The 105,853-nt window shown below is 39.4% G+C and overlaps 6 protein-coding genes across 15 annotated transcripts; 5 read left to right on the forward strand and 1 right to left on the reverse strand.

Annotated features, from left to right (window-relative positions):
* Nucleotides 1-796: 796 nt before the first annotated feature.
* fam131c (family with sequence similarity 131 member C) lies at nucleotides 797-14,286 on the reverse strand. Its single transcript, XM_086068534.1, has 6 exons — nucleotides 14,136-14,286; nucleotides 13,175-13,230; nucleotides 10,065-10,149; nucleotides 8,212-8,424; nucleotides 7,975-8,064; nucleotides 797-1,178 (listed from the first exon to the last, which is right to left on the reverse strand). Exons 1-6 carry the CDS (start codon nucleotides 14,164-14,166, stop codon nucleotides 910-912), a joined length of 744 nt encoding a protein of 247 aa, XP_085924660.1. The 5' UTR covers nucleotides 14,167-14,286; the 3' UTR covers nucleotides 797-909.
* Nucleotides 14,287-16,636: 2,350 nt separating this feature from the next.
* On the forward strand, nucleotides 16,637-28,965 carry zbtb17 (zinc finger and BTB domain containing 17). 3 transcript variants are annotated; one of them, XM_086068532.1, is made up of 15 exons: nucleotides 16,637-16,809; nucleotides 17,870-18,086; nucleotides 18,155-18,334; nucleotides 19,568-19,906; nucleotides 20,132-20,218; nucleotides 20,747-20,979; nucleotides 21,920-22,062; nucleotides 22,156-22,456; nucleotides 22,583-22,670; nucleotides 23,822-23,938; nucleotides 24,036-24,156; nucleotides 24,763-24,893; nucleotides 24,957-25,220; nucleotides 26,396-26,485; nucleotides 28,093-28,965. In XM_086068532.1, the coding sequence occupies exons 2-15, from the start codon at nucleotides 17,882-17,884 to the stop codon at nucleotides 28,491-28,493; spliced, it is 2,700 nt and encodes an 899-aa protein (XP_085924658.1). In that variant the 5' UTR covers nucleotides 16,637-16,809; nucleotides 17,870-17,881; the 3' UTR covers nucleotides 28,494-28,965. The 3 variants fall into 3 exon arrangements, with proteins under 3 accessions (XP_085924658.1, XP_085924659.1, XP_085924657.1); XM_086068533.1 differs by having other exon boundaries at nucleotides 17,850-18,086; nucleotides 26,396-26,555; nucleotides 28,093-28,232; XM_086068531.1 differs by having other exon boundaries at nucleotides 16,638-16,809; nucleotides 17,850-18,086.
* A 544-nt stretch (nucleotides 28,966-29,509) lies between these two features.
* ddost (dolichyl-diphosphooligosaccharide--protein glycosyltransferase subunit (non-catalytic)) lies at nucleotides 29,510-34,289 on the forward strand. Its single transcript, XM_086070231.1, has 11 exons — nucleotides 29,510-29,801; nucleotides 30,861-30,971; nucleotides 31,045-31,131; nucleotides 31,220-31,323; nucleotides 31,403-31,497; nucleotides 32,504-32,597; nucleotides 32,726-32,874; nucleotides 32,960-33,107; nucleotides 33,380-33,500; nucleotides 33,587-33,693; nucleotides 33,782-34,289. Exons 1-11 carry the CDS (start codon nucleotides 29,579-29,581, stop codon nucleotides 33,929-33,931), a joined length of 1,389 nt encoding a protein of 462 aa, XP_085926357.1. The 5' UTR covers nucleotides 29,510-29,578; the 3' UTR covers nucleotides 33,932-34,289.
* Nucleotides 34,290-34,759: 470 nt separating this feature from the next.
* Nucleotides 34,760-55,489, forward strand: plekhm2 (pleckstrin homology and RUN domain containing M2). Of its 2 annotated transcripts, XM_086069486.1 has the most exons (20): nucleotides 34,760-35,266; nucleotides 38,136-38,242; nucleotides 38,326-38,435; nucleotides 38,500-38,599; nucleotides 40,220-40,307; nucleotides 40,381-40,555; nucleotides 40,813-40,872; nucleotides 42,718-42,994; nucleotides 44,062-44,721; nucleotides 44,799-44,868; nucleotides 46,552-46,642; nucleotides 46,759-46,823; nucleotides 47,616-47,704; nucleotides 47,784-47,916; nucleotides 48,212-48,384; nucleotides 49,003-49,068; nucleotides 49,165-49,324; nucleotides 49,417-49,596; nucleotides 49,668-49,784; nucleotides 52,727-55,489. In XM_086069486.1, the coding sequence occupies exons 1-20, from the start codon at nucleotides 35,207-35,209 to the stop codon at nucleotides 52,862-52,864; spliced, it is 2,919 nt and encodes a 972-aa protein (XP_085925612.1). In that variant the 5' UTR covers nucleotides 34,760-35,206; the 3' UTR covers nucleotides 52,865-55,489. The 2 variants fall into 2 exon arrangements, with proteins under 2 accessions (XP_085925612.1, XP_085925613.1); XM_086069487.1 differs by lacking the exon at nucleotides 40,813-40,872.
* Nucleotides 55,490-55,831: 342 nt separating this feature from the next.
* Nucleotides 55,832-77,763, forward strand: arhgef19 (Rho guanine nucleotide exchange factor (GEF) 19). 6 transcript variants are annotated; one of them, XM_086070345.1, is made up of 18 exons: nucleotides 55,832-56,041; nucleotides 56,341-56,428; nucleotides 57,920-58,053; nucleotides 66,669-67,353; nucleotides 67,424-67,897; nucleotides 68,197-68,329; nucleotides 69,612-69,697; nucleotides 69,784-70,040; nucleotides 70,697-70,857; nucleotides 70,935-71,087; nucleotides 72,528-72,657; nucleotides 72,770-72,844; nucleotides 72,919-73,008; nucleotides 74,267-74,430; nucleotides 75,403-75,561; nucleotides 75,661-75,740; nucleotides 76,755-76,859; nucleotides 77,077-77,763. In XM_086070345.1, the coding sequence occupies exons 4-18, from the start codon at nucleotides 66,690-66,692 to the stop codon at nucleotides 77,229-77,231; spliced, it is 2,886 nt and encodes a 961-aa protein (XP_085926471.1). In that variant the 5' UTR covers nucleotides 55,832-56,041; nucleotides 56,341-56,428; nucleotides 57,920-58,053; nucleotides 66,669-66,689; the 3' UTR covers nucleotides 77,232-77,763. The 6 variants fall into 6 exon arrangements, with proteins under 6 accessions (XP_085926471.1, XP_085926473.1, XP_085926469.1 ...); XM_086070347.1 differs by having other exon boundaries at nucleotides 57,923-58,053; XM_086070343.1 differs by having other exon boundaries at nucleotides 56,344-56,428.
* Nucleotides 77,764-79,029: 1,266 nt separating this feature from the next.
* cenpe (centromere protein E) lies at nucleotides 79,030-103,557 on the forward strand. Of its 2 annotated transcripts, XM_086069767.1 has the most exons (49): nucleotides 79,030-79,205; nucleotides 80,738-80,850; nucleotides 80,960-81,049; nucleotides 81,124-81,242; nucleotides 81,338-81,457; nucleotides 81,714-81,795; nucleotides 81,865-81,932; nucleotides 82,317-82,391; nucleotides 82,940-82,991; nucleotides 83,096-83,183; nucleotides 84,042-84,171; nucleotides 84,573-84,692; nucleotides 84,937-85,089; nucleotides 85,177-85,327; nucleotides 85,491-85,584; nucleotides 85,736-85,979; nucleotides 86,064-86,120; nucleotides 86,590-86,757; nucleotides 87,174-87,248; nucleotides 87,426-87,494; nucleotides 87,727-87,858; nucleotides 88,174-88,351; nucleotides 88,444-88,598; nucleotides 88,953-89,051; nucleotides 89,186-89,335; nucleotides 89,489-89,572; nucleotides 89,711-89,827; nucleotides 89,904-90,014; nucleotides 91,258-91,371; nucleotides 91,477-91,677; nucleotides 92,379-92,492; nucleotides 92,580-92,801; nucleotides 92,974-93,087; nucleotides 93,206-93,400; nucleotides 93,554-93,667; nucleotides 93,903-94,103; nucleotides 94,650-94,730; nucleotides 95,303-95,428; nucleotides 95,547-95,741; nucleotides 95,828-96,025; nucleotides 96,744-96,956; nucleotides 97,906-98,100; nucleotides 98,540-98,695; nucleotides 99,347-99,496; nucleotides 99,866-99,966; nucleotides 100,044-100,141; nucleotides 101,294-101,426; nucleotides 101,502-101,839; nucleotides 103,409-103,557. In XM_086069767.1, the coding sequence occupies exons 1-49, from the start codon at nucleotides 79,150-79,152 to the stop codon at nucleotides 103,471-103,473; spliced, it is 6,474 nt and encodes a 2,157-aa protein (XP_085925893.1). In that variant the 5' UTR covers nucleotides 79,030-79,149; the 3' UTR covers nucleotides 103,474-103,557. The 2 variants fall into 2 exon arrangements, with proteins under 2 accessions (XP_085925893.1, XP_085925894.1); XM_086069768.1 differs by lacking the exon at nucleotides 89,711-89,827.
* Nucleotides 103,558-105,853: the final 2,296 nt, after the last annotated feature.

Here is a 105,853-nt window from a genome sequence, read left to right on the forward strand (position 1 = left end):
CAACCAAAATGTTCATGTTTTTTTAATAAAAATAATAACGATAGCACTCCAGATCCTCAATACTGTACATTGAATCATTTTGCCACATTTTCTGCTTCACTTCAATGGACTGTGCTGCTCCTTCTGGTTTGTGCACCTCGGCCACCTGAGGGCGGTGTTATACAGACATATGGATAAAAGGTACCGTACATGGAGCTGGTCTCATCTCCTCAATTGCAGAGGATAATGGATTAAATTGTCTCCTCATTGTTTTGCGACACCATTTGTCCTTAAATGGTTATATCATCAGTCCATCTAAGGCATTTTGAATTGTTTGTCATTAGCATAGCAGCCACATAGCTTTCCTAAAGCAAAGCTATGAGGTTGCTTTCAACATACAGTGTTGTCTCTCTCCGTGAGAAACAAGTTAGTTGAGTTGAGTTCACTGCCACCCATACAGCGACCGTATCTCACATTACTGCTCACAAGACAAAGCGTCGGGTCACTCGTATGTCAAGGCACCGCTGCAATTGAAATGTGAGAATTCTTGACAATTCTGGTTAATATTGTGTTAGTGGAATATGAGTTAAGCAGCAAAATCCAGCGGATTTTATCCATTTTAGGGGGCGGCCATTTTGCCACTTGCTGTCAACTGAAGATGACATCAATGTTGCTCAGGTCTCAGGTAGCCTATTAACCAATCACAACTCAGCTTCAGAAAACAGGTGAGCTGTGATTAGCATCATTGATGTCATCGTCAGTCGACAGCAAGTGGCAAAATGGCCGCCCCCTAAGATGGCTAAAAATGGCTGGATTTTGCTGCATAGCTCTTATTCCACAAATGTAATATTAATCAGAATGTCATGTTTAGACTAGAGAGGTCACATATAACATATCATTATCAAGAAATGCTTAAGGTTGACTTCCGCTTTAATTATAAAACACATCATCCTCGGACAGTGAGCTGCTGTCTATGTGTCGCACCGCAGCCTCGGCGGTGACTGCACTGCATTTGTCCTCACTGGTCGAATTGTTCTCCTGCGGTTTAACACGGGCCACAAATGGTGGTTTGGAGGCGACCAGGCCGCTGAGCTGGCTGTCGCCAAGCGTCTCGGCGTGGATGCTGTGCAGGTACTCGGGGGCGCTGACACTTGCGTCATCCAGCAGGAAACAAGACATCAGGTGGCTCCTCGGTGCCACTAGCAAGGAATGGTAAGAGGGGCAGTTAAAATGTAAGTCGAACACCCCTACTGACAATTCTGATTTGACTTTCCACTCTCATTTCTGCTGATGTGTTTCCGTTAAAGAAATCAGGCACTGATGAGTTATTAACATTGTTTTTTAGTTTTAAATCATATTTTAGCCGTTTATAATTTAGTTAACTTAGTATGGCTGTATGAATAGACCTGTATTCTTATCTGTGTTACTTTCATGAGAAAGAGCAACGGGTCTGTCTATTCATTCTGTAATCTAAAAGGGAGGTTTCCGGGGCTATGTCACCAAGGGAGTCAGGCTCATTATTTTTGTATTCTTTTAATCTGATTTATACCCATGGGAACGGATTTTCTTGTAAACAGGTGTGTGGGCTGACCTTTTTCTGAACCCTTTTTGTGAATAAATAACGATGTGAGCTGGAGAGAGGGAGCCACATCAGAACAGATGATCGCTTGGATGATTTGTCAATGTGGACCAGAAGCTTCTGGTAATTAAATCTTTGCAAAGGAACTCCTTCAACAGAATCTCACCATTCAGTTAATTGAACACGCAAAGAGTACAATACTTAATATTGACTACTCTAACAAATGGTGACCGCCGACGCTGAATTATAACGAATGGTCTCCTCCGTTGAACCAAACGGATGGTGTTGTTGACGATTGAGCAGGCTGCGGCGTTCCCTGACGGGCGGAATTTCTGGCGCCATATTAATTCCGGTAAGTGGAGATCTTTATCCACGTAGAAGAAATTTTGTCTGTCTGGTCCGCTGCAGCTGGTTTTTTCGTCTTGCAAATTATCTAAATTTTAAAAGAGATCTGTGTGAACGAGTTGTAGTTTGATGTTGTGAGTTGTGATAATTCCGACGATATTGAACTACACACGTCGTGAGGCGGTGCATTGAAGTGCAGCCTGTAGATTATAGTATTGCGCTTCTGCTTTGGCAGTTTTTGGCCGATTTGAGGACTAAGTAACATAATTGTTCATGGCTCTTGGTGTGAAACGTCCTAAACACGTAATATTTTTTTTTGTTTGAAAAAGCGCCTGTTTGAAATTGAACAGTATTGAGGGTCCAGGTTGATTACAGTAATAATTGGATTTGTGTTACTGTATTTGCAATCGAGAGATTACGTGTAACTTTTATTTTTTTGGCGCTTTTATTGTGGTTTGAGGTCAGGATTCCCGTTTGAATTTCTTTTGTTCCACGGTTGAGTTCGTTAGCACGTGATAAATTTCATTATTTAATAAAGCGCCTTGCAGAAATTTTGCAATAAAGGGAGAACAGTTTAGCTCAGCGGGATTGGGTAACCGCTGTGTATAAACGAGAGGTCACGTGATTCTTATGTGTGTCTGTGTGTGGCCATATGTGTTAACATATTGAACTATTAATATTGAAAGTGAGACGTCACTGTATTGAATCCGGAACTAAACATAAAAACTACAAACAAATGGAGGCGATTTCGACCCGGATACAGAATGGTTTGTCCTGAATGCGCTTCCGGTTCAGCAAAAAATAAAAGCGTCGATGAACAATGAAAAAACGAACTATGGATCGATTGTATACAAAGCTTTCGCTGGACAAAATGGTATGTCAGACTTTTGTATTTTCTTTGTTGGTAATGTAAAAAGGCTGAATCTGATGCTAAAATGACTCCAGCATTTGTGGAGCAGTTTACGGATGGGTTGTTCAAAGTTACCAGTTTACTGAAATCACCGTATAAAACTGCAGTTTAAATGCTATAAGATTTGTAGACAACGAATTGAAGGAATAACACCGTTTATTTTATTTTTTTATATTGACTGAAGAGTGTGCGTATGCATTTGAGTGTGTGACCTAGCTTCTAAAAAAAGGTGGGGGTTTGTAAGTGAGAAGTGTGTATATGGGGATTTTGTTTGTTTTTCATCGATATTTTTAACTAAGTTTGGTGTTGTTTTGTGTGAGATGATACTGTTGTGATAGTGGCGTTTGTTTTATTAATGGGAATATGATAAAATAGGTTTTGCGATTTATAATGTTAAGATTCCCCCCCCCCCTTCCCCCGTTTCTAGGTTAGAAAAAAAGGTGGGGGCTGAGCTGTGCGCTGTGAGCATAATGTGTCCTCGTAATGGGACTCTTTTTTTGTCAAAATGGTGAGAGGAATGATAAACAATATAAAATAAGTAATAGTATTTGACTGAGCTAATAAATCTTTACACTTTAATGATTGATGACGATGGTTAATTTGTTAACTTTCCCTTTTCGGGACAAATGAATAAAGAGTAATGATAAAATAATGGCATTTTGTTTGAGAGTTGATATAATTATGCCTACATCTTTATAGCTGTGGCTGGAAATAAGATAGTTGAATAAAGAGTTATGAATGTTTTTGAAATTGACATGTTGATAAGGATTTTTAATATTTGTTTTTTCTCTGAGTGTGTCATTTCAGAAACTGATGTTTGAGTTCCAAGGCAGATGAGGGTTTGATGGCCTTCACTGATTACAAACTGCGAACGGGATGCGCCCCAGCTGCTGATACGTTGTATGGCTAGTAGCTATTTGAAGGGGTATTGAAAAAAAAAGAGAAATGAATAAAGAGGCTGTGTTTTTTACGAAACATTTTTGAAAAAGCAGGGAGTGAACTGTCTTGCTATGATCCCATATCCTCAGTCTGGCATTTTTAAAGCATTGTATCAACGAATGTGCATTTTTTGATCAGGTGAGCTCTCAGAAAGACTGTGTGTCATCGGATCCACATTGCAGACAGCGTCTGAATGGATGTGGCAGAGATCAAAGGTCAAAAGCCGCAGAGCAACAGTCTTCTCGTCCTGTGCCTAAGAAAAACATGATGTTCAAATTCCTCAATGCCCAGTGACTGTGTATACGCCTCATTCTAGTGACTTCTCCCCTATGGCTGTTTTGCATCCAGAGGAAATCTAAATGCCTGCTTTGAACATTGCTGCCACAACAGCCGCCATGCTGGCCAGGACTGAACATTGACAACAGCTGCCGTCCTGCCTTTTGCTGGGGGTCTGGACAAAGAAAGTTGGTGGTCGGAATGAGATGTGATCCATTTAGTAAAATGCTACATGGTGATGAAAGGCATTTTTAATGTGTTGAGTGGGGAACTGTGATCTATAGCAAGATATTTCAGGAAATTGAAAACGACATATGTAAATTTGAAATGAGGGATTGAGAAAATTTATTTCAATCTATAGCCTACTAAATTTTTGCCTATATTTTTGGGAGAATCAGTTTCTGAATTGGTACAATGGGAATTTTATTAATATGTTATGATATGATATATTTTTATTTTCCCCGTGAGGAACTTTTTTGGACTTCGTCCAGCTGCAGCTATAGTATAAAATAAATAATAGAATAAAATGAGTAGTAACAAGTAAAAGACTAACTAAGAGTTTGATGGCTAAGTTTGATATATATATATATTTTTTTTTACAGCACTGTGATTTATAAATCCCAGAAATATTTTTGTGTGCTGTGTTTTTTATGAGCCCCGCTAATATGTGAAAGATTAGCAGTTTGAAGATGATTTTATCCTCAGCCCCACTAATCTATAAAAGAGGTGAGGTTGATTGGCAGTTTAAATAATTTTCGGGACTCTAGGAGAATTAGAGTAATATGGTTACCTCTATTTTTATGGCCCCAAAGTCATCATATATTAGTGTCTTAAGTTGTATCTGCTTATGCTCAGTTTTATAGTGTTTTGTAGCTCTTTTGTTTATTTTATAGCCTGATTTAGAGGGTTGACTTATTTATGACGTCTTTTGAGTCATGAGGTTTTTATTTTGTCCTCCCTTTTATCTTGACGTGTTTGAAAAAATCAGTGGATCTTTGTCAAATGAGGGAGTTTATGTTTAAGAATTTAACCAATGTAGACGAGTTAGAAAATTAAAATCAAACTTAAAAACGAAATTAAAAAGGTTGTGGGGTATCGGCCTACACTCCAATTGACAGGATGAGTTTGAAAATGATCATTCACAGTTTGAATATGAAGAAATCTATCAGAGGAAATCGATCGCAAAGTAAGTCTGAAGCAAGCAAGGACAATAATGCATATTCGCCGAATGAAGGTAATTATATTATATTATATCTTTTATCTCAGAATTACATTTAAAAAATGTAATGTTTGGAGCCCAGTGTTTGCAAAAGAGTATAGATAATATGAATATATGTGAGTTTTTCCCAGCATGCCAGGATTCGGCCGGTCATGGGATTCTGGGAAGAGAATAAGAGATATGAAAGGCACAGTTATGCAAATTTAGAACAAATTTAGTCATGGTAAAAAATTACCTATTATTGAACAAAACCTATTTGAAAGATAAATATTTATAAGCTCTGTCTTATATTAATGAATGAGCGAATGTCATTCAACTCAATCAAGGGCTGGGCTCTATTTTAATGTCACAAAAATAGATCTTTTCCTGTTCCAACAGCACAGGACCTACGGATCTTAATCAAATAACATTTATTAATCCCAACTAACAAAAACTATCAGGGTTTTTTCCTCCAAATAAAATTTATGTGAGTTTATGAGAAACTAAAAATGAAAAGTTTTTGCACTCAGGAGAACGGCCCCAGGGGGTTGGTGAGGAAATCTTGTGCAGTTCTCTGCACAGAGAAAATGCCACATCTGGTCTACAAGGCTTCCGGAGACGTGCCAGGCTCGGCCATCTCATCAACTGATGCTCTCAGGTTGAAAGGAGAGACGAAATTCCACAACTGGAGCATCAATCTTATCACCTCCGACCTGGAGCCACGTCAGCTGAATCCGTGCCCGGTTCCGGAGCTGCCGTTTGAGGACATCAGTCAACGGATCAAGAGCAAGTGCCTTTTCTTGGGCAATCATTCCTTTGATCAGTCACATTTTGGGCAGAATAATCCCAGGTGACAAATCGAAGAATTTGGGTAGTCTACCCCAGATTCTTAAAGAAGAAAAAGAACTATTGCGACACTCTTTTCATTTAAAAAAAAAAAAAGAGACCTTCAAAGAACTTCATCACAAGATGGCTTCAAAGAACACATATTCGTCTGCCGATATATTGCGACACTTTTTAATGAACAACATTTTATGTTAAGCCTCACATATGCTATGCTTATTCCACTAAAAATCTTTTAAATGTATCAAATTGTTTTTTAATGTCATATGATTGCTAAATTACCTCCTCTTTTGCTAAAGGGATGTTTTAAGGATAATTATTTTTACCACACAATCATTGAAAAAAAAATGTTTTAATGTGTTGAGCTCTTAAGAGCTCAAATGAGGGAATGATGAGTTATTAACATTGTTTTTTAGTTTTAAATCATATTTTAGCCGTTTATAATTTAGTTAACTTAGTATGGCTGTATGAATAGACCTGTATTCTTATCTGTGTTACTTTCATGAGAAAGAGCAACGGGTCTGTCTATTCATTCTGTAATCTAAAAGGGAGGTTTCCGGGGCTATGTCACCAAGGGAGTCAGGCTCATTATTTTTGTATTCTTTTAATCTGATTTATACCCATGGGAACGGATTTTCTTGTAAACAGGTGTGTTGTGGGCTGACCTTTTTCTGAACCCTTTTTGTGAATAAATAACGATGTGAGCTGGAGAGAGGGAGCCACATCAGAACAGATGATCGCTTGGATGATTTGTCAATGTGGACCAGAAGCTTCTGGTAATTAAATCTTTGCAAAGGAACTCCTTCAACAGAATCTCACCATTCAGTTAATTGAACACGCAAAGAGTACAATACTTAATATTGACTACTCTAACAGCACCATAGTGTACAATTTCAACTTTATTTATTTTTGAAGTTGTATTAATTAATTCCCAATTCCTCTCGAGTATGATGTATTTGTTCAATCTTTTTGTCATGTATTTAGAATGATAATTCAGAACTGCCACGGATAATGTAGGCTTATGCTTAGCCCATTGCTGATTTATATGTAACTTTTGACACTGCACTCATTATTTCCACTTCTTTCATGGCCAACAACCACATCGAGAATGCAGGGGTGGCAAGTCCAGTTCCAGAAAGTAGAAACCCTGCCACAGTTTGGCTTTAGCCTCTTATGCTAGCTAGCTAGCTCCCTAGCAAGTAAACGAGCACCGATGAAGCTAGCTAGCTAGCGCGCTAGCACCTGGGGCTAAAGCCAAACTGTGGCAGGATTTCTACTTTCTGGAACTGGATTTGCCACCTCTGTCTGATTCGACCAGCAATACGTTTTCCTCGATTGTTTTTTTAATGTTTGTCAGTGTGTCTCATTCTGACTGATGCGTTCAATGCAACTTTTTTTTCTTCTTTTTTTTTTGCAGTTTCCCACTTTGCTATTTTGAAGTAACCTTGCCAGCAAGTTGAATGTGAAGAACTCCCTTGAGTGAATCACAATTATCAATCTGGCTATTGCCAGGTTAATTTTGAAGAGGAACGTTTTGGATAGCTCTGTGGTTCCTATGTGGAAATCGCCTTTTATGATCATGACAGAAAAAAACATCCATGCTTAGATGACTTTGGTGTGGAAGATTAAGACCATCAAATACCCTTAGAATACATTACAACTGAGAATGTGAGCATAACTGGGCAGAAATTCTTCTATGGTTTATTCCATATCGATGCCTAAATGGATTTAAAATGTCACGTCATAAAAGCTTTTGTATTGTCATTCTTGCCTCAATAGAGCGCAATAATTGCTGAGATGTTGAAAAGGGAGCTTGAAGAAACCTCTGATGAGGGCAGTGAAGTGGAATTTGATCGTCGTCACAGAAAGAAGAAACGCCAACGGACCGTGCCAATGACAACCAACCTTGCAAGCTGGTCGAAGGTTGCTCAAAGCAGTCATTCAAGGACCAAAAATTCATGGCGGCCTCAGCCAAGGCAAACTGCTCTGCTACTCCTGCACACAAACACATTATCATGTTTTTTTCCCATGTGAGTCATTGTCCGTAAGAGCTTTATTGATCGTACATGCCGGAGGAAAAAAAACAACGTCTACATGGATTTTTTTTCCTCTTGCTCAATTTAATCCCTTCTTCTGACTCACCGGCAGCAAAACGAGCTTCCTTTATCTCATCTGTCATTTGGGAGTAAAATTGTTGATCTTCCTCAGGGCCCCAGCTTCCGCCTCCTCGAGCCCAGCCGCCCGCCCCGACCTCGCCGCCGCCTCCCCAGCCTTTCCACTCAATCAGGTGAGCCACCCGCCCTTGAGCCATGGCCGTGGGCTTGGTGATGTGCTCCTTTATCGTGGCCACCAGACCTAAATAGGGAGGGATACATCTTGATAAGGGGAATGAAGTAAAGATGTGAAAGCAGAGGAAGGATGGAGATAAATGTGGAAAGGAAACGTCATTATTATGGTGAGGTAAAGCCCTGATAGAACAAGAACCCCTTCATTAAAAACGAGAGTTCCAGCACTTTTATTGGTTGGCGAGTTTAATGGCATTGCTGTCATTATTTGCCCTGTTTGGCTGCACAGTTGTTCATTCATATGCGGAAGGCGATTAGGGCCGGTGAAGAGAAGAAAAAAAAATGTTGGCAGGATTCTGACTTTATTCTCAGAATTCTGACTTTAAAGTATGACTTTAAAGAGAGAGTTCTCACTTTATTCTCAGAATTCTGACTTTAAACTCAGAATTCTGACTTTATAAGTGCTACTATTATTCTCGCTTTAAAGGGAAAATAATAATAATTCTGACTTTATTAGTGCTACTATTATTCTCACTTTAAAGTGAGAATTCTGACTTTATAAGTGCTACTATTATTCTCGCTTTAAAGTGGAAATAATAATAATTCTGACTTTATTAGTGCTGCTATTATTATTATTATTCTGAGAAGAAAGAATTCTGAGATTAAAGTCAGAATTATGCGAATAAAGTCAGAATTATGCAAATAAAGTCAGAATTTTGTTATTAAAGTGAGAATTCTGAGAATAAAGTAAGAATTCGGACTTTAAGTCAGAATTCTTACTTCTCACTTTAATAACAAAATTCTGACTTTAAAGTGAGAATTCTGAGAATAAAGTAAGAATTTCTTAGATTAAAGTCAGAATTCACACTTTAAAATCAAAATTCTGAGAATAAAGTCAAAATTCTGAGAATAAAGTCAAAATTCTGAGAATAAAGTAAGAATTAGGACTTTAAGTCAGAATGAATGAATGAAAATGTATTCAGTTCATTGGCAAATAAAAAATTCAACATGGTCAAAAACAAAACAAACAAATTCCATACATAAATATACAAACGAAAGGGTGTAAGCAGAAGCAAAAGCTTTCCATTTCTGTGCCTCTAGCACTGCAAACTAGAAGTAAGAATCCTGCCCCCCAAAAATTCTCTCTCTTCACTGGCTCTAATCGTCTTCCATATTCAATCATAAATATTCAGTATTCAATATTTATTCAGTTCAGTGAACCAATGTCAAACCGCAGGTTTACCTATTTGAAGACCCCCCCCACACACACACACACACATTTTAACATTTTAACATATTATTGGGGGCTCCAACCCCATTTTTCATGGAAAACACATATCTTTATCCCTTTTTTTTTTTCTTCTTCAAGAATTTAACAAGTGAAAATGTGCTTTTTCAATGCATTTTAATGAGTCAATTATGTTCACAAGTTTTCTATATTCGCGGGCCAATCCGCTGTACTGTAGAACATTTTTTTTGTACCCTCTCTAATTCTGCTGTCAGAGTAAGTATAGAGCTCTCACTGAGGAAAAAGCGCATGTTGATGAAAAGAGGTAGGTTTAGTGTTTCATGCATATAATACAGCACCAAGGAGGCAAATAACATTACTAAGCTCCCATGGTTACTAATATAATTTCCCGCGTCGCGCGACGGATATGGGGTGAAGCTCAGCTTGTTGTTGTCACTGTAAATGTGCGCACGCAGTCTCACCTAACAGAGAGGACGTGGCCAGCTCGCCAACGTTGTAGTGGTTGCTTTTATCTGCTGCTTGTCCATTTGATGGAGGCTGGTCATCCTGCGCAGGAGCATAACATCTTGAAATGCACATTTCAGCTTGTTACGTTTCTAACTTGCGAAACAGCCAAGATCTCCGGCAATGCAATATTGCAGTTCAAAATCTTGACTGACTGCATGATACAGGGTTAGTCATTGAGAACAAAATAACATAATGATCTTTGGAAACCAGGGGTGAGGATCAATCCCACAACCTCACGGATGGGAGACGACCACTCTACCACTGAGCCATGCCGCCCCAAAAACCAGGTGAAAGTAGTGGTGGGGATAGTTTAACGTGATTTGGGTGGATTTGATTGAGAGGCAGGCACACAAATTATTATCATTATCATTTTAAGAATATTTTAATAGCGCCCACCTGACCGCGCAGCACAAATGTGGGGGTTTGGCGGTCGCTCACGGACGCAGGGGGTGCAAGGCGACCTCCAATTGGCCACGTCACACTTGCGGCCAATTACATCATCTGCAAGGTTAGCTCTTGCAGTTTACCCGTATAAACACGCTTTGCGCACATCAATTTCATTTCTCGGAACCCAGCAAGTCAATTTCTGCAGTGTCAAGCACTGTGTGCACCTGAACTGCCCCAATTTTAACTCATTCACTGCCATTGCTGGTTATAGACGTCATAAATTCATTTGAACAATTTCTATTAGTTTAAAAAAGTTTTCCCCACTTTTGTTAATAAGAGTATGAATACCTAGAATTTTTTTGTACAATTAGAACAGATATAACATTTGTGATTAATCGTGAGTAATTAATTACGATTAAAATCCTCACACCCCTAATTTTTAATAATCTTTTCTTTTCTTTTTTAAATAATACAATTATTTTATTTTATTTTTTGTAAAAAAAAATTAAGAAAAGATTATTAGAAATAAGGGGCATCAGGCAATTACAATTTGTCATCGTAATTAATTCCATGACTTCACTAGTTAACTCACGATTAATCACACATTTTATATCTGTTCTAATACAATAAAAACAATTCTAGGTTTTCATAACTCTTGTTAACAAAAGTGGGAAAAATGTTAAACTAATAGAAATAGTTGGAATTAATTTTTTACGTCTATAGCCGTTAATGGCAGTGAATGAGTTAAAGAGAATAAGGGGAGCTTCAATTGGCCGAGCGTCGGCTGCGTTCCATACCGCATCGCGAAAATACCCTCCTCTGCGCTAGTCAAGCAAAATACCAAGAGAAAGAAAACTCCATGCGTATAATTAGACTGTGCTTTGTACTAAACTTCTACTGGGCACGAAAATAGGGCCCCAAATCTTTTTTTTTTTACTACAAATCCCATAATGCAATGCAACCGCTGTCTTACTGCACGATAGGCTAGCCACAATCATAGCGCAGATCTATCCAGCATTTCTGAGATGATTACCAAAATGAGCGTAATAAATATACTACACTACTATAGAATAGGCTCAAGGATCTCTATAAAAAAAATATTTAATCTGGAAATATATATATTTGGGGGGGGGGGGGGATTCACAGATAAAGACTTTGAGGACAAAAGTAATTGGACACCCTGTTTGAAGACATATGGGAAGTGTGATGCAGGAGCAGACGGAGACAGTTCTTCCTGCCTGCAACTCACACTTACCTCACACGTTATAAGTATAGGTAATAGATAAAAAAATATTTTTTTAAAGTCTACACACCCCTAATTCATGCCAGGTTTTTGTGATGTAAAAAAAATGATACAAGATAAATCATTTCATATTTTTTCCCACCACTAATGTGACCAATACCTTGGAAAAAATACTTTTTTTTTTTTTTAAAGAAGGGAAATAAAAATAAACAACTGAGAAAATGTGCTGCGCAAGTATGCGCACCCTTTTATAATTGTGGATGTGGCTGTGTTCAGAATTAACATTATCATATTGAAATTAATTTGAAGGAGTCAGCACGTACCTGCCACCATTTGAAGTGCCACAGTGAACAGTTCAGCTGTTCAAGTAGGCTTTCTGATCATTTTTGTTTTTCCGAGCAGGAGTCTTTTGTGCTCACATTGACTGTTATTTGGAACTGTTCGTAATTCCTTACAGGCTCCAGTTCTATCTTAGAAAGAAAAAAAAAAAACGATGTTTGATGCTGCCACAATCATCTTTCACTCTTGCTATTTTTTTCATTTGGTGATGAGCAGTGTTAAGCAAAAATAACATTTGGATTTCAGGCCAAAAAATTCAACCTTCGGTTCAAAAGTTTGCAAAAACACACTTGAAATTTGGCAAAGGGATGTGGGAACATGTGTTACGGTCCCATGAAACCAATGATATATTATTTAATAATTTAACTCATTCATTGCCATTGACGGCTATAGACGTCATAAATTAATTTGAACTATTTCTGTTAGTTCCCCAAAAAAATCCACTTTTAACAAGAGTATGAAAACCTAGAAAAAAGTTGTTATAGTACATTTAGAACAGATATAAAATTTGTGATTAATCATGAGTTAACTAGTGAAGTCATTAATTACGATTAAAAATTTGAATCACCTGACACCCCTATTTTTTAATAATCTTTTCTTTTTTTAAATAAATAAATACAATAATTGTAATTATTTAATAAAGAAAAGATTATAAAAAATTAGAGGCGTCAGGCGATTACCATTTTTAATCGTAATTAATCGCATGACTTCACTAGTTAACTCACGATTAATCACAAATTTTATATCTGTTCTAAATGTACTATAACAACTTTTTTCTAGGTTTTCATACTCTTGTTAACAAAAGTGGGGGAAAAAATGTTAAACTAATAGAAATAGTTCAAATGAATTTTTGACGTCTATAGCCGTCAATGGCAGTAAATGAGTTAATAATATTTGTATCTTGATTTATCACAAAAATCTGTCATTTGAACATAAATGTGTAGACTTGTAATATCCACTGCACATACACGGTGGAATTAAGCAGAATTAAAATGTCTTGGACATTTTTCTGGCTTCAGGGCATCATACACTTGCGGAATCTCAGTTACCTGATGCATAATGAAAAAACTGACCTCTGAGGTGGGGTTGACTCACCTTGACAGAGGTTGGAGGATGACCCTCGTGTAGCACTGTCAGGGGATAGTGGAGCTCTGTGGATGAAGCGCACACACAAATGCCAGTGTTAAATATTGGTTGTCTGAATTGTGTGTTTCAGGACAAAGCTCAGGGGGTTCCTAACTATTACTTTCTTATTTATCATCTCGGCCAAAGGTCAAGTGAGGCAATTTCCCAGACATCCCTTGGACTTGGACCTCTTGCCAACTTCATTTTGTAAGCGAGGCTCATTGAGTGACAAGAGGAAATGAGAATAAACATCCTTAAAAAGGTCAGTGGACACACACACACACACACACACGTTTGGGGTTTCCCCTGAGAGGTGGCGTCAAGACAATTGGCTGTTGCTATGGCAACACTACAGCAACAGGAGGCGAGTGATACCCTTCCGTTTACTTAAGTCACTCGGGCAGGAGCAAACTCACACTATGTAGAGGAACAAAGACATACGTGCACACACACACACATCCGTGATTTATCAGTGTGTTTGCCATCCTCCTGATTCAGACAGAAAATATTTCCCATCCTTGACAATCATGACAATCCCTTCAGCATCTCATTCACATTGAAGTTCCTCCAAGTCGGAAGGCCCCCGGCTGAGCATTTGCATGTAAACATCACCTCGCAGAATGCAAATGACGAGAGACGCTTTCGACGGCCGACCCGCCAAAAGCACAGCTTACTCGCAGGCTCATGATGTGCTAATAGCGCGGCAATAAGTTTTTCTTTTATTTGTAGATTAATTAGTGCTTCACATTCCTCATTTGTTGAATGGATTCAGGTCATGATTGTATTTTTTTTTGTCACGTCCGCCTTTGACGTGCCAGCGGCGTCAGTCACTCTTGCCGGCATGAAACGATCAGATCAACTTTCAGATGTGCTTTCGCACGCACGTGCGAGCGCACACACCTACAAGACACACACGCATCTCGACACTGACCTTTGTGACTTTTACAGAGGCAGCAACCCATGATGTGTGGAAAGCCCGCAGGCGGTTATCTGGTGCCCATGGTGGCTTGAAGATGACGAGGGAGGGCAGCTGGCTCACGGGGAGGAAGAAAGAGACAGAAAGAGAGCGAGCGAGCGAGTGAGCAGAAAATGGGGAGAAAGTATGAATGCATGTTTGCTGACGTCGCCAACAAACCGCCCTCCCTTCCCCTCTATTTCTATTCTTCTCTTGCTCTCATAAGCGTGTGTGTGTGGGGGGGGGGGGGGGGTGTAGGAATATTACGATGATGTTATGATTGAAAAACAGTATAAACAAGGATGTTTTTTTCTAAGAATTATTTAAATGTGATTCAAATTTCATTACCTGCGAGAGGCGCCATCCAGCTCATCCTTGACCTTGACTAATTCATACAAAATGAATAGATCTGTAATGGGTTAAGTGTGATTACTGAACTACACAAAAAATAAACTCATTAATTCAAATTTTCTTGCATTACAAGTGGGGGTGTCAGACGATTAATTTTTTTTTAATCGTAATGAATCGCAGGACTTCACTTGTTAACTCACGATTAATCACACATTTTATATCTGTCTAAATGTACAATAAAATGTACAATATTTTTTCTCTCCAAGTTTTCATACTCTTGTTAACATAAAAGTGGCAAAAATGTTAAACTAATTGAAATATGGCTGCATCCTTTAGTCATTGATACAGTAATTTCATAATAGTCTATAAAATTGAGTTAAAATGAAAAAGATGTACTGCACTGGAAAAAACGAGTGTGATATTGATTTGTGTTGAGGTCACTTTTCTGCCACTAGATAGCAAAATTGCATTTGTAAGACAGTGACAGCTCAGTGCATTTTTCTTTTCATATTAAGAGCTATCTAGTCTTTAACATGAAGTAACGTGTGAAATTGTGTGCATTTTTAGAATTGTAAAATACAACTTGAACCCAGTCTCCACAAATATATGCATTGTTATTAAATTGAATTCCCCATTACAGATTATACAAATGTCATTAATTGTGCGTTAAAAAAAACTTGTGGCGTTAAAAAAACTATAGTTTAACTCAAAATGAATGCACTAATTTTGACGCTTACATCACTCTCGGCAAAAAGCACTCTTGCCTTTAAGTATGAGATTAGAATTCTGTTGCCATAGTAACCGAGCTGCTCCCCACCTTGCGGCATCTGATCTTAAAAGGATGTAAAGGTGTGTGATATAAAAATAACCGGGATTGTAGTGTTGGCTAAGGGTTAGCGAAAGGAAGTCTTTCAGTACACAGCAGGGTTGTTTTTAAATCACACATCAACGGTATCTCATTGCACACACTTTACGATCAGAAATGAAAGTAAATTCTTAAGTCAGAAGGGAAACACGATGCTTTGAAACTTTATTCTTCATTGCTGTCACTAAAATAAATAAAACACACGCGACAACATTGACATTTTGTCACTGTGAGATTTTGTCAAGGGAAATCACTCAATGGCATTTTATCTTAAGTGACAATGCAAAACACCCTGCAATCCCTTCATTGAACAGCTTTTACAAGATTGCAGGGGAGACCCGGGTGCAACGCGTAAGTGATTTCTTTGTCTTGTCATGTTACAAATGGAAAATTTCCAAAAAATAAATGCAATGCTGCACTCGTGCTATGATAGGTCCTTCGAAGCTCAAACATCATTGATGAGACTTGAGCGTTTGTCAATGCAAAAATTGTACTGCTGTGCAATTAATCAAAATTCAATTACAACTTCAATTATTACACTTCACAATTACAGAATCAGCATAGTAAAAAAAAAAGATTAATACTAATTTTGAGTTGTTTGAATTTATACATTTGCATCTTTTTTTAAATTTTAATAATAACTAATTTAATAAATTTTGTTTCATCCAAAAGGAACTTGCATAATTGTAGTGTTTCAAAGAATTGTATTTGTCTTAATGTTTTTTTAAGTTAAAAAATGTTTTTTTGTACCAAAAAATAAATGATCGTCCTAATCATGATTCAATTATTACCAAACTAATCGTGATTAATATTTTCTTCATAAATCAAGCAGCCCTACTTTGTATTTTTACTACTTAGTGAATATGTCCCACTCCCACACATTGATCTGGTATTATAACTGCTAGGTTACTGACTAAGCAGTTCTTTTATATTAGGTTATTAAATAAAATCAACAATTCAATTTTCAATTATTTTCCAGTCTTGTTGCCTTCCAAAATTCAACAAATGCCTCATAATTGTATTATTATATTTCTCTTTACTTGCACCTCTCGCTCATTATACTTTGTTTGTATGTTCAACTGATTTCATTTCGTAACATATTTACCATTTTCATGTTTTCCTATAGTGATTTTTTTTTGTCCCACATTTATGAACCATAAATCAGATTTTTAAGTTTTTCGAGCAGCAGCTGAGTTTGAGCACAACCACGCGGTCAAATACCGAACTGCAAATGTTTCCCACTGCGCATGCTCGTGAAAACGCATCCGACTGGTCCCTATCAATCGATCAGCGAGAGGAAGATGGCGCTGGACCAAGTCAACAGTACATGATCGATCCCCGAAAAACTCGATCGGGTCCATTACTAAAATAATATTTTCTTGGCACCAGGTTCGGTGACGCATCGGAGGAGCGAGTATTAACGCGATTCCGGGGGTAGGTAGAACACGGCGCGTCTCGGAGGCGTTTGAAAAGAGTTAGCTTTGAAAACAACAACAAGCTTTAGCGACGGCGTCCGCCATCTTGTGTCGGCCGTACGTTATCCGCGCTAGGCATGCTAAATTCATCCCTGATAACACGACCGCATGGATCGTAGAGGCATTGTAATCGATTGATTGTACAGTGCCACCGTCAAACCTCATGGAAAAGTGGCCGAAAACCTTGATATTAGGTATTCGATGTCACCGATTAAGTTATTTTATATGCCTGAATGGCGTCTCTAATCATTCAGCAGCTAAAAGATGAATGTTGGATGGTTCATTTTGGCCTCAGAGAAGATGATTTGTATTCAGCTGACCGTTTTGTTGAAAATTGATAAGGAGGCGTTTCGTTTTCACACAAAAGCATTTTACTGACACTTTTGTTAGTAAACATACAAACAAGTAACAATCTTTCACATACGTGTTTGGAATTAAAGCTGAAGTGGTTAAATAATTATTCAGTTCAGAATTGTTACGCCACACCTTAAAATGTAGAACTGAAGAAGCCTTTTGGATTAAACGTCTTCAAGAAACAAACAATTTCGTTTCATCCATTCAACCTTTGTGGATAAATAAATTTGTGTGATGTTAATTGCCATTGCTAGTTTGCCTTAAACTGGGCACCTCTCTTGTCATAGAATTTGCAAAACATGTTTGCATTTTCCACCCATCTTTTGTGCATTTTTTTGCACAATATTTGCATTTTCCACCCATCCATTTTCTATATGACCTGTCCTCATTCATTCATTTTTATTTTTTGTTTCAGGCAATAACAAAGCACACATTCTGTGTCAGGTTCAACAAAGTGGGGGGGAAAACAAAGAGAGGAAAAACAAAACAAAAAGATAAAGTCCAATTCTGCCTGAAAGGGAGTGGGAAAAAGAAAAATTATTTAATCCCACCCCCATATCCCATTACAGACAAGAGGTGGAGTAAGACCTGGACTGTTGGATGATTTGTAATAAATGAATCCTTTCATTCATCGACTGCCCTCAGAATCTCTGTCATTCAAAAAGCCTTGAAGGACAATGGAGTTCCCGTGGCACAGTGGGAAGGTTCTGGAGCAGTTCAACAACCAGCGCAAGGAGGGTTTGTTGTGTGACTGCACATTCGTCGTGGATGGAGTGGACTTCAAGGCCCACAAATGTGTGCTGGCAGCCTGCAGTGTCTACTTCCGCACTCTCTTCCTGGAACAGAAGGACGTGGTGCATCTGGACATCAGCAATGCTGCAGGTTGTGAAGAGTGCTTTGTCCCAATTTTCTGCGAATGCAGCAATTTGTAACGCTTTCTATTGATGCAGGTTTGGCCCAGGTCCTGGAATTCATGTACACAGCCAAGTTGAGTTTGACACCTGACAACTTGGAGGACGTGATGGCCGTCGCCAATTTCCTACAAATGGAAGAGATTGTCAACGCTTGCTCTGTGTTCCAGTCGGTGGCCGATCCAGCTCCGTCCGATATCGCGCTGGATGTTGCCGAAGGTGAGTCCACTCTTTGTGTAGGATTGGAGGCTAAGTGGCAAAATGTGAGAATTTAATTTATCAAACAAATAGTAAGCAGAGGTACACTGACGTAAGAGTGCCCCAACTTTTGAAATATTTGAGTTATAATTTTTTTTGCCTTGTGTTGAGAAAAAACAATTGACCAAGTAAGCTTCATAACATCCGGTCACCATCAGTTCATATTGGTTACATTGCAATGAAAGTACATGTTCAGTTGTGTTTTGTGCTAGCATTTAAAAAAGAAGTGGATGATATCCATTGAACTAAATCAATAAAAATAATAATAATGAAGCTTTGAGACTGTTTTCATTAGTTTAAGGGCAAGTTTGCAGTTCTGAAACTGCCAGCAAGATTTAAATGTAGTTTCATTTCACTAATCCCTTCCCATCTTCAGCCTCTGACCAAAACCATGACAATCATTCGAAAGACGTGCAGTCACTGTACGTACTGTGCACTGTAAACAAGCCGACATTTGTAGCAGGACTTACTTCGTAATGGAGTGTTACCAAGACACTCAATGTTCAATTTCAAGTTTTATTTTTTTTTCAATGTACAATTAAAGAAATTTTAAAAAGTAGTGATCAACTTCACTGTCGAGCAGAAACGTTGCTAATTGCGTGTAGGTTCTAAATCCTGAAAGTCAGCTTTTTCATCTTGTTTTGTCTCAGGATCTACATTGGTAAAATGATCTTTGAAAACAATTCTGTCTCTACTACAATCTTTTACTTTTAATTTGATTTTTAAGAAACCACCGTACCTGAGAAACAAAACGAGGCATATTGCGCATTTCATACACAAGGCAACTCAATGTGCCTCTGAAGGGTTACACTGAGCTTGTGTCCAAATTCCCAAGGCTGGGTCATCCGAAGGCCGAATTTGTCGGCTGCATGACGTCACGACAGCACGCATGGACTTGCATATGAATGGATTCTCAATGCTGCTTGTTGGTCGACACTCCATGCATGTGTAAGTCTGTGCGTTTTGTCGAGGCGCGCCAAGAGTGACGTCATGCAGACGACAAATTCGGCCTTCTGACGACCCAGCCTTGTGAATTTGGACACAGGCTGACAGTTTTAGCAAACATGACAAAAAGTCCTGTTTTTCCAGATTTTTTTTTTACTCCGCCTTTAATAAAAGCTGGATATTTTTTTTTTTTTTTTTTTAATGCATTCATGCTCTACATTCTCTTGTATCGTTTTTTATCTTGACAAGGAGAAAAAGCAGGCGTAGGCCAGCTATGTGAGGATCGTGCCAGTGACTTGGCCAAGGCGGCATTGCTGGCAGAGCAGAGTCCTTCCACAAACAAAACAGAAGAAAACAAGAAGCTAACGGAAGGCGAAGATCACACTGAACGCCTCCCCGGGACAGCACAGACGACGGAAGTTTCTGAGCCCAACCCCGCAAAAAGCTGCCCAGTTGTTGCGCAACCTCCCAAAAGTAGTGCTGTACACAAGGGAGCATTTGTGAAGAATGAGGAGGAGGATAGCGATGGCGTACAGGACGCCGCAACCACGTTTCAGGATGACCCTTCTGATGTAGACTACACACCACGTAAGTTTGTGATAAGGGAATGCTAGCTCAGTGGCGTGCAAAGCACAGTGGATGCCCAGGGTCATCTTTTCGGGGTCGGGGTTGTCGGAGGGGTCTCGGACGGAAGATTCTGAAAAAGATTCTTTTAAATGCCATTGTGCTAGCTTTGATCAATTTGGTGGGTTTTTGAGCAGACGGAAATGTTTACATCCTGTTACATGTCTTTAATATTTTATGTATTTGCAGATGCACCAATCAAATCTGTCACCACCCCTATTTTTACCAATTCCCGAGGCAGGCGAATTAGGAAACCCAGACGAAACTTCCCACATGGTGAGCCCTTTGTGTTGCACAATTGCTTGATATTCATTTGTCAATTGTATGCGTGTATTTGGGAAAGTTAAATAGCACTTTAAAGGGTTTTCATCCTAGGTTCAGGCACAAACCCAAAATTTGGCTCGATGGTGCCCCCGGAGTAAACAAATCTGAAATCATTAATTTATTAAATTATCATTAAGTAATATTATTTGTACCCATAATATTATATTACGATATAATGTGTTATTGTGAAGGGATGCAATTGATATTGTGATATGAACTTTGGGCCATATTGCCCAGTCCTGTGTAATCAAGGCGGCTACATAGCCTCTGCTAGCATAATGCTAACTTAAAATGGGAAACACCATAAGCGCACTGGCTAACAATGAGCATATATGTGACATCGTTGTTAGCCTTTTAAGCAACAGATATCTGAACACAAAAGGTGAAACATCACTTGCAGACATATAAATACTCAGATTCTTTATCTTCTGCCATACTGTTATCATGTTTCTCATCATTTCTCTCTTGGTGGACTGTAAGGGGATGACGCTCATGATGAATGCATAAAGAGTGAACCGAAGAAGACGGCGACAGGACAGGAGGATGAATGTGAGGAGGTTGACGAAGAAGACAAAACCACTGAGGCGCATTCGGACAGCAGTCAGCCCAACGGAGACGCAAGCAACGACACAGATGAGAGAGCAGTCCACTCCACAGCGATGACCAACCGATCCGAGTCGAAGCCTTACAGCTCCGTGACGCACAAATGTGAGGTGAGATGCGTTCACAGTGGACAGCGTGCTGGAGGAGTGTTTACCATTGATGAAGTCCGACTCGATGACATGAGGGCCATCGGTCGAAAACTTGACGCAGGTGCCTTTGTGTTTATCAAAATATGCATGTTAGGTTAATGGAAGACAGGGTGTCCAAATATCTTTCTTGGCGGAACCACGTACAGGAAAATGGAAGGGTGCAAGGGTCAAATGACCCACTGAAAGAAATTCCTGAGCCAAGAAATAAATATGAGGTAGATAAATACATTAAAATAACTTCTACACTATGTTTCTTAGTTTTAAATGTTGTAAAAACACAAAAAAATAAAATAAAATAAAAAGTCCACTGATTGCTTTAATATGTCATCTCATTAATCAAAAGCATCATCGAACATGTTGCACAACCATTCACATATATATGTAATTTGTCATTTAAAGCTGGTATCTTTTCATCAAATATTAAAACCGCTAAAGTCAATCAATCCTACTTATAAAAACAGAGATAGACATCTACTCACTAACTATAGACCAATATCACTTTTGCCACAATTCTAAAACATTTTAGATAATTTTTTTCCATATAGACTGGACACTTTCATCAAGAAACACAAGCTTTTAAGTGAAAATCAATATGGATTTAGTGAAAAATTATCGACCTCGATGGCCCATTGAAACGAAGGCCAGATTTGAGAAGTAGATTCGAAGGCTGCGTGAATTCGGACACCGCCGTGTGGTCGACTCGCGTCGGAAATTATGTCACGTGGCCATCAAATACGGCCTACGAATTTGGATACAGCCTATATGTGCCCATGCCATTGGCTGGCGACCAGTCCAGGGTATCTCGGAGCTCACCCGTGACCCCATGGAGCGCTCTCGAATGCAAATTTGAACATATGTTCCAAATCTGAAAAGTAAACATGTGATGTGCTCTTCTTTCAAGGACTGTGGGAAGAAATTCACGCACACTGGCAATTTCAAGAGGCACATGCGCATTCACACGGGGGAGAAACCCTTCACCTGTCGGGAATGCAGCAAGGCTTTCTCTGACGCGGCCGCTTGTAAAGCTCATGAGAGAACACACAGGTCAGATTCCCGCCATATTGAAGCTTTTTTTTTTGGTTGTGATTTCATATCAGCCTCCCGAGCTCCAAGCGGCCATCTTTTCCCTCCCAACAGCCCCCTGAAGCCGTTTTGCTGCTCAATCTGTGGAAAGAGCTACCGTCAGATCAGCCTGCTCAACATGCACCGCAAGCAGCACACCGGCGAGGCACGCTACAGCTGCGAGGCGTGCGATAAGCTCTTCACCACATCGGGGAACCTGAAGCGCCACCGGCTGGTGCACAGCGGTCTGAAGCCGTACCACTGCGAATACTGCGACAAGGCCTTCTCGGACCCCACCGCCAAGATGCGACACTTGGAGACGCACGACGCCAACAAGGGAAACAAGTGTCCGCACTGTGACAAACGCTTCAATCAGGTGACTGATTTGTTCAAATGCTATGTTCTAAAATGATTTGGTTAGTATATCATTCATTCCATCAGAGATGTTACTTGACAGTTAATATTGTACGTGCTAACTCCTTTTGTGGTCTCCTCCGTTTAGCCCGGAAATCTAAAGGCCCACTTAAAAATCCACATTGCAGATGGGCCGCTGAAGTGCAGAGAATGTGGCAAACAATTTACCACCTCAGGTAAGAAAAATACGGTATCTTCAGTACAATGTTGCCCTGCTACGTCGAAGATTCTTTTCACTCCACTCAGTGTAAAAAAATAAGTTGGAAAGTATTGCAATGCAAGCGGTCAAGGATAGACACAGTTATTGGTGTGCATTCAATCACTTTACTGATTAGAAGAAAAAAAACATCCAAACACATTTCATACGCGAGCTGACGATGGCCACGACTCATTTAACACACAAACTGGCTAACGGTTAACCAGCTAACAGGCAGCAAACTACACTTTGATTCACTGACACCCATGTCACTCACCATGCCAGCCAGGCCCCACCTTTTTTAAAGCCATAGACAGTCAGTCACAGATACTACAGTGGACAAAAATAAGTTTGTATGTATGTTGAATAAGGCAAGCTTAAGCTAGCACAAGGTTTTCTTCTTAAGTTGAATTAAATTAATCAATGGGGCAAACGGGAGAATAGTCTTTTTCTAAAATTATTCAATAGCTTTGATTCCTTGAACCTACCTGACCAGCCTCCCTCCAGCTTGCCGACATCACTTGCCACCTTACCTCACACCTTTTTGCCGTAATAAAATAAAGTTTAATTGCACATCCACTACAGTAGGTGGCAGTGTCACTCATTGTCAGAAGTGCAGAAGGCGTTAATGCTCATCTGCAGAGGTGTACTTTCAACCATTTTATAGACACATTATACCATGGTGGAGACTTTGGTGAGGGTGGAGGCAGAACTTTTTTTTTGCTCCTGGGGAGGCGTAACAAAAAAATAATTGAGAAGCAGTTTTAAAGGCACATATCAAACACACGTACACTGAAATTCATACAATTTATGCTTGCAGTTTTTTGTGTGTGTTCAATATCAAATATGTTTTCAATGGTTTTATATGATTTATATTTTATTTAATCAATTTGAATGTGTTTGAAGCATGTAAAGACAATTTTTTTTAAATCCTATTTTTGTATTGTCCCCCTTATGGCGGATTTTCAACTATTACAAGTGGGTCAGGATTAGGAATGTATCCGCTCGCACGCAGCTTTTTTGTTCCTTTTTTTTTTTTTTTTTACTGCAATCTGCTGAACCTGATAAACACTGCCTGACCAAACCTAACTTGATTGAAGCATTTATTCCGGCAAATCTTTTGTATGTCAGGAAATCTGAAGCGTCACTTACGGGTCCACAGTGGTGAGAAGCCATACATCTGCACGCACTGCCAAAGAGCGTTCAGTGATCCTGGAGCTCTGCAGCGGCATGAGCGCATCCACACGGGTACGTACGGCAGTGACATTCCGCACCGGACAAAACATTTCTCGTACTTTGGCCTTGAGCCAAGTCCCGCACAAGGTGCAACATTTCTGTCTCACAGGAGAGAAACCTTGCGTGTGTCCCACCTGCGGCAAAGCCTTCACCCAGGCCAGCTCCCTCATCGCGCACGTCCGCCAACACACCGGAGAGAAACCCTACGTGTGTGACCGTTGTGGTAAAAGGTCAGTGACAGTAATGACAATATGAACTCATTCACTGCCATTGACGGCTTTAGACGTCAAAAATTCATTTGAACTATTTCTGTTAGTTTAACATTTTTGCCACTTTTAACAAGAGTATGAAAACCTAGAAAAAAGTTATTGTACATTTAGAACAGATATAAAAAATTGTGATTACTCGGGAGTTAACTATTGAAGTAATGTGATTAATAAAAAAAAATGTAATCGCCTAATTTATAATAATATTTTCTTTCTTTTTTTAATCATCTTTTTTCAAAAACCAAATTTTTAATCTTTTGTTTTCATTTTTAAAACAATATTTTTTCAAAAAAAGAAAAGGTTATTAAAATTAGGACGTCAGGCGATTACATTTTTTAATTGTAATTAATCGCATGACTTCAATAGTTAACTCATGATTGATCACAAATTTTATATCTGGTCTAAATGTACAATATTTTGTTTCTTACTCTTGTTAACAAAAGCGGAAAAAAAATGTTAAACTAATAGAAAAAGTTCAAATGAATTTTTGACGTCCATAGCCGTCAATGGCAGTGAAAGAGTTAACTTAGAAAGTTTCCAGTGAAGGGTTTATTTTGGGATGTGCTGCAGGTTTGTGCAATCCAGTCAACTGGCCAATCACATCCGCCACCACGACAACGTCCGTCCTCACCAGTGTCAAATGTGCGACAAGTCATTTGTCAACGTGGGCGACCTTTCCAAGCACGCCATCGTCCACACAGGTAAACACGTGTGCCAGCTTCCTTTTTTTTACACTTTTCACTTGAAGGTTGACTTCTCTTTAGGAGAGAAGCCCTTCCTGTGTGACAAATGCGGCAGAGGCTTTAACCGCGTAGACAATCTGCGCTCTCACATCAAGACCGTCCACCGCGGCAAGGCTGGCATAAAGCGGCGACGGTCCGCCGCTGGCAGCGGCACAGACGAGGAGACGGACGGCTGCGTAGGGGGTCCCACCTCAGACGGCGAGATCAACATCGTAACCGTCTCCGAGGACATTGTTACCCTGGCGACGGAAGCCCTGACTGCCAGTGCTGTGGCTCAGCTAACAGGTCGGAGATTTAACACGTCAAGCTTGGTTCAATTTGTGCAGTATCTCACAAAAGCGCTACAATTTAGGTCTCTGATGTGAATGTGTTAAATGTGTAAAGCCTGGTTCACGCGGCAGGAGCATTGGCCCGATTTTAGCCCCGAATTTCCCCTCCCGACCATCGCAAGGACGTGCCGACACGCAAACGATAATCTTAACAGATTGACACCACACACGGCGCATCCCGATACCGGCGGTCGGAAGGACCTCCGACTTGAAATTGGGGATATTCAACATGTTGGATTGTTTTGGCCCCACTTCGCTCCGTGTGATGTGCAGCCAATCAGAAAGCGAGCCGGCGAGGAATCCGGAATCCAAAATCAAAACAGTCACGCAGCTCAAGCGCTATTACACTCATTTTTTTCCTTATTCTTTTTTTATACACGCACACACATACTACACAACGTTGTCTCCGGATGGGATGCGAACCCGCGCTGCCAGCATCGAGGGCAAGCGATGCCTCGCCGCCCAAAGCCTATTTACACTCCTTATAACAACGCCTTTTTATGCCGCTTTTTGGGCTAAAAACCAGGAAGAATCTCGACTGGTTCTGCATGTTTGTTGACTCAGAAGTCACGTTTAATCTCGAGAGGTTTTGCGAGACTTCCCGTCACATTCATGAATGAACTCTGCTCGTGTGTGGTGCGTTGTGCAGTGTGGCTACACACGACACGCGGTACGTTCAAAACTGTTATTCCCGTGATTTTTTTCTCTTTTTCACTCTCGTGTGGTGTGTCTCAGAGTTTGGAAGTCGGCCGACAATTTTTAAATCTTGCCATGTGAACCAGGCTTTATGTGTTAAAAAAAAGAAGAGATTTTACTCTTAGAGATGTGTTTGTTTTTTTGCTTTTATCTGCCACTAACTGCGCTCAATAGACCTAATAGTTCATGATAGCTCATTACGCATACATGTGACAGAGCAGAAATTTTTTTTTGGTTTTGTTTTGATTTTTACTTTATCTTGTGGATTATTTTGTGTAGTTAAGTGGCTGTCAATAGCCGAGGGTGAAAGAAGCAACTGACTCATCACTTGTCAACTACACGGCTTCACATAGACAAACGTTCATATTCAAACCTATAGGCAACGTCAAAATCTTCATTGAACTTGAAAGCCAATGTTTGTTGATGTGTTTTCAGTGTTACCAGTGGATGCGTCCGCGTGTGCTGATGCAACCGAAGCTTTGAAAGCGGAAATTACCAAGGCAGTAGAGAAAGTGCAAGAAGCAGGTGAGACGGAAAAGAAAAAAAGTGCTGATTGGTGGCAGAACTCAACTCACTTCACAATATCAACTCTTTGGTAAATAAGTGGGGGGGAAAGGGGCTTCAAGCTATTTGTTTCCACTCCCAGTTGATTTTGACACCTTGTGTGTAAAAAAACACAGGTTAGCCTTTCAGTTGGCTAGCTTAATGTTATGTTATTGCTAAATAGTATGTATGTTGCGGCGCAGAAACACATGAAGACAGACAATATAACAGTGTTCAGTCATATGTTATGAATCTTCTAATATTAATGTCATACAGATTAAATGAGACATCGCAATTCGTTTGTCTTGTACTGCCCCTGGTGGCTAAAAAGAGCAGCACAAAGGCAGCAATTGGTGCAGTGTGACAAAAACTATTTAATACTATTTGTGTTATTACTGTATGTGTTTCTAAACGATGACGTTATGGAGTGATAGTTTTCCTCATTATACATATTACAATTTTTTTTTTATGATTTGGGTCAAGGTTAGAACAGATTAATGGCATTTGCATTCTTTGCAATGGGAAAGATGATTTGAGACAAGTGTCTTGAGTTTGAGCGTAGTCACGGAACAAGTCAATCTCGTATCTCAAGGCACTACTGTATACTTGAATAATGATCATGTATCAATTTACTTACCAAAATTCGCAAAAAAGTTTTACGCTTCGAGGGGGGGGATTTTGAAGTGTATCAAAAAAAGGAAAATGTGAATTTTGGCTACGGAAACAGGTTTTGCGGATAAATGCTGGATACACATCGCACGTTTTGACCGGATATTACGTTGCACGTACGTCGTACGTTTGTAGTCCCAAAGCAATGTCTGAAAATAAAGTAAGGCATGTTTAGGGGGACGACGAAACAGAAATCTTCTTGGAATTAATAAAGGAAGTGAATACTAATGCTACTTTAGATGGAAAACAGCTCATTTTATCAAAAATTACAAAAGTAAACACGTACAACGTCATCGCACGGCGCAGTCGCTTCCTGATCTTCTTCTTCTTTTAAATTACCACCTACAGCGGCGGAGTCCCCCCGCGATATTCGTAAAAGAAGAACCGATTGAAACGGGCATTTTGCGCATTTTCACTAAATTCGCTTAAAAAATTTGAAACAATTTGATGGAAACCGTTTTTTTTTTTTTAAAGCCTGATGATGAATCCTATATTTGTTAAAGTAAAATTCTGATAACCGATTAAACGGACGATTAATAAAAATAAATAAATATATACATATATATGTCGAGAAATTTATTTTTAAAAGGACACGTAGTCCATGGTTCCGGCTGACGTAATCCTCAAGAGAGGATAGGAACCGGAACACTGTCTATTAGAACCTTCTCGCGCTAAAAACACGAGGGCTCTGAGTGACAAGCAATGCTGGCGGTCGTTCGGGACTCATAGAACCGTCACATTCGTTCTATTTCGTCTCTCTCGACCGCCAGGTGGCGGTGCTAAGAGCTAATATCAGCTGATTTATTAATCGGCCAACAATTAATCGGTCAGTAAAAAAACAGAAATACATGAATTCAACAGAACTAAGTTATGTAACGGCTCGTTGTTTTTGTATGCCACCCTCCCCTTTCTGTTTCTAGACCCCAACACGCAGATACTTTACGCCTGCGATTCGTGCGGGGATAAATTCCTGGATGCTAGTTCGCTAGCTCAGCACGTACGCATTCACACAGCCCAGGCCTTGGTCATGTTTCAAGCAGACTCTGACTTCTACCAATACACGGCAGTCACCACTGGCGATGGGGACGGCACCGCAACGTGGCAACCCGCATCCGAGCAGGTGATCCATGAAGGGGAGCTCATATTCCATGGCCAAGATGCAGAGGGAAATGCAGAAGAGGGGATGATTGGGGAAGCACAAGGAGAAGAAGCGCTGCTGGATGGGAATAGCGGGGAGGATGGACAGATTGAAATGCTGGCTGAGCTCCAGACAGATCGAAAAGTTGAAGGAGAGCTGATTGTGTGTGAGGTTCAGGTGTAGCCGCGATCACTTTGATAGATTCCTGTAAAAGATGTGTTAGCAGTGCAAAAGATACTTTTCAACACCCTCCACTGGACGCAACACTTTGAAAAGTAGCCGTCGAGACAGCATCAGTAATGTGTATCATTCCAACACTGTACTTTACATACTGTAATGTGTTTATTTTTGCATTATAATGCTGAATAGCGCATTTGTTGATTGTGGAAAAAAAACAAGGAAAATCTTGTACATTTTCCTTACAGAACTAAATATTTTATGGTTAAGTATTTTCCTAGAAAGATTTTTTTAGTACAGTATATTTATTTTGTCTTCCAAGTCAAGTCTTATGTGGTGGTATTACATGACCACTTTTCGTTTTACCCTTTAAGGACAAAATTAATTGTATTGCAAAAAAATTGCCACAAATTTGCATTGTCAATGTCAGTAATGCCCAAGGGTGGAACGTGAATCAATTAAAACAAAATCTACCCACTGTGTTTCTTTTATTCCCATATTTGAGAACACTGAATGGGTGAGGAAGAAAGAATGTACTTTGTGATGTGTCTGGTTTTAAGAACAGTCACCATTTTGCTCATGTAATATAATATAACTTAACATTTATGCTGGAGTTCCCTCTTTAAATGTAAATGTCATTCATATCATGTAATCCTCAAAAGATAAATTAAAGGCAGGTTGTGAAGGTGCACAATTTTTAGCCTCCTTTTTGGATTCATTGGGTGCCCAAATTGTCTTCGTTTAGGGACACGTAGTTATTGCTAGTAAAGGAGTTGGTTTTGTGGATGAAACGACAGCAATGTAGTAGCGATACGGAAAAAAATATTGACTTTTTTATGGTTTTGCTCAAATTTGCTATTTAAAAAAACACACACAGCTAATAGCTTTACTGTGCACAGCATGGCGGATCAAACGCCGTGCTTTGTGACGTAAGCCAGACATTCCATATAAGGTATGACAGCGGAAGTGGGCTCAGAGTTCTTTTTATCCCATTGGTGGAAGAAGACGACGCGTCTCCGAATGGCTGCTTCTCGGGGTCAAAGGGAAAAGCCGCATTAACGCTGACGTCGACTTCCATCCATAGCTGCATAATGGCCGCGTCGATGGCAGTCATGCCGACAAATCGGGCTGTTTCTAGATTGTCGTCTAAAACAAGGATGGGTCAATCTAAGTCCATTTTGCACAGCATTGTTGTTATATTACTTTCGATAGCCTCCTTGTTGCAGTGTTCTGCTGCCGATGGCAAGACGCTGGTGCTACTGGACAACATCAACATCAGGGACACTCATTCAATGTTCTTCCGCAGTCTGTCAGGTGAGCGTCAATTATGCTATCTTTTTAACATTATTTTGTAAATATACCCTTCCTGTGCAGACAAGCCATATCAAACATTTTCCAGCAGTAGTTTGCTAATCAGAGCTTCCTGCTGCACGAAAAAGATGCTAGCATTAGCCTAGCTTCGTGAACGTTCTCATGATCCACCACTCAGAATTTGCTCACAATGGCCACACAATATGTTAATATTGCCCAACATATTACAACACAAACAAGAATGGACCCGTTCTGTACCCAATAGGTAAGATTTAGGGCTTTTTATAAAGTGGATTTCAATCACCAGCCAACTGAAATCGTTGTCTACTCTGGCGCGTCTTAGTTACGTCACTGTTGTCGCGTAATTATAACGTCCCGAACTATAATATCGAGTACAGTGGCGCAACCTTTTTTCACTATACAGTAATTTAGGGCACTAACAATGGAACAGCAAAAAATAATAAATAAGCAGCTCGTGTTATAGGGCACCATATGATGGATTGGGAGTGACTATTAACACACAAGTGCAATCAATAAAATTCCGCTTTGAGTTGATAATGAAGTCCTTCCTTACTACTATTTGGACACAAATTATTAGTTGTGACATGATAAATTGTGAGACGTGATTTATTGATAGTTCGTGTCTAAGCCTTGACTGATACTGTGTATTTGACATGTGTAATCTGTTTTAATTGTATGACAGTGTAGTCTTTTTAAACTATGTAGTGTCTGTTTAACATAGTTGCGTGACAGTGTATTCGGTGTAGTTGTTGAGCCTGACTATCTAATATTTTTATTTGACCGTGGGGTTTATTGTCTTTTCTGCTACACTATGTGATCGTGTAGTCTGTCTTGCAGTTATTTGACCATGTAGATGTCTTGACTGAGTAGTCTTTATAATGTATCTGTGTTATCCTACGTTGACCTTTCTGGTGCTGTATGTGACCGTGAAATCTGTATGACGTGATTGACGTATAGTTTATTTAATGTAGTTTTTTGGCTGTCAACTCTTTAATGGTGTTGTCGCTTAATGTCGATGTTTTCCCCGCTTTGACATTTCAGACCGCGGCTTTGATCTTACATTCAAGACGGCGGATGACCCATCGCTTTCTCTGATTAAATATGGCCAGTTCCTGTATGACCATCTCATCCTCTTTTCACCATCTGTTGAAGGTATGTAACTTGTACTTTTCTTTCTTTATATTTCGATGTCACCTTTTCCTTTTTGTCTCTTTGCCATCTACAGACTTTGGCGGAAATATCAATGTGGAGACCATTACATCCTTCATTGATGGCGGAGGAAATATCTTGGTTGCTGCTAGTTCTGATATTGGTCAGTTGACTTCTACCTGCTCTGGCTTAGGTTAAATCTTATTCAAAGTGTACATTAGTATTTTTTTTTTTTACCCACTGTTAATCAGGTGATCCGCTGAGAGAGCTGGGCAGTGAGTGTGGCATTGAGTTTGACGAGGAGAGGACTGCTGTCATTGATCATCACAACTATGACATGTCTGATCCTGGAGAGGTAACCTAATTGGATTAATGCCATGTTGAATCGTTGTTATTCATACTGTCATCTTTTTTGTTGTTGTTGTTGCTTGCAGCACACTCTGATTGTTGCTGGCCCAGAGAACCTGCTGAAAGCTCCAACCATTGTTGGTAAAGACACCAATAAACCAGTGCTGTTTAAGGGTGTCGGGTAAGTAAGATGATATTGAAAAGGGCCATCGTTTTGGAGTTGACATTTGATGCCCTGTGCACTAATAGGTGGTTTCGCTGATAGACTTGAGCAGCGTTTCCCAACCGTTACTGAACTCAGGCAAACATTTGCATCAGAAAAATCCCAGAGCACATCACCAAACAAAAAGTGTGATCTGAGGCTGCTTAGTTTAACACGAGGCTATTATTTTGTATGAATGGCAACGGGGATATGGGTTAACCGCATGTTACGGTACGTTACATGAATACAAATATTAATCAAAATGTAATTTTTATATTACATGCCGCAAATAATGAGGCAAGGCAACTTAAGACAGCACATTTCATACCTAAGGTTACCAAAAGCGCAACGGCTATAATCATTTACAAACAGAACAGTTGTACACATTCGCAAGTCAAAGACAAACAAAGTAGCTTATTAAAAGTACAAAAAAACCAAACGTACGTTGACAACGTTTAGACACATTAACAAACAAAATATTTTGAAGACATTTAAAAGCAATGGAAAGGAAACTAAAAGACTGTATCCAAATGTTTATAAACAGCAACCCTCCTTTTTTTTTTTTTTGGACAAAAACTTTCCTTTGTTTTGTTTTTTTGTTTTGGAAGGACATGTTGGTTTGTCCAGTTATTAACTTGCTTTAGACAGTGACATGTTAATTGACCTGCTGTCATTTGGGAAAATTTATATTGATAAATATAGCTGTGCAAATATAGGTCTGCATAGCCAAAAATAGGCTTTCTGATATAGCGACCAAACAAAAGCGGTCCAAGGAATGACCCTTGAGGGACCCCATATGTCAGTTTCAAAACTTATAATCATCCCAAAATAACTTATTTTCCTTCCAGTAGGGCCTGTGCCATTTTTGGATTGCACCATTTAATTCTGTCCAAGTTGCCACACTGTTAAACAGTATGTAAGGATCGACCGTCTCAAAACGCAGCAGGTAGTGTAACTCGGGTGCCATGTTTTTATCCTCTTTCAGCATGGTGGCCGACCCTGACAACCCTCTTGTTCTTGACATCCTCACCGGCTCTTCAACGGCCTACTCCTATTTCCCTGACAGGCCCATTTCTCAGGTAACAACGCAAAATAATGTGCAGTTTTGTATGGACGTTATTAGTTTTCTACGTGGATTGAATGCTTTTTCACAGATTCTTGATTCGATGTGAATAAAAGATTGGCTAATTTGTGCTCGTTTCTTTAGTACCCCCACGCCGTGGGCAAAAACACGCTGCTGATTGCCGGCCTGCAGGCCAGGAACAACGCCAGAGTGGTTTTCAGTGGCTCGCTGGACTTCTTCAGCGACGCTTTCTTCACCTCCGCCGTGCAGAAAACTGGGCCCGGATCTCAGCTGTCAGTCCCGTTTGACTTTATTTATGCCAGTCAAAAGTGCCATGTTTTTTCTTCCGCCGAATTGTGATGTTCTCGTTCCTTGTAGGTACGAGCAGACAAGCAACATGGCGCTGGCTGAGGCGCTCTCTCGCTGGGTGTTTAAAGAGGCTGGCGTCCTCAGGGTGGGCGAAGTTCGGCATCATCCCGTGGGAGAGGACACTCCGCCCGCAGCGTACACCATCACCGACCTTGTGGTGAGTTTCACAGCATCTAAAATGTGTAAAGCCTCAATTAAAATGAACTTTTTTGTTTGTTTGTGTGTATTCAAGTAGTTGTATTCTGGTAGTGCCCATAGAGAGGGCAGGATGCGCAGTGACTCATTTGCATGAGACAAAAACCCCACCCTCTCAAAGCAAGCTAATTTCTGTCTTTAAAAAAAAAAAAAACAACGTTATTGGACCGTTTTAACTGATGAAAAAAAAGCATAATATGCCTACTTGTAATTGATCATGTGTTGCACATGCAGGAGTACAGCATTGTCATCGAGATGCTGTCCGAGGGCCGCTGGGTTCCTTTCGATGGTGACGATATTCAACTGGAGTTTGTGAGAATCGACCCCTTTGTCAGGACTTACCTTAAAAAACATGGTATGAAGTCACGTGGCGTTGCTGTTTTTATTTGCTTAAAATCTTAATATACATGATGCCAAAATAATGCTTTGATTCTTTCGAAGATGGCAAATACAGCATCCAGTTCAAATTGCCCGACGTGTATGGAGTCTTCCAATTCAAGGTGGACTACAACCGACTGGGATACACGCACCTTTACTCCTCCACTCAGGCTAGTTCCACTTTAAGATCTGCTTCTTGCGACTCGTAGAAAAGTAAATAACCTGAGAGAATAAATAAATATATCTTGTTGACTGCAGGTGTCAGTGCGTCCCCTGCAGCACACCCAGTATGAGCGCTTCATCCCCTCGGCCTTCCCGTACTACGCCAGCGTCTTCTCTATGATGTCAGGACTCTTTGTCTTCAGCATTGTCTTCCTGCACATGAAGGAGAAGGAAAAATCTGACTAATTCGGAGGAAATGGAGAAACAGGAAATGACACAAGTGAACTTTAAAAGCAACTCAAAATTGAATCTGTTTGTTGGGGTACAATGGCACTCAAGTAAGTGGCTAGTGGATGTTTTTAATGCAGGATTTATTTTACACTTCAACGCCTGTGAAAACTCTGAAATCTGTTCACGTTACGTTATATTTGGTTGTGAAATATTTTCTGTAATTATGATGATGCGACAACAGGAATAAAAGGCCCTTCATCTGAGTGGTAGCCACATGCACTGAACAATAAGATGCCAACTGATAATTTGTCTGATGACTATGACTTATTCTTTTTTTTTTTTAAACAATAAAATACTGACATTCCACACGGAACTGTATGACCAGGATTGTTTTTGTCTGATTTTGCAACAATGTAAAATATCAGCATCATAGAGGGGGAGAAACTATACAAGCCAGGTTGTGTTTGTAGGGAAGTTGCTCCAGCACAGTGATGTTTAAAGTGTCAGGTGTCTAGGGCATTTTGTGTAGGCACGTTATGATGAAGCAGCCACGAGTTATGAAGCAAACGCTGCATGCTGTCTTTATATAGGCATGCGGGTTCATCGTCTGGCCTGCAGGGAATGTCGAACGTGTAATGCATGTACTATAATTTGTCCTGAAGCTTTTGTACACATATAATCTTAGTAAAGAAGTCGGTTTGGAACAAACGTGTTTCCCATAGATGCCATTCAACTGAAAACATCGGAGTAAAACATGCTATTATGTTTTAAGATATTGTAAGCTTTTGGTTGGAGGGAAGGGCTGTGACTTGTTCAGTGACGTAGCACTTCCGGAGACGAATGCGTCGCTGCGATGATTAGCCATGTAGCGCAGAAAGTTAGCATAAGTTAGCCGCCCGTGCCTTGAACGCGTGTAACTAGGCGAACAATATACGTAAAGTAACTCAATGAGAGACGCTAAAAAGTCGCGTTTACCGACATTGTAGTAAGATGATTTTAATGGTTGTGATCCGTGGTTTCTAATAGCTACCGTCAATGTCTTTTAGCTAAGTATCGTAGGACAAAATCAATACTATTATTCTCGTCAGGTTGCGGACCGTATTTAATGAATCCCTCAATACCTATGCGTTTATTTGAAGTTTTGTAAATGTTGCCAAAGCTGTATTCGGCAAGTTGGTGAGCTACGGCGCCGTTAGCTTTAGCAAAACTAGCAGCGGAGGAGCCCACTCGAGTCAGCTGACAGGATTCAGTCTGCCGCCGCTGCTGCTGTCAACAAGAGAACCACGCGCAATGGATCAACTCAAAGTCAGGGACCGTATTCTGGAAAACATCTCCTCCTCCGTCAAGAAGGTGAGAGCTCATCACGTACAGTACTAACATTTTATTCATTCCCAAGTATTGCATGCAATCTGGGAAACAGGCTTGCGCCCATCCCGAACCATTTGGCTGTTTACGTTCGCTGACTTGCGGTCATTTCAAATTCAACAACAGCTAATCATGTTGCAGCTTTCGAGACACTGCGGCATGAGTATGGTGCTAAACAAAGGTGCCTGCTGCATATGTGTATTGTCGTGGATACGTACTATATCTTCAGCATGAGGCAGTATTTGTCAGCTATCCATTCTATACACTTGAAACATGGCTGACTTATGAAGCCCAACCGGAGTATTATGTACACGATGTTGCCTTCATTAAAGCAGATTTATGAAAATATTGAGGCCGGTGAATGCTTTGTAGAATAATCAAAACAAAAACAACATTGCTGTAGAAAGCTTGACTCCACTGCTTGTTGTTACTCTTGTGAAAGCCTCAAATGTGTCGATCTGTCCGTAGACTTACATGTAACGGCAATATAGTGACTGTGAAAGTGAATAACTTCATGATTGTACTGTGTGTACTTTCTTGTACTTGTGAGTAAGGGAGATGGATGAAACAATGGCTTTGTGTTGGTAATGTTGGACATTCTTGGCCTCCTTCAACAATTTATTTATATCCTAATGCATTGTACAGATCACAATCAAAACATCCGAACTTGCATTACATCCCGTTCTGTTGGTGTAAGTTTGTCACATCCACTCAATCTGTAAAGCATCTGGTCAGGTCAGTAATGAGCAAATTCATTTTCTATGCAATCTAGTTCAAAATTCAAGTAACACATTTTAAATTAATTAGTTCCGTTTATGATTCAAAATGTTGTACTAAATTCACCATTCCAAAAATGAACTTGTTCATAATTTTTTTTTTCTTCACTATGTCTCTGCGAGCTACCTTGAAAATTCTGGCATTTTCATATTGTTGCCACTTGCCACCCAATCACTACACACTATTAGATAGCTGCAAGTTTCACCATACAGTTTTAAGAACACCAACAAAAACGTTTGGCTTGAATGATCTTTTTTTGTGAACAAAAACTGGACTGCAGTTATTAACGTCACTCACTTGTGGATCGTGAAGCTAGAGGAGATGTAGTAACAGGACTGAGACCCTCCCATGCTCACCGCCGGAGTCCACCCACCCACGTCGATTTCAAATCTGTGGGAAACACTGAATGTGCAAGCACAGATGAAATCCGAGGTAGGATATTACCTGTCATTGCAGTCACGCTGGAGGAAGTTAACCACCGCGACCTTGTTTCCACCTCCAAGCTGCCATCATGCGTTACATTTTTCAGACATATGCGGCAATGTGAGTCTCTAAGGCTTCATTTCCAAATAAGGCATTTATCCACCACAACTTTCTGGAAGTCTTAGTGAGAAAATGGCACTCGTGAACAAAAATGAGCTGCCATTCAAAGCCCTTTCCCAGACTCCAGAATGAGCACATGAATTCAAACGTTCATCAGGCACACATACATTACTTCCAGTTCATGTTTGGCCAAAATATGAACGATTTCATGAACTTCCCTTCATTGATCTCATTCAGATACAACAACACTGCCTCTGGTCAATATTGCTGAGTCTGAATCGTTAGTTCTGTCAAATTTGTTGCTTGACTCTAAATTCTTCCCTTGTTTGTAATATTGTTTTGCCGAATGGAGTTGTGAGGTTAGCTACATTTGAGCTATTCGTTAGCAAACACAACCAATTCAGAAACTGATTAGGCCTTTAATACCTGATTATTCTATTTCAGATACAAATGAGTTTTATGGCAGTTTGTTTGACCATTGTCATTGCCAGTCGTACCCATCCCAGTTGCAAGAAAGTCAAAGTCTAGACCAGGGGTTCTTCACCTTTTTACCTTGGGGCCCATTCAGAATTCATGTTTTATGTTGACTTATTATTGTTTATATTTAATAACTAAATTCAATCTAGTTAAGGCCTATGAACTCATTATTTTTTTAATTAATTAATTTGGCATGCGTCTAAATGAGCTTAAAAACGTACTTCTTCGTTTTTGTGTATGTTTATGTGGATGTGTTATTTTTTAACTCATTCACTGCCAATGACGGCTATAGACGTAAAAAATTAATTTGAACTATTTCTATTAGTTTAACACTTTTTTACACTAGTGTATGAAAACCTAGAATTTTTTATTGTACATTTAAAACAGATATAACAGATATTGTGATTAATCGTGAGTTAAGTCATGCGATTAATTACAATTACAAATTGTAATCGCCTGATGCCCCTAATTTTTGATAATTTTGTATTTTGTTTTTTAAAATCGCGTCAGGTGATTAACATTTTTAATATTAATTAATCGCTTGACTTTAATAGCTAACTCACGATTAATCACAAATGTTATATCTGTTCTAAATGTACAATAAAAAAAATCTAGGTTTTCCTTCTCTTGTTAACAAAAGTGGAGAGAAAAAAAGTTAAACTAATAGAAATAGTTCAAAATTTTTTTTGACGTTTATAGCCGTCAATGGCAGTGAATAAGTTGGATTATTATTTTTTCTTCATGGGGAAGGGGGAAATATTCAGTTTTAAGAATACCCTGCTACATGTGTGCAAAGCCTCAACTGAAAGCTGCCTGCGGCCCACAGTTACAAAACTGAAATTACTTTGCGGCCCGCTAGATGGCGCCTGGGCCGCGGCTCAATGGTTAAGAATCACTGTTCTAGGTGGTCTATCTAGATGAAAACAAAGTCATTATTGAGCTGTATCACTCCCGTAGAATGTTTGGAGTTTTGCCTGCCAAATAGAGATCAATTATGTTTACTTTTATATCCAAGTTTTCTTCACTTCTTCATATGAAAAATAATGTGTTTCTACAGTTGCAGAGTTACTTTGCGGCATGTGAAGATGAGACTCCAGCCATCCGGAACCATGACCGGGTCCTACAGCGGCTCTGCGAGCACCTAGACCATGCGCTGCTCTACGGGTAGGAAAGCGATGTAATGAAATGGTTCCAACGAACATTGCAAATATCACCTTGACAATTTGAGCGTGAATTCTCCGCTGCAGGCTGCAGGATATCTCGTCAGGCTACTGGGTTCTTGTCCTCCACTTCACAAGGAGAGAGGCTGTCCGCCAGATCGACGAGCTTCAGCACATTGCAACTAATCTGGGTCGAAGTGAGTCGTTACCTGCATCCTCGTGCGTGCACTCCATGAACCTTTGCGATAACTGTGCTACTAGGTCGGGCGTGGTTATACCTGGCGTTGAGCGAGAGCTCTTTAGAAAGCTACCTACGCCTCTTCCAAGAGAACCAAGGACTGCTACAAAAGTACTACTTCAAGTAAGTCATTCAACCCTTAAGGCATACACGGGATATTTTGTGCCATACATTTTTTTCTCCATGCTGTTATGGCAGTTTTCAGTTTGATAATGCAATTTTTGAGCTCACGTTTATCTTAACATAAATTAGCGCAATCCTTTATGTTACGATGTCCGTTTGGACTGCAGCAAACCGACATTTATCACGGCATATACCGTTCTGCTATCGAGAGACCATATAAAAGGAGCAGCATGACAAGTGGCCGCCATGGTTGTAGAATTTTCTAAAAATATGTAATAAGCACTTCAAACATCTCTCAGATCCTCATAACAAATAAAATGATGAGAAACAAGTTCACCTTGAAGTACATGAGCTATGCTATTGCTCACACTATTCTCATGAATAATTTTTTATTTGTGAGTTGTGTGTTGAGTTTTTTGGATAAATCCTGTTGCTTTAAGCATTACGGTAATTTTGACAGGTCAACCCGGAGAGCCCCTGGAAATTTCGGCCAGTATTAATAATTATTGGTGGATTAAAAACAATTGTTTTTTTACTGAAACTTGTCAGCCAATCAGAGACAGGTTTCACTGACTAGTCCAGGAACCAAAACGATCGAGGAGATACTTTATTTTACTCTAATTTGAAGGCATTTTCGACCAGGTTTTCCAAACAAAACACACAAAAACACAAATTCCCAAGACTCTTCATCAGATGTTCTAAATTCTTTATGCGTTGCTCAGGTTGAAGTTGCTATTTCAACCAGACTGCATTTTGACTTGTGTCTAGTATTTTGGGAAATCTTGTCACAGTGCCTATAAAAATGTATTTATATAGTTTTACATGCAATAAACTAGGGGTGTGCCAAAAAATTGATTTTCATAAGAATCGCGATTCTCATTTAGTACGATTCAGAATCCATTTTAAATGTCCCAAAATTGATTTTATTTCAATTATTTTATACTGTCTTGCCTTTGTCTGTGTGTACCTTTATTGGGAGCGCTGTTCATGTTGTACCCGGTTTGGCCACTGAGGGGCAGTGTGGTTCCACGCGGTCTGATACACTGTTAAGTTGTAGCCACATTAGAGAGTAGAAGGAAAAAGTCCCGATCAAGTTATTCCAATAAAAGTTGTTTTTTTTCAGTGTGGAGCCGTTTTTATGAGTGATAAAAGTGCTGCGAGTAGCGCGCTAATTAGCATTAGCGAGTCAGACTGGAGTAGATCATTACAATTCCTTGCACATCTATAGATTGAAGCAAAAATCATTGTCAATCAAATCATTTTGAAGCAAAAATAGTTCTTAATCGAAAATGTATTCTGAATCGAATCGCAGACTCAAAAAATCGGAATCGAATTGTGAGACATTCAAAAATCCCCACCCCTACAATAAACATATTTAATTTGAAAACAGTTGAATTTATTAAAAAACACTCTTTTCAAGCACATTGTAAATATTGTTTAACTCTAAATTACAAACCTAAATGCATAGAACATACTGTTGTGCAAAATGGTTTACGTATTTACGTATGCAAAAATAATATGTACGTGTCTAAGTGACAGCAAATGGCCGACGAAGTTACAGCGCATTCAAATATTGTGATGGAAGCTAATATCCACAATCCTATTTCTTTGTTGTTCTAGGAATGCGTTGGTCTGCAGTCACGACCACCTGACGCTCTTCCTCACGCTTGTAGCCGGATTGGAGTTCATTCGTTTCGATCTGGAACTGGTTGGTCCGCATCTCTTTCACGCTTCCCTTTGAACCCGTGACGCGTCTCTAACATCCCCATTTGATGCTCCAGGATGTGCCCTATTTGGATGTGGCCGCCTACATGCCAGAGTACTACAAACCGCACAACCTGTTGGACTTTGAAGAAAGGCTGCCCAGCTCGGACAGTTTATCCCTGCACTCGTTCACCTCCCTGACCTCCACCAACCTGGAGTGGGATGACAGTGCCATCGCCCCCTCAAGTGAAGGTGAGCGGAACATTGTCTCCGTTATCCATGTTAAGTGTAATGTGGATTGTGAATTTTGACATTACGACGCTGCAAGTGAAGAAGAAAATGGCAAGCATCATGGATTGGCGCATCACTGTTAAGATTTCTATCATACTAGTTCCCACTTTTCTATTTACTCCCCAGCCATTGATTTTTTTTTTCCGCATGCCATAATTTATATTATTTTCAATTTGTCTAAATCTCTCTGTTTCATGTCATCCCTCCTTTTTTTTTAGATTATGATTTTGGTGACATCTTCCCCGTGTTGCAGGCAATGCCAAGTGCAGACTGGGAAGGTGGGACATTGGTTAAAACCTTTCCTTCTTATCAATCCATGCACTTCCTATTTCCTTTGTTTTCTGCTGTGCTTTCCACAGTTGTGCTTAATGTATGGTATTTGTGTGCACGGCTTTGCCATGACATTAGGTGATGTGTTTCTTCTTGTGGAAAACCGACATTGTTCTAATTCAACTGTTGAGGAACATTCAATTCTGGTTGTTCTGTTATGAGTGTATTTGAAAACCAAAAGTGGCTTGCTAATGGCCTTTAGCATAACCGCAGCAACTCCTTTGATAAACATTGCAAGATAACAGTGTTGTTTACACAGTAATAATAACCATGTCAAAACACAGTTTTTAGTTTTGCTCAATTCTCAATGTCTTGAACAATTTTCGGTCATAAAATAAGGCTACTCCTTTCCAAATATGCAGTTGTTTTCGTGAATACAGTGGTGCCCTTTTTCGAGATAAATACTTTTTTTCCCCTTTTGCTTTGACTTGCTAGTTGCTAGCATACATTTGAGATAGCAGTGCCGCATGGTGGCAGCAAACTCGACTCACTTCACCGTAAGCAGCAGTTTGACAGCGAGCGACCAATTCTTCAAAGATGCGACTTCAACCTCTTTTGAAGTTGAATTTCACAATCAAACTAAATAATGGAATTACACTTTGCGTATTAAGAAAACAACAACTTTTCCTTTGGAACACACCCACTAGCTCAATGCTAACACATAATGGAAAACGACGTAGATGGGCTAATGATTGGGATCATTTGCAGTGTTGACCAACGTGTTTAAGCAACGGATATTAAAAGTTATATATGTATAATTTAGATGATTTGCGAAACGAGTGTTTTGAGTTACGAGTTCATATCTCGTGGTGCCACTGTATCTGTCTTCAACTTTGAATGCACAGTATGATTAGGCTTTGTTATTGTTTATTTATTGTTTATTATTTGTTAATTTTTTGTCTTCATCATCCAACACGTGACGTTGCTTGCTCTGCTGATGTTGTGTTATCATGCACGAAGCTCATGTGGGATGTCATCCTAACCCTCCCTTTTTCTTTAGCACTGTGAGACGAGTGTGGCTGTTGTCACTCTTCTCATCTTGTCCAGTGTGTCAGTGTTGTGGTTCTTCTTAATGTCTGATATGTGACACTGGCCTAGAATCTGATCAGAGACGGTAATAAACAATTGTCCGTAGAAGCATACAAGCTGTGAATCCTGAAACTTAGAACTTTGAGGCTGATGTGCAAAGCGATAATTCTAAATATCTTTATTACTGTGCTAAAACTGCTGCATTAAAAAAAAGAAGAAGTTAATTAGGTCAGCTGAGCTCATGGCTTTAATAATGACACAAATTCCGCTAGTGTTCGACCCCCCGGCCAAAAAAAAGGAGAAGAAGTTTGAACTGCACTATAATTGCTTATAAATGCCACAAGGTGGCGACAAAGTACTACTTTTGGTTATTTGAAGCTCTTCAACTCAAATCAACAAATGCCGAATGTGAATTTGTGTGAGTTTTCTCATCATCGTAAAGAAATGCTCATTATAGGCCTGTGCCACTTCTTGCTGTCTACTACTATACTACTACTGTCTTCCTATTTTGTCTTAAATGTTTTGGACCCTGCTGATGAACATCAAGAATACCGCAAGTCCTAACTCGTGTGTTGTGCGGAGTGGGAATGTAGAAATACACATTGCTTCAGTTGAAATGCTTCTGATAGTGGTACATTATATAATGCCTACATCTATCTATTAAAACCCTCATTTGCAAAATGTGTATTTCTACAACTCCAAAAGCAAACATGCAATATGGTTCTTGACATAACTCATTGTCTCGGTGTCACTTTCCACAAAAGAAGGCGACCTGACCGACCAGGCCAGCTGCCCGAGGTCCAGTGGTTCTGATCCTCTGACCGTCATCAGCGACTCGGTGGTCTTATCTGCCGGCAATGGCAAGGCGAAGGTGGGCGCCCGTCTTTCGCCGCCCAGTCCCGCATCCAGACACAACCCTTTCAATCATGACTCGGACACCAACACCTCGGCCGACGTCACGCCGGTCCATGTGGCCGCCTGGCACAACGCGTACGCTGGAGTCGGCGCGGAAAGCACCAACAATGAGCTGGAAGTCATTCGGTAAAGTCGATTGCTGACTGTCATACCTTTGTCTTAGGGCTGCTCGATTATGAAGAAAATATTCATCACTATTATTTTGGTAATAATTAGTGTTGTTCTAATACCGGTATCGGGAGAGTCCCGATACTGCAGTGGTATCGGACATTATTTCTGATGGTAATATAGGACTTTGGATGCAGCATCTTGTGTCTTGCTTGTGCATGACATTCACTGATTTGTGACATGTTCACTGCATGCGGAGCCAAGATGTCCTATTGGCCCTTGAATGTTCTGAACCAATGACAGGGCAGCATTTTCATGTTGGGGAAAAAACAAACAATCTAAGTGTCGGTACGGTATTGGCATCGGTCGATACTGCAAAACTGGGTATCGGTATCCGTATCGGGGCCCAAAAAACGGTATCGGAATAACACTTAATAATAATTAAATAATAATTGAAATCACAGTTAGGACGATTATTTATTTTTGGTACAAAACAAGAAAATGTTTAAACGTGACAAATATTAAGACAAATAAAGTTCTTTGAAACACTATATTTATGCAAGTTCCTTTTGGATGAAACAACATTTATTAAATTAGTTATTTTAACATTTAAAAAAGATGCAAATGTATAAATTTAAACAACTCCAAATTAGTATTAATCTTTTTTTGTTCTTTTTTTACTATGCTGATTTTTTAATTGTGGAGTGTAATTGAAAATGTAATTGAATTTTAATTAATTGCACAGCCCTACTTTGTCTACATTAGTGTTGTTTACGTGGTAGACGTTTTATTCCAAAAAATTACATTTAATATTTTAAAGCCACAGTTATGTACAGTTTCATCATTACCACTGTGCTTAAATGTAGGAAAATGTGATAAACAATTTACATACTGATTCAATTAAAATGTATTGCACACAAAAGTTAGACAGAAATAACTAAATAAATGTTTTTTGAAAACATTTCATGCAAATCTTCTGCATTGGATAAGAAAAACAGCTAAGCTACTGTAACATTACACACCATTTGATCAATTATTCACTGGCTACATGTAAGAATGAACAGCTTATTCCTCTCCACATCCAGAATGGCAAGACGAAGGAAAGGCAGCAAAAAACGACGTGGGAAAAGCTCCACAGATTCCATTGGCAGCATCCATAACTCCTTATCGTCCGAGCACATCCAAATGGACAGCAGCTTCCCGAACGCTGAAGATTCCAATTCTTTGAACTGCACTGTAATCCACCTTGACAGGGTTGGAACACAGCTGGCGGAGAAATGCAATGAGAACGACGTGGAGGCCCTGCTAAGGCTTCCTGAGATGACCGACACCTCCATGGATAGCGTTGGCCAACCGCTCCGGGATGTCATGGACAGACTTAACGATGAGGTCTGGGACCCGCCCGAGCCTCCTGCGCAGCAGCCCTTTCGAGAGGACCCGGACGGCAAGCCTCCTGACCCGGACTCAAGCCCAGACCTCATGCAGGCCCATCAAAACGTACTCTGCCTTACCCCCGACAATCCAGACGCTGCTCCCCCAGGTGGTGGGCACCATGACCCTACAGAGCATTGCCAGTCAACGATACTTTCAGGTGGCCATGAAGATCAAGGAGAGGGAGAAGCGCCGGCAGGACGGGAACCTGATGTGAAGAATGAGGAGGAATATGATACGGACGAGTGTAAAATGGCTGCTGTCCAAGAAGAGAAGCTTAGTCCCTCTGAAAGTTCTCATCCTGCTGAATTTAAGTAAGGAGGCGATCTGTTCTTTGTGCTTTTTTGTAATCCCGCGACCTGCGTTTCATGTCCATTTTTTTGTCTTTTAGGGTGGACAACAACCACTTACTACTCCTCATGATTCATGTGTTCAGAGAGAATGAGGAACAACTCTTCAGGGTGATCACCTTTTACAATATTTTTTGGACTATAAGGCGCACCTGACTAAGCCGCGCCAGCTAAATTTGGGGAATGCCCAAGTTTGTTACACATATAAGCAGCACCCGAATATAAGCCGCAGGTGTTTTAATGTTCCCGCTACTTTTTTTTTCCATAATGAGGGCGCAAATTGCCTCTCTCTCGTTCTGTCTCTCCTACTGTATTTGGGCTCACTTGGTTTGTTTTGCTCTGCCTGATGTTCTTGCGCTTCCTTTGTAGTGCGCCCCATTGTAATCGGATGGATAAGCCGCACCTTTGTATTAGCCGCAGGGTAGAATGCAAGTGAAAAAAAGTAGCGGTTTATAGTCTAGAAATTACTGTATATTGAGTACAGTGCCACCTAAATATCCGAGTTCTCTTACTGCCATTGTAATGCAAAACATCCATGTCGCAAATCGTGTTCATTTTGTCAACGAAAACTAAACAAAAATAATTTCGGCAACACAACTTTTTCACCGGACTAAAACTAGACTACACTAAAACAACTGGGACTAAATCAGTATGCATTTTCCTCGACTAATGTAGACGAGATGAAAATGTACTTCATTTAATAAAAACTGGAGTAAAATCTATCACATTTTAGTTAATGAACAAAAATGAGACGAAAATGATTTGATTTGGTAAAATCTTGTCTCTGCTAATATGTCACTGTGACACTGTCATGTGACACAGTGACAAAAATCCCTTTCAAATCCGCAGCTAGCGAGTGCAACATGCACAAACATGGGACAGACAGAAGGTGGATTCACGATGAAAAGTAAAAAAAAGAAAAGAAAAAGTAAATTATATTTATAATGTAACATTAATCCAAGAGCTATAACGTTCCAACAATGTTAATCCGACCGCTAATTTATGATGTCTGATTTACTAGCTCATAACATGGAGCCATAGTAGCCACTTGTTGATATACTATAATTGTGTGTGAAGTTGTTTTTCATCAAAAAGATGAGAGAAATTTTTATTTGAAATAGTTTTAGATCTGAAATGTTCAACATAATCTACTGACAAAAAAATACAGGGGTAAAATGATTGTCCTGACTAAAAATAGACTAAAACATTGACAGTTTTGTTGACTAAAACTAGACAAATAAAATTGTTTTCTTGGACTAAAATAAAGACAAAAACTTATAATCGACTAAAACTTGACTAAATAAAATCGGGATGAGGTTGACTAACTATGATTAAAAACTAACAAGCAGGCTTGAAACTGGACTAAAACTGAGACTACATTTAAAAATGGCGACTAAAATTAACACTAATTGCAAATCATCGTTACCCATTGAAATGGGCAAATACAATTAATCTGTTCCAGCTTCCCAAGAAACCCACACAATTTGTTTCCCCCACAAGGAAACCTGCGCTCAGAAGTATTGTATAAAAAAACAATGCTCTGCAAGGCACTTGCATCTCAAGGCTCCACTGTACACTGACTGTACCGCTACAATGGCAGATTTGTGAAAAGCTTTCTTTTGAAATGTCTTTTTGAGCTTTTTGTTCATATATTGGTTGGAGCTGTGGTTCAGTGGAAGTGGAAGTCTCAGATCGTCAGCGGGGCTACAGTATTGTGTGTCAGGCTAATTGCTGATATATATATATATTTTTTAAAGCAGTCCACTGTAACAGCATCCCATCTTGTCTGTTTAGATGGTGAGAATGAGTACAGGCCATATGGAAGGGGACCTGCAGCCTCTTTACCTGCTGCTGACTGATTGTTACATCTACCTGCTGAGGAAAGGTCAGTGAGTCAACAAGGAAATGTTGCTCTTTGTCCCAATACACAAATGTTCTGTGATCCATCCTCGTAAGTGTGTAATCTTTGAGATGTTGTTGAAACTGCATTATTCTACACAGGTGCAGCAGAGAAGCCTTATACGGTGGAAGATGCTGTTTCTTATAATGAGCTTGATTATCTCTCAGTAAGATCTTTTCCTGCATTATCATAGTCTTTCTGCCTATATGTCACTATCTGGATAATTGCTCTCTTATCTGTAACTATCTAGCTCAATCTATCTCTGTCAAATATCAATTTTTTGCTGTTAAAAAAAAATACATCAGAGTATCAGACTAAGATAAATTACTTTCCACCTGTGAACTATAGCCTGTACAACTCAATTGAAAAAAAAAACCCTGAAATCTTTTAAAAGGAAAAAAATCTACAATAACCTAGTTATAATATGCACACCCTCAAACTAATACTTTGTTGCAACACCTTTTGTCATTTATTATTAGCTTAGGATCATAACAGTGCGGCCGATCTTTACTTATCAAAAATTGCCCACTCCACTTGACTGAATATGCTCTAAATCTGTCAGATTGTGAAGGGTTCTTCTGTTCACAGCCCTCTTCAGATCACCCCACAAATATTTGACGGGATTTATGTCTGAACTCTGGCTGAGCCATTCCAAAACTCTTATTAAAGCGATTATTTTCTCGATTTGGATGTGTGCAGGGTTGATTCATTGCCATTCTGGAAGATGAAAAATATATTTTTCTTGAGCTTTCTAGCAGAAGCCTGCAACTTTTTTGTTTTTTTTAACACTGACTCCCTCCACCTTCATTCTTGACCTTCTAGCAGCTCTATAAATAGATCTGCTATCTCTGTTCTGTTGCAATCTGTCTATATCGATAGGGCTACATATCTAGAGGTCTATATGTCACTGTATCGCTATTGCTGTTGTGTTCTGTTTAAAAAAGTGTCATGTTCTCAGGTGGGCCTTGATCAACAGACAGTGAGCATAGTTTGCACTAATAGAAGAAGGAAGTTCCTGTTAGACACAGCCGATGCCTCCTTGACCCTGTGAGTGTGTGTCAACATGTCCCCATGACTCTTTACGACACCGGCTGCCGACGGCAATCTCATCACCTTTTGCCTCCAGATGGTTCCTGTCTGTACTTAAGACGGCAATGGTGAAAGGTTGTCGCGAGCCCCCATATCCTTCCATCCTGACTGATGCCACCATGGAAAAACTTTCTCTCACCAAATTTGTCTCCCAGGAATCTCATCGTGAGGTGAAGACATGTTAATGTCCTCTTGTTGATTAAAAAAAATAGTGATTCCCATCCTTTGAGCCAAGTTGCATAAGAAACCTCTCATGGCACACCACCAATACAAATATCACAAAAAGTACTGTATTCTGTTCTATAAATAGTCGCAGGTGGCTGTTCTGATTGTATCTTTTGCAATTTAGTAAAAGAGCATTTACTTGAAATTATTTGTAGTAAATACATTTGAAATCCATTAAGTAACTTGCCAAGATAGAGTGGTTGAGAATCACTGGCAGCGCTTCTTTACGTATACCTCCAGGTTTCTGAAGTTTCGATACATCTATATTCATTGGTCCACTGGGAGGATCCTATGGATACGACCTTGCCCAACATGAGATTACCTTCCAGCACTAAGGAAGGGCTGATGCAGTACCGGGCTGGTTCCACATACCTGGGCAAGGAACTATGGAAAAGCTGCTACCTCGTCCTCAGGTTCGTATTATGTTGTTTTTTTTTGCATACAGTAGTTCAATTATTCACACAGTACATAGAGTTTACACTGGGATGGGCAAATCCCGCTCTGTTCTTTAATTCTGTCTGGCAAGGATTTAGATAAGTTCTATATTTGATTAAAAAAAATTCTTTCAAACATGCGTAAAAAATTATAATAATAAATAAAATAATGCAAATAAAAATTGTGAAGCCAAAACTTGTAAAAAGCAAAAAATTATAAGAAGAAAAAAAGCAATTGAAGTAAACAAGAAACAAAACATAACATCATATTAAGCAACAAGAGATCTAAAGTCTTTGGTAGTAAGTTAGAAAGTTCGAAAAGGAATAGGAGGAAGTATAAACTTTTTCAACATCAAAATATCAAAAACAATTTTAAAATAATTTGTCAATTTTGTTAAACCTACTATACCATTAGGCTATCTGGTATATTATTATACTTAATGAGGATTAATACACTTGTTATTCTTGATAAATACATTTGGCTTTTACATAAGAGGAATATTGTGCTAGTAGTTTTGCCTTTGGACCAAACTATATAATTCTAATCTTTATGTGACGTTCTCAGAATTCTGTGATGACTTTGTCTCCTTCTTCTAGAAATGGAATTCTGTACCTCTATGCAGAAAGGACTGATGTCACACCTGTGCTCTCAGTCACTATGGGGTAACTTTTAATTTGTTTTGTTTTGACGTCACTGCAGTGTAGCCAGAGGCAGTTATACCAGCTCACTATCCACATGTCTTCCCCTTCATATGTCAGGGGAGAATATTGCGGAGGGTGCCGTCGTTCAAACAGCACCGAGCGTCCGCATGCCTTTCAAGTCATCCTGACGGAGCGCCCCCCACTGGAGCTCAGTGCTAGCAACGAACAGGGCATGGCTGACTGGATGCAGCTGCTGTGCCAGTCTGTCTCCAAAGGAGTAAGGACAGAGATTTTAAATATTTGTGAATAGCGAAACTGTACATGAACTGGAGCACTACAAAGATTTGTCTACAATTTGCTGTCTTCCAGGTCATCCCCCAAGGTGCGGCCCCCACCCCGTGTATCCCATGTTGTCTGGTGGTGACGGACAGCAGGCTGCTGACTTGCCATCAGGACTGCCAGACAAGTTTCTTCCGCTCGCTGGGCAGCGCCGACATCTGCGACATCGAGGCCGTCCGCCTGGAGGCCGGCGTGGAGTACTGCGTCATCGTGAGTGACCTTGAACCTTTGCGCGCTTTCATTCACCTTCACGCCTTTTCTGCTTCTTGTTTTACTGGCAGGAGTTTGCTGCGGATCGTGACCGCTTCCTCCCCCCGTGGGTCTTGTATTTCAGTGGGTGTGAGGAAAGAGACAGACTGCTCGAGGCATTGGACAGCGCATGGAGAAGAATCTTCCAGGTGGGTTAGGAAGACTGTTTGTCTTTTTAGCATTTTATGTATGTAGCGGCATGATTAGCATGTCTGCTTGACAGTTTTGAGGTTTGGCGTTCAAATGTCGAATCTTGTCTTTCTTGTGTGGATTCTGTACACTCTAAATAGATGGCAATCAATCTTATTTTGTCAAGTGGTTGCACAAAATAAAATCATTCGGCTTCGGGTTTCCGATTTTTTAAATTAAATTATGTATCTACTTAAAAGATGTTTCTGGATTTCGATGATTTTATTGTGTGCAACCTCTTGATGAAATAACTTTTTTTCACTTTGAACTGCAAAAAATTAGGTATGCATGATAATATCGGTGGCTGATATAATTATCGGCAATTATCGACCAATTTGACGTCAAACAGATATACGAGATAATAAAGGAATCCGTCGATAATAATAGACTTGCCGCGTTGGTCCATCTGGGGTCCATTTCAAACCAGAGGAAAAGAGGTAACTCTAGCCTGTTTCATAAAAAGAGGTGATTTAAGCTCTCGGTCAGTTACCGTAGTAACAGTGTCCATGAACCTAACCGGGTCGGTAGAAGGTTTATCACAATGAACCTCGAGGTTTTCCCGGCACGCGCCTCCTTTCAGTCACACACGACATTTCATTTACTCATGCATTCAGTCCACTGCGGCGAGTTATTTGCCTATACGCCTATAGTTTATAGCGTAAAGTCCACGAACATGACATGTCCTTTTGACAACGACCCTCTGGAGGAAGGTGCCGCATTATTGCGCAGGGAATTAAATATTCGGCGTGAGATTGTTATCGGACCTCACATAGATATGCTGGCATTTCTGGACATTTATCTTTTTGAGCGGTACATCACATCACGTCACAGTCCATCATCTATATACATAACTTAATCCGTCTTTGCATTTGCAACATTACCAGCCGTAGTCATGCGCTCACATCCCAGCATATATTATGTGTTGCGTTTTTTTCTTATAGCCGTTTGAATCATGCTTTTTATATTTCATCTTAAGTCAAGTGCGCTTCTCCTCCGCAGGATTGCACCTAAATGAAATTAATTAATGAGTTAACATTCAACAGGTGTGCCCTGTAATATTATTGTGATTCCAAAGGATTACATTTAAATGTACGCATTGACCCGACACCCGAACAGCAACGTTCTCCCACGCCACCTAACCCGGTGTTGCACTTTTTTCTAAAGACATGTTCAAATTCGTCATATGATCGCATTAAGATTTTCAGTTGAGAGGGGTAAAAAAGCCGTGGAAGCAGAGGGGCGGCGTCACATTCTGCTTCGCCGTTGCCATGGTGACTCGTCGATTCGGGACTCCATTGATGTGGTCTTTTTAGTGTAGTGGTAACTCCAGGTGATAAAACTTTCCTCTCTCAGGTCATGTCATGTTAACTCGGTGTTTGTTGAACATGCTTTGTGAAATGGACCCCTGTTGTGTTTGTGGCTCAAGTTGTGCCCAAGTCCTCAACCCCTCCCCTCTCCTATGGTAGTGTCGCATATCTGTGATGTCATGATGCGCGCGACCTCGTGTTCACAGAAGATGCATTATGGCGACATGGCAGTCGCCATTGTGGGCTTTCTTTACTGTGTCTCCCCAAAATGTTAAATGCAGTTTTTTGTCGCATTTTTAAAACATGACTGTTTTGTCTTGGCAAACTCAAAAATGAATTACGGGTTGTTTTTCAAGCAAAGATATTAAATAAAATTCAGCTTCATGGTGCTTTACACAATGTTTCATTGTATTTGTACATGTTAGACTGATAGTAGGATTCGAAAGTATATTTGTATTCAAGTTAATTTTGCAAACAATTATCGGTTAACTTATCGGTTATCGACATTTGCACTTTCTAAATTATTGGTTTATTGCTATCGGTTGAAAATGGCATTATCGTGCATGCCTAGAAAAAAACGGTGTGTTTAACTCACTCACTCCCTGCCATTTTGACTGAAGCAACCCCCTTCGCTCCCGGCTGTTTTACTGGATTTTGACAGATTTTCCAAGGCCCACAGAATATTGTGTACTATTGCTATAAAAACATGGAACCTACCAAAAGAAAGATTAGAGTCTCTTCTTTCATCTGTTTCCGTTTTGCAGCAATTAGCATTAGAATATAGCTAAATGTCATCATTATTCACAAACCTGTTGAAAACACTGGGGAAAAGAGCTTGTTGCAACATGGCTCTGGTTGATCTCTAATACTCTGCTGCCACCTGCAGGCCGTTTTTTGTAATACCTACAATTGCTTTAAGCAACCTCTTCAGGTCAGAGGCTGCATCAAAGTCTTCTGTATGCTCTAGCATAAAAAACCCATAAAGTTAAAGTACCACTGATTGTCACACCCACCTAAGTGGGGCGAAATTCATTCTCTGCATTTGACCCATCCCCTAAGGGAGCGGTGAGCAGCAGCATGGGCCGTATAAATAAGTTTTTGGGACCATGGCAATAGCAATATTTAAAATAGATTGTTTTTATATGTTTTGGGGAGCAAATGAGTTAATTTACACAAATGTATTTCATCCACTGGTTAATATACTTTTAGTACACTTTGTTCCAAATTATTAGGCAAATGCTGTTTTTGTTCATTGTCACAGGAACTAACCTTTTTGATCATCACTCATTACATTTGCTTTTATAAACGAGATATTTTATTGAACAAATCCACCATGACGACAGCAGTGGGTTTTTTTTGTATGCAACCTCACTCAAAATAGGTCTCCCAAACTATTATACATGTATAAATAAATGTTAAGGTTTTTTTTGTGGGTTTTGTTTTTGCACCTTGTTTTTCTTGTCATATTGTGTTGTTTTATGAATATGTCTGCATTTGGAGGGTTGTGAGCCTCTTTCTTCCCTCTGGCATATTTGTGTTAACTCCACTTTTGTGAAGTTCTGTCCATTTACCAGCGTTGTCATCTCTGTCCACAGGTGGCGCTCCCCCACAGAGATGTGTGCGAGCCGTCAGTGCAGAAGCGCTGCAGCGAAGGCCTCGCTTTAATGAAGAGCGCCTGGCAGCGGGCAGACAGTTTGGCGCGGGGCCGAGCGCAGCGCGAGCCTTGGTGCTGACACACACACACACACATACACACACATTTGCGCACTGTTTCCAGTGATCGGTCAGCACACTCATATAAGGACAATGACGGGCGACCGGCGCTTCCAGCACAGCCAGATTTGAGAGCTCAAGAAACTTCATTCAGCGAACTCATGCATGTTGACCATCATCACACATGATTTGCAGCCATGCACAAGAAATGAATAAACAAAACAAAAAACACCTCCACAAAAGTCAATAGTGCTGCACATGCCTATAGTCACTGATTTACTGTTCCAGGATGTTGCCTCGCTTGTGCATCAACGCCTATGTTGGCCCTCAAATATGATACTCGCCACTCGTTAAACATTAGGGCGATTTGGCTTTCGGGTAAAATTCGACCTAAAATGCACCATAACATTTACATGTGAATTTATTTGGCCTTTTCTAAACTTGCAACTATTGAGTATTTTCCTACTGTTTGGACAACATGCTCTTCTCTAACAAGGAGCTGAACAAGAAAAATTCAAAACAGGCATTTGATCCATGAATGGACTGAAAAAGGAGATTAGGGCTGCAACTAATGATTGTTTTGATAATCTATTAATCTATCAATTATTTGTTCAGTTAATCATATTTAAAAAAAAAAAAAAAAAAAAAGTGGTTATTTCTAAATGACAATGCAGAAAATGCACAAACATAAATTGATGATGATTCACTTGCTGGTTTGGTCCGTAACATCCATTCAACAAAATGTAGCCATTCAATTCAAAAAATTTAACTTGAGTTGAAAATTTTATAGATTAACTACACACAAAGTTATAATGATTTTTAAACTAGGTAAGAATTGGCTTTATGAAAAGTATTTTGAATGACGTCGTATATCGACACATCTAAATTTCTACTGAAATAAATGACCTTTTCTATGATATTTCAAATAATTGGGGTAAATTGTATCGATAAACTGATGATGAAAGCCTTTTAGTGCACTTGACATGAGCTGATGCCTCCATGCAGACTTGCAGGTGATTGTTTTCTTAACGGTACCGATGAAGCTTTTTGTTCCTCGCTGGACTGCTGCTTGTGTCATTGGGAGGCAGACCTTCACCATGATATGGTACGCTTGTTTTTGTTTCGTTTTGTTTCCATAACCTGGAACAACCATTGTGCTTTTATCTTGCAACTTTCAGTTTCTGTCATCAGAAAAATAATTGTGGTCACTACTGCAAAAGTGAAACTACACATGCAGTGTTTCAAATGCCAGATTTCTGTGACATATAAAAAAAATAAATAAGACCAAGGTAAAACCCTTTTACACTGTTAATGTGAGCTAAAATCTTTTACAACTCAATTGAAAAAGTAAAAATAAACAACTAAGAAAATGTGTTTGCAGAAGCATGCACACCATCTTCTCAACAGGTTGCGGCTGTGTTCAGAGTTAACCAATCACATTCAAACTCAAGTTAAAACGCACACCGGCCAACAAGTGCTTTTGATCAACCCCAAATACATTTCAGATGTAATACTAGGGACTTTGTCAAGGAGAGGATTATAAACGGCTCCACTAGAGTTGAGTTTATTCAGATGCTGTTTAAATGGTGACAGTTGTTTGCTGACACTCATCTAACATTGTTTTGAATGTTCTCACTCATTAATTCACAGCAGCCGTATTGGTACAGTTATGAGGGTGTGCACACTTGTGCAACCACGTAGTTTATTTTTAGTTCTTTGCAAAGATTATTTTTAATTGAGTTGTACATGTTATGGATCACATTTGTGGAGAAAGTTTTGAAATTGAATACGATGGGCTCATTTTTTTTTCCCTGTCACACAAACCTGACATTTGAAAAGGGCCGTGTGTAGACTTTTCGAACGTGCCGTACATATTTCACTTCCACGTGCCATCATATTGAGTGCTTTAATATTTTCCAAGTGCCACCTTGATTGCCTCTGATGCCCTTTTACAAACAAATGTAATCTCAGGTGAAAAAGGTACTGAGCATCCAAAATTCACCACTTTTTCACTTTTTTTTCTCATTTTAACTGCTGCTCTTTTATTGCTATTCTTTTAACTTCCATGATGATCAATAGAGCTCAGAAAAAAAGTTTTTTTGTATGTACAACAGGAGCAAAAATGTTTAGTGAAGTTGGACCTTGCGTGTCTTTATTGGCAGTGTATGGGGCTCGGGGACCCAAGCACATTTTGTTTTTCATCATATGCACCGAAAGGCCACAACAGAACAGTGCTAGTTTGCAGTGGTGAACTACTGAGAGTTGTCACTAATTTTGATAACACTACAGAGTCAAACATCTTCGGTTCAGCTCTTCAGTTTCATGTGGTATAGTTCTGTAATCACAACAATGAGCATATTGTTACACTAATACCTCTCTAACAGTGTTAAAGTTGGTGGCATTTGCTTTTCCGAGCGATTGTGACTCTTATTAAGAGAGAGAGAGAAAAAGTACCATTCAGCCAAGTACAGTAAGTGTAAAAAGGTGGTAAGTCATGTCAACAATAAGTCAAACATTGCTGGCCAATGATGGATGACATCTTTTTTTTTTATGAAAATATCATGCAAGTACAATGTGTGTTAAGTTACGCTGTTTTATTGGGATGTAAATGGAGCTCTAATGAAATAAAACATGCACTTACCAGAGTTGTTGTTGTTTTTTAATACTGTAAACTGTGCTAAGGATTGGGGAAATAATAACCTGGTGGCAGAACAGAATAAAGTGAAAAATGAAAGATGCTTGTAAATCATTTACATTGCAAATGTATAAAAAAAAATGTAGGATAGTTGCATCACAGTTTTGTGCCTGCATGTGGAATGAAACGTCACAGAACAGAAACGGATAGTGACATTGTGAAGTAGAATGTAAAAAATATGTTTTTCTGACACTTTGTGCCTTAATTTACTGGGCACCTTGGCCACATGGGGGCAGTATAATACACGTGCATATACATACAGATATAAATTTTATGTTGGCGTGAAAGTGAGTTTAAATGTGTGTCTTTTTTGTCTATTTGTGCCCTGCAACTGTCTGGAAACCAGTTGAGGGCATACTGTACCGCTTGCCCAAAAGTTGGCACACCCGTAACACTTGTGGGGATAAGCGTGGATTGATGGATATACATGGAGCCATAGGGAGCGCCACAACTCCTCAGTAGCGGCATTTGTCATTCTTCGCAGATGATATAATATAAACACGTGAGTATTCTGATATTATTTGTTGCTGTACTGCTTGTGTCCAATTATTTGTTGCTTAAGGGTTAAAATAGTGCCATATAGATTCTATATAGCTAGATGCTATGGTTAGCGCATATCTGGGTTTCGCATCACGTTTTAGCATGAAGCTAAACATACAAAGTGTAGTTCTCTTTATTTAGTTATTTAGTCAACTCATATTGGCAGTAGTAATAAACAGGCTGAAACAAATTTTTGAAGAACTTTTCACTCACTGTTCTATACATTTTATGAAATGTTTCTGTTATCTTGACTTGGACCAGCAGAGGGCGTTGTCATTGATGATTACTACTAGAACTGTACTCCGAGTGGTTTCTGCTGTGCTACTGTTACATCATATCAACGGACGAGGTATTGAAATAATGTCACTCAAGTATGCTCTTTTCTGCTATGTTTTAACATGTTCATGATTTGCCTGCAGAAAATGAAAATTTAATTGCATAGTACATCTTGCCTTCAGTGAGTACATATAGAACAGAACGTTTTAATCAGTTCATACACGCAACACAAAACAAGATTTTTTTTTTTTGTGAAAAGCACCCACAAGTATGAAAAACACTGTAAGCGACCTTATATTACCCTTCAAATGTACTGTCCACAGTTGAGTTATAAACAAGAATATTACATACATGTTTGAAATTAAGAAACAAAAAAATAAATAAAAATAAAATGAACTGTGGAGGTAGATGTCTGCACATCATCTTAGTGATAGACGATTCTCCAACACATTTGAAAAGTGCTCCTGATATCACATAAGAACAGATTTATTTTTTTTGCATGTAAATGAACAATTTGTGTTGTTAATTTTAACATCAATACAGGAATACAGTGCACCAACCCACAAATAGCAAACATTTACAAACAATTGCCGCGCATAACATAAAAATACCGAACATAGATATATTTTTGGAAACCCCCCAAATTCTTGTCAAAACTAATAAACCAACAATTAGCCTTTTCTAAGAAAAGAGTGGGTCAGTTCCCCCCAAAGAAATATTGGGAACAATAAATCTGGGACTAGCTCTGCAGGTGCCAAACTGCAAGTATGCGGGGGTCCACTGTAGTATCAATTTAAAATAATAATAATTTGATTACACATTGAGTACCTTTAATTTTAAACTTTCATTGGACCTATACCAGTCCTTTTTAAATCGGGGTGAGTCCACTGGGTGCGTGTGGTGTGATGCCAGAGGGTGCGCGTACGACCCCAAGAATTTATTTTTTTGCCATACTAGCATCAAGTGCCATTACACATCCAATACAGTAGGTGGCAGTGGCGCTCTCATTGTCAAAGTGCGCAAGGATAATTAGCTTCTCTGCAGAAGTGTGCTTTCAACAATTTTATGGACAAATGACACTATTTATAGTTGCAGCGGAGAGTTCGAGGGGTGCTAAATATTTACTTCCTGTAACAAAAAAAATAATTTGAGAAACACTTAACTCATTTTAGGGGGGAAAACAGCAAATGAATACAACACGAATTACAGGACTCAAGTCAAAAGTGAACTTGAATCAACAACACAACAGCATGGCGTGAAACCTCACCCGCAGTTTGCTTTCCTCACTGTCGCTCCCTCCTCGGGCAGGTGCTCAGTTGAGAGAACATTTCAAGTTAGAGGGAGGAGGAGATTGAGAGAGAAAATAAGAGCGAGAAGCCAACAGTAGCAGAAAGTGAGAGAGAGGGAGGGACAGACAGAAGGAGGGAAGAAGGGGAAAGGAGTGAGAAGAGAGATAGACGCAGTCTGGAGAGCTGCATTGTGAGTCTCTAACCTTTTTTTTGGTTTTGTTTCTCTGAGCAAGCAAAAAGGAGTGCAAGATTTTTTTTTTCTCTCCAAATGAAAGCAGGTGTGAGGACAGAAGGCAGACAAGACAGCGATGGACAATGGAGCTCCTCAGCCTGAGCCTTCGACGGCTTGCAGCACCTTCACGCTGTTGCAGATGGCCGGCGACTGTGCTGGGCTGTTCGCAGCTTTCAGGTATTCGATATCAATACATGTACATGTAGGTGGGAAAAGCCCAGATTGGTCGCAGGTCACATATGGAGAAAGACAAGCATTTCCATACTCTCTGCCACTGAGTGTTGGAATGCAAGAATGAGAATGCTTGATAGCAAAGATTTTGGCTCATCGTTAGAGTTGCTGTTCTGGGTGTCAAGTACAATGGTGCCAGTTTGATGACACTTTTTCGCTTTGACTTACAAGTAGGGCTGCACGATGATGCTATTTTCAACCGATACTGATCAAATAATTTCAAAAGTGCAGATGTCGATAACCGATAAGTAAGCTGATAATTGTTTGCAAAATTAACTTGAACACAAATATGCTTTCGAACCGTGTACAAATACATTAAAACATTATGTAAAGCGCCATGAAGCTGCATGTTATCGTTATCTCTGCTTCTAAGACAACCAGCAACTCATTTTGAGTTTGCCAAAACAAAATAGTCACGTTTTAAAAATGCAACCAAAAACTGCGAGGGTAACATTTTGGGGGAGTGTTGTGTAATTTTCAGTAGTTAGGCGAGATGAATAAAACAATTTGTCTTTTGGGTTTGCTTATATTTGAAGCTTCAAATATGCACAAGTCTTACAGAGCAGTCTACAAGAGGTGATCTGTGAGAGTGTGCGCAGTAAATTATCATGGGAAGATTTTTATGCAGCCTGGTTAGGTTTTGGGAGGAGAAAGGGAGGGTCAGCTAGACAGGAAAGCAAGCAGTCTGTCCGGAGCAGGTCAGGTCACCTTGATATTGCGTCATTTAAAAGAAGTGAAAATCCCATTGTTAAAGAAAATAACAACTTGTTATGTTAATACATGTTAAATAGTTATTTTCCATAACAGGACAGTAAAGAAATCCCACACTGGTGACTGCCATGTCGCCATGATGCATTTTCCGTGAACATGAGGTTGCGCACGTTATGGACCAACGTGGCATGTCTATTATTATCGGCAGATTTCTTTATTATCTGTTTTATCTGTACGGCGTCAAATTGGTCGATAATTGTCGATAATTATCGGCCACCGATATTATCGTGCATCCCTACTTGCAAGCAAAAATTCGAGATAAGAGAGGTGGCACCGTCTAGCTCATCTAGGTGAGGTAGCGAACAATGCCCAGTTGTTCAAAACTCGGTTATTCTTTTAACCACAATGAACTAGATTTAACTGGCCGTTAACTTTAATAGCACGATTATTCATTATTGTTCAAAACTCAGTTAACTTTTCATTAAAGCTAACACACCGCTAACCTTTTTACTAGTCAAAAATGTCCAATATGGCAGTGTACAGGATGTGAAATAATTGTTTTGCTTTAGCAAATGTACTGTTGACCAATGAATTTTCAAAAAGCCACTTTAATTATTATGCACAGTGTAAACATTTTAGTTTGTCAGACCTGCCCCGGTAACTACATTTTTATCACATAAATATTTATAAATGTCTGCGTTGACTTAACTTGCCCCCTTTTCAGTCTAAATGAATTGAATCTGTCAGCTCGCGTTGACTTTTAGCACAGCCCTGTCGCTAAACATCAAGCTTGTGTACGAGGATCATTTGCTTCCCCGATCATTAATAATGCTAATGATAATATTGGGTGAGAAGAAGATGTCGGTTGCCGCACACCAAGGGGGTGTTGCACGGCGGGGCAGGTAAGCGCATGTCTGGGGTATGTTCATGCCGCACGGCAGCTTGTTACAAACTGTACACGATAGTCAACACACGACCTCAGCGTCTCATCTGCAGGCTTCAGGGGGAGACAGATTGGCTTGTGAAGGCACATTGGACACGTTTGGGTGCGCAGTTAACGCTGTGGACGCATTGGCTCATTTCCAGTCTGCCGTAAGAGGCTAAACGGAGGTGGCTGTCTGCCGCGCTGATGACTAAATGTTTTGTAATGTCAAGCGTGTCTGTGTCTGATCTCTGAAATAATGATTTTCATTCTAGTCCGCTTATGGCTGCAGGCGTCTCGCGTACATGCATTATTACCCTTTGCAGCGTTTCCATAGAAAAAATCTCACTACACACCACCAAAGTGTCCCAAAAAGTCATGGAAAAATAATAATCACCATAATCACCATTGATTGATATTGAAATCACAATCAACTCATTGCACCCAAAAATATATAAATACATTATATTTTAAATATTACCATAGTCCCAAAAACGTATTTAAACGTTTTTTTACTATATTTTTTTTTTATGCAGGAGCATACTTTGATGTAGCCTCTGAACTGAAGAGGGACGCTTGAAGAATGGTAGTTATTACAAAAACGGTCAGCAGGTGGCAACAGAGTATAAGAGATCAACTAGGCCATGTTGCAATAAGCTGTTTTCCCAACTGTTTTAAACGGATTTGTGAATATTGATGAAACTTAGCTATATTCTAATGCCAATTTCTGCAAAACAGAAACAGATAGAAATATACTTTTTTTCCTGATGAAAGAAGAGACTCTAATCTTTCTTTTGGAAGGTTCCATGCTTTGATAGCAATAGAACACAATATTCTGTGGGCCTTGCAAAATCTGTCAAAATCCAGTAAAACAGCAGGGAGCGAAGAGAGTTGCTTCAGTCTAAATAGCTGGGAGTGAATGAGTTAAGAAAGATGATTATTCATTGATTTCAAAACATTTTCAACTACCAAAATTCAACTGTAAATATAAGAACCCCCAAAAAAGTTAGAAACAATGCTAATATATACAAGTAAAGGTCCTGGTATGCGTGGGGTGGTGTGGTGCTGTGCAGGCATGCAATAAACACTTCCAATTAGATAAGGAGACTAGAACAAGAAAGTTGCGATTGAATTTATTAATATAACTCGTTTTTCACAGATTAAGAAGAATATATGCCTTTTAATATTGATATTGTTTTCAGTATGTCTTCATCCAGTGTTTGCATGTGAATATTTGTTATTCGAAGGAATATCACTCCCGTAACACGATGCTAGTTTTCTATTAGCCTCTCAATGGACTTTTACATTGACAGCTAGCATTAGCACTGGATTTTAAATATGCTATACCGTATGTGTAATTTTGTTTGTTGTGTGTTCCATTTAACTGTAAACGCCAACTTGCTTGCCATTAACTCATTCACTCCCAGCCATTTTCACTGAAGCAACCCCCTTCGCTCCCGGCTCTTTTACTGGATTTTAACTGATTTTGCAAGGCCCACAGAATATTGTGTTCTATTGCTATAAAAACATGGAACCTACCAAAACAAAGATTAGAGTCTCTTCTTTCATCAGGAAAAAAAAGTATATTTGTATCTGTTTGGTTTTGTAGCAATTAGCATTAGAATATAGCTAAATTTCATCAAACCTGTTGAAAACACTGACGAAAAGAGCTTGTTGCAACATGGGCCTGGCTGATCTCTTATACTCTGCTGCCACCTGCTGGCCGTTTTTGGTAATAACTAAACTACCATTGCTTTAAGCCACCTCTTCAGGTCAGAGGCTGTATCAAAGCCCTAGCATTAAAAAAAACAAAAAAAAAACATATAAATACGTTTTTAGGACCATGGCAATATTTAAAATAGAACGTCCCAATATGTGGTCGGTTTGTGGCCGTCTCTTTATTGTGTTGGCGCCACTGAAATTCAGTGGGCCAATGGCGGTATTGTGGCTAACCACGGTCGGTGCACACCGAGGCAGCCATGCCCAGGGTCCCCTAGAAGAAAAATGTCACTTCTGCTTTATGTATAGTAACTACAATAAATATTTGTACTTGATTACTTCCCACCATTGCTGACAAATTTCGAGGCAAAAGCCCCATTCCGCCTTTACTGCCTCACAACTGCCTGTTTGGAGAACACATGTTACATGTCATATACCATTACCTGGTTTCTTCTTCGTTTTGGGTCATGTGACCTAAATAGCAGTGGTCCCAGCCATCCATAATAGCAACCTGTGCACACGTGTGCCGTTGCCTTTCTTTGATTGTCTCCGGCCTCGGTTTAGCAGTCCATTTGCGAGGAATGTGGGTCCAAGTCATCTTGGGAATGTGGAAAAGTGTCTGAGAGTATCCAAGGGTGTTATCGTCTGGGGGGAGGACGAGGCCCTTGAAATTGGACATGAACTTGAAAGCTGGACTATTAAAAGGACCACCTAGTGTGCAAGACACTAACAATGTCCTTGATTGATGGCTTTGATTTATAAAAAAATAAGTCAAATCTTTTCAGCTATTAATTTCTTCTGCACGGCTCAGAACATTTGGCACACGCCGGCGTGCAAATTCAGAAGCCCGAGGCCATGGCTGCACACACCTGTTCGTTAAAAAAACAAAACAAACAGTGTTTCCTAGTTTTTGCAGCAAAATGTCCAGCCTTAGCACACACACAAAGCAGATCAGTGTATTTGTGTTTTCCAAGGCTTTACTCCATTCAATTTATTTGAAGGGACACTACTTGTTGAACGGTCAGTTTGGTCGGTATGTTCCTCGTTTGAAAGCGTAGCATGTCCCAACCTGTCAACATAATATAAGGGCGGAGTCCAAAGTGCCAGTGCTCATGTTAGAGGGAAGGGGAAACTAAAAAAAAACAACAACAAAAATGTGCACACCCCAAAAGTGAGTTCACAAGGCAAAACTAGAACTAGTAAAAACTCAAAACAAACTCACTCTGAAAACTAATTAAAGCTAACTAAATTTAAAAAACAATATAAGGGCTGAGTCTAAAAGTGCCAGTGCTAATGTTAGAGGGAAGGGGAAACTAAAAAAAACAACAAAAATATGCACACCCCTAAAGTTAAAGCTAACTACATAAAAAAATAAAAAAATAAAAAAAATGAAATGAATACTAACAATAATGAAAATTCCCAAACTATTATAACCCTGGTTTGAATGTGCGTAGCAGTTATTAGATTGTGGGCTCACATAACTTCAGTCATTTATATTTTACTTCCCTTATTATATTTCAACTAATTGATGTGAAAAGTAATGAAATGATTTATCTTGGTCTCATTTATTTTATAATACAAAAACCTGGCATTTGGAGTTTGTACACTTTTTATAGCCACTGCAAATTACACTCAAAAGTAACCCAATTATAGATTTTTTGTTTTTTATTTTTTTACCCAAGTAAAGGATTTGACCAATATTTATGCGTTGTTTTACACTAAAATACCCATTTCTTGACTCAAAGTTGGGTCAAATTTACCCAATGAGAGGATCGGTCCATTTTGTATAGTTTTGACCAAACTGTTTTTAGAGTGTAGAAGGATCAGTTGTCAGTGGAGGTGAATTCAAATGGACAAATATTGTTTATTTGTTTATGGCATTATGTTAGGGTTTTGATTTGGGATGGACGAATTCTGATTCCAGGGATCGTATCAGACCAAAACTGGCTTTATTTCAAGGTATCGGATACTTGCCAAGGCTGTCGATACCAGTCACTGTCACTGGCCTGTTAAGGCCGTTCGACTATCAGAAAGTAAATGGCTGACAGAACGTTTTTCTAAGTGAGCTGCAAAAAAGGTCCAGGCTTCTTTAGCTTTTCTTGACGTTTACTTGCGAGATGGCAACCGTTTTTTTTTCCAAGCTGTCATAAATTTTTGTTGGCATTTCGCCAGGAACCCCTCACCCCGGTACGTCCCACCAGTTACAGACAGATTGTCAGTCTGAATGCTGCTGATGTCTGAAACGGTCATGAATACATTCCTGGGGCTGCTAAAAATCTAAAGCCATATAACAGCATACTTCATATATGACTGATTCAAATGGCGAATTTCTTTGTTTTGCTTTGAAAAGAAAAAAAGTGTTGATGTCTGGTCGGTGCTGGATTTCACTTTTCTTTGATCCTTCCTCGGGTCTCCTGACAACCTCACAACTCTAGCTGGATTCTGAAGTATTCGGTTTAGGTGAACGGTATGGGATTTTTAATAGGTTTTAGGTGAATTAATGAGCACACACTCACACGCACGCACATATGCACACACACACCCACACACACACACCCACACACACACACACAAAAGATAAAAAGAAAGAAAGAAAAAATCCCACAAGACTGAATGATAATGGTGCGCGCGTGTGTGTACACACACAATGTAATTAGTGTGCCGTTGTGATCTCACACGCACACACAACGCACCCTCGCCAGCAACTCTCACCCCACTGTGACTGGCTCGAGCCACTGTGCTGTGTCCTGGCTTCTCCGTCGTCGATGACAAAGACCGCTGAAGTAGCATCTCTGAGGTTGCTACAGCTATGTGCATTTCAATTACTTTCAGGTTAAATGGTTAGATATCGCTTTAGATTTGATTGCCCGAAATAGGAAAATAAAAGTCTGCACACCCCTGTGCAAATGCCAGGTAGAAGCGTGATGGTGGCATTGGGGTCGTTTTTCTTCAGCTGGATCTGTGGCCTTTGACTAGGTGGGTGGAAACATGTATAGTTCAAATTAGTTGTTAGTGTTAGCACAAAGCGTTCAAGTTTCTGTGAGAAAGAAAGAAAATGTCAGGAAAAACTAATAAGAACATCTGAACTTAAAATAGTGGCAGGTGTGTGCTGGCTGTCATTTAAAATGTGTTTGAATGTGACTCTTTACTTAGGAACACAGCAACATCCCAGTTATAAGCGGGTGTGAACACTTGTGCAACTACAGTAATCTCAGTTGTTTATTTTTAATTCCCCTCTTTTTTTCACTTGAGTTGTACACATTGTAGGTCACGTTAATGACGGATGCTGTTTTTATATCATTAATGTTTTTTTTTTAATATCACACTGGCATTTGAACCTGGGTTCGCACTTTTTATATTCAATCTATCAGCCAGCGTTTATCCAAAATAATTTATTTTCTGGCTAGCATGGCTCATTGGTAGAGTGGTCATCTCCCATCCGTGAGGTTGTGGGTTGACTGGGTTCGATCCGCACTCCTGGTGACCATGTCGATGTGTCCATGAGCATGACACTGAACCCCAATATATAGAGCATTAGCATATCATCCACTGTTCACGACACATTGTGTATGCCCTACTTTGTTGACATTTGAGTCGGGTAGCAACGCCCTCAAAATGCAGGAAATACATCAATTACTGTACATCCCCCTGAAAGGCATAAACTCAGAATCTGACCTAGAAAGCACAGCCGTGCATTTTTTCAACTGGGGCACATAGCTTTGTAGAGGCCTTTATGTCTGACTGTGTTCAAGCTCAAGTGAAATTACATGGTAGAAAGAGCCCCAAATGGCAACCTGTTGGTGCTAAGATAGGGAAAATGACACATTTGGGGAATTGGATTTCTAATGGTGTGATTTGATACCTGAAGCTTGAGGAATGCGTAGGTGGAATCAGATCATTTGATGCCTTTTCTGGGATTTTTGAGGCGGCTTTATGACATCCATAAAAAAATACTGTATGAATTGTTTACTGGAATGTGATGTCTGCTGACCGCTCAATCGCGTTGTGACATTAGGCTCGAATTTGTGTCTCGGGTCCAGTGGCTGCCATCATATGAGCGGATCAGTGTAAGCGCTTCCCACAGACTCTCAGGTGTCAGCCAGGCTCAAACACGCATAAAGACACCCTTTGTCTGGGAACACACAACCCATTTGTGCTAACTACCTACCAACCGTGTGTGTGTGTGTTTGTGTGGTGGGTTGTGGGTGGGGTGGGGCGGGGCAGTGAGAGATAAGACGGACTGTCATGGCTGCCTTGACTAGAACAGGTGTGGCTTTCCAGCAGCTGCACATTGACAACAAAAAGAGGAAGTTGAATTCTCATTTCCTGTCTGCGTTGCTGCAGACGAACCACTGATCTGCATATATTACTGGATCGCCGATAGGCCAAGACTTTTGAAAACGCGAGGCCGCCATATTACTCCTCCCAAGAAATGTTCCTCGGCATAAGATCCTAAACATTTACATTATCGAAATTGGAGAACATTTGAGACAATACTTAGTAGAAACAGCATGATTTATGATGTTTTAAATTTGTTAAATATAAACAAGAGGACGTCAGATATTTTACAGCTAACCTTAAATACATGTATAAATTATACGCTTAATGATGTTTACAGGAAAAAACTTGTATATTTTTTATTAAAGAATTATAACTGTAACTCAACAAAATATGCTTCTGCCAAATCTAATATTGGGGTCTAAGGAGCTGAGTGATAAAAGAAAAAGGGGGTGTTCAAAGTAGCACATAGCCTACCGTCCATTTGTTAAAAAAATTGTACCCCCCCCCCCCCCCATATACTAAGAGCCTACGAACTGTATTTGTCTAATCTGCACAGTAGTCTGCTCGCGAGTTGGGAGGAGTAAGATGGCCGCCCTGTGGTTTCAAAGGCTTGCACGGGCATGTACGGGCTATCGGCTATCCAGTAATATATACAGATCAGTGAGGCAAACACATTTGAATGTTTTATGTTATTGTTGCAGAATATAAGTATATGAGTATCTGGATAGACCAAAAACTTTGGCTCTTTTTGGCAGACAACTTGTTGTCTTAGCCTTGGTTGCTCTGAGTCCTGCTGTGCCCCACTGTTGTATGGTGTGCCGCAGGATTCAACCTTGGGGCCCCTGCTGTTTTCTTTGTTTTTGCTGTCCATTGTTGGAAGTGTTTCAGAATCCTTGTCACCACTGTATTTTCCGTCTCCCTCCCTCAGATGCAGTGTGTCTGAGTAGCCATGCTTCCCGGGTATGGACTCGCTCCTTTTCCTGATTTCCAGCCCCACCATCACGCTTTGCACTGCCGAGGAGACGACCGCAGCATGTGGCTCCCTGGCCCGGGCAAGTCGACGGCTCTAATCTCAGGCCACCAAGACGACGAGCCTCTGCCACGCCCGTGTCACCACAAGCACGTGGCCGTGTGCCAGCAGGAGTCTTTGACTTTCATCGATCTTCAGCCACCAGCAAATGCTAAACTAAATGGACACGACCTTACTTGTGACCAACAATGTGCCACCTACGCACCACCCCTTGACTCGCAGAGTGAACTGATTGACTGGGCTAAAAGCTACCTCGGAACGGACAAGGAGGATGAAGCAGTAACTTCAAACTCTTGTCATACTAGTACAGGGGACATCGAATGCCCAAGTGGTCATAGGACGTTTTCACTGGAACAGACTGATGGCGGAACACAGAGTGCCACATCAGTGTATCGTCCCCAACACATACCTCAGAGCCTCCCTTTGGCCTTCCCGCTGTCCTCACGCTCCACACACAGAGACTCCTGGGACTCCCAGATACCTTGCTCTCCATCACCACCCGAGGGTCCAGAGTTTCCGAATTTGGACTCCTACCATCCGCAGAGGCGAACATCCCAAGGTTCGCTTAAGGAGAAGTCCATCCGTGAGTGTGTGCGCTTTCTTTAACTCTTCACAGATGTCTATTGTGTTACAAGTTGTGTTGTTGTCCGCAGGCCGCAAGATGCAGGTTTATTCTCCAGACAGCCTCAGTGACGACTCTCTCAGCAGCCCCGTCCTGGATGCTGACTTCCTCTTCCCTGTAACCTTCTCGTCTTTCCTGGAGGAGGACCAATCCTCACAAGACACCAACACCAGCCCTTCGTCTACAGAAGCTGCTCCAGACCCGCAGAACCTCAGTCAGGATGACATTTTCAATCAACCAGTAGCAAGGCTGCCGATGCTGGAGGACTCACTACCTGGCGTGAGAGAAGATAGTCAGGACACGTCAACGATGGCAATGGGGGGCAGCAGTGTGCCACGTAGTCGCCAAGCAGACCACGAGCGGCGACGCTTCTCGGCCTCAGAACTCATTTCCAGACTCCAGCTGTCCCAAAGGAAAAATTCCTTCACCTTGAAGCTGGGAAAGTCACTGTCAGCTCGAGTGGCCTCCAAGGACAGACAGAGTTCTGCCGGTCTCAGCCCAGATCGTGAGTAAATATAATAATTCATTGAGAGTAAGTAAATCAACCCCACTCTGCTCTTGAAGCTAAATCTGCTACCCTTTTGAGATAAAACAAAACAAAACCATGCATAGATAAAGATGTCCGGTCGACTACAGGATAATTTAAACAACACTTCCAGTGTAACAATGATTTTATAGTCGGTGTATGAATGATAAATGATCAATATTATTGGCAAAAACAGATGTTCCCTCAAATAAAAAACGTACAGTATGCCCACACGCATCTTCATACATCTGCACTACTTGCGTTTAACCCTCTTTTAGATAAGACCAGCACAAAGCAACGCAGCTCTGGAGGCTACAGTGAGAGCGCCCCCGACAGTCCTGTAGGACCTGCACCTCCACTGCCCAGCACTGACAATGGAGTTCCAATGCATTGGTGGAGCAGCAAACTTGGGTGAATATTTCCGCACGGTGGTTATTGTCAGTCATAACATGTCTACAAACGTATGAATTATGTGCAAATCTTATTGCTGCAACATATTTGAATAGAACGTCAACTTCTGCCTATTCACAGTTGGCGATTCACAAAATTTCCCATTTGTGGGTTTTCTGTGGCAGTGGATATTTTGGCTGAGTGGTCAATCGGCAGACCGAGTCATGTACTGGGCGTGGTTCCTGCCTGGCTTCACTCCCTTCTGTGTCTTTTCACAAAGTTTTCGTTTTGTTGTGTCACCAAAGATAAGATGCTATCGGCATTACCGGCCTAACACTGGCCATAATAAACATTACGCGGTTCGACACATTTTGCGTCAAGAAATTGTAGTAAAAAAAAAAAAAAAAAAAAAAGTACAAAGCGGGAATCGAATTTGTGACCTAGCACTTTATAGGCGACCGCGCTAACCACTCGACCGCGAGGTAGTACACATTCACTAGAGCTGACTTGGTACATGGCAAAATAGCGCTAAGTGGCAAGTTGCCGGTCACAGCAAAATATCCACTTTGTTTTTTTCGTGTCGCTTTTGAATCCTCTCAGCTGCCTGAGATCTCTCCGCCTCTAAAAGGCAACTTATGTTCACCCTTGTTTAAAATTTTTTTTTTGCTGTGGATATGATTTTTTCTGAATTTTTTTTTTTAACCTTGTGTACTACTGGAAGTATTCACATTTTTAACAAATATGACAAAAAGTGATTTTTATGAAAATTAAGGCGTTACAAAAACCACAATGATATGCAGAGAACAGTAGGTGACATACTAAAGGAATATTTGACTCATTTAGCCATTTTCAGCAGTAAAAAGTTCATATTTTGTCCAGAATGAATTTGATAATGACATAATGTTTTGTAATTTTACCACTTGCTGTCAACTGAAGATGACATCACCTGTGCTGAGGAAGTAGGTAACAACCAATCACGGCTCACCTGTTTTCTGTGTTTGGTCAGCAAACTGAACCATGATTGGTCGTTACCTACTTCCTCAGCACATGTCGTTTTCAGTCGACAGCAAGTGAGAAAATTAGTTTTTAAAGGTATTAATTGTACATGAAAAATAACAAAGTTATCAAAGTCATTCTGGACAAAATATTAACTTTTTACTGCTGAAAATGGCTCAACGAGTCAAGTATCACTTTTAAGAGAATAGCTAAAGAACGTTTCCACAGGGGGAAAAAAATACGAAAAGGGATGAATAAATAGGCAGTGGTTTACTAAACTGATGTTATTTATCATTGATGGCGACAGAATGCGAAAGAGGTCTGTTGAGGAAGACTTATGCACGCCGCCCGTTGTCACCTCCTCCAATCGCTTATCCAGATTCTTACCAAGTTGTAAGTTAACTTCTTCCACAACTTTTATCCTCTTCTCCATCTGTTCCAAAGCGAATACTTAAAACGTGTTTCCGTGTTCCCTGTAGCCATCCTGTATCAAGAATACAGCGATGTCGCCATTAACAGAGAGATCCAAAGGCAACAGGGCAAGGAGCCGGGCACAGAGGAGGACGGCCTCAGGGACGAGGGTTCCGATGGGACCCCGTCTCCATCCAGTCTATCTCCGTCTGGCTCCTTTTGCTCCTCGCGGGGTTCTGCTTTTGCCCTGTGGCAGGACATTCCGGATGTGCGCTCGAGTGGTCAGCTGGACAACTTCAGCAATGAGCAGAGAAAATTACAGGAGGTTGGTTTCACCTTGTATTGCACACAAAAAAAAAAAAAGTTCCATGCGATTAGGCTCCACCCTTGCGATTTCTATTAGTGGATTTTTATTTTATTTTTTTAATCAAAATGCTGGTATATTCATGTTTTTTGTGTAAAACACTTAAACAAGATTTTTTATTTTAGTTTATTTTCGTGCTGTCAAAGTTAAAGCTTTAAAGCTTTAATTCTGCAGTTACCTCTGGAGTTAAAAGCGTTAACTCAGGAGTTAAAAGCTTTAACCCAGTAGTTAAATCTTTAACTTTAACAGCAGTAGTTTATATATTTATTTATTCATTCATTCCACCCAGTGCAATTATATTGGATATTAATTACATGCGGCTATTATTCGCTATTCGCATGCACTCCTGCTCCCTATCTCCCACGAATAGTAAGGATCCTCTGTATTCTGATTAATATTGCATTTATGGAACAAGAATTAAGCAGAGGTGAGCTGCAACGCTCGCAATTTGAGCCCAAGGGCAGTTTGACGTCAATTGATCTGCTTAATTCTTATTCCACAAACACAATATTAATTAGAATATTGTTAATGAGGGGTACTACACAGAACATATTAAAAGAAATGATTTTGGAAAAAAAAAGAAAGAAAAAAAATTAAAAAACTCCTCCTCCTTTTAGGCCAAGTTTGAGCTGGTGACATCCGAGGCCTCATACATCCGAAGTTTGACCATCGCTGTGGATCACTTCATGCTGTCACAGGAGCTCTCCGAATGTCTCGGAGCACAGGACAAGCAGTGGCTCTTCTCCAAGCTGCCCGAAGTCAAAGATGTCAGCGAGAGGTGAAGTCATGACACGCTCGTCTGTCCTTGAACATGTTCGTCGGGAGGTTGTATCCAGCGCTGTTCGTCACTCGCAGGTTCCTTCAGGACTTGGAGCGCAGGTTGGAGGAAGACATACTGCGTTTTGACGTATGTGACATCGTTCTGGATCACTGCCCGGCTCTGCGCCGGGTCTACTTACCTTATGTAACCAACCAGGCTTACCAAGAGCAGACCTATCAGCGTCTCCTGTGAGTAGAGCTTTGTCTTGTTGCTGAACGCATCTCGTTCTTGCCGCCTAAAACAAATAACCGGATGAACTAAAACGTCTTTAAGTTTCAACTAAACCCAAACCCACAGAGTTGTGACCATCTCTGTCATCATGCATGCATTATCGTGTATGTGTTTAATATACTGCCACCTGGTGGCCAAGGCGCACACATCGAAAAGAAAAGAGCCGCAATCTCAATGTTCTAATCTTAAAACACAAACTTTTTTTTTTACAGTATATTTAATTATGTTATTGCTCTGTTTTTATATTGCACTATATTATAATGTGTTATTTTCCTTATTTAGAAACACGCTTTTTTCTTTTGAATCTCACGTCGCAAGTTTTTCCAAAATAACATTTTTTTTATATTGCACACACAGAACAAGAGCAAAAACTTTTGTGACTTGTTAAATACATTTTCTAGTAGACACGGGTGCTTGTGTTCTGCGTTCATATACACCTGCATGACTTAACTTGTAGTGAGCCGAAGAATTTCTCAAGTGCAAACATTTTCCCTTTGATGCGGAACATGTGATAATGCATATTGTTCTTAACTCATTCACTGCCATAAATTCATTTAAAAAAAGATTATTAAAAATTGTTTTATCGTAATTAATCGCATGACTTCACTAGTTAACTCACGATTAATCACAACTTTTATTTCTGTTCTAAATGTAAAATAAAAAATTCTAGTTTTTTATACTCCTGTTAACAAAAGTGGAAAAAATGTTGAACTAATAGAAATAGTTCAAATTAATTTTAGACTTTTATAGCAGCCAATGGCAGTGAATAAATAATAAAATATAAAAAAAAGATAATTAAAAATTTGGGGCGTCAGGCGATTTAATTTTTTTATCGTAATTAATCGCATGACTTCACCAGTTAACTAACGATTAATCACAAATTTTATATCTGTTCTAAATGCACAATAAAAAAATCTAGGTTTTCATACTCTTGTTAACAAAAGTGTTGTGTGTGTGGGGGGGGAAGCTAAACTAATAGAAATAGTTCAAATTAATTTTTGACGTTTATAGCCGTCAATGGCAGTGAATGAGTTAATAGGATCAAGTCATTTAATTTTAAATAACACTTAAATAACCTAATGGGTCATTTTTGATCCATGTGTGTATGCTTGATGTAGAAAAATAATAATAATTTGTTCAGTAAAGTATAAAAGGAAACATATCTTAATTTGTGGTAATCAAAAGTAAGATATTAAATTAAAGTCAACTTTGAGTTTTGTATTTTATTTTGTCAAAACAAAACCTCATCCAGTTAACTTAATCACTTGGCAAATGAAAGGTCATTTTTCAACCTGATGCGCATTTGTTGTGTTGCGCTTTATTTAGTGTTCATACTTTAAGATTAAACTTACATTTTGCAAGAATAATTTCAACGTTTTCCCCTCTCGCGTGGTCAGGCAAGAGAAAGCTCGCTTTCCCGCCACCTTGGCCCGTCTGGAGGAGGACAGCGTCTGCCAGAGACTGCCTCTGACCTCCTTTCTCATCCTCCCATTCCAGAGGATCACTCGGCTTAAAATGCTGGTGGAGGTACAATCAAAACACGCTACACACACTTGAAAGACAATCACTTGGGAATCTTCAGCATGAGATTTCGATGGAATATTTTTAAAAGAATGTAAAAAAAAAAAAATGCTCGCAGAACATTTTAAAGAGGACCGTGCCAGGCTCCAGAGATGAGGACACTGCTACAAAGGCTTTCAATGAGCTCAAAAAGGTACTTAGCTATCATTCTCAAAAGTAAGACTTGTGGAAAAATCCTTACTCTGGTTGCTTCCTGTCTTGTCTTAGATCATTAAAGAATGCAACTCCAGTGTGCAGTCCATGAAGAGGATGGAGGAACTCATCCACCTCAATAAGAAAATTCATTTTGAGGGCAAGGTGACACAAGTCTGATGATTGCCATCGTCTATAAAGCCTGAACCATGAAATATATGACAGAAAATTTGGATTCTTTGTAAATAGAGTATTTATTGTTCATTTTGAACAAACAAAAAATTTTGCGTGTGGAAAACAAACTTCCACATCTGAATTTTGATTTGTGTCATATTTGATACATCCGGTCACAATGCTTTAAATAAATTAATAACTGTCAAAAACAAAATAATAAACAGACATATTAAACATATTAGTATTTCCAAAAATCATAAAGAACATTTCCCACTATTAATAAGTATAGGGGTCTCACCTTTCTCAATTGGGGCGAATTTGCAAGGTCGCTGGGTGATACTGCCCTCTAATGGATTATTCTTGCAATGCATGTGTCAGATCATATACGTCAGGGTTTTAATGGGGGAAAAATATTATACTCATGAAATAGAGGGCTCAAAATGTCTTGTATTTAATATGTGTTTGGCATTATAGGGTTAATTATTTTTTTTTTCAAACCCCATAAGTGAATTCAGTGATTTGTTTCTGAATACTTTGTACCTTTTTGAAGAAAATTGTTGAAAATGTGCAAAGACTAAAAATGATGTCTTACAGAATTGTGGAGAAATAACTGTTTTTCACCATTTTAGTTTTCCTCAATTGATTGTGCTTCGCTAAAATGCTGCCTAGTGGCGCACTTGGGCGTCCAAGATGAGTTTGCCGCTCCTCGCTATAGAAAAACTTGAGCGCCTTTGTTCGCATTATTGGTTATGCGGCACAATTGCCATTTCCTTCGTTAATATTAACAGACCCATTTCTATCCCTACAGCGTACATTTAGCTAGCTAGCTATGTCTGCATCCTGAAAATGAATCTTCCCTGGATGCCACAATTTACAGAACAGTTCGGTATCATTATTTCAATTCCCAAGTGCCGAGTTGACACCTCGGACGAGCTCACATCTGGTCCGTCGGTTGAGTGGAGCCATGGTTAGTTGGTGAGCTAGCTGGGGCTGAGCAGTTTGGCGTAGCGGTGACCCAGTGAGAGATAGTCCAGCCATTTGTGGCTTTAAATAGATATTTATTTATTTATTTTATTTTACTATTTTTAGATTAGTCGAGAGTGGTTTTTGTCATAATTTTTATGTCCTTGGTGATTTTTTTTCGTAATCGTTCAAATTTGGCCAAACTCTGTTGGGTGTCAAATTTACAAGACATATTTATTTTCACTTTCTAGAGAATCTAAGTAACACACAATTTCTTTCTTTCTAGATCTTTCCTCTGATTTCTCAGTCTCGCTGGCTAGTGAAGCACGGCGAACTTCTGGAGGTGGACACGCAGACCATGAGTATTTCTGGATCCAAACTCAAGCTGCCCACCAAGCCAGTGTACTTGCACCTGTTCAACGACTGCCTCCTGCTGTCCAGGAGGAAAGAGTAGGACACCAACAGTGTCCTCCTGTCAATTTTTCCCTTAAGTTGACACTTAGGGGTGTTAGAAAAAATCGATTCGGCAATATATCGCGGTATTACAGTGCGCAATTCTCGAATCGATTCGATATGCGGCCGAATCAATTTTTAAACTTTTTTTTTTAAATGGGAATGTTCAACAAAACGTCTTACTTAGGGTTAGGATTCACACATTAAGCATGGAAGAATGTTATATTAATGCAACATTAAGCCTTAATATTTGATGTCAGTGCTGTTCAAACATGAAACAGACTGCAACCTGTTTGTTAAATGCAGTGGCTCAGTTATAAGCCTGAATTTTCAGATCAATACATTTTCATACAAATCTAACTGTACATGTACAAGTTTACTAATTAGTATTTTCTAAATTTGAGTAAAAAAAAAAATCGCAATAATCAATTTATAGATTCGTACCGGGATTAATCGGTATCGAATCGAATCGCCCCTATTGACACTTATGGAAGACCTTGGCCAGATGAGCTCAATCATCTTTTTTCAACTTTTGATACTTGAACTCTGGCAATAAAACGTAATTTAAAAAAATTGCTACAAATTCGACTTTCCGTGTGATTAACACATTTGTCTCACAGATCTGAGGGTTCGAATTTCAGCTCCTGTGTGTAGTTTGCATGTCCTCCCTGTGCATCTGTGATATTTCTCCGGGTGCTCCGGCTTCCTCTCGCATTCTAAAAACATACAAGTTCGGTTCATTTAAGATTTGAAATTGTCCAGGTGTAAATGTGAGTGTGAATGCTTGTTGGCCTGTATGTGCCCTGCAACCAATCCAGGGTAATTAAGAAATGGTCTGCAGCTCACCTGTGAGCCTAATGAGGACAAGCACAGTAGAAAATGTATCTTCCGAATGAACCGCTTTAGAGAAAGTCAACAATTCTTACCTTCTCTAAATTTGTATCCAAACTGTATGTGGTTGTGTTGCAGCACTTGGAAGTTCTTGGTGTTTGTCCACGCCAAGATAGGAGAGCTCAAAGTGAAGGATTTGAGTCAGAAGCTGCGAGGAATCTCGGGCTTCATCTTCCACCTTCAGTTGTGTGAAGGACAGCAGCTCAAACATCAGATCTTGCTCAAATCAAACACAGAGTGCGTACCGAAGACACGAGTGGACATATAAGCGCGTAACTGGACGCTTGCATCAAAACTGTGCTCTCTAAGTTGTGTTGTGCTTTTGTCTACACAAAGGAGCGGGAAGCAGCGATGGATCGCAGCCATGTTTCCATCCAACCCTCTACAAGACATCGAGCAAGCCAGCGAAAATGATGGTGAGGGAAAATAATATAATTGCAATTGTTTTCTTCACTATTGCGATTGCGATCTAATATCTTTTTTTTTTAAGGTCCGCTCCCCGTGTATTTATTGATTTCACTCCCAGCCATTTTCACAGAAGCAATCCCCTTCACTCCCGGCTGTTTTACTGGATTTTGACTAATTTTCCAAGGCCCACAGAATATTGTGTTCTATTGCTATAAAAACATGGAACCTACCAAAAGGAAGATTAAAGTCTCTTCTTTCATCAGAAAAAAAAAGAAGAAGATATTTTCTAAATGTTTCCGTTTTGCAGCAATTAGCATTAGAATATAGTTAAGTTGAATCCTTATTCACAAATCTATTTAGAATTGTGAGTAATTGAGGTTTTTTTCAACATGGCCCTGGTTCATTTCCTTTGCTCTGCTGCCGCCTGCTGGCCGTTTGTAAAATAACTACCATTTTTTTTCAACCTTCCTCTGCAGTTGAGAGGCTGCATCAAAGCCTTCTATATGCTCTAGCATAACCCCCCCCCCCCCCACACACACACACACACACAAATAAAAAAGTTATATATACGTCTTTGGGACACTCAAAGCATTTAAAATAGAACGTATTTATGCATTTTTGGGAGCAAATGGCTTAACAAACACGAGTAGTTAATTAATCTGTATTACAATAAACAATATCAAATGCATGATATGTAAATGTTTTGGTTCCGTTTTGACTTGAAGTCTTTTAAGCATTCACGATGGGAACAAAACAAAATTCCGGAGTCACAAGTCAGATCACAAGAATAATGCAAACAAAGTTGTGTCTTTATCAGTTTAACTTTAAATGATTCATGAAATAATGACCTGTCAACATGTGGACTGCACTTTTTAAACACTAAAGTTATTTACTAAATAATTATATAATACATAAATAAAAGTAGATAAATGCTGTACTTAAAATATACATGTGTACAAATAACAGCCCTACAAAATAGCTAGGGGACAGCTGTGAATTAATTCTGCCATTTTTTTTCCCAGATATATCTCAGGTCCAGTGCATTCGAAGCTATCAGGCACAAGAACATGATGAGTTAACACTGGAGAAGGCGGACATTCTTCATGCCAAGACCATCACAAGCGACGGTGAGAGAACCGTTCGAAATACTGTACCTCCCTATATTAAAAAATGTAATACTGCAGTTACCGTGTTGACACTTTCCTGTAAAAAGAGATTATGATACAAATGAATCATCTATAAAAATGGCTAATTTCTTTGGAAAGGGAGCAAAGTGAACAAAATGAAGCTGTGGCTCCGTTAATGACCTCCATCCGATGTTAATGTGGTTGATGTTTCTTCCAGGTTGGGTGGAAGGCATCCGGCTGTCCGACGGGGAACGGGGCTGGTTCCCCAAATCCTACGTGGAGGAAATCACCAGTCGCAGCGCACGTCTCCGCAACCTGCGAGAAAATATTCGCATCAAATGTGTCACACAAAAACTGCAAGGAGAAGATTAGCCAATTAAGCTGCTGGAACCTCTTGGGTGTGAATGTTCCCCTCGTTGAACGCTGTAAAGACAAATCTGAACTGAACTAATATATCAAAGCTCCTAACTATGAGCGGTACAGGAAAATGGATGTGAAAGTAAAAAATGACGCATTCATGTGACATGGACATGTTCCGAAGCTTTTCTTTCTTTTTTGCTTTGTTGTGGTCTTGTAAATAGAGAACATTTTTATTTCAAAAGCAAACTATAATACCTGGAGCTAAGAAGAACAGATTTGCAACATCTATCTTGTTGACAGCTGATTCAAATGTAATTTCATTTATTTTTAATACATTTGCATATAAGAGGAAATGGACCATCAGTGAAAGGTTAAGAAACAAATAAGCACCAATTGAACTGTTGTAAAAATAAAAATAAAACGCATTTCTCCAAATCTTTTATTTCACTTGGATTTTTTTTTCCAATCAAAAAATCCACTGGAAATGTATTAGCTATTCAATATCAACACTGCCCTTTTTCCCCAAAACTCTTACCAGTATTGAAAAGCTTAATTCACATTTCTATCACTTATTTTCTTTAATGGTTGTTTATAACTTAAATATGTATTTTTGCTTTTGCATCTGCTTTTCTCTTTATGGAAAGAATTGATGCATTTATTCTAATTTATGTGAACAGAATTTATGTTCAGAAATTACAATCACCCTCGTCTAATCACACGTATTGTATGAGATTGGATGTCTGCCCATTACTGTAACCCAAGGAAATAAATTGGAATTGTTCTAAAATAACAACAACACTGGATTGTGCCCCTGACCTACCAGTTCATTGTTTTCTCAGTCTTTTGCCAACTGACCTTCGCAAGTTTAACAGTCCCCGTGGCAGTTTTTTTTCTTCTTTTCTTTTATGGATTAGGGAGAATTCCATGACCTGGCCACAAAACTCGATCTTGGTTTTGACATTACAAACTGCATTGCCACTCACCCCGTTAGTTGCTCGACTTGTTGCAGTTGTTGTTATAAGTCACTTCCAGTTGTTCCTTTGGTCTAATGTAGCGCCTTTCGATACTCTATCAAAACTATTTATGAAATTAAGATTGCCAAAATAGTTTCAATTTTCCATGTACATTAAGTGAAATGAAGAAAGCAATACATAAAGCAAAACATAATGCAGTCGAGCATTTTAGTGATAATCCTCTGAAAATGTACAACAGAATTGGGAATGTAGGTAAAACACCAAATAACTGGAAAATGGCAATTACTGTACCAACTGAAAAAAGAAAAACACACGAAACCACCCAACAATGGCATCACATTGGAGAACAATCGTATTTCCCAAGGTTGTTGTAGTATAATTTTCGTCCACGTGGGTTCACTATTCTCCCATGACTGTTTTCAGCTGGGGTAACAAAAATAAAGAAAATTAAGAAAAAAAAGCTTTAATCATGGTTCTACACCAGATTTAACCTTTAGCTCCGTTTGTTTTTAGATGGAATAGTCGATTAAATAAAACGAAAATGAAATGAATTCACTTCAACATGTACTATATCAAGTGTAAAAAAAAAAAAAAAAAAAAAAGAAGAAGAAGAAGAAGAAAACAAGCAGATATAAAATTATTAGACATATATTGTATTTTTTAGAACAACAGGAATAAAAGAATGTGACAATCAAATGTACTTCGTTTTATGTCATGTCGTTTTAATTGGTAGTCATTGCAGATCAATGGGTGGCGGACAGATGGCGGTAAAGTGCCCCAACGCTATTTGCCACTCTTATTTATAAAGCAGAGAAGAAATTTGAATTTTAAAAGCGAACCACCCTGAACCAAGGCAGCAGTTCAGTTGAGTTGAGTTTTTAGTTCGCGGAAGAGTGGTTTGTTGACTAGGCTGGCTAGAGTTTAACTTTTATGTTAGTTTTTTTTCAAACAACAAAATGGCCGAGGAGTCGGCCGTGAAAGTATTTGTTCGACTCCGTCCATTTATTGAGAGGTGAGTTGTAAGCGTACGGTTAATTGTTAAACAAACGGTAGATGTGCATAGCATATTTTACAGACAATGCGGTTAAAAGCAACGTTCACCGATAACATTTACGTTAAGCACAAGAGTTGACTGCCCCCCCCCCCCAAAAAAAAAATCGTCCCTGCCATTTTTGGCTTATTCCAAGCCCAACTACAATTACCGTGGTGTGTTTTTTTCTCTGTATAACGTGAATGTTACGCAGTTATTTTGCCGTAACGGTAACTCGCCACCTAACGTTATTTTGCCGTGACTCTCACGAACATTACTAGTGCAAATTCTGTGCCGGTAAATGTATACCAGCTGGTGCCGTAGTGGGTAAAGCGCTCGAAGTCGCTGCGTCATGGGTTCAAATACTCCTCTGTGCTTTTCTCATTTATTTAACTAGCCCAATTGCTTGTTTGTTTCTTTTATTGTTTGAAATTTCTTGCAGCCAGTCAGGAGTTGTAAACTATCCGTTTTGTTCCATGTGTTTATAGAAGAATTGAACTGTTATTTGTTGCCAGATTACATATATGCCACATTTGACTGTTAACCTAATGCTGCCGTGATGGAAAAGCTGCAAAGTGTCTATAAACCTGCTCTGAGGGTTGTCGTCATAGGCTTAGGCTGACCTATTTTTGGTGGCAAAATAAAGTAAAAACGTTGTCAAAAGAGATAGAAGGGTGTAAAATGAGGCAGGGATCAAGCAAAGTGCGTGACTCACGGCAAAATAACAGATTCCCAGCAGTCTACACATAACACTAAAATAACGCATTTACAGCCAACCTGCTGTAATCACGGTAAAATAGCCGTTCACGCCAGGCCAAGTATATATGCCTCCATCGATTGACCAATCGGAGCAGGAGAGTTGCCTGTCACGGCAAAAATAACCACGGCTAAATCATTTGCACGCCACACTTGCTCAGTTTTCAAACGAGACAAATAATGAAGTATCTAATTACAAAAAAAAAGAATCATTTTGGTTTAACTGGCATTTTTGCCATGATGGCCTTCTGCGGATCTGTTACGGCAAAATAACTGCGTAATGAACATACGTGTAACGGTAACTTGCCACCTAACGTTATTTTGCTGTGAAACGCACGAGAAGTACTAGTGCATATTCAGTGCTGGTAAATGTATACCTGCTGGTGCTGTAGTAGGTAGAGCGTTCCCCTCTCTTCACGTCACGTCATGTGTGCTGTGGTCACGTCTCTGATCAACTGCTAAAGTTTCAAACATCAAAGCGTATGTAGGAATGAAATGTTAGCTATATAAATACATTTGACATGAATCGTGCAAACACCACCTGCCACTTCTTGAAACGGCATGGCTTTATATGGTACGTCAACATAATCAATAATCGTAATTTCCCCTGACCTCAACTACACACAAACACGTTGGAAACCGCAAAACAAGATGAGGCCGACGTAAACAGTGCCCCCCGCTTTTTAAGACGGCAAGTATCCCATTCCTAAAACTGCAACGTTAAAATATCTAATAGCTTCAATGTTTCTTTGTTACAGGGAAGAATGTGCTTCATCAGAAAGGAAAGAGCCTGTTCAAGTCTTTTGGAAAACGGACAAGAAATTAATTCATCAGATTGACGATGGCAGTTCAACAAAGTGTTTCACTTTTGGTATGGTTTTCCGCACAACAATATACTTTGTATATTTTTCTATGAATCTACAGAGCGTGAAATACAGTCGCAGTATAAAATCTACGGTCAACGTCTATGTTTTGTACAGACAGAGTCTTCACTGCTGAAGAAACAACCAATCAGTTATACCAGGATATCGCAAAGCCATTGGTTGTTTCAACTGTGGAAGGATACAATGGTTAGTAGTAATAGCACATGAACGCTACATGTTCTTGCGCATGTGTAAACTCTCGCCGGTTTTGCTTTAAACAGGTACCATATTTGCTTACGGTCAGACATCCTCCGGAAAGACATTCACAATGATGGGCAGTGACCATGTTCCTGGTGTCATACCACTGGCTGTTGACAATGTCTTTGAAACCATTAAAAAGGTCCAATATGTCATTGATTTTATGTTTTGCCATGTGCTACATTTGTTTGCTCAATATTATTTGATCACTCCCGTTCTCTTTTTTTTGCTGTACAGTGTCCAAAGAAGGAGTTTCTTCTCAGGGTGTCTTACTTGGAAATATACAATGAAACCGTGACTGATCTACTTGTAGACAAATGGAGAAGAAAACCTTTGGAAGTCAGAGAGACCATAAACGTAAGTTGTCCATCCATCTGAGTGCTCTTCATACGTTGTTTGCTGTGCTATTAGGGTAACGATTTAATCTACCTTGCTCGTTGAGTCTTGCCTGTCTTATGAGACCCAAATTTTTGTGTGTGTGTGTGGGGGGGGGGGGGGTTACAGCTTTTTATTTTTTTAAGAAATGTGCTCTGTCAGTTTAGTTTTCTGGTCTCGTCGATAATGGTATTTGTAATTTTGAATGTTCAGCATAGTTGTTATCTACTCTGTGCAGAAAACCATCTACGTAGCTGACCTGACTGAGGAACTGGTGACCTCTTCTGCACAAGTATTGGCCTGGATTCGCAAAGGAGAGAGTAAGTCTGAGGAAGTAGCTCCAGCCATGCGGAAGAATTATTTCATGCCGTGTGTATTTGATCCTGCAGAAAACCGTCACTATGGAAAGACTGAAATGAACCAGCGCAGCAGCCGTTCGCACACCGTTTTTCGAATGGTAAGCAACATAGAACGATATTCTGCATTTTGATTGTTTTGACAAGTTTATGACTGCACTTTTCAATCATATCCTTCTACTCTATCTTTTCTTGTGAATCCCTACATATATTTGCGTAAAAAAAATAATTTCAAAAGTGTTTATGCACTGATTAACCTCAACATAACACTTTCTAACAAATTTAATTTAAATATTAAAATGTATAGATTATAAAGGCGCAGAAGTGGTTCATGTCTGTGTATGCATTGTCAAAACTTCAGTTGCAAATAAAATAATTAAAAAGTTGTCTTATAGCTACTATGTGCTTTATTTTTTTAATCAAGATATCTATTCAATTATCTAGAAAAAATAATTATCAATAACAAATGCTCTACTGTGATTTAGATCCTAGAGAGTCGTGAAAGAAGCGACCTGGCATCAGGTGAAAATGCAGATGGAGCCATCATTGTGTCCCATTTAGTAAGTATGCTTATCTTTGTGGTCTACTGTAATGTGTTGATCATGTTTGCCAAGAGGCAGATCTTAGTTCTTTGCTTAGCATCGTTTTTTCTTTGGTCATGGTAGTCTGCTGCCAAATTTGTAGGCACTACTCTTCATTCAGAAATGTAGGGCTGTCAAATATTTTGGCATTTGGATATCCGACTGAAAATTCTATTGACTACTCCAGTATTAAACAAATAAATAAAAATTGTGGTTAAATAACATTTATGTTGAATACAGAAGAGAAAATTTCACGAGAGACCATGATAATGAATGATAAACTTAATTTTTAGAAAATCTAATTATTTTTTTACTTTAACTAACAGCTGCTGTATTTTCTTCTCTGGGACCATTAGTCAATATTGGGCGAAGTGACTTCAATTTAGCTATGACAGTAAATTTGAGTAATACTGGTTTGTTTACAAAACAAAACAAAAAAAACAGTAGGAACTGCAACTGTGTCAGTCTGTCAGCAAAAGCGTGCACTGTGCAGTCATTTTGATTTTCTCCCTTTTTATCTGTTTCAGAATTTAGTTGATCTGGCTGGATCAGAGAGAGCGAGCCAAACGGGGGCTGAAGGTAAAAAAATGCAGTTTTACACCGTAATTGAAACCTCGCTTGCTTTAATGTTATTGATGATAAACACTAGTGCAGCAATTGACTTGAACAAATTTGCTTGCTAGGTACACGCTTGAAAGAAGGCTGCAATATCAACCGCAGCCTTTTCACACTTGGCCAAGTGATAAAGAAGCTTGGTGAAGAAAGTCAAAGGTACGTCAAATGTAGATACAGTTGTACCTCGGAGTTTGAACATAATTTGTTCCTGTGGAGTGTTCAAAGTCCGAATTGTTCCACCTCTGGAAAAAAAATTCTCATAGAAAATAATGTAAATGCAATTAATCCGCTCCCAAAACAGAAAATTCCTATTTTAATTTATATTTATGTATTTTGCATGTACACCCGGTACAGTATTTACACAAACAATTTTGTTGTGGTGTGTTTGCATCAGTGGGTTAATGATGTCTTTTACATTAGGCATATTGTTGGACTACTATGGGGTCCTTGCATGCGCTCTTAACGTCAGGCACGTTGTTGAACAGCTAAGGGGGGTGTCCTCATGCCAGTATTTACGGAAGTAGTCAGTCACGGTAGTTGATGTTGTAGAAAAATTCAAATGTACGGAGCACCTCCGTGAGTGTTCACGCTCTGACAGGAAATGAGCTGCGCTTCTTCTCAATGACTGCAACGACAGCATTCGGCATAGCTCGGCTTCACTCGGCTACCCGTTCAAGGCACGTTTGGCTTTACTTGGGTGTTCAAACTCCGAGGCATTTTTTACTCCGATTTTTTTGGTTGAAGTCCGATTTGTACTAGTTCCGAGATGTTCAAACTCCGAGGTTCCACTGTATGTGTTGTACTTAATTGTTGTGACTGCTTCAAAGATTGTTTCATCTGTCACTGCTCACTTCTCGCAATAGTGATTTTTATATGTACAGATAGTCACTATGTAAGTGAAACCACAGTCATGTTTAAAAAATAAATAAATAAATAATAATAATACATAAACAAAACCTAACATCTTGTATTTAACACAAAAATTCTGAATTATTCTTAACATTGTGTTTCCAGTAATTTCATAAACTACAGAGACAGTAAGTTGACACGCATTCTTCAGAACTCCCTGGGTGGAAACGCCAAAACTGTCATCCTCTGCACAATCACGACTGCATCACTCGATGAGACACTCCGCACTCTACAGGTTGGAATATACAATTTCTTCCATGGCAGTTTTCTTTATGATGTCATTAGAAATGACAAAAAGAGCAATGAGAATTATCACTCCCGTGTTTGGTGTTTAATTCAAACAGACACTTGCTTGGAGCGTTTTTTTTTTTTTTGGCTTGCATCACCACAACATCCTCTTTCGGCTTGAATTTAAAAAAATTTGGTGGCCGAATATTAGGTACATCACTCACTGTGTGCAAGCCTTTGTGCTGATTTATATATCTGTAAAAATGTTTGCTTGGCAAAGAAGTGCACAATGCTGTTGTTTGGGGTGTTTTTGTTGTTGTTGTTGTTTTTTTGCACAATATTTGGTTGACATTTATTGTTGGATGTTGCTTGGTGTTTAAATGATCTTTCAATGTGTTCATTCTAAAGTTTGCTAGCACTGCAAAGAAAATGAAGAATGATCCCCATGTAACAGAAGTTTCTGATGACGGCGCGCTGCTCAAAAGATATCGTAATGAAATTGTTGACCTCAAGAGACGACTTCAGGAGGCAAGAGACTTTTTTTTGGTTCTACAATGCTTGGTGCATCTGCAGAAGTGTTATTGAAGAATCATTTTTTTTGGAATAATTTGTTTTAGTTTGACATGACTCTTTGAGTGTGGAGTAGAATCTTGTACAGGCCATTTAGGCTTCATTCCCTCCTTTCATTGTTTTTAAATTGTGCTAAATAAATAAACAAAGCGAACCAAGAATAGTTTTTAAATGCATTGACCGAGTGATCCCCAAACTACAGGTTTCCTCAGAAACACAGACCACAGTAACAGAGAAAGAGGTGCTCGCTCAACTTCTCCAAGAAAAACATCAACTTCAAGTAGACCAAGAGGACAGAATAAAAAACCTCACCAAACTGCTTGTGACTAGCAACAACCTGACTCGTGTACAAAGGGTAACTAGTGGTCAAAATGTTACAGTATTTAAATTCAGATTCCCCACCCCACCCCCCTTAACAACCTCTGTGATTATTGTTTCGAAGGTGCCCAAACGCAGAGTTACATGGGGAGGGAAAATGTTACGCTTGGCCCACTCTTCTGCAAGTGAAGATGGAACATCAGCCCGGAACATTGCTGACTCTTTCAGTCTGAAGAGGAAAGCAGATTTCTCTTGTGTGATGGAGCTGGGTGAAGGTAAGCACAATAACAGACCCATTCAAGTTAGTCCCGTTTCTCATTACATGTTAATAGTACTGCAAGGCTTTTTTTCTTTTTTCCTGTGGTAAAGCATGCCTTTGGCAATCAGCAGGGGAAAACGTAGAACCGTAGTTAAATGATTAACTTTTGTTTTTAATAGAAGATGAAGACTTTTGTGGTAGCTGGGAGATTCCTGACGAGACATCAGAAGACTCAAGCGAAAGTCAAGAATTTATCCGTAGCTTTGGAAACAGGTACTGGTGCTATGATAATCACTACTGAATTATTGTAATGCATTTAAGTTCCATTCTTGTTTTTGTTTTTTTTGTTCCTGTATATAGATGGTTACATAAGTATTATTATAAGAAGTATTTCGTTTGCAGTGTATGTATTCATGTCTCTTAGGTCAGCTGAAAGAATGTCAGAACTGGAACTCCAACTTGAAACAGTAGGCCAGCAAAAACAGCAAGCCTTGGATCAAATTCTGGCAATGGAGGAGAAGGCAGCAGAAGTTGACCTCAGGCTCAAAAGTGAAGCTCAGCAAAAAGCTGAAGCCATGGAGAAAATAGAGATGCTGGAGCTGTCTATGGCGGAACTGAAAAGACAACTTGAAGAAAAAAACGACAATCAGTCGAAATCTGACCAACAGGTGTGTCAAACTGAATTTTGTTTACATGGTCTCTTGCACACCGTTTTGGTTTCATTTTAAACTCACTTATTTATTTTTTTGTAGCTGGAAATAGATCTTGCAGAGATTGTACAGCGTTTTGAGATTCTGGCCACAGAGAAGGTAACTTTCTTGAATTGCAAAAGGAAACATTATATTGATTTAGTATAGCAAATAGTGGACGTGTGATATACAATGAATGGAGTTGACATTTTAGGGAACTAATAATTTGTGGTCAAATGTCCTGCATGATAGCAGGAGCTTGATTTAAGACACATCTATAAGTAGGCACCGTGTCTTTTTGCAATGTTCAGCATGATTTCTTCTTTTCATTTTGAAGGATTTCTGAAATTTACTTTCGTATCAGAATCGCTTTAAGTACCATGAAGTGCAAAATGTGTCTGACAGAATGCTGTTCATGATTGTTAAAAATTTCAGTAATCAGTTTGATTAATTTATGTGAAACGGTCGCTACATGGAAAAGTTTAAACTGCTCAAAACAATCATGCTAGCAAAATGACATGCACACCAGCTAATTATGATTTAAAGGAAACATTATCTGAGTAGTTCTTGCTGTTGATTGCCTTTCCAGGATATGATGGAATCTGAGCGGGAGTATCTCAAGCAGGAGTTGGGTGTTGCTATGGAGAAGACCCAAATACTGGCAAAGGAGAACGCTGCTCTTGCACAGGACGTGAAGGAAAGGGTGGAGCTGGATGAGTTCGTATCTCTTGAGGAAAAGTTCAGAAACAGTAATGAGGTAATTAAGAAAATGTATAGAAATCAAAAATAATTGTTCTATTGAATTTTGATTACAGGCGACATTGTCAGAACTATCTGTTCAGCGACCAACTAAAAATACCCTGCAGTTTGCTGTTGTTTGCAATGTGGTTTTTTTACAGGCACTATTTTCAAAAGATTGCAATAATTTTTAAAGCTTTGACTTTCAATGTGCCACGATTCTGTTTTTGTATAAGCAAATGAGCTACACAAACCACTTTTTTTTTTTTTTCCGTTTTTCAGTGTTGTCATTGTCAAACCCGAAATATTTCTTCCTACAGCAAAAACAAAGGAATTGACTGCTTTGTTCAAATACTTGTAGAGGTGAATGTATTGGTTTATAAAAAAATATATTTTTATAAAATGTTAATATTTCCCTGATGTTTGATCTCACAGATCGAGATGCAAAATAAAATTAGCTCGTTGGAGAAAGCGATTGACTCTCGTGAACTCCAGTACTTGGAACTTGAGGTGAGGTGACACATAATTTCAGTGACAATATGCAATACTTAAACTGTTCAAATTAATGAAAAAAAATTTGGGTGTGTGGCTTAATTTTTTTCAAGTTTTTAAAATCCAGATTTGCATCAATACATCCATTAAAAAAAATCTAATGTGTTGTTGTTGTTGTTGTTGTTTTTTGTTTAGAAATATTTGGAAAATCTCTCTGAAGAGCTGAAGAAGAAAACCAAAATTGCTGATGACCTTCAGGATATGGTACATATGGAGTATTTGTTATACACACTATTGACCCTTATTATATTTTAATTAATGTTAGTCACCATTGCTGGTGTGTGTGTTCCACATTCCTGCACAATTATTACATTTTTGTACTGTATACCCAATTTAAAATGTGTATGTGCAAGCAGTCATTTAAAGGCTCTTTGTTTTTTAACTCCTTTGTAGATGTGTGCAGTTGAGCTCTTAACCTCCCCCTTTTTTTTTTCAGTGTGGTAAGGACTTGGCTGAAGAAGTGGCAAAGCTTCGCCTTTCCTTAGATGATGCTGAGGTCCTTGGAAGAGAGACAAAGAAAGAATGGGCTGTCCTCCGCAGTGAAAACATTGCCCTGGAAGAGTTGAAGGTAACAAATTAGAGAAAATATATAAACTTCTGTCACATCAAAACATTTGGGATTGTCATCAGAAGATTAATGTGAGAAAAAAGTCATCATTTATCCTTTATGGGCCTTTTCCACCAGCCATTTCATAAATATTTGCACAGTGGACTGCCCATATTCAAGGTGGATAAGGACAAGGCTGGCCCGCAAATAGCAAATTCGGGTGTAATTGATTTTTACAAGTACATTAAAGAAAAATATTTTTATTAGCTCTGAAAATCCAGGAATAAACCGCCAGTAAGCATTTTTCACGGAGCTCATTTGCGTCGTTATTTTCAGACGACCCTGTCACTCAGCCATGAGAAAATGGAAGCTGAAGTCAACACCCTGCGCTTGCAACTTGAGGCTGAAAAATCCAAATTCAGGAAAATGCAGGCGGATCTCCAGAAAGAGCTCAATGTTGTGTTTAGTGAGAACATGAAGCTAATGTCTCTTCTTGATGGCAAAGTCCCCAGAAGTAAGTTTTCCAATATGTCGTAATCCAACTGCCCAGCTTGACAGCAATGGATTTTGAGTGATGGCAAGTCATGAAATTGTTTCCGTTCACAGATATAATGGATAGTGTGGAACTTGAGAGAACAGTGACCAACCTGAAAAAGGAGCTAGCGGCATCTCAAGAAGCTGAGGGCATCCTGAGAGCTCAGCTGGAGGAACTGGGGTCACTTCAGGCCCCCCCGTATGAAGTGAACAACCTGGAGAAGCAGGTTTGTTTATGGTGTAAAACTTCAAACTCAAAATGCCATCTTTTGGGGGGCGGGGGAGAACATTTTCCAAGCCTCTAATTCTCACAATATGTATGACCATTTATACTGCTAGAGTCCACAAGAAATAGCTTTAAACTACAAGTAGACCTACACATATTCTCAAAATGAGCTGTCCAAGAAAAAATTAACTTTTAAACACAATTGATTCAATTATTAAAATGTTGATTTATTTATTTATTTATTACAAAAAAAAATAGATTTTCCGAGACATGGAATGTACTGTAGGCTAATGTCTATACAGGAACTTAAAGATATGGGAATAAGAAAAATGTTGTCTTAATGTCTTGTGTTCAGATTTCTGCTAAAGAGATGGAGAAGCAAGAATCAGTGGTTGCGATGCTTACTGCGGAAAGAGACCAGCTCCGGATGGATTTGCAAGAAAATATAGATATGGTCAGCTCTCATCCTACAGCTCTACTAAACCTCTTAATTTCTGTCCTAGCATCTTTTTTCTTCTTTCTTTTTCGTTTCTGTGTCCAAGGCCATAGCCTCATAATTCATTCCATATGTAATTGTCATCAAAACAGACGATTGAGAATCAGGAGGAGCTCAGGACTGCACTTGCGAGAATAGATACTCTGAAACAACGGATCAAAGAGTTGGAAGATTCTCAAACATCCAATTTAGGGAAGTCTTTTGATGACATGACTGCAGAGCTTGAGACGCTTCAAATACAAGTATGTTTTCAAAACGTAAAAAAAAAAATGGTGGATTTTTGTGTGTGTGTTTTTTGACTCGGCTATGCATACTTGTTGTACAGTAAGTTCTGATCTCAGCTTAGTCTGTCTGATTTATTTTTTCCCACAGTCATGTTTGTTTTCCCTTTTCAGAAAGAGCGACTTGAGGCTACTCTACAAGTGGTCAGTGAGCAGAACAAGAAATTAGAGGCAGAGCGGCAGCAATTTATTGATAAGGTGAGTCGAGGCTTTACTTTTTCATGTTGTCAAAACAACACATTGCAGATGATGAAACGATTTTGGCATATATTGCAATTATTTCTCTATATATTATATGTAGCTAAATTGGGACACCTGGTCATTTTTGTCAAATAGGCTGCAGAGAATCAAAGTCTTCTACAGTCTCTCCAATCTCAGCTTCAAGAGCAAGTTCAGAGAAATGATGACATTGAAAGAAATGGTCTAGAGAGACAAGCTCAGCTGGAACATGAAGTTTGTTATTTATTTATTTATTTACTGGAACATGTTGTAAATAATACACTTAATCTCTTCGTTTCTTCATTTTTAGGTTGAAGAGTCTCAAAATCTTCTACAATCCCTTCAAGATGAGTTTGAAGAGCTGAAGCAGAGTAATTGTAATCTTGTCAAGGTTACTGAGGAGTGTGATTTAAAGCAAAGTGTAAGTAATGAGAGTTGTCATACTGACATTTTTCCCCATACGATTTGTCCATCCGCCATGTGTTTGTTGTCAGTGCCTATAAAAGTACCTCTATTTGGATCCATTTATGCTCCTTTTTTTGTGGTAATATTTGAGTAAATAAGAACAGCTCTTACTTTCATTCAACTCAATCTATTACATTTTTAAACAAACTATAAAATATTTGGTAAAAAGAAAATAATTTTATTTTTTATTTTTATTCTTCTTAGAAAGTCAGGGTCCCATCACTGGTGAGCTATTTTTAGAACAGACCATAATTCGTGCACGCTGGCACCTACCCAGTAAGGCCAATGTGTGTCTCTCATTCTTCCATGGTATGGTACCATAGCAAATACAGCACGTACCATCGTCCGTATGACTGTGTTCACCATCTGCAGGTCCTGCATCACCAGTTTGTAAACGTCACATTTGTATTTTTAAACTGTTTGGAAGTGTAGGCACTCGCACAGCACACAAAGTATGCGGAAATATCCGGCGCACACAAAAGGAGGCTGTCGGTCAGTGTCGCTGCTCCACTCCGTATTGGGAATTTCATAGGGAACCAAACCATTTATAACTTGCATTTTTGCAAGGTAATTGGTCCCGGCCTTCGCGGTCCATTCTGTCTTTGTAAGAACTCACACGATTATTGTATTTTAACATGTTATTCACTCGAAAATGGCGGCGATGGCGGATGATGACGTCGGCTAACGTAGTGCACAGGCCCTATGGGGAGATGTCACAAATTTCCATAAGTCACACCCCTACGCAGTTTCCGGTTATTGTTGCGACATACAGGCAGTGTCCCAATACTCGTTCTTCCACCCTTGTGCCCCGCAATTGCGCGTTCCCGTTGATGGGTGTGAGTGTGTAGACTGTCTCAGTTTTCCGACGCACTCTACAGACTCTCTCGCAGCACTGAGACACCCTACACAGTCGCACCCATTAATGGGAACCCGCAATTGAGGCGCACTAGGGTGGCAATGTGAGTATTGGGACACGACCTATTACGTCGCAACAGTAACTGGAAACAATGTAGGCGTGTGACTTATGGGAGTTCCGCCTCCTATATATCCCATTTACCTATCCGCGGGTGGGCGTGCAACGTATCACCACGTGAAAAGTGAGAGAACTCCGTATATATTTTTTAGGACCCATGGTAGGGCTGAACGATATATCTAAAAGTCCACTGTTTGTTCATGTTCAAAATGTGGATCATTTTCAGAAGACTGAGAACCAGGCAGCGCTTATGGTGGCTCAAGAAAAGATCAGACCTCTACAGGAAGAAGTCAACCTGTTTATGAATGAAAACAGATATGCTGCTGAATCTAAAAATCAGGCATGAAGTATTTTCTTTGTTAAATATACTGCAGTTCTTGACACATTTGATCATATTTACTGTGCATAGTTATTTCCTTTAAGCCAAAGTCTCACATCCTCACAGATCCAGAGGCTGGCTGAGGAGCTTGAGTGTGTGACCGCGGAACGAGACAACACTCAATCTGAGATGGAGAAGCTGGTGTGTCAAGTGTCATCTCTCAGTGAAGAGCGAGATCAGCTGCAAGACCAACTTGAGGTACTGCGGCAGGAGACGAGCCAGCTAAGAGCAGAACTGGAGGTGATGGCAGGAACACATCGTCTTGAGGTTTGTTTGACAAAATTCTACTTGTGGAAAATTGAGTTCAGCCTTTAACTGTTGGTGTTTTGTAAAATTCTGAAGATCAGAATGGTGCACCGATCACAATTTTTCGATCTTTTAAAAAGTCTGAGCTGCCATTCCCGATTTTTTTTTTCCCCCAATCTCAATTTTTTTCATAACCATGCACCTTTAGAGTTCCAATCTTATTTATTGGAAAACATTGAACAATATCTGTGAAATAATACAAACTGGTTGTTTTAACTGCAAATTAAGTAGTTCTCTGAAATGAAAAGCCTATTAGTCATCTCTTCAAAAGAGGACAGTGGCTGACTTTTTTTAGACCTCTGAGGAGGGAGATGAGATCGGTGGAAAAGATCTGTTTATATTTAAGGCCCGATCACCGATCTCCCAAAACTAAGGAAATCGGCCGGCTGATCAATCGGTGCACCCCTAGTTATTTTGGTCTTGTCAACCCCAAATAATTTCCAGGCTAGGCACGTGGACTTAAGTCTTGCTAAGTTTATTAGTCACTAATACGAGACTTCGATTCCATGTTGTCACTTGTAAGCACTTCACCCGTCTTCCACACGGCTGGCGCCACTGAGTCACGTGAATGAATCCTGCGCGCTGATTTGAAGATGTCTTCAACTTAACTTGAAGAAACCTGTAGGGACCCTGATCTGTAAACTCCTTGTTTTCTCTTTTAGGTCAAAGAGTCTCAAAATCTTCTACAGTCCCTTCAAGATGAGATTGAAGAGCTAAAGCAGAATAATTGTAATCTTGTCCAAGTTAGTGAGAAGGAGTTTGATTTAAAGGAAAGCGTAAGTAATGAGAGATGTCATATTTACTTATTTTTGTATCTGTTAAGTGTTTTCTGTGCTCATAAAATACCCCTCCTTTTTAAACAGATAAAGATTTTGAGTGGAGAGCTTGAAACTGTAAAAGCAGAGCGGGATGCCCTATGTTTGAACAAGGAGGCTGGACATCAGGCTTTCACGGAAGAGAATCAGAAGTTGCTATCCAGAGTGAAGTTTCTCAGTGAAGAGACGGATCAGCTCCTTAAGACGGTGGAGGAACTGAGAAAGGACAAGATTCAACTCAGAACAGAAGTGGAGGAAAATGAGGACATGGTGAGATACTTTGCATATCTTAAAGGCTTGGTTGTAAACTTGATCGATTGTATGCATACCGTGCAACCGATTAAGTAATCCTGGGGCAAAGTTGGGTACACGACGGGTCAATTTGTGGTCTTAATAGAAGTGCACTATATTTGTTCATGTTGAAAATGTGGCTAATTTTCAGAAGACTGAGTGCCAGGCTGAGCTTATGATGGCTCAAGAAAAGATCAGACTTCTACAGGAAGAGGTCAACCTGTTGATGAATGAAAACACATATGCTGGCGAATCTAAAAATCAGGCATGAAATATTTTCTTTGTTAAATATACTGAAGTTCTTGACACATTTTATACTGATATTTTATCAGATTTACTGTGCATACAGTTGTTCTTTAAATGAAAGTCTCACATCCTCACAGAGGCTGACTGAGGAGCTTGAGTGTGTGACCGCGGAGCGAGACATCACTCAATCTGAGATGGAGAAACTGGTGTGTCAAGTGACATCTCTCAGTGAAGAGCGAGATCAGCTGCATGACCAACTTGAGGTACTGCGGCAGGAGACGAGCCAGCTAAGAGCAGAACTGGAGGTGATGGCAGGAACACATCGTCTTGAGGTTTGTTTGACACAATTCTACTTGTGGAAAATTAAGTTCAGCCTTTAACTTTTGGTGTTTTGTAAAAAAAAAAAAAAAAATCTGAAGAATTGCCTTTTAAATGTCTTCCATTTAACTTGAAGAAATCTGTAAACTCCTTGTTTCTTCTTTTAGGTCAAAGAGTCTCAAAATATTCTACAGTCCCTTCAAGATGAGATTGAAGAGCTGAAGCAGAATAATTGTAATCTTGTCCAAATCAGTGAGAAGGAGTTTGATTTAAAGGAAAGCGTAAGTAATGAGAGTTGTCATACTGACTTATTTTTATATTTAAAAAGAGGTCAACCTGTTGAGAAATGAAAACGCTAGTAAAACTCAAGAATTTCAAAATCAGGCATGTATTATCGTCTTTGTTAATGTGGACCTATGGCTTTATTTCTAAATATACTTCCGCTCTTGATATCTATTTTATGGTGTTTACTGTGTATGTAGTCGTAGACATTTCATTTAAACCAAAGTCTCACAGATCCAGGGGCTGGCTGAGGAGCTTGAGTGTGTGACCGCGGAGCGAGACATCACTCAATCTGAGATGGAGAAACTGGTGTGTCAAGTGACATCTCTCAGTGAAGAGCGAGATCAGCTGCATGACCAACTTGAGGTACTGCGGCAGGAGACGAGCCAGCTAAGATCAGAACTGGAGGTGATGGCAGGAACACATCGTCTTGAGGTATGTTTGACAATTCTACTCGTGGAAAATTGAGCTCAGTCTATAACCTTCAGTGCTTTTAGTAGTTTTCCTGAAGCTCAGCCTGTATGGTAGGGCTGCACGATATTGGGACTACGTGAACAATTTTTCATTAGCCCTAATTCGTGGGGCACATAATGCTACCATGTACTTCCTAACCATGACAAATGCTATTTTAAATGCAGACAAAATATGTGCTTCCATCCATGCATAGAAATTGCAATTCAAGGATGGCACAAGACTGTAATTGACTATTAAAGAGCTACATTATTGTTGATCTCTGCAATGTAAGAGAACACAATTGAGCCGAATCGGTTAAGTTAGGGTTAATGTGAATTGGGTCCATTCATGGGCATTTTAAGACTTGGTCACAGACTCCAAATAACTAGGCGTGTAGATTTTGATCAGAACATGCAACGATACATATTTCTTCTTCTTTCTCTAAGTACTAATGCTCAAACTTAGCCTTAACAAACAAATATTGTGAATGAAGATTTCTTACAAATGCTTATTTATTGCCTTTTTTAGTTACAGCAACTAAAAGAGCAGCTGAAAACATTCAAGGAAAATGAAACTGTGGCTCAAGCTGAGGCCATCGCATCACAGCAGGTTTGTTATGAACTCAGTTTTTTTCAGTTTTAGTTCTGTAATGCCAATTCACAACAAGGTACTTTACATATCCGCCAGGTTTAAAGCCACACTCTTTCCCATGAAAAGTAAATGTTTATTATTGTTCTGTACAGAAGACAGTACAACTGGCTAATCTTTGGTAGTTTGGGTTAACATCTCAAGCAAAACAAACCTATTATTGGACTGAAACATTTGAAGGGCATATTGGAATTGACTTAATTTTTCTTGTTTTGGCATAGTGTTTAGATAAGGTTGACTTATTTCCACCAGCAAACCTGGGATGGTTCTAAACTTAATTTAACAAGCATAAGACAAAAGTTGCACATTTTACAATTGTTCGATGGTTCCTTTTATTTAAATTGTCTTATGGGTGCTATGAATGAGAAGTTTTTTGTTTTTGGAGATAGTTGGGTTAATAAAAAATAAAATGTATGTATGCCCAAATTGGCACAAAGTGTACTCAGTAGTTTAGACCACTGGTTTTCCTCATCTTAAAACTGTGTTCATTGACATTCAAGGTTTCTTCCTCCTGTTCTCGTTCGCCTTTTCAGTTGCTCGTTGAACCAAACGCAACCATCTCTGTAGCCAATGAGAAGCTTAGAAGTTGCGACTGGCACTTGATGGTTTCTGGGGTGACGGCATCATCAAGGCTGCATGACTTGACTTTGCGTCTTCAGGTAAAATGCATCATGTTGCACTTGTACGGTGTGTTGATTTTTCTCTTCGCTTTCACATCACAAGGATTACCCGCCCCTCAGTACTTTTCTCATACCCCTCAAATGATACCATTTACAGGAATTGTTTGGAAGATTCCAGCAATTTATAGACAAAGCCAGCCAGCCTCACGCCGCGTTCCAACGTGGCGCCCTGGTGGTGGAATGTTTCCTGAATGACGATGACTACGGCTCCTTTCCTCAAGACACGCGGAAAGCTCACAACATAGTCTGTGAGCTGGGACTCAAGAATTTGAGGACTCTCCAGAATATTAATGTAAATAATCATACTGTACATTCCTTCCATTTATTTCCTTGAAGTCCTTTCTTGACATACAAAATTCTCTTGCTTTGCTTTTCCAGGATGCCGTTGTGGGGAAGGCTAAACTATTCAAGAAGTTTTTTCAGGAGTTGGTCAGAATTGATGTGTCTGTCTTTAAGGAGTGGTGCTCGCAGGATGTTTTGAGATGCAGAGCTTCCTCTCCCAAAGATATGCACTGTTACACAGATCAGGAACACAGACTTGCTGAACTGGTAAAAAAAAGACAGTTGTATGTGCAGGTGAGCTTAGCACCCCACCCCCCCATTTTTATTCCAGTAAATCTGTACGTTTGGGCCAGAGCAAAAAAAGTATTGCATTGGGCTCTCTTGTTTGCGTTTTTTTATTTTTTTAGTATTAGACTTTTAATTTTTTTGTTTAATGGACTATATGCCACGGAGGAGGCGGAACTTCCGTGTTTTCACCCATCCACTTAGTTTTTGTTTCCGGTTTGAGTCGTGTGGGCCGTGTCCCAGTACTTGCGCTTCCGCCTTTGTGCCCCTCGGTTGTGCGAGGCTGCGAGTGTGTAGTGTCTGTCTCAGTGTCCGAAGCATTTCAGATAGCCGAGACGCTCTCCCGCCGATGAGCGGGACCGTGCGGTTGAGGGGTGGGGGTGCTGATGTGTAAAAGTCGAACGTCCGTGGCATCCTACCCCATTAGTGAGTGGAGGCGGGGCGTGGGGTAAACCATTATTCGCTAAAAATCCTACCTGTTTGCATTTTGGTGCTCGTTCTGAGTTGCCCTAAAATGCTGCAAAAGGATGCCAAATATTAATTGGAAATTGTTTTGTTACAGTATACAGTATGTGTGGTCTATTTAGTATAGACAACTCAACATTTTGGTGATTGTGGGTACTGGGTATTAATTTCTGGTGTTTTTTCTATCATGCTGGGTTTGGGATTTACTGTACTGTATGATCTTTGCTGCTTTTAAAATGGACGAACATGCTTGGTTTTACAGAAAATGGGCGACTTTTTGGAGAACCTCGGGGCAGGCTTGTATTCTTATCGTAGTGAAGTTTCTGCTGAGGTCAGAGAAAGGTCGAGGTTCTTCAAGCAGGTGCAGGATGAGCACGACAGGCCACCATTAGTTGTCAGCAGGCTGCACCGCATCTTTAGTGCTGAGATTGACAGAAGATCTGCAATGATGCAAAACAGAGAGAGGATTTTGCAGGTATGTTGTCTGTACTAATTACTTTTCTCTTTTTATTTTTTATTTTTTTACTCAACTCGGTCAACAATTTTGCCTTTTTCCTATTTGCTTAGTAGGAAGAAATAGCCAGTCTGTAATATAACCCTTCTTTAAACAGATGGAAACAATTAAATATTTAAATGCTGTTTTGTTGAACTTGAGGAGAAAGTAACTGCATATGCCCTGTGGCTGTTGCTATATTGCTTGTACAGTGTTTCCATCATTTGTTTCAATGCCCTTTTCACCCCTCACAAAGTTGTTTAAAGGAACTACAAATTCGCAGAACATTTGTTGAGCTGGCGAGAAAACTTCAGAATGTGTTAAATTCTGACTGGGATCATGTGTAGGACCATCAAGATGAAGTTATTTGATATTATAAAGTTATTTAATTCAGTTTGGTTGGACAATGAAAAATGTTCACTTGTGATATTCTGATCATTTCTTCCAGATCCCAAAACTGTAACATTTAAGTACAAGTAAAACATTTAAATTAAATTAGTTGGACTTTTGATGTAATTTGACCATTTGAACTTCAGGTTAGTGTTATCATAAAGGTGCCACTAAAAAAAACTGTCAAAAGTGTCCTGAAAAACGACAAAAGAAAATTGCTTTACTCCAAAGCAGCCGCAGAAATTTTAGGTGAGTTGTCAAACCAAACAATAGGCAAAATTCACCAATATTAGTGTGTTAGTTTTTTATTTTTATTTTTATTTTTTAAGGTTGTTAGGAAATCAAATTACAGTATGTTACAAGTTTTTGACCAACACAGCTTGTTTTATGTTCCCCGAGGAGACGCCCATTGCACTTAGGAACAACAGACCCCCGAGAGCAAAAGAGAATTGATGGAAATGTGCAAAATAAAATTTGACTTTGGATCTGATAAAATTGCCTTTGCATACACAAGCTCATCGTCTCTCTGAACCGCCTGCAGGGCATATTTGATGACCGCAATGTTCGGTGCGAGGAATTGCAGCAGCTGAATGCGCAGGCTCAATTCCAGTTGGAAGAAGAAAAAAGCAAGTGTGCCGATCTGCAACAGAAGCTGGGGGAAGCTCCAGCAAGGTCAGAGCTGACTGTCCTCTGTAACAACCAAGAACTACTCTATCAATCTGAGGAGAAAGTAAAAGTAAGTATCATCGATTTTAGGTTCATGGCTATCAGCAAATTAACTGCCCAGGGCGTCAATTAGTAGTCCATGCTTGACATTTATATTGCAACTTTTTGAGTTCACTCAGTGACCAAAAGGAAATTGCAGTTGCTCCTAATATTACACGCAAGTAAATTCTGTGAAAATAATAGACAAATACATCTATTGAGGATGACAGACAATTATCTTACTATTGGAATGTCCAGATACCAAACATCCCCTACGGTACGGTAGTATCAGATAATTATGATCACGCTTTCTCGACAGTTATTCATGATAGCAGCCACCTTGCACAATTAATTAGGCATTGCCTCAAATTCAGTTCTGAAGATAGAAGTGTGAGCAAAAGTAGCACTGTTATCCTTAAGGGCTAATTAGTATTAGCAAAGTAGTGACATGTTGTTTTTATTTTTACCAGGTTTTGTGGCTAAAGAATAAGATGTTGGAAGAGGCCCAGCGAAAAGGGAGCAGCTACAAGATGGCCGTTCAGCAACATGAGGCACAACTTCGGGCCCAAGTTGAAGAGCAAAAGCACAATATCAAAACCCTGAAGAACCAACTGCAAGAGTCTGAGGTTGGTTTCAACTTAACCTCTCTTGGGGCTTAGCAATATGGCCGAGAGAAAAAAAAAAAGTATATATATATTTGTATGTTTTTAATTGACATATTAAACCCAACAAACATGTATTTAAAGAAAATATCCTGTGTTCATAAGTTTACTGATTTTTCATAGCTTGTGCATAAGTTCCTTTATGCCACAATTAAGTAGTAACTTTTGTAAACACTTTTTGTAAACCACCCTTCAGCATTACATTTGGATATAACAGAACTTGACAGAATGAACAGTGTATAATTTTTCATTTTAAAAACTCACTATTCATTTCAATAATCAAAAAATGTTCTATCACATCAATGTACTTTTTTTTCCCCGTAGGTCTAGTAATCGCTAATTATATTACATACATAACATAGGGTCTAAAATGTAACTTTGAAATGCACGCGCTTTGATCTTAAGTCGTTGCATTCTATTAGTTCACCACTAGGCGGCAACAATTTCTACACACTACTTTTTTTTTTTTAAGTTTAAAATAAATATGAACATTTTTAGTAAGACAGTGTCCCATCACTAGTGAGCTATTTATAGAACAGACCCGTGGGCTATGTATAGTAACAAGTATTAGAAAAAGTAGTAACATGTTATCTTTATCGGGCTTTGTGGCTAAAGAATAAGAAGCTAGAAGAGGCCCAGCAAGAAAGCAACAGCTACAAGATGGCTTTTCAGCAACTTGAGACACAACTTCTGGAAAGTCGGGCCCAAGTTGACGAGCAAAAGAACGATATCAAAACCCTGAAGAGCCAACTGCAAGAGTCTGAGGTTGGTTTCAGTGTCATTACTTGAAAGCTATGAGGGCACATAATTCAGGATTAACTCATACACTACTGAAACGCTCTTGTTAGATCACTGAAACAATCTCACACACTTCTGATTTTCACATTAACAACTGCAATTATCACACGCAACTCAAAAGCTCTACCACAGCCTGCTGAATTTTCTTCTTTCACACACTGCACTTTTTTCTCTTCACTCGTACACAAAAAAATTGTCACTTTTTTTGTGTGTTTATTTAAAAAAATATATATATATTTTTTTTGGTCATATACACAACTGGAACACACACACACACACACACACACACGTACTTTAATGCGACACTGTTATTTACGCACCGCTTTCCTGATATAGAAACGTGAATCGCCTTCAGCTGCTGATCTGCAGAAAGCCCAAGCTCGATTGTACATGAAGGAAATGGAGCTGAGCGTCGCTTATGATAAGCATCAACAAGAGTAAGGACCTGCCAAAACAGTACCAGTACCATCTTCTCCCTGTTCTTCACCTTGTGCACCGAATGTGTGTCTGTCAGGATCCAGAGGATGACCACCGTTCTGCATACGAAGGAAGCGTCAGTCAGGACACTGAAGGAATCTTTAAGGACATTGCAGCAGCAAGGAGAGATCTCGTGTAAGGCAGTGGCTCGCCATACTTTTTACCACAGAAAAATACTGACCACCATTAAAATACAACAGTAGGCCCAAAAATGAGGCTTATCATTGGAAGCCACCGGCAACATTATGCACAGTTTGAACATTAACACTGTGCTTAAATATAAAAAATTTAATTAATGAATTGATTAAAATGTATATCACACATAAGAGTTAAAAAAAATATATATATATATATATATATATATATATATATATATATATATATATATATATATATATATATATATATATATATATATATAAAATCTGTACTTGACAAATGTTTTTTTTTTTTTATCCAGTAGAGCACGTTTTTCAAGTACAAAAACAATTGTATTATTTTTATTTTATTAATTTTTTGTATTTTTTTGAATAATTTTTTTTCATTGATTAATCAAACAATTGTGGGGGAGGACAGGCCATATATAGCGAGAGTTTGGCCAGTTGTTGTTTCAACAGGGTAACAAGATGGCGTCCATATGTCATGTGACCAGCTGTGATTGGCCAAAGTCCTCTCTTTAAACGGCTCTAGGAAGGAATATCTTTACTTTACTGTATTTCACAACCATTTTTCCCTGATTAAATTGCCATTGTTTAGTGATTAGAAAAATTTCACTTGAGAGGGATAATGTATATCGAGTTATTAGTTCATCATTGTTTTGCAAGTAAAAGCAGATTACAGTGTTCCCTCGTTTATCACGGGTCTTGCGTTCCAAAAACTACCCGCGATAATGGAAATCCACATTAATTTTTATAATTAATTTTTATATATATATATATATATATACTTTTTTTTCTTCTCGTTTTGGTCATACTATATTTTTTTCATTTATTATGTATGTTTTAAGGCTGTAAAACACCTCACAACACATTTTATACATGCACTTTTCTCCCATACGCGTTAACATTTTCTCACATGCTGTATCTCTTATTTAAATGGCGGACAGCGGCGGCGACGTACATGCATACGTTGTAAAAAACAACAACCAAAAAGTAAAAAAGCACAATGTAAAAAATTCGCGAAAGAGCGAGGCCGCACAAGATGAACCCGTGAGAAAGGAGGGAACACTGTATTGGAAAAATGTCAATATTATTTTGATTATTCAAAGTTTCTTGAATGTTTCTTTAGTCTTGCAGGGTGAAGAGCTTCATGAGCGATTGGTAAACCCGCGAGGTTTGAGCAAGCACAGCGCAGTGCTGCAAAAGAGCGCACTGGAGGAGGAAGTCAAACGGCTACAAACTCAAATCGCGCAGCTTGAAAAGTAAGACGAACACGCAGAGTAAGTGTGGTCGCATCAGTCGGACTTCCTCTTGACCTGTTCCGTTTCGCCCCCCAGCGTGATTTCCAGCCTGCAGGCGGACGTTACCAAATGGAAGAACAGAGCCATCAAGCTCAAGTCAAAGGCCAAAGAGAATGTCCAGGCCGCGCTGCCGTGCACTCCCACCAAACATGGACTTCCTGTGTGCCCCGACTTCTTCCCTCAGTCACCAAAGAAGTCCGCATTTGCGCCCCTAAAGGTCCAGGACTCCCCCAAGACACTGTTGGATTCGCCAAGAGTCCCACTGCTTGACTCTCCCAAAAGCAAATTTTTTGACAAAGCCGCAAATGACGACATACTCTCCAGAACCTTTCCCAGGGGGTTCTTCGATAATTCCAGTCTCGGAATCAGTGCAGGTAAACAAATCCCACCTTGGAGTGCAGTTTCTTTGCAATTCTGCCATGATGAGGATGTTGCTTGTCTTTGTCAGATGTTTCCGGTGTTCCCGATGGGGAATCTGCGGACACAAGTAATTAGTCAATCACATTTTGGGTGCTAACTAACATCTCGTCACCGCCAGGGTTATTATAGTTTCGGGATTTTTCATTTTTTAATTTAGTTCGTTTCAATTCGTTTTCAAGGCGGTTCTGTTAGTTTTTATTAGTTTATTTCATAAATGCTGAGTTTAAGCATAAGTTTTAGTAAAAAAAAATAATAAGTGCATTACTTGTGCGCAATATTTAAAAAAAACACCTTTGGAGCAACGTTATCTGAAGTTGCTTTTCTATTGGCTGCTGCTAGATGACGTCACTTTTGTGTGACACATTTTCAAATGTCCTTATTCCGGTTAATATCAAAATAAGTCTACTTAAAATCATCCCCAAAGGCGTATGAATAAAATGTATTACCAAAGACTAAAACAAAGGACATTTTTGCTATAATTATAGTTAGTTAGTTTTGTAAACATAAAATGTAGTTTCAGTTTTTGTTTTTTTAAAAGCATTTTCGTATTTATTTTATTTCGTTAACAAAATTGTTTTTGGAATTTTAGGTTTAGTTGACCTTGGTCACAACCCTAAAAATAATTGCCCCACCCCAAAAATCACAAAAAGTTGAACCAAATATTAATTATACAGGGTGACACCAAAAAAAGGGAACTTTTTGACAATCCAATAAAACCAAGAGTAAGAAACAATGTTGAAATTTCCCTTTTTTTAATTTTATTTTTTATTTTTATTCCTCCTGCACGAATCCACTGCAATCTGCTTTTGAGCGGCCTCATTGACCGCTGCTAGATTGCAGGGATTCCATCATTGTTTGATTGTTAAATGGCATGTTTTAAGGTTTCAATTATTATGAATAACACATTTTTCTTCCATCACTTTTGGTTTTATTGGATTGTTAAAAAGTTCCCATTTTTTTGTGTCATCCTGTATTTTTAAGAAGTTGATTTCAGGGGTAGAATTCATGATGCTATGTTGTTGCAGATTTTAGCAGACAGAAGTGGCTCACATTATAATGTGGAAAGGCAAAAATATTTTTGGTACGTCTAAGGCCATTTCTAAGATGGTTGACGATTGACATTTGACTGCACTGACACGATGACCTGCAGCCACATGCACATCCTCCTTTTTGGGCGAATTCATATTTCTCAACGTGCGTCGCATCACTACCTTGGGCCAATCAATCTTGAACTGATTATACAACATGATATAATGTTGGAGCATAACTTTACAATCACTGATGGGGGTGTTTTGCGCGTGATGAATGAAAAATCAAGACTCCTTTTCTGTTTGGACGACACCTGCTTTAAAGTGTCAAACAATTGATCAGATGATGTGAAACAAATGCACGGGAGGTGTTTTCAGCACAATTTCTTGGGCTCGGCAAGTAAAGGGGCACAAAAAAAATGTCAAGTGGTGTTATTTCCACAGGTAAAAGAACACTTTTATTAATGACTAACCCCCCCCCCCCTTATTTTGCAGATGCCAATTCGGCTGGATGCCCTTCTCAGCCACTGGATGGGCCAGAAACGTGTATCACACAGTGAATATAGTTTTTAGTTCATACACCATTCATTGTTCATTGTTTTAAATCCATTTGATTAGAATTCAATAAAAGCAAACACTTTTATTATTGGCAGTGTCATTCAGTGATTTAGTTTTGATTCCACATGAGAAACATTAAGAGAGGGAAAAGGAAGTAATATATTTTTTAGGTGCAGTTAACAAAAATGCTGTTTCTGGTGTTTGTAAAAAAAAAAAAAAGGGGGGGGGTCGGGTGTGTGTGAAGTATTTAGCCGTTAGCAGTTGTTTACTCAAGCAACACACTAAATGCACTCACAATTTTTTTTTTTATCGCTGTAGCATTCATCTGTTGCTAAGTGTTTACCCAAAGCACGTTCACTATGTCTGTGCTCGCGTGCGTGCGTCCGTCTGCTATATTGAGAGGCACGCGTGTTTTTTCCAGGTTTAACTACCATTGTGGGGACCAACTTGAAATTGTGGTGACATTTCTTGGTTTTAGAGTTTAGGTTTGAATCGGGTTATGGTTGAGGTTAGGGTAAGGAATGGGGGTAGGTACTCATTTTTTATGGTTAGGGGAAGGGGCTAGGAAATGAATCATGTCAATGAGATGTCCCCACGATGATACAAAGACAAGTGTGTGTTCGCACCACATGGTTTTCCCAAATACTACATTGGATTCCAAACTATTATTACGCATGTATGGTTTAAGTTTAATAAGCAGTTTTATTTGATGTTATTTGTCCTGTATATTTATTTTTGCTGTATAGAAAATACATGAATTAAATTAATATTGGATTAAATAGTTTCAAGGTAAAAGGGAAAAAAAGTACATTATCAATTAAACAACTTGTATGGTTTTTCTTTCCATAAATATTCCATTGCAGTGTCACCGTCCAACCAACAGGGAGCACACTTAACCCAGTTGCAGAATTGTCACAAAAAAAAAAAATTGCTCTCTTATCTTTCCCATAATTAGGGCGGGCTGTGCCATATATTTATTCTCCAGTTGTGGCTACGGGCACTCATTTGCGATTCGCTGGAATTCTAAAGCTTTTGTGATGACTTTGTAACTGATAAACATCACATGTTCTGAATTTATTTGACTCATGCCATTTTGTTGCCGATTTTCTTGATCTTTTGGCGGACCTCATTTCATCCGACAGGTTCTATTTCGGTGTTTGTTTACTGAGTGGATTTAGAGCTAATCAGGCTCGGGTGTGTCTTTGGTAATTCATTTTTTGGGGATGATTTTAAATGTGATTTTAAGAATGAAGCACCTTTTTGAAAAATGTCATTAGCCACATTAGGTGTCAAAATAGTTTTTCACACGGGTCCAGGGTTTATAAAAGTAGTTTTCACCATCATTTTATGTTTACTTGGGCTATCTTTGTCTGATGCGTTTACAAAAAAAAAAATTAAAAATCTTTGGAAGATTTTTTTTTTTTTTTTTCATGTCACTGTATTTGTTAGGAGTGTGTTTTACTGCAAAGTCCAGTGGAATATGAATTCATAGTACGATACCCTGGACTTGATTATCAATTCCGGGCCACAGATGCAAATTAATAATTCAATTTCATGCCAATTTTAGATGGACTAAAAGGCACAGCACTTTTTATTAATCTTAAACGTCACATATCACACCAGCTTAAGCTGTAATAAATTCCTCTTCTAGCCATTATGCTGTGCACATTGCCGAATATGTGGATAAGAATCCAGTCAAGCAGTTTTAAACATTTTCAGGGGGGAAAATGTTTATTTCATGCTTGGGTGACAATATCGTAACTATGAACAAAAACAGTGCCACAGTGCTGAATTTTGTTTTAACTTAAACCAACTCAAAACATTTTACAGAGCTCTTTAAAAAACGGTGTGCGCCGTACATGAAATTGAACATACCACAAATGAAATGCAGATGTTAACACAGATTGTTTAAAAAATTTACCCAAATCAATGCATTGGGACATTTGGAAGGTTCCTGAATCTAAAATATTGACTTCAAGCAACAATCACATTTGTAGGCCCTTGTAGGTCTTGCAGTAGGGAGAAGCTGGCGAACGGTTTCATCTGTAGACATGCTAAGAAACACACATCACATCAAACATGTCACCACAATGGGAAAAAAAAAGGGACCTCCGAGTCCTCCCCCCATCTTCTGCCCCCATCAACATGTGACAAAAAAAAAAGTTTAAATTTGGTTTCAGAGGATGAACATATCAGTGTGGAGACGTTTGGCTGTCAGGTAAAATGACTGATCGCTTTTACTGTATCGTGACTTTGAACTCGGCGACGTTAAGAAGACAGATTGTTTTTGTCAAGCAGAGAAAAAAAAAAAACGACCTTGAACCTAAAACTCCTTTCACAACTGTGAACAGTCTAAAAATATTCAACCCCCTTCAGAAGTGA

The sequence above is a fragment of the Leptonotus elevatus genome, chromosome 2, assembly GCF_054856555.1.
Source record: "Leptonotus elevatus isolate MCC_2025b chromosome 2, RoL_Lele_1.0, whole genome shotgun sequence".
Classification (NCBI taxonomy): domain Eukaryota; kingdom Metazoa; phylum Chordata; class Actinopteri; order Syngnathiformes; family Syngnathidae; genus Leptonotus; species Leptonotus elevatus.

Coding starts and splice junctions, on each gene's coding strand:
- fam131c (XM_086068534.1), bottom strand. CDS start 14,166: ATGGGTTGCTGCCTCTGTAAAAGTCACAAAG. Junction 13,231..14,135: donor CCTCTGTAAAAGTCACAAAG/GTCAGTGTCGAG, acceptor CTTCATCCACAG/AGCTCCACTATCCCCTGACA. Junction 1,179..7,974: donor ACCTTCGACCAGCTTGCAAG/GTTGGTTGTCAT, acceptor ATTCCTTGCTAG/TGGCACCGAGGAGCCACCTG.
- zbtb17 (XM_086068532.1), top strand. CDS start 17,882: ATGGAGTTCCCGTGGCACAGTGGGAAGGTTCTGGAGCAGTTCAACAAC. Junction 22,063..22,155: donor GCTCATGAGAGAACACACAG/GTCAGATTCCCG, acceptor CCCTCCCAACAG/CCCCCTGAAGCCGTTTTGCT. Junction 23,939..24,035: donor GCATGAGCGCATCCACACGG/GTACGTACGGCA, acceptor TCTGTCTCACAG/GAGAGAAACCTTGCGTGTGT.
- ddost (XM_086070231.1), top strand. CDS start 29,579: ATGGCCGCGTCGATGGCAGTCATGCCGACAAATCGGGCTGTTTCTAGA. Junction 31,324..31,402: donor ACATGTCTGATCCTGGAGAG/GTAACCTAATTG, acceptor TGTTGCTTGCAG/CACACTCTGATTGTTGCTGG. Junction 31,498..32,503: donor GTGCTGTTTAAGGGTGTCGG/GTAAGTAAGATG, acceptor ATCCTCTTTCAG/CATGGTGGCCGACCCTGACA.
- plekhm2 (XM_086069486.1), top strand. CDS start 35,207: ATGGATCAACTCAAAGTCAGGGACCGTATTCTGGAAAACATCTCCTCC. Junction 47,705..47,783: donor GCCGATGCCTCCTTGACCCT/GTGAGTGTGTGT, acceptor TTTTGCCTCCAG/ATGGTTCCTGTCTGTACTTA. Junction 48,385..49,002: donor AGCTGCTACCTCGTCCTCAG/GTTCGTATTATG, acceptor TCCTTCTTCTAG/AAATGGAATTCTGTACCTCT.
- arhgef19 (XM_086070345.1), top strand. CDS start 66,690: ATGCTTCCCGGGTATGGACTCGCTCCTTTTCCTGATTTCCAGCCCCAC. Junction 72,658..72,769: donor GGCTTAAAATGCTGGTGGAG/GTACAATCAAAA, acceptor AAATGCTCGCAG/AACATTTTAAAGAGGACCGT. Junction 75,562..75,660: donor TTGCTCAAATCAAACACAGA/GTGCGTACCGAA, acceptor GTCTACACAAAG/GAGCGGGAAGCAGCGATGGA.
- cenpe (XM_086069767.1), top strand. CDS start 79,150: ATGGCCGAGGAGTCGGCCGTGAAAGTATTTGTTCGACTCCGTCCATTT. Junction 94,104..94,649: donor CAGGAACACATCGTCTTGAG/GTATGTTTGACA, acceptor TGCCTTTTTTAG/TTACAGCAACTAAAAGAGCA. Junction 98,696..99,346: donor ACCAACTGCAAGAGTCTGAG/GTTGGTTTCAAC, acceptor TTGTGGCTAAAG/AATAAGAAGCTAGAAGAGGC.